A 129,509-nucleotide genomic window follows, 5' to 3' on the forward strand; every position below is an offset into this window, starting at 1 on the left:
GGAACAGAGCTTTTCACCGTAGCTGCCGCGGACTTTACTCTGTTGACGACTACTCTCTGTGTTCTGTTAGTGAGGAAATTATAGATCCATCGACCGACTTTTCCTGTTATTCCTTTAGCACGCATTTTGTGCGCTATTACGCTATGGTCACACTTGTCGAAGGCTTTTGCAAACTCTGTATATATTACATCTGCATTCTTTTTGTCTTCTAGTGCATTTAGGATCTTGTCGTAGTGATCCAATAGTTGAGACAGACAGGAGCGACCTGTTCTAAACCCATGTTGCCCTGGGTTGTGTAACTGATGGGTTTCCAGATGGGTGGTGATCTTGCTTCTTAGGACCCTTTCAAAGATTTTTATGATATGGGATGTTAGTGCTATTGGTCTGTAGCTCTTTGCTGTTTCTTTACTGCCCCCTTTGTGGAGTGGGGCTATGTCTGTTGTTTTTAGTAACTGTGCGACGACCCCCGTGTCCATGCCCCCTCTCCATGAGTTCCATGAGTCTGGCCCTGGGGCGGAGTGCATGGGGATGTCATTTATCGCCTGTTCGAAGTCATTTGGCGTCAGGATAACATCGGATAGGCTTGTGTTAATCAAATTTTGTTGCTCTCTCATAAAAAATTCATTGTGATCTTCGACTCTCAGTCTGGTTAGCGGCTTGCTAAAAACTGAGTCATATTGGGACTTGAGTAGCTCACTCATTTCCTTGCTGTCATCTGTGTAGGACCCATCTTGTTTAAGTAGGGGCCCAATACTGGACGTTGTTCTCGATTTTGATTTGGCATAGGAGAAGAAATACTTTGGGTTTCTTTCGATTTCATTTATGGCTTTTAGTTCTTCCCGCGATTCCTGACTCCTAAAGGATTCTTTTAGCTTAAGTTCGATGCTTGCTATTTCTCTGACCAGTGTCTCCCTACGCATTTCAGATATATTGACCTCTTTTAGCCGCTCTGTTATTCTTTTCCGTCGCCTGTAAAGGGAGCGCCTGTCTCTTTCTATTTTACATCTACTCCTCCTTTTTCTTAGAGGAATAAGCCTTGTGCATACATCGAGTGCCACCGAGTTAATCTGTTCTAGGCATAAGTTGGGGTCTGTGTTGCTTAGTATATCTTCCCAGCTTATATCGGTTAGGACTTGGTTTACTTGGTCCCACTTTATGTTTTTGTTATTGAAGTTGAATTTGGTGAATGCTCCCTCGTGACTAGTCTCATTATGTCGGTCTGGGGCTCCACGCATACATGTCTGAACCTCAATTATGTTGTGATCTGAGTATATTGTTTTTGATATGGTGACATTTCTTATCAGATCATCATTGTTAGTGAAGATGAGGTCTAGTGTATTCTCCAGTCTAAGAGGCTCTATTATTTGCTGGTTTAAATTGAATTTTGTGCAGAGATTTAAAAGCTCGTGTGAGTAAAGTGTTGAACAACTGAGTGTAGCAGTAGTCTGGGTAAAGTGCTGAACCAGTGAGTGCAGCAGTAGTCTGGGTAAACTGCTGAACCACTGAGTGCAGCAGTATTCTGTTTAAAGTGCTGAACCACTGAGTGCAGCAGTAGTCTGGGTAAAGTGTTGAACCACTGAGTGCAGCAGTAGAATGGGTAAAGTGTTGAACCACTGAGTGCAGCAGTAATCTGGGTAAAGTGTTTAACCACTGAGTGCAGCAGTAATCTGGGTAAAGTGTTGAACCACTGAGTGCAGCAGTAATCTGGGTAAAGTGTTGAACCACTGAGCGCAGCAGTAATCTTGGTAAAGTGTTGAACCACTGAGTGCAGCAGTAATCTGGGCAAAGTGTTGAACCACTGAGTGCAGAGGTAATCCGTGTAAAGTGTTGAACCACTGTGTGCAGCAGTAGTCTGGGTAAAGTGCTGAACCACTGAGTGCAGCAGTAATCTGGGTAAAGTGTTGAACCACTGAGTGCAGCAGTAAACTGTGCAAAGTGTTGAACCACTGAGTGCAGAGGTAATCCGTGTAAAGTGTTGAACCACTGAGTGCAGAAGTAATCTGGGAAAAGTGCTGAACCACTGAGTGCAGCAGTAGTCTGGGTAAAGTGTTGAACCACTGAGTGCAGCAGTAGTCTTAATAAAGTGTTGAACCACTTAGTGCATCAATAGTCTGGGTAAAGTGCTGAACCACTGAGTGCAGCAGTAATCTGGGTAAAGTGTTGAACCACTGAGTGCAGCAGTAATCTGGGTAAAGTGTTGAACCACTGAGTGCAGCAGTAATCTTGGTAAAGTGTTGAACCACTGAGTGCAGCAGAAATCTGGGTAAAGTGTTAAACCACTGAGTGCAGCAGTAGTCTGGTTAAAGTGTTGAACCACTGAGTGCAGCAGTTGTCTGGTTAAAGTGTTGAACCACTGAGTGCAGCAGTAGTCTGGTTAAAGTGTTGAACCACTGAGTGCAGCAGTAGTCTGGGTAAAGTGTTGAACCACTGAGTGCAGCAGTAGTCTGGGTAAAGTGTTGAACCACTGAGTGCAGCAGTAGTCTGGGTAAAGTGTTGAACCACTGAGTGCAGCAGTAATCTTGGTAAAGTGCTGAACCACTGAGTGCAGCAGTAGTCTGGGTAAAGTGTTGAACCACTGAGTGCAGCAGTAGTCTGGGTAAAGTGTTGAACCACTGAGTGCAGCAGTAGTCTGGGTAAAGTGTTGAACCACAGAGTGCAGCAGTAGTCTGGGTAAAGTGTTGAACCACTGAGTGCAGCAGTAGTCTGGGTAAAGTGTTGAACCACTGAGTGCAGCAGTAGTCTGGGTAAAGTGTTGAACCACTGAGTGCAGCAGTAGTCTGGGTAAAGTGTTGAACCACTGGAAAAAATCATACAATAATGTATTATAATAAGGTGAAAATGCACAATATGCTTTCTAAACATAATATTTCTATTATATTGGTGAGGAAGCTCACTCGTCGAAGTTAGAACAAACTTGATCTGAAGAAAGCGGAGCTCTAATTCCTTGAATAAAGAGCCCATCAACAGTTGCAAGACATTCTTTTAATTGGCTGCCTTAAGGTCGTCTCCAGAGTCAAAGCTCCCGCGACCCAGGCTTTGACCAGGCTTCCCGGTGGACCAGAGCCTGATTAATCAGGCTGTTGCTGCTAACTGCATGCAGTCCAACGTACAAACCACAGCCCGACAGGTCAGGCACTCACTTTAGGCAGCTATACAGCTTCCTCTTGAAGACAGCAATGGGTCTATTAGTAATTTCGTTTATGCATGGTGGGAGGCTGTCTTGGGCCTCGGACACTTTTTCCATTTTCTCTTATTGTACTCATAGCTCTCTTCAAGGGGGTTCTTTGGCACAGTGAAGAGGCTCTTGGCCTGAGGAATTAGACCTTTTGGTCTTCCTCATACCGAACCTAATTACCCCCAATCCCCGTTCCCTATCCCATCTTCCTTATCCTTCCCTTTTTCTTTTTCCTCCTCCTCCTCCCCATCCCTCCCTTATTCCCTGTACTGGGGTCCATCCCATTTTGTTGAGGTCCTTGGCGGTGGTGTAGCTTGCCGTGGAATCTGGAGGTGTCCCAATCCCTCTCCGGTCTCCCGGGGAGGGTGGCTTTGGGTGTCTTTCGGGTGAGGGGTGTATCTCTGGAGGCTGACTGTCGGGTTCCAGGGGGGTGGTGGCAGAAGGAGGTATACTTTGCGGTGGGTGTCCGGCTGCCCTCTCTTTTGTCCACCAAGGTGGCTTGGTAGATGTGAGGCTGCTATCCTGGATTGCTGGTTTACTGGCATGAAGGGTAGGGTATGGCATGGGTTCCATGCAGCATCTGCACTACTTTTAGTGCTGATTTCCTCTTGGGCGCGGCGGGAGATTTACAACCCTTTTTTTGGTCTCCTAGGAGCTATTCCTTCACGTTTCCCCCTTTTTCTTCTTTTTCTATTTTTTCTTAATTTTTTTTCCTAAAAAACATCAAGAAAGAAGAGACCTAACCATGGAGTCTCGAATAAATGAACCTGCACCCCTTGGGCCCCTTCCTGATATTGCATCCTGTTCTGATCCTGCCTCGTTATTTGACCACCCATTGAACATTTATAATGCCCCTGTACGCCTTGTTGGTGCCTTTTTGTAACCCGTCTCAGGTACCGGGGTTCCAACTATTTTGATACGTTTGACCTCCGCTGTTCTTTGACTATGCTTCCGGCTTCTCCCTCTACGGTGCTGCAATTATCGAATTGCCTGCCCTCCCCACGTCGGACCAATTTTGGTCCCACATCTAAACACCCAAGACCATTACCTGATGATACTTATTAGCTTTCTTCTCATTCTACAGAGAAAAGACCGGCAGATCATACTCTCCCTTTCCAAGCGATGTTTCAAAATACACAATGGACTAAGTTTTTTACTCTACAACCGACTTCCTATGCTGCCTACCTCTCTGACCATAGTATTATCAAGGCGCTCCTATGCCATGTTGGTAGAGATATGTATATCATTTCATGCTCTCAACAGCAGTACACGTATCATCACTGTCCAGAATGCTACCCAAGCTTACGATCTTTCTCTCCTTACAACTATGGATACTATTCCTGTAACTAATAAAAAACATCATTTCCTCAATTCTTGTAGGGGTACTGTCATTCTGCTCCATACCATTGTCCAACAGTGGCAATAACATTCTGGAACAACTAGAATTCCAAGACCTCACAATTCTCAAAGAAGACACTTATGTCCTTCCTGGCCACAGGTGGAAACGATACCCTTGCCATGTAGCTTGCTTACCTTTTGACTGCCGTGAGCTTCTTTACTCTGTATATATTGCTGGAGACTGTTTAAAGGTTTGAAAGGTGATTCCTGCATCGCAACAGTGTAGAAATTGCTGGCATTTTGGTCATCCAGCAATATATTGCAGGTCCATGGCTGAATGCCCAGTCTCTGGTGCCGCAACCTTTCGAATACGTCTTGTATTCTAGCTCCCTCTTGCCTTAATTGCAATGAGGTTCACCCATCTAACTCTTGTCATTACCAAGTTTACTTAAATGAGTGTGAAATCAGTTGCTCAAAGAGGCAGAAGGCCTCCCATATGCTATGGCAGTCTCTCATCTACGCCTCCAAGGAAAACTTCCCCGTATTTCTTATTTTCGAGTTACTATGTGTCCCCCCTCCTCTGGGGTCCCAATTTCTGCAGCCTCCTCTGTGGTCACCCCTTCTTCAGTCACCCATGTCTCTAATTCTTTTGCTGTCCTGGCCTCAGAGGTCCCTACCTCAGCACCTCATTCTGTTCTCACATCTTCCTCCTCTTACTCAAAAGTTTCTATATCTCCAAAACCATGTATAACACCTACTCCCCATGATCCCTCTCCTCCGAAGTCCAAAACTTCTCCATTCTTCAAATCTTCTTTCACCCCTCCTTCCTTTCTTCAACCTGCACATTTTTCCTTCCCTGTCTCTATACCTGGTTCTTCACCTCTAACTGGCTCTGTTATGAGTGTGGAGGTTCATCTTCCTCCTCACACAGTACCTTCTTCCCCTGTCCTCTTTTATGTTTCTTCCTCTTCTGCCCTTTTCCAGGTTGCTTCCTCTCCTGTCTCCTCCCAAGCTTCTCTAGTTCCCTCTAGCCATTCGTCTCCCCCTACTTTCGTACAGTCCATCGCCCCCCAATCTTTACTCACCCTTCTTCCATTTCCAATATTTTACCACATACATCATCTTTGTCCTCTGAAACACTTGAAGCTATCTCAGAATATATTGAGGAGACTAGACCATTGATGGACATCGATCCACCTCCTGTTCCTCCTCTTCACTCTTCTCCATCTGCACAACTCCTTTCTTCACAACGTCCCAATCCTTTGCTGCTTAAAAGTTTTCTACTACCTCCACATGTAGACTTTTCTAACCTTACTATATACCTCTACCTTCAGATTTCTTTTATCTTTCTCCTTACAAATCATGGTTTATTTACAGAGGAATATCCGCAGTCTCAGGGGTAACCGAGGTGAGTTTGAAGTGTTGCTCTTCCAGTTTTCCCATGTATGTGTTTGTTTACAAGAACCCAAATTACGCTCCGCTGTTATCCCTCCCATCTCGGGGTACGATTTATGTTCGTCGGATCCTTTTCCCGATGGAACCTTTAATGAAAGTGCACTTCTTATACGCACCAGTATTCCATACCGTGAGCTCTTTGTTCATACTTTGCTGCATTACACTGCAGCCCGTATCTACTTGAATAAGTGATATACAGTCTGTTCTTTGTATCTTTCTCCTTCTCGGGCCTTATCTTTCATAGATGCTACATTTCTGGTTTCTTCCTTACCACCATCACTTCTGTTTCATGGCAATTTTAATGCCCACAATTTCCTCTGGCGCGGGGTCTCAGTGTGACTCCCGCGCCATTCAGTTGGAGGTTTTTCTGGCTTCTCTCCCCCTCCATGCTTTAAATATGGGTACTCCCACCCATTTTGTTCCTCATACTTATTCTCTCTCTTGCATCGATCTCTCAGTTTGCTCTTCCTCAACTGTACTAAGCTTCACCTGGTCTGTCCTCCCGGACTTGCATGACAGAGACCATTTTCCAATCATCCTAACTTCTCCTTCATATTCACCACCTCGTTGTAGCCCACGCAGGCTTTTTGACAGAGCAAATTGGAACCTTTACTCATATCTAACTGCTTTTAGTAAGGTTCCTTCTTCGTTCTCCAATGATGAGCTTTTACACCTCTTCTCAACCTCAGTCTTAACCCCAGCTTCACATTCTATATACCAAACCTCGAGCATTCTCAGAAGCGCATGCTTGGTGGTCTCCTACTTGTGCTCGGGCAGTATGTTTGAAACGCACTCCATAGGGCAGGTACCGGTACAATAGAACCACAGACTCCTTGATTTTAAGCAGAAGCAAGAGGTCACTCATCGTGTCATCCGTGATGCTGAATGTTCTTGCTTGTGGGATTGTGTTTCTATCATGACCTTTGCTTCCTCTATGAGTGCAGTGTGGAAAAATGTACGGAAACTGAGTGGTAAATACTCTCCCGACCCAGCTTCTATTCTTCGAGTTGCCAGTGTTGATATCGCAAACCCTATTGACGTTGCCACCGAAATTGGGAATTATCTTGTCCGTATCTCTGAAGGGGCTTTATCTATGCCCCTTGTCTCATTCCTCAAAGTCTGCCAGAGAGTTAGAGCCCTTAACCTTTGCTGCTGCTGGAGGCAGCACTCTCAATTTGCCAATCACCAGCAGCTGGGTCTGACAGCATTCATATTTGTATGCTACAGCATTTACATAAATCAGTCCTTGCAGTCCTCTTACGACTCATTAATCTTATTTGGTCACAAGGAGTTCTTCCCAAGCTGTGGAAATCTGCCATTGTTCTCCCTTTTCGCAAACTGGGTACTAAGGGTCATTATGCCTCCCACTATCGTGCCATTGCTCTTATCAGTGCAGTTTGGAAGATGATGGAACGTCTGGTAAATAGACTTTTGATGTGGTATTTAGAGCCGCACAACAGTCTCTCCACTAATCAATATGGCTTTCGTATGGGTCGTTCTACCATCGACCCCTTGCTATGCTTAGATTTGTATGTTTGTCATGCCTTTACTAATGACTACTCAGTTATTGCCATCTTTTTTGATCTTGATAAGGCATATGACACTATTTGGAGGTATAATATCTTGCCCGAGGCCCACTCCTTAGGCCTTCGAGGCAATCTACCATTTTACCTTATGAACTTGTTAACTGAAAGACATTTCCATGTTCAGGTTAATAATATGCTTTCTCCGAACTTTGTCCAAGCTGAAGGTGTCCCTCATGGGTGTACTCTGAGCACAACACTTGTTCTTCTTGCTATAAATGATCTTGCCTCTGTTCTTCCATCCAATAGTTGGTCATCGCTTTATGTTGATGACTTTGCTATCGCTTGTGCAGGCGCTGTCACCTCAATGCAGTTTCTCTCCAGCATGCGGTCGACCGTGTTTCCAATTGGGCCACCACTCATGGGTTTAAATTTTCTAGTACTAAAACTCACCAAATTACTTTCACTAGACGTTCTGTCGTCTTTGATCATCCATTGTACCTATATGATTCGCGTAACCCAGAACGTGATACGGTCTGGTATCTAGGCTTTCTGTTTGACTGTAGGCTATCCTGGAAACCTCACATTACCCTTCTGAAGGCAACTTGTCATAGCCGGCTGAACCTCCTTAAAACTCTCGCTCATCTTTCATTGGGGGCTGATTGTAGAACTCTCCTTCGACTACATTCAGCCCTAATTTTATCGAAACTCAATTATGGCAGCCAGATATATTCAGTGGCCTCTCCTGCAACTCTCTCTATCCTTAATCCCATCCATCACCAGGGTTTACGTTTATGCCTCGGTGCCTATCGTTCTTCCCTAGTTGAAAGCCTCAATGCAGAGGCGAATATTCCATCCTTGTCTGATCGCCATGATGCTCATTGCCTTCGCTATTATGCTCACTCTTATGACTTCTGTAATCCTTCCATATATGGGATAGTCACTGATGTTAGTAGACGTTCTTCATTTGTTCATCGCCCCTGTTTACTCCACTCCTTTTCTCTTCGCCTACATTCGGTCTTGCCTTCTCCTCAGTTACCACCTTTCTATGTTAATGTAGCATCTCACTTTTCCCTACCCTCTTGGGAAGTTTCAATGGTTCGTGTCTGTTTTTTCCCCACTGCCATGAGCGAAAGCCCAACTGCCTATGGTGGCTTCTCAATCACTTTTTCTTAACCACTTCCCATCTCATTTTCATGTCATTGCTGTGTACACCGATGGTTCTAAGTCTTCTGACGCCGTCGGATTCGCAGCAGTGTTTCCAGACAGCGTCTTGCAAGGGCATTTATTATCCTCGGCTGGTATTTTTACTGCTGAATTGTATGCCATTCTCGTAGCACTTATCCGTTTTGCACCTATGCTTGTGTCACCATCTGTGGTAGTTTCAGACTCCCTTAGTGCTTTTCAGGCTATACGAAAATTTGATATACCTCATCCCCTGGTTCTTCATATCTATCTTTGATTATACTGACGTACAAAGCAATGAACAGGAAGACACTGCTGTTCAGTCAGCAGTACATGACCTCCCAGTTTCATGTAGAGGTGTTCCTTTCACAGATTATTTTACTGTAATTGCTACCCACATTCGCACCCGTTGGCAACAACGTAGGTCTGATCTGCTCTATAACAAACTACAGTCTATTAAACCGAATATAGGCTTCTGGCCGTCTTCTTGACATCAGTGTCGAGGTTGGGAGACTACTCTCTCCCATCTTCACATTGGCCACACTCGTCTTATTCATGCGTATCACATGGAGAGGCGCCCTGTTCCACTCTGTGAGAATTGTCAGGTTCCAGTTTCTGTTAGCCACATTCTGTTGGACTGCCTACCCTATCAATGAGCACGCAGAATTTACCTCCATCATCATCACCACTCTACTGCCCTTACTTTACCTTCCCTTCTTGTTGATGGACCCTCCTTTAACCCAGACACTCTCATTGACTTTTTGACAGCAAACTGGTATACTACCTCAATCTCTTGCTACCCTCTACCCCTGCACTATTCACTGCCCCGCTGCACTCCATGCCCTAATGATTATCCCTCTCTCTCTTGCTACCCAATACCCCTGCATCCTTCGCTGCCTTGCTGTGCTGTATGGCCCTTGAATGTTTAGAGCTTCAAATTTTATTATAATAATAATGGATTCATATCACCAAGGTATTTCATTGAAGATATGTTGCACCGTCTGCCAAATATTTTGCTTTCCAAGGTAGTTATGTCTGTGTGCAGGTTTGACACCCGTCATTCTAGGATTTTCCAGGTGAGTTCCAGGAAGCACGGATCAAGAGACTTCAACTTGGTGTCACAAGGAAAATTTTGTACAATATATAAAAATCTTAAATGACACATGACAAGTAAAACAAAAGGACGTACACAGAGACTTTATTAATATTATAAGGATTGTTTTTTACGACGATTCGTTCAGGACGGAGCTTCAATAAACTCGACAAAGTTCAGTTCTGGACGAAACGTATTGTCTTTCACATTACCAGATCCTACATACTAAGTGATACCTTGGGCGATGTAATGACATTAAAAAATTTTTGAATGGGTACTACTGTGATTATAAAAGAATTTATTAATCTTGACACTTGGTCTATACTATCTCTTGAACTGAAAAATAGTATAGTGATACCAACAGGATATGGAAAAAAGACATTTACGTACAGATCAGGAAATTTATTAGAGGAAAAGTTTCGCAACTGGTGGCGAAACAGTGTTCTCTAATAAATATCCTGAACTATGCATGTTTTTTTTTTCCCCTGTCTCTTCAACAATAATATTCGGTGTATATGAGTGTAAGTTGCAGGATCTAAACACTACAATGACATAAAAGTTTAAGTCTCCCACGAGAATGAGAGGAACTGTTGTTCTTCTCTCTTAATGTTCTCATCTTATATAACCATAATTATTTTTATTTCATATTCTTAATTCAAATTAAAAATGACCTCACTGATCCTTAAGATACAAAATTCTTTACTATCTAAGTAGTCTAAAGTACCTTCATGTCACTTCTTTTATGCTCTGGGAGTAAGTTTCAAAGTGTTACCATTTTCTGGCCTGAGAATGAGCTCTCCGAGAATGCGTAAGTCTTCTCGGCGAGTGACGCTTTCTACGCGGAACTTACGCAGGATGTTACTCAGCAGGATCTTCTCCTCCATAAGTGCAAATTTCTGGCCTAGAAAAAATGTAAGATTCATAAATATATGGAAGCTATAAAATCATTATCACACTGTCCCACATGATTCTGGGTCAGTATTCAACACACACACCTCAGACACAACCATCACGTCCCCTCCCCACAGCTTCACCACGCCCACCTCCAGACACAACCATCAGGTCCCTTCCCCACAGCTTCACCACACACACCTCCAGACACAACCATCAGGTCCCCTCCCCACAGCTTCACCACGCCCACCTCCAGACACAACCATCAGGTCCCCTCCCCACAGCTTCACCACGCCCACCTCCAGACACAACCATCAGGTCCCCTCCCCACAGCTTCACCACGCCCACCTCCAGACACAACCATCAGGTCCCCTCCCCACAGCTTCACCACGCCCACCTCCAGACACAAATTTCAGGTCCTCTCCCCACAGCTTCAACATACCCACCTCCAGACACAACCATCAGGTCCCCTCCCCACAGCTTCAACACACACACCTCCAGACACAACCATCAGGTCCCCTCCCCACAGCTTCAACACACACACCTCCAGACACAACCATCAGGTCCTCTCCCCACAGCTTCAACATACCCACCTCCAGACACAACCATCAGGTCCCCTCCCCACAGCTTCAACACACACACCTCCAGACACAACCATCAGGTCCTCTCCCCACAGCTTCAACATACCCACCTCCAGACACAACCATCAGGTCCCCTCCCCACAGCTTCAACACACACACCTCCAGACACAACCATCAGGTCCTCGCCCCACAGCTTCAACATACCCACCTCCAGACACAACCATCAGGTCCCCTCCCCACAGCTTCAACACACACACCTCCAGACACAACCATCAGGTCCCCTCCCCACAGCTTCAACACACACACCTCCAGACACAACCATCAGGTCCTCTCCCCACAGCTTCAACATACCCACCTCCAGACACAACCATCAGGTCCCCTCCCCACAGCTTCAACACACACACCTCCAGACACAACCATCAGGTCCTCTCCCCACAGCTTCAACATACCCACCTCCAGACACAACCATCAGGTCCCCTCCCCACAGCTTCAACACACACACCTCCAGACACAACCATCAGGTCCCCTCCCCACAGCTTCAACACACACACCTCCAGACACAACCATCAGGTCCTCTCCCCACAGCTTCAACATACCCACCTCCAGACACAACCATCAGGTCCCCTCCCCACAGCTTCAACACACACACCTCCAGACACAACCATCAGGTCCTCTCCCCACAGCTTCAACATACCCACCTCCAGACACAACCATCAGGTCCCCTCCCCACAGCTTCAACACACACACCTCCAGACACAACCATCAGGTCCCCTCCCCACAGCTTCAACACACACACCTCCAGACACAACCATCAGGTCCTCTCCCCACAGCTTCAACATACCCACCTCCAGACACAACCATCAGGTCCCCTCCCCACAGCTTCAACACACACACCTCCAGACACAACCATCAGGTCCTCTCCCCACAGCTTCAACATACCCACCTCCAGACACAACCATCAGGTCCTCTCCCCACAGCTTCAACACACACACCTCCAGACACAACCATCAGGTCCTCTCCCCACAGCTTCAACACACACACCTCCAGACACAACCATCAGGTCCTCTCCCCACAGCTTCAACACACACACCTCCAGACACAACCATCAGGTCCTCTCCCCACAGCTTCAACACACACACCTCCAGACACAACCATCAGGTCCCCTCCCCACAGCTTCAACACACACACCTCCAGACACAACCATCAGGTCCTCTCCCCACAGCTTCAACACACACACCTCCAGACACAACCATCAGGTCCCCTCCCCACAGCTTCAACACACACACCTCCAGACACAACCATCAGGTCCTCTCCCCACAGCTTCAACATACCCACCTCCAGACACAACCATCAGGTCCCCTCCCCACAGCTTCAACACACACACCTCCAGACACAACCATCAGGTCCTCTCCCCACAGCTTCAACATACCCACCTCCAGACACAACCATCAGGTCCCCTCCCCACAGCTTCAACACACACACCTCCAGACACAACCATCAGGTCCCCTCCCCACAGCTTCAACACACACACCTCCAGACACAACCATCAGGTCCTCTCCCCACAGCTTCAACATACCCACCTCCAGACACAACCATCAGGTCCCCTCCCCACAGCTTCAACACACACACCTCCAGACACAACCATCAGGTCCTCTCCCCACAGCTTCAACATACCCACCTCCAGACACAACCATCAGGTCCTCTCCCCACAGCTTCAACACACACACCTCCAGACACAACCATCAGGTCCTCTCCCCACAGCTTCAACACACACACCTCCAGACACAACCATCAGGTCCTCTCCCCACAGCTTCAACACACACACCTCCAGACACAACCATCAGGTCCTCTCCCCACAGCTTCAACACACACACCTCCAGACACAACCATCAGGTCCTCTCCCCACAGCTTCAACACACACACCTCCAGACACAACCATCAGGTCCTCTCCCCACAGCTTCAACACACACACCTCCAGACACAACCATCAGGTCCCCTCTCCGCAGCTTCAACATACCCACCTCCAGACACAACCATCAGGTCCCCTCCCCACAGCTTCAACACACACACCTCCAGACACAACCATCAGGTCCCCTCTCCGCAGCTTCAACATACCCACCTCCAGACACAACCATCAGGTCCCCTCTCCACAGCTTCAACATACCCACCTCCAGACACAACCATCAGGTCCCCTCCCCACAGCTTCAACACACACACCTCCAGACACAACCATCAGGTCCCCTCTCCACAGCTTCAACATACCCACCTCCAGACACAACCATCAGGTCCCCTCTCCACAGCTTCAACATACCCACCTCCAGACACAACCATCAGGTCCCCTCTCCACAGCTTCAACATACCCACCTCCAGACACAACCATCAGGTCCCCTCTCCACAGCTTCAACATACCCACCTCCAGACACAACCATCAGGTCCCCTCTCCACAGCTTCAACACACACACCTCCAGACACAACCATCTTCACAGCTTCAACACACACACCTCCAGACACAACCATCAGGTCCCCTCCCCACAGCTTCAACACACACCTCCAGACACAACCATCAGGTCCCCTCCCCACAGCTTCAACACACACACCTCCAGACACAACCATCAGGTCCCCTCCCCACAGCTTCAACACACACACCTCCAGACACAACCATCAGGTCCCCTCCCCACAGCTTCAACGCACACACCTCCAGACACAACCATCAGGTGACCTCTCCACAGCTTCAACACACACACCTCCAGACACAACCATCAGGTGACCTCTCCACAGCTTCAACACACACACCTCCAGACACAACCATCAGGTGACCTCTCCACAGCTTCAACACACACACCTCCAGACACAACCATCAGGTGACCTCTCCACAGCTTCAACACACACACTTCCAGACACAACCATCAGGTCCCCTCTCCACAGCTTCAACACACACACCTCCAGACACAACCATCAGGTGACCTCTCCACAGCTTCAACACACTCACCTCCAGACACAACCATCAGGTCCCCTCCCCACAGCTTCAACACACACACCTCCAGACACAACCATCAGGTCCCCTCCCCAAAGCTTCAACACACACACCTCCAGACACAACCATCAGGTGGCCTCTCCACAGCTTCAACACAGCTCCTCACCTGACCTTACAACTCCTTCAATCAGTTATCTGTCTGCTTTCGTATACCAATGTTTTCTGTTCTATGTGTAATACGAATGTTCAAGGTTCTACGACCGAAACATTTTCAGGTAAAATGCCCTAGGAATTTGCTTGCATGTTTTATCCTCAAGTTCACTGTATGGGCTAAACGTCGTTAATAAAGGTTCGTTTAACTCCTTATGTGTCTCCATATCACAAATGCACATAACGAGGATGCATGGATGATGTTCTAGAAAACGATGTTCATGATTATAATAAGAGGTGGAATTAACAACAGGAAGAACAAAGTTCATGTAGACAGCTGGCTTAATTAAACAATAAGCCAGAAATGGACCTAAACTTTTGCATTCTTCTATTGATTCAGCTACAGTAGGACCACCCTAGGCTGCACTTCATTGTTATATTGTGGGATAAGCTCTATACATATAGGGGTCATACAGTATCTGGTGAAGTGGGAATGGAAGTCAATCAGGCTTGATCAAAGGAAGCAGAGCATGGCTTCAATTCCATGAATCAAAAGCCCTTCACCAGAAGTTAAGAACCCCTCAAAGGGAGGGTTTTAACTGTTGTTGTTAAATCAAGAGACACAACACGAAGTGTTCTTCACAGAAAAATCAAACTATGTAACACAGCTTTTGTTCCTGGCAAGTAAGTGTTATTTTCTAACTCCTTTTATTGCAAATCAATAGAAAATGCCCATTATTCCTTCTAAATTTTGCTTTTGTGGTTTACAGGATGAATTTTTGACAAAAAAAATGGCTAAATTTCAATATTTTTCGTTGGTTTTGGATGTAAAACAAAAACATATAATAAAATAAATAAAATTTACGTAAATAAAATGTAATTTACACAAATTTTATTTTAAACTTTCTGAAACATATTTACAAAGTTAAAAATGAACAGTTTTTCTAGATTTACGAGCATGCAACAAATTACTATCCCGTTTAAGCCCCCAAATATAGTCTCCCATCATGTTTTCAAAGTCCATTATATTTTGGTGGAAGAGCTACTCTTGCTCCCATAATCTCTTTGAAATTGTCAAGATGAGCATCAAGGACATCCTACAGCCCATCTGACCATAGCTTTTTTCCAAGGTCTCAACAAGTTCCACATAGTTTTCAGCCCTGTTGTTGCCCACAAATCCCTGTACTATAGCAACAAAACTCTCCCAGGCGAGTTTCTTTGGAAATTCTGAGCACTCTATGAATTTCCTGACTTGTGGTCCCGAGAAGATGCCAGCCTTCCCTTTGCCTCTGATAGCTTGGGAAAGAAGTCTTGAAGATACTTGAGAGCTGCAGACTCTTTATCAAGAGCTGTAATAAACTGTTTCATTAGCTCTAGTTTGATGTGTAATGGAGGTAACAGAATCTTTTGAGGATCCACCAATGGTTTATGTTTGATATTATGTCTTCCTACTGAGAACTCAATCCTTGGAGGCCAGTGCTTCCTCTGGAAATGTGCTGCTCTGTCACTACTATCCCAATGACAGAGATAACAGGGAAACTTGTTGAAACCTCCTTGGAGTCCCATCAAAAATGCCACCATTTTGAAGTCTCCAATAACCTACCAGCCATACTTTTCATAGTTCAAAGCTACCAGTAGAAGTTTGACACTATTGTAGTCCTCATTAAGATGCCTTGAATAAGACAAGGGAAGAGATGAATACTTGTTTCCATTGTGCAGAAGTACAGCTTTAAGGCTTCTGGAGGAGCTGTCAATGAAAAGTCTCCACTCATCTGGATTGCATGCAATTCCAATTGCATCAAACAGGTCTGATACATCATTACAGTAGCACAACCTGTCTTCATTAGCGAACAAGCTTGAGAAATGTTGGCGACGTTTTCTTTGGCTTGTCACTTATACACTTTCATCCACCAAGTCCCACTCCTTGAGCCTTGAAATCAAAAGCTCAGCATTTGATTTTGTCAAACCCAGATCTCTGATAAAGTCATTGAGGTATGTTTTTGGTAGCAAGGATTCTTACCAACAGCTGCATCTGTGAGATCATAGCCTTGTTCACTGCTCTTTGTTTTCCGATTTGCTGCTTTCTTCTTCTGACGGTTGACTTCTTTCTGAAGGTGTAGGTACAGGAAGATCAGCACTGTGTGGTACTGGTGCAATAGAAGAGGGAAGGTCTGGATAAGAAGTAGCAGGTGCATTTTTCCCAGTTCGGCGTGTGGAAGGGTCCACCAGACAGAAGTAGCAGTTGGTTGAGTGGTCAGTGGGTTCACGCCATATTCTAGGAACACCAAACTTCATGATTCTTTTTCTCCTCTGTACCATTTCATTTAAAAAATGTTCCTATTCAAGATTTTACCCTTCATATAGCTAATGACTTTCTTACCTTCCAGTGGTTTCATTCAATGTTCACAAGCAACGTGAGGTGCCCAGGTCTTGTCTTGGTCCCCTGCTGGCATGCCAAAATATGCATTGTAAGCTTCACACCATTGAATTGACCACATATGTAACAGAATACATCTGGAGAATGACTGCAGCCTCTTCATGCCATTTCACATCTTCTGATGTGTCTTCTCAGGTAGACAGAGCTGAACTGAATGCTGGTTTGTGAGCCCCTGTTTTTATATTTGCCAAGCAAAACCCTATGACATAATAGTTTTACATGAGTCTTTCTTGAAAGTGTTCCAGAAGTTTCTTGACCACAAAAGCAAAGTTTTGGGGTCAAAATTACATTTTTATATTTTGCTTATTTATAATGAATTGGGAAATGATGCTTATTTCCCAGGAACACGACAAAAGTGAATTTTAGTTACATAGTGTAATCAATCATAAAATTGTTACAATCATAAAAGAACGCTAAAGCTGTAAGAGTCATTTAGCTTATATTTGGTAGTATTTTTTTCCAAAATTACATTCAATTCACAATTTATTCTCCAAGATTTGAAATAAATATGAAGAGAAGAATAAAGGCACACTGCTGAATTTACAGGCCAAGGTTGATGTGCAATCACAGCTCCTCTCAAAGTTCCACTTAGGCTGAGAGTCATGTAATAAGTTAACTTCATGTAAATAAGTTACAGTATGAGGTCTATGGCATTTTATTGAATCGTTTCTTTCCAAAGAGTATTTTTCAATTTATAAAGTCCCTGGTGGCCAAAATTTTCTCAATGAAATGTCATAAACTACATATTATGTCTTATCAACATACTTGTAGGTGCATAACACCATTAATGTACAAAGTTAATTTCAGAAAATATGACATCATATTTTTGTACTGTATTTCCATGCTTGATTATATGTCTGAGACAGAACCTGTGATGGACTCACCGATACAGTTCCTGGGTCCAGCGCTGAAAGGAATGTAAGCGTAGGGGTGTCGCTTGCTGACATTCTCCGGTAAAAAGCGATCCGGGTCAAAGACTTCCGGTTTGGGAAACTGTGCTGGGTCACGGTGAAGGCTGTAGGTCACCACCATCACAGTGGTGCCAGCTGGGATGCGATAATTATCTGCATAATATTCAGTAGTTAATATGTGCTAAATTTGTAATGTAAAGGTGTACATATAATTAATATGAATATATTTCAAATAGTACAAAAAATCAAATTACTTTTATTGAAAATCTAAAACAAAAGTTACATAATACCAATGTTATTTTCATATTCGAAAACAAGCGCTAAACCTGTATGGATGACAACGCACTTCACTCGTAACATAGACTCAAAAATTACTAAGCAGCCAAATGAGAAACATTTTGATTATGAAAGAGTTTCTTTCAAAAAAAAAAAAAAAAGTTAATTATGAGATTCATCTGTTAGTTCCAGCCTTCAGTGTTGCAAAACGATTCATTACCGCATCCCAAAGATTTTTTTCAGGCATTAATCGATCCTTATAGGTTTAGCATTTCCCTTTGATAATACAGATAATTTGATTCCTACCTATAACAACCTCCTCTTTGAGCTCTCTGGCCAGGATAGGCACAGAAGGGAAGAGTCTGAGAGCCTCTTTGATGCAGTTTTCTGTGTACTTCATCTCACGCAGGTCAGCCATGGTCACTGGACGGTCTGAGTCACCGAAGATAGACTGCAGCTCCTCATCAACACGGGCCTCCAGAAAGTACATACTTATAAACTCATATTGTCTTTCTTTCAGGTTTCTGTGATGTGGAAAATAATTTTCCCAAAAATTATGCTGTATATTTTAATAATGTAAATATACCTGATTAATACATTACTATTGCTCTAAAGTGTATTTTAAAGAAGAGAATCGACAGGGAAGCTGTGTGCCTGCGCTGACGAGCAGGGGAAGAGATGCCATTGTTTATGAATGTGATACAGGCACGCTAATGAAATGTGCATAATTTTCGTCGCTCTAGGGGTTATATTGGGCTTAAAACGTCTCAAATAGGAGCCGAAATTGTTGGATTTGCAGTCCTGCATAATGTGAGCATTAAGCAGATGGACAGGACAGCTTCAGAACCCCAGCTAAGTCATGTCTATTTATGGTGAGATTCTGGCCAGTATTTTCTTCAAAAATTTAGGCAGGGGTCTGAGTATGACACACCATAATCTCAAGACTAATTTTTAGGTTTAAAAGACCTAAAATTTTATAAGCTATTTGGAGTCAGAAGAAGTTGAGTGGATAAGTAATTATGAATTTCTAAAAATTAAATTTAAGAAGGAATCTACTGAAATTCTTTCGATTAAAATAGGTATAAATTCTCCTTCAATGTATATGTATTCACATTTTAAATTTAATATACAATCCAGAATTCCTGGTGATGTATATTTCATTTGAAATTAATATAGATCCAGAGTGACTTCTGGAGAGATAGATAATAGTAGGTATTGAAGGAGGACATTTTTTGCTAATCAACTAATCAATCTATCCCAACAAATAATATGCCTTTGCCAAAACTCACAGAATTATGTTTACCTGTATTTAATCCTGGAGAAAATTGGGAGGAGTTTTGGTCAATTTTTAAAGCAGCTGTGCATGATAGGAGTGCCCTAGTCTGTGTAACTACATTATTTTACCTAAAAGGACAGATAAGAGGAGATGCTCACATACTCATAAAAGTCTTTCCCAATGTAGATGACTCTTACAAGGAAGCAGTTGACTTGTTGAAGGTCACTTATGGTAATATAGAACAAAGTATGTTGGATCTAATGAGTACCATTGTTAATTTAAAAACTCCAGATCATACTAACAAAGGTTTACAGCAGTTTAGAATTAAACTGGAGAGCACTCTCAAAACTTTAAGTAATAAATATAATCTGAAGGAATCAGACTGGTTATTGAGTACGATTGTACAGAATAAATTAAGCTGTAAAACACTTGGGGAAAAATTATCCCAATGTTAATAATCAAAATTCATTTCCTAAAAAGAGTTGCATAGGTACATATCAAGTAGCCAGAATCTTTTTTTTTTTTTTTTTTTTTTTATTTAAAACATTACAATACAAGGTGGAAAATTATATCAAGGTACACAAAAGAGGTAAATCACAAATTCCCAATTCACCCTTACAAAAATGAATACAACAGACAAAAGTGTTCTGACAACCTAATATCACACACCATATACACCCAGTTATACCAGAGTTATATACCTGTGAAGGCTGAAACTTTTGACACAATTTCACCCCCCCTCTCCCGCCAAATATAACCATTCCCAACCTGATTGCATCTTAACTTAACATTAAAGGATACATAGGAATTACACTATCATGAGTGATGCAGTAACATCTTGGACACAAAAATATTAATAACAATTAAATGGGATACATGTCTTTACTTAACACAATGACACCTCAACCTGGTGAAAGAAAAAATCGCAAAAGTTTAATTTTCTAAGAAGGTTGCAACAATGAATGTCAACTCCCAAAGGCAACTTATGTGCAATTATCTTAGCATGTAAACCCTATTCATTCAACACAGTATATAAATAAAAACTTAATATTATGAAAAACATCAGAGAATACAAAGGTATAAAGTATAAACCCCAGCCATGTAGCGGCTACAAGCAAAAATTCCACATACTTCCCTAACACAGATAAAACAAAACAAAATTTTGTGACAACTGCACCTAAACACAACTCACATCATATGACTTAAGACTGCTATGTACATAGATAACAACATAATAATATGACTTAAGACTGCTATGTACATAGATAACAACATAATAATATGACTTAAGACTGCTATGTACATAGATAACAACATAATAATATGACTTAAGACTGCTATGTACATAGATAACAACATAATAATATGACTTAAGACTGCTATGTACATAGATAACAACATAATAATATGACTTAAGACTGCTATGTACATAGATAACAACATAATAATATGACTTAAGACTGCTATGTACATAGACAACAACATAATAATATGACTTAAGACTGCTATGTACATAGATAACAACATAATAATATGACTTAAGACTGCTATGCAAATAGATAACATAATAATATGACTTAAAACTGCTATGTACATAGGTAACAACATAATAATATGACTTAAGACTGCTATGTACATAGATAACAACATAATAATATGACTTAAGACTGCTATGTACATAGATAACATAATAATATGACTTAAAACTGCTATGTACATAGGTAACAACATAATAATATGACTTAAGACTGCTATGTACATAGATAACAACATAATAATATGACTTAAGACTGCTATGTACATAGATAACAACATAATAATATGACTTAAAACTGCTATGTACATAGGTAACAACATAATAATATGACTTAAGACTGCTATGTACATAGATAACAACATAATAATATGACTTAAGACTGCTATGTACATAGATAACATAATAATATGACTTAAAACTGCTATGTACATAGGTAACAACATAATAATATGACTTAAGACTGCTATGTACATAGATAACAACATAATAATATGACTTAAGACTGCTATGTACATAGATAACAACATAATAATATGACTTAAGACTGCTATGTACATAGATAACAACATAATAATATGACTTAAGACTGCTATGTACATAGATAACAACAACATAATATGACTTAAGACTGCTATGTACATAGACAACAACAACATAATATGACTTAAGACTGCTATGTACATAGATAACAACATAATAATATGACTTAAGACTGCTATGTACATAGATAACATAATAATATGACTTAAAACTGCTATGTACATAGGTAACAACATAATAATATGACTTAAGACTGCTATGTACATAGATAACAACATAATAATATGACTTAAGACTGCTATGTACATAGATAACAACATAATAATATGACTTAAGACTGCTATGTACATAGATAACAACATAATAATATGACTTAAGACTGCTATGTACATAGATAACAACATAATAATATGACTTAAGACTGCTATGTACATAGATAACAACATAATAATATGACTTAAGACTGCTATGTACATAGATAACAACATAATAATATGACTTAAGACTGCTATGTACATAGATAACAACATAATAATATGACTTAAGACTGCTATGTACATAGATAACAACATAATAATATGACTTAAGACTGCTATGTACATAGATAACAACATAATAATATGACTTAAGACTGCTGTGTACATAGATAACAACATAATAATATGACTTAAGACTACTATGTACATAGATAACATAATAATATGACTTAAGACTGCTATGTACATAGATAACATAATAATATGACTTAAGACTACTATGTACATAGGTAACAACATAATAATATGACTTAAGACTACTATGTACATAGATAACAACATAATAATATGACTTAAGACTACTATGTACATAGGTAACAACATAATAATATGACTTAAGACTGCTATGTACATAGATAACAACATAATAATATGACTTAAGACTGTTATGTACATAGATAACAACATAATAATAAATCTAATTTGAATGGATCACAGTTGATCAATCAGCCTTAACATATCAGGCGTTAGAGAGTAATTCTCATAGTACAAGTCCAAGTCCAACATGCGTGTAGTCCCATCTTTCTACATACAATAATATGCGTATTATCTACACATAATACTACAACACACTGGACAAGCAACTGTCCATCACTTCCAATCAATATACTGCCCTACCCTCACTCTGCACAGTGATGTAGGCAAACCCCCCCCCTTGAATACCTTATCCATCATTCACTACTACCTTGAAGGAACATGAGTACTATATGAATAGTGTATAGTCCATGACACACAAAAAAACTGGCCAGCTCCACAGGTGCTAGCACCCGTGGTCCATACATTATTCACTCACGCATCACTCATCCAACACACACGCAAACATTTGTTGTCATCCATTACCAGGGAGGCGACCCTGTTTTCACCCATGACTTCCCTGCCCCAGCAACACTTTCCAATCGTACCCTCCCCTCCATCGTATATTACAAGTCTAATAAAACCTGTAATGTAAATTGCCTAATCCCTCTGAAAAATCCCTCACCCACCTCCTCCCATAAATTTCCTTATTTCTACATACCGTTTTATAGAACGTTACTGCTTTCACCCTCCTCTTCACCTCACTGACCTGTTTCCCCCATAATCTGCACACTATATGTATATAATCTGCCATAATGTACCCCACAGCTCTGATTACACTTTCCTCCCAACCCCTCACGTCGAGACTTAATGCTCTCAATACAGAAATTCCTTGACCTCCTATCCTATATATCACCCTATTTAACCACCCCTTGACACTCCTCAGTCCATCACAAAAATATACTACATGAAAAGCCGACTCCTCCCCACCACATATCCCGCACCCCCCCCCATCAATGACCCGTCTATCCCGTAGAACCACACCCGACGGTAAAATGCCATGCAGAAAACGATACATTACATCCCGAACACGAGGTTGCAACCTCATCCTACTCAACCTATTCCATATACTTCCCCATGCATACATGGGGAAAATTCCCTCTACAGGCGCTACAACCCTCCCGGCTAACAATCTACACAACCTACCTATTTTGACCTTTGCCGGCTCTCGATCCCACGCCATAGCCCTCAAAACAGTTTCACACTCATGCAACTCAACTCCTGTATACATCCGTTGCAATCTGTTATGGATCCTGGCCAAACCCCCCCACCCACACTTTCCCTCATCACCTCCCTTTTAATGAAGACACATTTGACCCTCCGCTTTAAGTCCAGCAATCCCAGCCCCCCCTTACTTACAGGTAACATTACCACGTCCCTTTTAATCCAATCACAGCTCGAACCCCACAAGAATTTAAAAACCTTCCTAAGTATGTTGGTTATTGCTGGCCCAGTTAATGGGAACACGGCTGCCACGTGCCATACTTTGCTATACAGTAAGATATTAATAACAATGGCACGCTGCACAAGGGTCAAATGATAAGGTTGCAATGCACCCAAGCGTCCCTGAATCCTTTCTACCATCCTAATCGAGTTTTCCATGCGTGCCACAGTTAGATCGTCTGCATAAATAAGACCGCAAATTTTTAACGAATTCACCTGCTTCCTCACAACTGCACTACCCCAATCAACCCTTCCTGCCCAAGCTCCTAACCCCATAACCATGGATTTATCTGAATTTACCCTCATACCAGTTGCCCCTGCGAACATTTGTACTACCCCATCTAATGTGTCCATTGTCATCCCCTCCCTAATCAGAACAGTTGTATCATCCACATACCCAATTAAAACTGGCCAAACCCTCGCAACCTCACACCCTGGTCCCTCTACGTGACACATACGCTGCTCCACCAATCTATAAAAGGGGTCCTGTACGCACGCAAACAATAATTGTGACATAAGACACCCTTGCCTAAGTCCTCTACCCATTACAATCTTCCCACCCAATCGACCATTAATCTGTACCCTCGCCATTGCACCTCCATACAATGCCTCAACCCAACCCACTATTTCTTCCCCAAACCCCTGACCCCTGAGGATGGCTTTCAATGCTTTCCGATCCACTCTATCGTATGCCCCTTGTCAATCGAGCACCACCAAACATCCCCCCTTTTCCCCCTTTTGCCTCCACGAAATCCCTAAGTAACCCATGCCCCTCCACCATAGACCTCCCTGGCAAACCAAACTGAGATTTTGATACTACCCGCCCCACCACACACTTGACCCGATTTCCCAAAATCTTCGCAAACAATTTGTAATCTGCGCATAGCAACGAGATCGCCCGGTAATCCCCAAGCGTATGCTGCCCTTTACCCTTCGGTACCAATACAACGACAGCCGTTGCCTGCTTCTCACCCAGCTCACTTCTCTCCTTCATGCAATTAAATAACCTAACCAAAAAATGCCTCATTAATTCCCAATGCTGCTGATAAAACTCTGCCGGGAGTCAATCAATTCCCGGTGCTTTGCCCTTTCGCATTCCACTTAACGCCCTCCATATTTCCCCCTCAGTTATTTCCCCACCCAGTGCTTCCCTATCACTGTTACGCAACTGACATACCACACTCCCACACACCTGTTCTAAAACCCCATCCTCTACCCCTTCTCGTTGCCAGTACTTCTCATACCACTTGTCAGCAAACGCCCCCATTCCTTCCGTAGCTTGTATGACCTGCCCCTCCCTGTACCCTCCTATCGACTCATGAACCTCCAACCATGGAATAGTCATTGCATGCTGTCTTTGTTTCTGCCTACGCAATACGCACGATGAAGGCCAATCTCCCCATAACACCTCTTCCACCCCCGCCTGTGCCCGCACCGCTTGGAACCTCTCATCCTGTACCTCATGCAGCCTCCCTTTAATTGCCATAATATCATCCATTGAATAAGTGACCGCCACCATCCCCCTTGCATAACAACCCGTAACCTATCCTCCAAATAGTTAGCAAGACCATATTTTAAAGAAATGATACGTTTCCCTTCCCTTACATAATATTGCTTAATCCATTCTTTAGCCACACCATCCCACCACATCACCACATCCTCTACCCCATTTACCTCTGCACGTAACCCCTCCCACAGCGTTGCAAATCCCTCTATCCCCTCCTCATCGCCTATCACACTTGTATTTAACTTCCAATATCCCCTAGATATACATCCTAGTGACTCCCACCCCACCTCTGCTACTACCGCCCGATGATCCGAATAAGCTACTTATATTGTACAGAAAATTGTCAACCAAACCCCTTGAGATATATACAGCCTATCCAACCTAGCCGCATAACCCCTTCTTACAAAAGTATGCTCTACCTCCCACGCCCCTCCTCCATCCGCACCCTACAACTGAATATCCCTCAAAAGATCTCGCAAGGCCACCGACACGTGCCCCGCCCCTTTTGGTTCTATGTCAGCCCTCCAAATAACGCAGTTCCAGTCCCCACCAACGATGGCCACTGCAGGTAAACCACGTAAGAAGAAAACTAGTTCTTCACATACAAAATCCCTTTTTACTCTCACATCATTTTCTGCAGGCGCATACACACTTACAAAGGATACCCTCTGCCCCATCCACCACCCATCCACGTGCAATACTCTCCCCCCCTCCCCCCTCACTTCTTAGCAACACAAACGGGCTCGCCTCCCTGATCAATATACCCACACCACCTTTCAGACGTGCAGATGGCAGAGTCATGACCTGAAACCCCTCCACCTCGAGTTCTCTTCCCTCCTTGAAATTGTGTTCTTGCAGGAACACTACAGCCACCCTATATTTACACAGAAACATTCGAAACCATTCCCTCTTCACACTATTACACAGTCCATTTACGTTCACAGTCATACACCTAAGGCCTCTTCATAGTTTCCAACCCTTCCTCCTCTCTTCATTCATCCCAGGGCCTCCTGCCCCAGAGCCAGCACAAGGCTTCACACCATCAACCCCCCCCCTTTTTTTGCGATGCCTCTTATCTTGACTACCTCGACAGTGCTCTTTCTTCCTCCCAAGGCCTCTGTGCCGGCGTCAGGACATCATCTGAGTCTGACGCCGCCGCTCTCTTCCTCGTGATGCCCTCCACATCCATGTTATCTTCAGAGGTTCCCTCAGGATGTACCTCAACCTCCACCACGCCTCGTTCCACAGCACACGGCGACAACTCACGCTTATTAGTTGGCCCTTCAACCCTATGGTTTTTATCATCACATTCTTCTACAGGCAACGCCGTGCCTCTCACCAGCTCAGGAACAACATCCTCTGCAGGCGTCAATGTCCTCAACACTTCCTGAAGCTCTTCCTCGAGAGCCTGCACCTCCTCCTGCACTTGCACTTCTGTACTTTCTCCTTGCCTAGTAACAGATCCTTTTATGTCACAGCTCACCTCACACACGCCAGTCTCTTCTTTGGAATCCTCCACCTCTTCACTCCACAAGCACCCAAGCCCTTGCTTTCGCGTGGGGCTCTCAACAACAGCTACCACGCTGGTAACTGGTGCTTCACCAGTTTGTGCAGGCGCCCTCCTCAGCTTCACACACGCTGCCGCCATATGGTCGTACGACCCGCATATTCTGCATGTACGTCTCTGTCCGGCGTACGATACCATAACTTGCGTCCTGAAGTCCTCCAACACGACGTAAGACGGTATGGGATGTCTCAGAGTCATCTTCAGGGAAAATGTTCCCTCCAGACGGCCCATGTAAGCACCAGCCGTCCACTTGCCCTGTTGTGCCAGACGTATGGTCCCATATGCCTCAAAAACACTCCTGATGTCAGCCTCATCTGCCTCAAATGGGACATTACGAATCTTAACCCACGTAAAGTGGCGAGATACGTCGATCAAACGCACCTTCACAGCTGGAGTAGCGTCAAGACTCACGTCTTGGAATCTCGTTACCAACGACTCGTACACTGGCGTGGAATTCAGTTTGACGAAGATTCTGTACGCCCCATTCAGGGCAACACCATACACCTCATCGCCTGGATACCATAGGTCTCCCTAATGATTGTCGGGAGTAATACCTGTGCTGAAGATGGTGAAATCGCCCCACGAAACAGCTCAATACCGATGGTATTTACGCGCCTCCTCACACTCAGCGTCATGTTGATACAAGGTAGCTCGCCTGAAAACAGCAGAGGGGTGCAGAGCACAACCGCACTCGACCGTGGTCAGGCAGCGAATGCCAGAATCAGAAATAATGATTCTTAACAAGGTAAGAAAAATAACTACCCTCCTAAGAGAAGCCCAGTTAATAACCAGGAGTTTACCTGGAGAGAGTTCCGGGGGTCAATGCCCCGGCGGCCCGGTCTGTGACCAGGCCTCTTGGTGGATCAGAGCCTGATCAACTAGGCTGTTGCTGCTGGCTGCACGCAAACCAACGTACGAGCCACAGCCCGGCTGGTCAGGAACCGACTTTAGGTGCTTGTCCAGTGCCAGCTTGAAGACTGCCAGGGGTCTGTTGGTAATTCCCCTTATGTATGCTGGGAGGCAGTTGAACAGTCTCGGGCCCCTGACACTTATCGTATGGTCTCTTAACGTGCTAGTGACACCCCTGCTTTTCATTGGGGAGATGTTGCATCGTCTGCCAAGTCTTTTGCTTTCGTAGTGAGTGATTTTCGTGTGCAAGTTCGGTACTAGTCCCTCTAGGATTTTCGAGGTGTATATAATCATGTATCTCTCCCGCCTGCATTCCAGGGAATACAGGTTCAGGAACCTCAAGCGCTCCCAGTAATTGAGGTGTTTTATCTCCGTTATGCGCGCCGTGAAGGTTCTCTGTACATTTTCTAGGTCAGCAATTTCACCTGCCTTGAAAGGTGCTGTTAGTGTGCAGCAATATTCCAGCCTAGATAGAACAAGTGACCTGAAGAGTGTCATCATGGGCTTGGCCTCCCTAGTTTTGAAGGTTCTCATTATCCATCCTGTCATTTTTCTAGCAGATGCGATTGATACAGTGTTATGGTCCTTGAAGGTGAGATCCTCCGACATGATCACTCCCAGGTATTTGACGTTGGTGTTTCGCTCTATTTTGTGGCCAGAATTTGTTTTGTACTCTGATGAAGATTTAATTTCCTCGTGTTTACCATATCTGAGTAATTGAAATTTCTCATCGTTGAACTTCATATTGTTTTCTGCAGCCCACTGAAAGATTCGGTTGATGTCTGCCTGGAGCCTTGCAGTGTCTGCAATGGAAGACACTGTCATGCAGATTCGGGTGTCATCTGCAAAGGAAGACACGGTGCTGTGGCTGACATCCTTGTCTATGTCGGATATGAGGATGAGGAACAAGATGGGAGCGAGTACTGTGCCTTGTGGAACAGAGCTTTTCTGTCTCTTCTGCAAGGGTACTCATTTTCCTAAGAATTGCAATGCATACAATTCATGGAATGATGAAGTTGAAAGACTGGAGGAACTTGACAGATGTATCAGATATCTAGGTAATCACAATGTAAAGAATTGTCATGCTAAATTAAACAACTGTTATCAATGTCACAAAGGAAGATACCATACAGTTATGTTAAGGGTCTTTATGATAATGTTGATAATAATGATAATGTTGACAACCCTGACACAACAGTGGCTAATGTAAAAATTACTGATAATGTTAATAATGATGGTTTTGCTGAAGAAGCCTTACCTGTGTTATAGGTAAAAATTGATGATAAAAGGCATAAAACAAATGCACTTTCATTAAATGCAAATGTCTTAATGGGATGAAAGTACAAATGGGCGATCCTACAACTCTAAAATTATCTGGTTTTCTCTCAGATGAAAGGGGTTAACTGTATGACATTGTTTATGTAACTGTCAGGTTGGGCAATGAGAAAAAACGCGTTAATGCCGTACTGTAGATAGACTTCCAGATAAAATATCTACAGTAGGGCTTAGTAAAGCTACAGAAAGACTTTCACATAATGTAAATTTACCACCTTCTGGTGTAAATGATGATTCTGTAGGCCCAATAAATATTTTGATAGGTAGTGACTATTATGCCTCCTTCGTAAAGGGTATGGTAAAGAAATGTGGTGTCACCCTTTTGAAGACTGCAGGAGGCCATGTAATGTATGGTAGGATTCCTCGTAATAATAATGAATGACTAGAGGAAACTATAAATATTATAACTGTGTGTCTTACTCATGAAATCGTACCCCCAATATAATTCTTCCATAGAGGATGGTGTTGAGCCAGTGCATAAATTGTGGGAATTATACAGCATTGGAATAAGTGTAAATGAAGAAAGTCCAAACGATTCTTTTAATCAGGAACAGTACCTGAGAGATGTAAAATTTGAATCTGGACAATACTGGGTATGACTTCCGTGGAGGCTGAACCATCCAGAATTTCCCACTAATTACAGAATGGCATATGGACAATTAAAGGCTCAGCTCCGCGAACTGAGTAAGACACCAGAATTGTTAACTGCCTATTATGATATAATTACTGAACAGTTAATTAATAAATTTATAGAAGAGGTACCTCCCGAGCTAGCCAAAATTTATGGCCACTATTTGCCACATCACGGAGCGAAGAAGAATTCTAAGAGGATTGTGTTTAATTGTAGTGCCAGGAGTAACAAAAATGTACCTAGTTTAAATGATCATTTGATGACAGGTCCGTTGTTGACGGAAAAATTAGGAGATATCTTATTAAATTTCAGGGTGAAGAATTATGCCTTTATGGCTGACAAAAGTAAAGCTTTCCTAAGAGTGGGTTTACAAGAGGCTGACCGGGATTGTACCCGCTTCTTATGGCCTGAGAATCCTAGTGACCCACTTAGGCCTCTGAAAACCTTTCACTTTAGGAGCATATTATCTGGTGCTACATCCAGTCCGTTCCTACTTCAAGCGACGATAAATGCACACCATAAACGTACGGGAAGTCCATTGAGTAAAGTAATGAGCAAACAACTTTATGTGGACAATTTCCTGGGTGTGACGTACGTCAACTGAAGAGGAACTGTTAATGACTTATGGAGAGGCTAATAAAATAATGCAAAGTGCAAATATGCCTCTAATGGAATGGAACAGTAATTCATCCAAATTAAAGGACAAAATAAGTAAAGATTACCCTGGAGATGAAGTGCCAAAATGTAGTAATGTATTGGGATTAACTTGGGATACCGAGAGAGATTTAATGTTAAAACCTAATAATTACAGTATGTCTAATAAATTAACCAAGAGAGTTTTACTTGCTGAAGTTTCCAAGTGTTTTGATCCACTATGCTTAGTGTCACCCCTTATTATAAGAGGGAAATTATTAATACAAGAGGCATGAAAGCTTGGGATGAAACTCTGCCTGAGGAATTCATTAACAGGTGGGATGAATTAATTGGTGATTATGAAAAAAATCCAATGTTGGAGTTCCCACACCAGGTGGCCAATCCAGAAGGGAAAAATATACTCCACATTTTTGTGATGCTTCAAAATTGGCATATGGAGCAGTTGCTTACCTTCAATGTAATAGTGTTATTTCTCTTGTTATGTCTAAGGCTAAAGTGTCTCCAATTAAATTACATACCTTACCTCAGTTGGAATTAACAGCCATTTATGTAGGTGTCAAATTAGCTAATTATATAAGAAATAAGTTGCAGGAGATAAATATTAGCAACACTGTAATTTGGTCTGATAATGAGGTATCCTTACAATGGATTCGTAATGGAAACAGTAAAATTGTGTACGTACAAAACAGAGTCGCTGAAATTAATCAGATGCAAGAGAAGCATAATAGTTTGGGTTAGCATATGTTAACATTTAATCATATACCTGGTGAGGAGAATCCAGCTGATTTCTTGTCTCGAGGTTTACCTTATGCTAAATTTGTAAATGCTGTATCATGGTTTAAAGAACCAAGCTGGTTGGTAAATAAAGCTAATTGGCCTGTAAAAGGCGTATATTGCTCCTGTTGAAATTACTGTGACCACTGCTCCAATAGTTTGCCCTTCCTTAGCCATTGATATAAATAGGTATTCTTCTTTATCCAAACTAATCAATGTAACTAACATGGTGTTTAAATTTCTAATCAAGAGGAATATCTCATATAAGTTTTCACATCCTCTTGAATATTGAATTCAGTGGGTACAAGAAGAAATCTGTGGATATGAGATTAAACTAATGATGGAAAGAAAAATTGTGAAAGGTTCTACAATAGAGAAATTGGGGCTGTATTTAGAGAACAATATAATTAGGTGCAGAGGTAGGTTATAAAATGCTGAATTGGGTAATTATGCTAAACACCCTATCTTACTGCCCAAAAATCATCATCTAACAAATTTAATTGTTTTAAATGCCCTAAAAATGTAATGCATGGTGGGGTACAAGATACCTTAAATTGTATTAGGAAACTTTCGGGATTCCACAAGGACGGCAAAGTGTAAAAAGGGTGATTAAATCTTGTGTAATATGTCGCCGTGTGGATGCCAGATCCTATATGTACCCAGGTCCTCCACCATTGCCAAAGGAGTGTGTACAATTAGTGAAACCATTTGATGTAAGAGGTGTAGACTATAGTGGTCCAATCATTTTAACAGGTACTTCAGATGGCATTCCACTGAAAGTGTATGTATGCTTGTTCACTTGTACTGCTACTAGGGCAGTTCACTTAGAAGTGGTTCAGGACTTGTCTGCAGAACAGTTTATACAGCTGTTTCGAAAACTTGCAGCTAGGAGATACTGTCCGAGATTGATGATTTTGGATATTGCCACAATTTTTGTAGCTGGTGCTCAACACTTGATAGAATTAAATAAGAGTAACGATATTCAATCTCTGTTAACCCAACGAGGGTGTACCTGGAAATTTATTGCTCCTAGAAGTCCTTGGCAGGGGGGGCTGTACGAAAGACTGATAGGCACAGTGAAGAGGTGTCTCCGTAAAGTACTACACGGGAAGAAAATTAATTTGGAGGAATTCCATGCAGTGTTAGTGGAGGTGGAGAATCGTATAAATAATAGGCCTCTCTCATACATGAGTGATACACCTGATGCAGATGTATTAACACCTTCTCACCTAATATGTGGAAGGAAAATGGAAGCTGCCCCTCTCTATAGAGATAATCTGGAAGAAAGTGATGAAGATTACAATGGTACGGCAGTGTTGTGTGATAAATTTAAAATGTTAAATAAGGTAATTGATCATTGGTCTAATGTGTGTGGCATAAGGAATATCATCTTACACTACGTGAACACTTTTATGGTGCGACAGAGGCAGTAAATCGACAGAACATACAACCAAGTGACATTGTGTTAATTGATACTGAACAACATTGAACATTGTGGCCTCTGAGCAAAGTATGGACATTGTACCCAGATGAACAAGGTGTTGTCCGGAATGTCAAATTGTTGTGTCATGGCCAGGAAAGTTTACACACAATTAATGAATTGATTTCCTTAAAATTAAATGGTATTCAATCAATCGTAAGTGAAAATCTAAGGGAAAGTGACACGAGTGATATTGAAGGTAATGCTGACCAAGTGATGCAGGAAGATGAAATTGTAGTAAGACCTACTAGGAGAACAGCCACTCAAGCCAGAACCAGTTGGAATCATCTCCTACAGGAAGGAGTAATTTGAGTCGTTTAGCAACGACCTCTGCCCTGCTGCAGTGTGGAAAATAATTTTCCCAAAAATTATGCTGTATATTTTAATAATGTAAATATACCTGATTAATACATTACTATTGCTTTAAAGAGTATTTTAAAGAAGAGAATCGACAGGGAATCTCTGCGCCTGCGCTGACGAGCAGGGGAAGAGACGCCATTGTTTTTTAATGTAAAAGGCACGCTAATGAAATGTGCATAATTTTCGTCGCTCTAGGGGTTATATTGGGCATAAAACCTCTCAAATACGAGCTGAAATTGTTGGATTTGCAGTCCTGCATAATGTGAGCATTAAGCAGATAAACAGGACAGCTGTAACCTTGATAAAGAATAATTATCTTTGTTACCATTTACTGGTATGTATCTTATGAGTTACATCCAGGTAAATTTAATTTTCCACATGTGACATATTTTACTGAAATTTAGCTAAATTAAAATAAATAAAAAATCAACAGTAAGTTTTCTTGATGTGCTAAGAAATTTACACTTGGCAAATCGTGAGGAAACTGACTTTGTATGAGAACACATTGATGTGTGTTGTTTACGCTTTCTCCACTCACACTTCATCTTCACACACACACACACACACACACACACACACTGGCACTTAAGTCAGAAATGATTCAAAACAAAATCCTGCAGTCAAAGTAACTGTTAAAGGATTCCAACGAATATCAACGAATGTACCTCGACCTTGACAGAACACAAAAATAAAGCAAACAACTAAGAGAAAGAGTAAGAATGCCCCAGAGGCAGGAAAAGAGTACATTACAGCAGACATGGTTTACCAGAAGGTGTGGAGGACCAGAGTATGAAAAAAGTATAGAAGGAAAAAAAAACAGGAATACAGGGAGTTGAGCTGAAAAGCCAGAAATGAATATGCATGGATAAGGAGAGAAGCCCATCAGATGAAAACAAAAAAGGAAGGATCAGGTAATCAGGCTGAGGAAGGAGGGGAGCTCACAGAGAAAAACCAGGAAGTATGTGAAGAGGTCAGCCCATGATTCAGGGAGGTATTCACAGTGAAGAAAGAGAGGCTTCCAGCAAACCGAGGTGGAAGGGTGCACCAGCAAGTCTTGGACACACACTGCATACAACCGAGGAGGAGATGTAGAAACTGCAATGTGAACTATAGATACTTCGAAGGTGGTGGGCCCAGATAATCTCTCTCCTTCGGTCCTGAGGGAGGGAGCAGATGCATTGTGTGTGCCTCTAACAACATTCCTCAATAAATCTATCGAAACAAGGTACCTGATTTCTAAGAAAGGAGACGGACAAGTTGCACTAAATTACCTACCAGTGCCGTTGACATGTAAAGTTATGAAGATTTTTTATTAAGAGAGTGGTGGAGCATCTAGAAAGGAATAAACTAATACATGACAACCAATGCAGCTTCAGGGAAGAGAAATCCTACATCCTATTAGAGTTCTAAGACAAAGTATCTTTTAACAAGGCTTTCGACACAGAACCACACAAGAGACTGGTTGAAAAACTAGAGGAGAAGGAAGGAATAGGAGGGAAAGTTCAGCAATGGATCAAGAAATACCTGATTGGAAGAAAAGGACTTATATCGGTACGAAACGAGGTACCAGAGTGGGTGCATATATCGAGTGGGGTTCCACAAGGGTCAGTTCTAGGTCCAGTGCTGCTTCTTGTATATGTGACTCACATAACAGAAGGGATAGTATCAAAAGAGTCCCTGTTTGCAGACGATGTGAAGCTAATGAGGAGAATGTAAAAAGGACGAGGACCACATAAGCCTACAAGGGGATCCAGACAAGCAGCAAGCATGGTCAGACAAATGGCTCCTGGAGTTTAACCCAAGAAACTACAAAGCTACGAAGCTTCGGGAAGGACAAAAGAGGTGGCAGAAGGGGTACAGCCTAAGAGGTCAGAGGCCTTAGGATCTTGGGTTGAGCATCATACCAAGCATATCTCCTGAGGTGCACATCAACCAAATAACTGCTGCAGCATACTGACACCTGGCAAACCTGAGAATAGCGGTTCGACATCTAAGTAAGGAGTCATTCACAACACCGTGTACCTCAGGCCCATATTGGAGCATGTAGCACCAGTATGGAACCTGGTCAAACAATTTAAGAAATTAAAGAAAGTTGAAACCTTTGCAACAAGACTAGTCATGGAGCTGAGGGATTTGTCCTACGAGGAGAGGTTAAGGCAACTCATCCTGATAATACTGGAGGACAGGAGGAATAGGGATGACATGATAACATATAAAATACTAAGAGGAATCGAAGAGGTGGGCAGGGACAGAATGTTTCAGAGGTGTGACACAGCAGTAATGGGTACTTCCTAATATCCTTGTGCCTCATATGAGTCACAGGGATGTTAGGAAATACTTCTTCAGTCATCGAGTTGTCAGGAAATAGAACAATCTGCAGAGTGATGTAGTGGAGGCAGGATCCATACATACATAACTTTTAGAAGAGGTATGATAAAGCTCATGGAGAAGAGATAGAGTTCATCTATAAGTGAACAGTGAAGGATCCAGGAGCTATGAATCGACTCCTGCAGCCACAATTAGGTGAGCACACACACAGACACATTCGTCACTTGCATAACACTAACAAATAAAGTAGGCAGAATTAATTAGGTCGTTGAAGTTCAATATTAATAAAACACAGATACTGTAGACAGTGAGAAGTCATTACCTGGATCTCTGGGTAACAACCAATCAAATAGAGTGACCAGTTGATAGCAGCAGCTGTAGTGTCGTGACCTTCAAACATAAATGTATCAACCTCCTCACGAAGGTCATTATCAGAGAGCGCAGTTTGTTGCTCTGAGTACTCCAACAACAGGTCCAAGAATGCCAAGCGCTTCTTCTTTCCTGAATTTGAGAGAACAAATAACGCTTATCAGAAGCTAAAGTATATGTAACTTTAACATCATTCTTCCCATCTTATTTATAAAGACATTCTTTTAAATTAAATGTTTTTGCCGTAATTCACAAATGTTTTCCTACAAGAAAGAGCTACAAGTCAAGAGATTTATACATTATTACATCATATCATTATTCAAGTTTTCCAATACTATATAAATATAATAAAGAGATTATTATGTTGCTATATAAATAAAATTATACTGTATTATCATCACACACTCTTGTCCAGTCTTTCCATTAATTCTGACGAGACAACTGTCCCAACACTGAACAGTCTTGCTCAACGACGAACACCTGCCAACTTTACTTTACGTTGCCCTTGTAATCTATCAAATATCTAAATACAGAATTTTTCATGTTCTCTAGATTCTTCGATTACTTGATCCACTATAACCCTATTATAATATTTTACTGTAAAATGAATTTATATATTTTAAATTTCTTCTTTCGTAATGTCAACACTACATCTGCAAATCAAGATTATATATACATAGAAGTGCGGAACTGAATGTTGTACTCGCTACCCAAGGACACCCAAGGACACACCATGAGGCAGGACACAGCAGCATGTGTTCGAGTCCTTGGCTAGTGCAGTGTTGTTATTGATCAATACCACTCGTTTGTGATCACAATAATATACCTAGAAGTGTATAACTCTCGGTGTATATATGCTTAGAGATTACTGAAATTCCTGTTTTATGCCTCTCAAGAAAGGGGCCTTGATGCTGGTGAAAGGCACTTGCTGGAAATGACCCTCTTTTCCTTGGCTCGAAGGCGCTGTACGCCCAATAAAGATTGAGCAGTTATCCCAGGAATGCAGTAATAATAATAATAATAATAATAATTATTATTATTATTATTATTATTATTATTATTATTATTAGTAGTAGTAGTAGTAGTAGTAGTAGTAGTAGTAGTAGTAGTAGTAGTATTAGTAGTAGTAGTAATATCCATATTTTTAAGGGTTAACCCTGTACTAATGGAGTAGAGGTAATATGCAGCGTCAATGACCTCTTACAGTCGATATGTTTATAATCCAATAAAACAACCAACGTACCAATTACATCCTCTTCACTGGATGCTGCATCCTTCTTCTGTTTCATCTCCAAGTACTCTCTACGCCTGCTTCTGATAGTATCATAAGAGAACTTATGGAGAATTTTAAGACAGGCATCCTGCTCCTTGGCGTACCCAGAGAGCCTAAAGAAAATGTTAGGCTGCAGCCAAGGTCGTGCCTGACGCAGCTGAACTAGTGCACCAATCCTAGGTGAAAGTATGAATATTAAATTAGAATATCACCATATCGTGAAAATAACAATTTGTGAAAGAAATACTTTGACCAAATTCTCGTATTTCAGACTGTAAGGACACCAGTTCGAACCCCAGTACCTTACACGATGTATGTTTATTTACATTAATTAATTCCAATAATTTCAAATTTATCACTATATACTTCAGAAAAAAAAAAGAAACATACTCATCATTATTAAATAAGGAATTAGCACAAATATTTTACGTACTTAATAAATTATTCAAATATCTAAACAAACCCACTTCATATAAATGTTTTTTTCATCAAATTATTAAAGTATCAATAAATTATCGCAAATCATCACAAAACTTAAATTTTGTTACTGCATAACAAAGGTAACGATAACTTATACCTAGATTTTTATGAATGCTTTTCATTGAACAAACAATTTAATAAAATTAGAACGAGTTGATATTATTTTGTCCAAAATGGAATTCTATACAACATTCACTATCAAAATAAACAATTAGATAAATATTTTATATTTGCTGTGACGGTAATAATTATGAAATAAAACAAGCCATTCAATGAGATTCATTATATTAATAATTGTTAAGAAGATAAACTACCAATGGTTGACTTAATGTGATGTTTGTACTAAAATGTTACTTACCTGTACACTGTCAGCGTTACTTACCTGTACACTGCCAGTGTTACTTACCTGTACACTGTCAGTGTTACATGCACACTGCCAGTGTTACTTACCTGCACACTGCCAGTGTTACTTACCTGTACACTGCCAGTGTTACTTACCTGTACACTGCCAGTGTTACTTACCTGTACACTGCCAGTGTTACTTACCTGTACACTGCCAGTGTTACTTACCTGACACTGCCAGTGTTACTTACATGCACACTGCCAGTGTTACTTACCTGTACACTGCCAGTGTTACTTACCTGTACACTGCCAGTGTTACTTACCTGTACACTGCCAGTGTTACTTACATGCACACTGCCAGTGTTACTTACCTGTACACTGCCAGTGTTACTTACCTGTACACTGCCAGTGTTACTTATCTGTACTTACATGTACACTGCCAGTGTTACTTACCTGTACACTGTCAGCGTTACTTACCTGTACACTGCCAGTGTTACTTACATGCACACTGCCAGTGTTACTTACCTGTACACTGCCAGCGTTACTTACCTGTACACTGCCAGTGTTACTTACCTGCATATTGCCAGTGTTACTTACCTGTACACTGCCAGTGTTACATGCACACTGCCAGTGTTACTTACCTGTACACTGCCAGCGTTACTTACCTGTACACTGCCAGTGTTACTTACCTGTACTTACATGTACACTGCCAGTGTTACTTACCTGTACACTGCCAGCGTTACTTACCTGTACTTACATGTACACTGCCAGTGTTACTTACCTGTACACTGCCAGTGTTACTTACCTGTACTTACATGTACACTGCCAGTGTTACTTACCTGTACACTGCCAGCGTTACTTACCTGTACTTACATGTACACTGCCAGTGTTACTTACCTGTACACTGCCAGCGTTACTTACCTGTACACTGCCAGTGTTACTTACCTGCACACTGCCAGTGTTACTTACCTGTACACTGCCAGTGTTACATGCACACTGCCAGTGTTACTTACCTGTACACTGCCAGCGTTACTTACCTGTACACTGCCAGTGTTACTTACCTGTACTTACATGTACACTGCCAGTGTTACTTACCTGTACACTGCCAGCGTTACTTACCTGTACTTACATGTACACTGCCAGTGTTACTTACCTGTACACTGCCAGCGTTACTTACCTGTACTTACATGTACACTGCCAGTGTTACTTACCTGTACACTGCCAGTGTTACTTACCTGTACACTGCCAGCGTTACTTACCTGTACTTACATGTACACTGCCAGTGTTACTTACCTGTACACTGCCAGCGTTACTTACCTGTACACTGCCAGTGTTACTTACCTGTACTTACATGTACACTGCCAGTGTTACTTACCTGTACACTGTCAGTGTTACTTATCTGTACTTACATGCACACTGCCAGTGTTACTTACCTGTACACTAGCAGTGTTACTTATCTGTGCTTACATGCACACTGCCAGTGTTACTTACCTGTACACTGCCAGTGTTACTTACCTGTACTTACATGTACACTGCCAGTGTTACTTATCTGTACTTACATGTACACTGCCAGTGTTACTTACCTGTACTTACATGTACACTGCCAGTGTTACTTATCTGTACTTACATGTACACTGCCAGTGTTACTTACCTGTACTTACATGTACACTGCCAGTGTTACTTACCTGTACACTGCCAATGTTACTTACCTGTACTTACATGTACACTGCCAGTGTTACTTACCTGTACACTGCCAGTGTTACTTACCTGTACTTACATGTACACTGCCAGTGTTACTTACCTGTACTAACATGTACACTGCCAGTGTTACTTACCTGTACTTACATGTACACTGCCAGTGTTACTTACCTGTACTTACATGTACACTGCCAGTGTTACTTACCTGTACTTACATGCACACTGCCAGTGTTACTTACCTGCACACTAGCAGTGTTACTTACCTGTACTTACCTGTACACTGTCAGTATTACTTACCTGTACACTGCCAGTGTTACTTACCTGTACACTGCCAGCGTTACTTACCTGTACACTGCCAGTGTTACTTACCTGTACTTACATGTACACTGCCAGTGTTACTTACCTGTACACTGCCAGTGTTACTTATCTGTACTTACATGTACACTGCCTGTGTTACTTACCTGTACACTGTCAGTGTTACTTACCTGTATACTGCCAGTGTTACTTACCTGTACACTGCCAGTATTACTTACCTGTACACTGCCAGTATTACTTACCTGCACACTGCCAGTGTTACTTACCTGTACACTGCCAGTTTTACCTGTACACTGCCAGTGTTACTTACCTGTACACTGCTAGTGTTACTTACCTGTACACTGCCAGTGTTACTTACATGTACACTGCCAGTGTTACCTGCACACTGCCAGTGTTACTTACCTGTACACTGCCAGTATTACTTACCTGTACACTGCCAGTGTTACTTACCTGTACACTGCCAGTGTTACCTGTACACTGCCAGTGTTACTTACCTGTACACTGCCAGTGTTACTTACCTGTACACTGCTAGTGTTACTTACCTGTACACTGCCAGTGTTACTTACCTGTACACTGCTAGTGTTACTTACCTGTACACTGCCAGTGTTACTTACCTGTACACTGCCAGTGTTGCCTGTACACTACCAGTGTTACTTACCTGTACACTGCCTTGACATAGTGTGAGTCGCTATTATCCTGAGCATTTATGTTACACCCCATAGCAGTCTCTGTAAGACAAAAAACAACAGTCTAAGACAGTAAACGTAAGTTACATGTGAACACTGTTTAACAAGTCCCAGATGAACCTTAAGTGGCTTTGTGTCGTCGATCTATTTACCACCGGGGTACCACCTGTGGTGGCCAGAGCAGACACTGTTACCACCTGTGGTGGCCAGAGCAGGTACTGTTACCACCTGTGGTGGCCAGAGCAGACACTGTTACCAGCTGTGGTGACCAGAGCAGACACTCTTACCACCTGTGGTGACCAGAGCAGACACTGTTACCACCTGTGGTGACCAGAGCAGACACTGTTACCACCTGTGGTGGCCAGAGCAGACACTGTTACCACCTGTGGCGGCCAGAGCAGACACTGTTACCACCTGTGGTAGCCAGAGCAGACACTGTTACCACCAGTGGTGACCAGAGCAGACACTGTTACCGCCTGTGGTAGCCAGAGCAGACACTGTTACCACCTGTGGTGACCTGAGCAGACACTGTTGCCACCTGTGGTGACCAGAGCAGACACTGTTACAACCTGTGGTGGCCAGAGCAGACACTGTTACCACCTGTGGTGCAGAGCAGACACTGTTACAACCTGTGGTGGCCAGAGCAGACACTGTTACCACCTGTGGTGCAGAGCAGACACTGTTACCACCTGTGGTGGCCAGAGCAGACACTGTTACCACCTGTGGTGCAGAGCAGACACTGTTACCACCTGTGATGGCCAGAGCAGACACCGTTACCACCTGTGGTGACCAGAGCAGACACTGTTACCACCTGTGGTGCAGAGCAGACACTGTTACCACCTGTGGTGACCAGAGCAGACACTGTTACCACCTGTGGTGCAGAGCAGACACTGTTACCACCTGTGGTGGCCAGAGCAGACACTGTTATCACCTATGGTGCAGAGCAGACACTGTTACCACCTGTGGTGGCCAGAGCTGACACTGTTACCCCCTGTGGTGACCAGAGCAGACACTGATACCACCTGTAGTGGCCAGAGCAGACACTGTTACCACCTGTGGTGACCAGAGCAGACACTGATACCACCTGTAGTGGCCAGAGTAGACACTGATACCACCTCCGGTGGCCAGAGCAGACACTGTTACCACCTGCGGTGGCCAGAGCAGACGCTGGTACCACCTGTGGTGGCCAGAGCAGACACTGTTACCACCTGTGATGGCCAGAGCAGACACTGTTACCACCTGTGGTGACCAGACCAGACGCTGGTACCACCTGTGGTGGCCAGAGCAGACACTGTTACCACCTGCGATAGCCAAAGCAGACACTATTACCACCTGCGGTGACCAGAGCAGACACTGTTACCACATGTGGTGGCCAGAGTAGACACTGTTACCACCTGTGGTGGCCAGTGCAGACGCTGGTACCACCTGTAGTGGCCAGAGCAGACGCTGGACCACCTGCGGTGACCAGAGCAGACACTGTTACCACCTGTTGTGGCCAGAGCAGACGCTGGTACCACCTGTAGTGGCCAGAGCAGACACTGTTACCACCTGTGGTGCAGAGCAGACACTGTTACCACCTGTGGTGACCAGAGCAGACACTGTTACCACCTGTGGTGCAGAGCAGACACTGTTACCACCTGTGGTGGCCAGAGCAGACACTGTTACCACCTGTGGTGACCAGAGCACTGTTACCACCTGTGGTGCAGAGCAGTCACTGTTACCACCTGTGGTGACCAGAGCAGACACTGTTACCACCTGTGGTGCAGAGCAGACGCTGTTACCACCTGTGGTGGCCAGAGCAGACACTGTTATCACCTATGGTGCAGAGCAGACACTGTTACCACCTGTGGTGGCCAGAGCTGACACTGTTACCACCTGTCGTGACCAGAGCAGACACTGATACCACCTGTAGTGGCCAGAGCAGACACTGTTACCACCTATGGTGACCAGAGCAGACACTGATACCACCTGTAGTGGCCGGAGCAGACACTGATGCCACCTCCGGTTGCCAGAGCAGACACTGTTACCACCTACGGTGGCCAGAGCAGACGCTGGTACAACCTGTGGTGGCCAGAGCAGACACTGTTACCACCTGTGATGGCCAGAGCAGACACTGTTACCACCTGTGGTGACCAGAGCAGACACTGTTACCACATGTGGTGGCCAGAGTAGACACTGTTACCACCTGTGGTGGCCAGAGCAGACGCTGGTACCACCTGTAGTGGCCAGAGCAGACGCTGGACCACCTGCGGTGACCAGAGCAGACACTGTTACCACCTGTTGTGGCCAGGGCAGACGCTGGTACCACCTGTAGTGGCCAGAGCAGACACTGTTACCACCTGTGGTGCAGAGCAGACACTGTTACCACCTGTGGTGACCAGAGCAGACACTGATACCACCTGTGGTGCAGAGCAGACACTGTTACCACCTGTGGTGACCAGAGCAGACACTGTTACCACCTGTGGTGCAGAACAGACACTGTTACCACCTGTGGTGGCCAGAGCAGACACTGTTACCACCTGTGGTGACCAGAGCAGACACTGTTACCACCTGTGGTGCAGAGCAGACGCAGTTACCACCTGTGGTGGCCAGAGCAGACACTGTTATCACCTATGGTGCAGAGCAGACACTGTTACCACCTGTGGTGGCCAGAGCTGACACTGTTACCACCTGTCGTGACCAGAGCAGACACTGATACCACCTGTAGTGGCCAGAGCAGACACTGTTACCACCTATGGTGACCAGAGCAGACACTGATACCACCTGTAGTGGCCGGAGCAGACACTGATGCCACCTCCGGTTGCCAGAGCAGACACTGTTACCACCTACGGTGGCCAGAGCAGACGCTGGTACAACCTGTGGTGGCCAGAGCAGACACTGTTACCACCTGTGATGGCCAGAGCAGACACTGTTACCACCTGTGGTGACCAGAGCAGACACTGTTACCACATGTGGTGGCCAGAGTAGACACTGTTACCACCTGTGGTGGCCAGAGCAGACGCTGGTACCACCTGTAGTGGCCAGAGCAGACGCTGGACCACCTGCGGTGACCAGAGCAGACACTGTTACCACCTGTTGTGGCCAGGGCAGACGCTGGTACCACCTGTAGTGGCCAGAGCAGACACTGTTACCACCTGTGGTGCAGAGCAGACACTGTTACCACCTGTGGTGACCAGAGCAGACACTGATACCACCTGTGGTGCAGAGCAGACACTGTTACCACCTGTGGTGACCAGAGCAGACACTGTTACCACCTGTGGTGCAGAACAGACACTGTTACCACCTGTGGTGGCCAGAGCAGACACTGTTACCACCTGTGGTGACCAGAGCAGACACTGTTACCACCTGTGGTGACCAGAGCAGACACTGTTACCACCTGTGGTGCAGAGCAGTCACTGTTACCACCTGTGGTGACCAGAGCAGACACTGACTCCACCTGTGGTGCAGAGCAGACACTGTTACCACCTGTGGTGACCAGAGCAGACACTGTTACCACCTGTGGTGCAGAGAAGACACTGTTACCACCTGTGGTGGCCAGAGCAGACACTGTTATCACCTATGGTGCAGAGCAGACACTGTTACCACCTGTGGTGGCCAGAGCTGACACTGTTACCACCTGTGGTGACCAGAGCAGACCCTGATACCACCTGTAGTGGCCAGAGCAGACACTGTTACCACCTGCGATTGCCAAAGCAGACACTATTACCACCTGCGGTGACCAGAGCAGACACTGTTACCACTTGTGGTGGCCAGAGTAGACACTGTTACCACCTGTGGTGGCCAGAGCAGACGCTGGTACCACCTGTAGTGGCCAGAGCAGACGCTGGTACCACCAGTAGTTGCCAGAGCAGACGCTGGTACCACCTGTAGTGGCCAGAGCAGACGCTGGTACCACCTGTAGTGGCCAGAGCAGACGCTGGTACCATCCGTAGTGGCCAGAGCATACGCTGGACCACCTGCGGTGGCCAGAGCAGACACTGTTACCACCTGTTGTGGCCAGAGCAGACGCTGGTACCACCTGTTGTGGCCAGAGCATACGCTGGACCACCTGCGGTGGCCAGAGCAGACACTGGTACCATCTGTGGTGGCCAGAGCAGACGTCGGTACCACCTGTGGTGGCCAGAGCAGACACTGGTACCACCTGTAGTGGCCAGATCAGACGCTGGACCACCTTCGGTGACCAGAGCAGACACTGTTACCACCTGTTGTGGCCAGAGCAGACGCTGGTACCACCTGTAGTGGCCAGAGCAGACACTGTTACCGCCTGTTGTGGCCAGAGCAGACGCTGGTACCACCTGTAGTGGCCAGAGCAGACACTGATACCTACTGAGATGGCAAAATTCCGTTCAAGTAGAAGTTAGTTCGTATAACTATTTAAATATATTAAAAATTATTACTTTTCAAAAGAAGGTTAACTTCATAACTTGATACTGTATATTCACTAAACTTGTTTGTTATATCGTTAACTGGATCCGGTGGTAGAAAATATAGGTTCTCTTATGCAGGATACTGCATTGTTGTAATATATAAAACGTGTAGAAATGTTTAATATATAGTGTCAGTGGACGAGGATTGAATGGCCAGTTAGAGTGTACAGGCGACTGAGAGAGAGAAGTGTGTGAGGCAGTGATGAGGGAGCACTTGCTGGAAGACTGAGAGAGAGAAGTGTGTGAGGCAGTGATGAGGGAGCACTTGCTGGAAGACTGAGAGAGAGAAGTGTGTGAGGCAGTGATGAGGGAGCACTTGCTGGAAGACTGAGAGAGAGAAGTGTGTGAGGCAGTGATGAGGGAGCACTTGCTGGAAGACTGAGAGAGAGAAGTGTGTGAGGCAGTGATGAGGGAGCACTTGCTGGAAGACTGAGAGAGAGAAGTGTGTGAGGCAGTGATGAGGGAGCACTTGCTGGAAGACTGAGAGAGAGAAGTGTGTGAGGCAGTGATGAGGGAGCACTTGCTGGAAGACTGAGAGAGAGAAGTGTGTGAGGCAGTGATGATGGAGCACTTGCTGGAAGACTGAGAGAGAGAAGTGTGTGAGGCAGTGATGAGGGAGCACTTGCTGGAAGACTGAGAGAGAGAAGTGTGTGAGGCAGTGATGAGGTAGCACTTGCTGGAAGACTGAGAGAGAGAAGTGTGTGAGGCAGTGATGAGGGAGCACTTGCTGGAAGACTGAGAGAGAGAAGTGTGTGCGGCAGTGATGAGGGAGCACTTGCTGGAAGACTGAGAGAGAGAAGTGTGTGAGGCAGTGATGAGGGAGCACTTGCTGGAAGACTGAGAGAGAGAAGTGTGTGAGGCAGTGATGAGGGAGCACTTGCTGGAAGACTGAGAGAGAGAGAAGTGTGTGAGGCAGTGATGAGGGAGCACTTGCTGGAAGACTGAGAGAGAGAAGTGTGTGAGGCAGTGATGAGGGAGCACTTGCTGGAAGACTGAGAGAGAGAAGTGTGTGAGGCAGTGATGAGGGAGCACTTGCTGGAAGACTGAGAGAGAGAAGTGTGTGAGGCAGTGATGAGGGAGCACTTGCTGGAAGACTGAGAGAGAGAAGTGTGTGAGGCAGTGATGAGGGAGCACTTGCTGGAAGACTGAGAGAGAGAAGTGTGTGAGGCAGTGATGAGTTAGCACTTGCTGGAAGACTGAGAGAGAGAAGTGTGTGAGGCAGTGATGAGGGAGCACTTGCTGGAAGACTTAGAGAGAGAAGTGTGTGAGGCAGTGATGAGGGAGCACTTGCTGGAAGACTGAGAGAGAGAAGTGTGTGAGGCAGTGATGAGGGAGCACTTGCTGGAAGACTGAGAGAGAGAAGTGTGTGAGGCAGTGATGAGGGAGCACTTGCTGGAAGACTGAGAGAGAGAAGTGTGTGAGGCAGTGATGATGGAGCACTTGCTGGAAGACTGAGAGAGAGAAGTGTGTGAGGCAGTGATGAGGGAGCACTTGCTGGAAGACTGAGAGAGAGAAGTGTGTGAGGCAGTGATGAGGTAGCACTTGCTGGAAGACTGAGAGAGAGAAGTGTGTGAGGCAGTGATGAGGGAGCACTTGCTTTAAGACTGAGAGAGAGAAGTGTGTGCGGCAGTGATGAGGGAGCACTTGTTGGAAGACTGAGAGAGAGAAGTGTGTGAGGCAGTGATGAGGGAGCACTTGCTGGAAGACTGAGAGAGAGAAGTGTGTGAGGCAGTGATGAGGGAGCACTTGCTGGAAGACTGAGAGAGAGAGAAGTGTGTGAGGCAGTGATGAGGGAGCACTTGCTGGAAGACTGAGAGAGAGAAGTGTGTGAGGAAGTGATGAGGGAGCACTTGCTGGAAGACTGAGAGAGAGAAGTGTGTGAGGCAGTGATGAGGGAGCACTTGCTGGAAGACTGAGAGAGAGAAGTGTGTGAGGCAGTGATGAGGGAGCACTTGCTGGAAGACTGAGAGAGAGAAGTGTGTGAGGCAGTGATGAGGGAGCACTTGCTGGAAGACTGAGAGAGAGAAGTGTGTGAGGCAGTGATGAGGGAGCACTTGCTGGAAGACTGAGAGAGAGAAGTGTGTGAGGAAGTGATGAGGGAGCACTTGCTGGAAGACTGAGAGAGAGAAGTGTGTGAGAAAGTGATGAGGGAGCACTTGCTGGAAGACTGAGAGAGAGAAGTGTGTGAGGCAGTGATGAGGGAGCACTTGCTGGAAGACTGAGAGAGAGAAGTGTGTGAGACAGTGATGAGGGAGCACTTGCTGGAAGACTGAGAGAGAGAAGTGTGTGAGGCAGTGATGAGGGAGCACTTGCTGGAAGACTGAGAGAGAGAAGTGTGTGAGGCAGTGATGAGGTAGCACTTGCTGGAAGACTGAGAGAGAGAAGTGTGTGAGGCAGTGATGAGGGAGCACTTGCTGGAAGACTGAGAGAGAGAAGTGTGTGCGGCAGTGATGAGGGAGCACTTGCTGGAAGACTGAGAGAGAGAAGTGTGTGAGGCAGTGATGAGGGAGCACTTGCTGGAAGACTGAGAGAGAGAAGTGTGTGAGGCAGTGATGAGGGAGCACTTGCTGGAAGACTGAGAGAGAGAGAAGTGTGTGAGACAGTGATGAGGGAGCACTTGCTGGAAGACTGAGAGAGAGAAGTGTGTGAGGCAGTGATGAGGGAGCACTTGCTGGAAGACTGAGAGAGAGAAGTGTGTGAGGCAGTGATGAGGGAGCACTTGCTGGAAGACTGAGAGAGAGAAGTGTGTGAGGCAGTGATGAGGGAGCACTTGCTGGAAGATAGTGTCAATCTGTTTGGTTAAATAGTGAATGATGTTTTGTGTAATGTTTAGGCCATATTTTTTCGGTGATTTTGTTTGTACTCTTACGGTACTGGAATTACCTGTTTAAGAAATAGCAGTGTCATTCTGCCTGCAGACTAAAGGCCGGCAGAACGGTCGGGTCATGGAGACTCAATGTTTTAATACTGCCTAACATTTAAAAACTAGTACATTGTACTAGTGTATGATTCGTGAAATGTGGACAAGGCAGACTTTGTTTTATATATACGTATGTTGTTACTGTCCTCCCTGGTAATCAACCCTAAAATATTGTGAATTTTTTTAATATCTTAATGCCCCTAGGCGAAGTTTTAACCCCTAGGGCCAGTAAAATTACGTAATATCAGGTCCAAGTCTGGGAAATTTTTCAAATTTAATATAATTCAATTGTGAAATCTGGAAAATCAAAGATTATTTTTTAACTTATAACACAAGGTTAATTCAAAGAAGGATTTAATATAAAATAGTGATTGCAAATAATAATTTATATTTTTTCAGGGGTAATTAATAAAGAATTATATTTCTATCTAATTTTCGTGTGTGCAAATCTGATTAATTTTTAGTTATTCTCTATCTATTTTAATAATTTTGTCTAACAAATTTTTTTTTTCCCATTGCTTTAATGTGATTTATTTTACATAATTAATTTCTGCTGTACTAATAAGCATGTGTTTGTTTCTACTAATTTCCATAATGTCTGGAAGCAGTAGAGATTCTAGTACTAACAAGAGTATTGGAGAAGACCCTGGATCAGTTCCCACTGCTAATAACGAAAGTAATGAAGCAGAGATTTTTTTGGTTAAAATTAGCTCTAATTAAGGAAGAACAAGATCTGAGAACGATTGAACATACAGAGATCCGGGAGGAAAAAGAGTTGGAAATGATTAAGGCTGAAGAAAAAGACAGAGACAATTTGTTTATCAGTAGGAAACAGATAGAGGTGCAAAAGTGTTTAATTTGGTTGAAGTTGTAAAGTTTGTTTAGAATCTTTATATAAAGACCCAGACAATTTTGTCTCGTTATTTGAGAAAACTGTTACGTCACAGTAAATGGGTGATATTAGCTAGAACCCAGTTAACTGGTAAATGGTTACAAGCAGTTACTTCCCCAAATGAGCATGAATTTTCACATTATGAATGATGTAGTTTTGTTAGCTTATCAGATATTGCCAGAAGTTTAGAATATGGAAAAGAGACGATGTCGCTGCTGACGAAATACTGCCGCTCCAAATGTGTGGCTGGTGGTTATATTGCTAGATGATCATTTGAACAGTGAATATCTTGAGGAGAAAGATTTTATTAATTTTATCATTGCTTTAGAACTGGATTATAGGTTTTTAGCCAACCAAAAATTTGGAAGCAGTTGTCACCAAGAACATCTTAATAATAATTTTCCTCCACCAACCAGAGTACGAAATTTCACAGATTTAAGCCATTTATTTTCCAGCATCATAATCACAAGAGTTTTCAGCTTACTTACCACCATAATTCTGGTTCCCAGAGTTTTAATATAAGATAATGTGCTCTTGATATAATATTAAAGGTTCTGAGACAAGGAAAAGTCCACAGCATCGCTGAAATAAATCTAATTGTTTTTCCAGCGCTGTCTAGCACCTCCTCTCTGCGTGCTTCCCATAATAATAATAATAATAATAATAATAATAATAATAATAATAATAATCCTATATAGAGCTGTATCTGCAGAATGCATTCATAAATACTAAGTTTGGTTTGAAATTCCTTTTCACAATAGACCCCAATTGATTTCGATGCTAATTACAATTACTACCAGTAATTTCATATAGGATTAAATATACTTTAAGAGCTTACCACAGATAATATCAAGGGTACAGAGCGTAACAAATGGGAAGATATCAAAAGGCCTGCCATCTGCCTTCTGCTGCAACTTCTGCACCATCTTGTTGCTCTGGTTGTTGAAAACCTCCACAAAATCCTCCAGAATCTTGAAGTGGAAGGCCGGGGTCAACAGCTTCCGGCGAGAGTGCCACTTGCTTCCTAAGGTAAACATCACCAGGAATATTAACAAAATGTTCCTAGAAATATACCTAATTTATTGAGTATTATGACACTATTTTTTTTTTTTTTAGATTTTGGTGCCGAATCGGCTAATTTATTGTGCTCCTTCACAGCCATCCTGTGGATGGTAGTGTGAGAGAAAATGCAGAGACACAAAAGGCCAAGAACCCAGAACCTAAAAGGTTTAAAAGGAGCACATCTCTCGATTTATATTCACTATTTCACTTGCGCACCGGCTTGCTAATTTTAGAACTGGTTCGCCATAGGTTTGAATCCCATCCTTTCTGTGAGATAAATTATCAAAATACTTAAATCAGATGGTTTCTATAGGTGACTGGCAGACTACTGCTTACATTCAGAATACATTTATATTTTCTTCGCCAGTGCATATTAAACGTTGTTATTTCTATAATATGTCTTTTTTTAAATGCTGGAGACCTGCTCTATCCAGATGTAAATGGACATTAGAACTCATATTAAATTTAATATACACTTAAAGATGCGGCTTTTACAAAGGACACACGAGTAAATACGAAGGGCAATACATAAGTCTATAACCAAGTTCAGGAGTAAATACGTGAGCTAGTACATGTGTAAATACGTAGGTAAGTACATGTGTAAATTTAGGATAACTATATGAGTAATTGCAAGAGTAAATGCATGGTTAAATATACGAGTTAAAGACTGAGTACATACTGGGCAAGAATATTAGCAAATACTTGGTGAGGACAACAACTGACCTGTGGAGGTGAGGAGACCAGTGCCGAGCCAGGGGTGCAGAAAGTTGTATTCACGACTTTTGTCCAGGTGTTTTTGACTGCTCAGGATCACCTGTGTACACAATCTAGTTAAACATTATATTAGTGACTTGTGCTATTTTTATTTTGCCAGTACTGTGCTTTATCTCTTTCGTGCCGAATTAGTAAAACTGGTCAATCAGCAAGAACTCTTAAAATTAAGTCCTTTCTAAAATTTTCTCTTATACGCTTAAAGATAGAGTTTTTTTTTCATTTATGTTAATGTAAAAATTAATAATTATTTTATCAAAAGAACCTTAGGAAACTTACCTAACCTTATTTTAACAAACGCAATTTAATATTGTCTAATACAGCTAAATATATTTTATATAAGTTTACAATAATTTAATAATGAACAAACACAATGAAATATATTTTTTCTCGTTAAATTCAAAATGATTTTTGCGAAAATCACATGTGATTTTTGCTCACATGTGATTTTCGCCCACCATTGAGGCGGGCCAAAACAACATGGGTTCGAATCCTTGGCTAGTCGCAGTGTTGTTATTGATAAAATACCACTCATTCGTGGTTACAATAATATATATAGACAGCAACCACCCAGGGAGGTACTACCGTCCTGCCAAGTGAGTGTAAAACGGAAGCCTGTAATTGTTTTGCATGATGGTAGGATTGCTGGTGTCTCTTTTTTCTGTCTCATATACATGCAAGATTTCAGGTACGTCTTGCTACTTCTACTTACACTTAGGTCACACACATGTGCAAGCATATATATACACACCCCTCTGGGTTTTCTTTTATTTTCTTTCTAGTTCTTGTTCTTGTTTATTTCCTCTTACCTCCATGGGGAAGTGGAACAGAATTCTTCCTCCGTAAGCCATGCGTGTTGTAAGAGGCGACTAAAATGCTGGGAGCAAGGGGCTAGTAACCCCTTCTCCTGTATATATTACTAAATATAAAAGGAGAAACTTTCGTTTTTCTTTTTGGGCCACCCCGCCTTGGTCTGAGTTATATATATATATATATATATATATATATATATATATATATATATATATATATATATATATATATATATATATCTGTGTGTGTGTGTGAGTGTATCCACGAGCGACTGCTTTTAAGCAATTGCAATACTGCGACTGGCCGAGAATCGAACCCATGATCCTTTAGCACGCCTTGCCAAAATTGATGGCCTCGGCCATCAATGCTTCACACATCAGGTGCCCAGTACTACTGGACATGTCACCTCTGATGCCAGCACAAACGTAGCCGTGAAAGCTGCAGGGCTATTAATATATCCACATATTAATTCATCCCATTCTCTAAATTTAGAATTATAATGAACTCTCAGTGTGTGTACGGTGCAGGGTACTGATGCTAATTCATTTCTCAAGACTAAGGTTGATCCCACAGTCACTAAGAACAACTGATATAGCTCCGTTCTACAAAGGTTAAAATAAAGCAATAACAAAGAGTTATATATTGAAAGCACTAAAGTCCCACATAATTATAAGGAGAAAGATTGCAAACCACTTTGATCCCCAATAATTACACAGTCGAAGGCATCGTGGGTTTATAGCAGGTCGCTTCTACCTCTCTCAACTACTAGACTACTATTATATGGTCATGAATGTACTGAGGGACAAACAGAAAGCATGTAGAGTACACAGACCGAGAAAGCTTGCAGTAAGTACGATCATTGGTAATACCACACAAAATGCTTGAGAAAGGAATAATGGTAAATGTTAGTATATCGATCTTTAAATTTTTACCCAAAAGAATATAAAGAGTAATAGTAAAGAGAGTTAAAACACAGGCGGCTACAGCGAAAAGTTCTGTTCCACAAGGCACAGTACTCACTCCCATCCCTATATCTGTCGTAGACAGAGATGTAAACCATAGAACTGTATCTTCCTATGCGGACGATACTAGAATTTTCATGAAATACTAGATACTAGAATTTGCAAGTCTTCAAGCGGATATAAACAAAGTTTTCAAATGGGGCACAGAAAATAATGAGTTCAATGAGGAAAATTTTCAGTTACATTGCTTTGGAAAACTTGAAGAAATAAAAGCTAGATCGAAGATTAAAACAATAATTCTAACCACACAACAGAACGGAAAATTAATGGCAACGACTTGGGAGTGATAATGTCAGAGGATCTAGATTTTAAAGATCACAACAATGGCATTATCACATCAACTAAGAAAATAATTGGATGGATAATGAGAACCTTTAAAACAAGGGATGCCAAGCCAATAATGAATTTATTTAAATCTTTTGTTATCTCTAAACTGGAATATTGCTGCACACTGACGACCCCTTTCAAGGCAGGCGAAACTGCAGATCTTGAGATTACACAGAAAACTTTCACTGCACGTATAAGTATAATCAAACACCTCAGTTACTGAGACAGTTTGGAAATCTCTTGACCTGTACTACTTGGAATGCAGGCGAGAAAGATGCTTCATAATTTACACCTGGAAAATCCTAAAGGGACTAGTCCCAAATCTGAGTATGGAAATCATTTCTCTTGGAAGCAAAAGACTCGGCAGGCTGTGTAACATTTCCCCACTGAAAAGCAGAGGTGCCGTGAGTACGCTAAGAGATAACGCAATAAGTGACACTGAAATGTGCCTAGCTCCCGGCCTGCAAACACAGCCTGGTTGATCAGGCCCTGATACACAGTGAGGCCTTTTTATGGACCGGCCGCTGGGGGTATTGACCCACGGAACACCCTCCATCCCACACTGGGACACCCTTCAGTGGGGCTCCCTATTGCAAGTTTTATCGTTACTCAGACTTACTATAACAATAAGAATACTTGCAAATGTAGAAACAGTAATATATGCAAAGAAATCCAAAGCTAACGTGAAATTCCACTATACGTTTAGCTGTGAACATGGTTTAGAAAGACACGTAAGCAAACACTATGACATATTTATTAGAAAACGTTTCGGTCCTGGGACCTTGATCACTTCTAATATACAGAGGTAGAAAGGCATTATATATATAGGCGGAGAGTGAGCGTCACACCTCACTCTCCGCCTATATATATAATGCCTTTCTACCTCTGTATGTTAGAAGTGATCAAGGTCCCAGGACCGAAACGTTTTCTAATAAATATGCCGGTCCATAAAAAGGCCTCACTGTGTATCAGGGCCTGATCAACCAGGCTGTGTTTGCTTACGTGTCTTTCTAAACCAACTAGTCGGTATTTATTACCAAGGTTTATACCAGCTGTGAACATATAGCTACCCAAGGTTTTAGCTTCTATTACCCAACTCGGAAGATTGTTCCACGCATCGAGAACTCTGTTTGAAAACCAGTAAGTGCATAAATCTTTTCTAAATTTAAATTTACAAGAACATAAGTAAGGAGGAACACTGCAGCAGGCCTACCCGTCAATACTTGGCACTAAAAATTATTTGCCCAAACTGTTACCCAAGGAATAAGCTTTAGTAGCCCTAGTACCTCTGTGCAAGTCCCAATCAAATCTATCCCCTCACACTCGCACTTGTCTAACTTATATTTGATGCTATCCAAGCTTTCGGCTTCAATGACCTTACTGTTCCACTCATCGACTACTCCATTTCCAAACGAGTACTTCCCTAAATGCTTTCTAAATCAAAATTTATCCAATTTGAATTCATTATTTCGAGTTCCTTCCTGAACCTTATTTATATCTCCTTTATTTATACCCAATACACTGTATACACTTCATTCATGATTGAAGAAGCTACTCGTAGAGAACGTTTCCTTTAATATATGTCCTGAACTGCACATTCTACGTCTTAGAAGAGAATGTAGGTTAATGAATTGCAATCTCTCTTTGTATGGAAGACTCCTTTTGCAATGGATTAATTTTTCATGGCTCTTTGAAAGCTCTCGAGCGAGTTTTTATTATCCATTCTGAAGTATAGAGCTACATATTCTAAGTGAGGCCTTACTAATGATGTGTCGAGCTGTAGTATAACCTCTAAACGCCTGTTGCTTATACTTAGGAACATAAGAACATAAGAATGTAGGAACACTGCAGAAGGCCTACTGGCCCATACGAGGCAGGTCCTTATCAAAACGACATCTACCTAAAGCTACTCAAGAAATGACTCCCGTACCCCTTAACACCAATCAAACCCAGCCCCTCCCACTCATATATTTGTCCAGTCTCTTCTTAAAGCTACCCAAGGTCCTAGCCTCTATCACCCCACTGGGAAGACTGTTCCACGCATCTACAACTCTGTTAGAAAACCAGTACTTACCTATGTCCTTTCTAAATCTAAATTTATCCAACTTAAATCCATTATTCCTGGTTCTTACTTGGTTCGACACCCTCAGTACTTTATTAATGTCTCCCTTGTTTATGCCCGTCATCCACTTATACACTTCAATGATATCTCCCCTCATTCTACGCCTCTCCAGAGAGTGGAGATTTAAGGCTTTAAGTCTATCTTCATACGGGAGGTTCCTTACACAGTAAATCATTTTAGTCATTCTTCTCTGTATGTTCTCTAATGAGTCTATGTCCATCCTGTAGTAAGGGGACCAAAACTGAGCAGCATAATCTAAATGAGGCCTCACTAGTGATGTATAGAGCTGTAAAATAACTTTTGGACTTCTGTTACTTATACTTCTTGAGATAAATCCAAGTAATCTGTTGGCCTTGTTGCGCACACTAAGGCACTGCTGTCTTGGCTTTAGATTTCTGCTTACCATGACTCCCAAGTCTTTTTCACATTCTGTATGACCAAGCTCTACTTCACCTAGATTATAGCTTCGAGGGTTATTTTCATTACCAAGGGCAAGTACCTTACACTTATCCACATTAAACTTCATCTGCCATTTTTCAGACCAAGACATTAATTTGTTCAAATCGTCCTGGAGTTCATTGATATCCTCCTCAGAGTGAATAATACGGCTTATCTTTGTATCATCAGCAAACTTACTCATGTCACTAGTAATCCCTTCATCAAGGTCATTAATGTAAATTATGAACAAGAGAGGGCCTAAAACTGATCCTTGTGGAACGCCACTAGTGACTAATCCCCATTCAGATTTCACTCCATTAATGGTAACTCTCTGCTTTCTATTGGTAAGCCATGCCTCAATCCATGCTAGAACTTTACCTCCTATACCATGAGCTGCCACTTTTCTTAAGAGTCTCTTGTGAGGTACTCTGTCGAAGGCTTTACTAAAATCCAAATAAACAATATCATATTCCTTATCACTGTCAACTGCCTCAAATGTTCTATTGAAGAACGTCAGTAAGTTTGTCAGGCAGGAACGACCTCTCGTGAATCCATGCTGAGATTCATTTATCAAGTTATGCTCTTCAAGGTGACTTCTGATAATGTCAGCTATAATTGATTCTAATAACTTGCCCACTATAGATGTCAGGCTTATTGGACGGTAATTTGAAGGAGTGGACTTATCCCCTGATTTGAATATAGGAACCACATTAGCGATCTTCCACAACTCTGGCACAACACTGGTAAGGATGGACGCATTGAATACACTCGATAATGGCTGACTAAGCTCCATCTTGCATTCCTTAAGTACCCTTGAAAACAACTCATCGGGTCCCGGGGACTTATTTTGTTTCAGTTTGTCTATCTGTTTAATAACCATGTCCCTCGTGACAGTAACATTAGTTAACTTAAATTCATCAGGAACTAAATAATTGTTAATTACCGGAATCTCATTTACATCTTCCTGTGTAAAAACTGACAAAAAATAGTCATTAAATAAGGAACACATTTCCAGTTCATTATCCGTCAGCTGTCCATTCCCAGATTTCAGAGGTCCTACTTTTTCCTTCACCTTCGTCCTATACACTTGAAAGAACCCCTTTGGATTAGTCTTTGATTCATTAGCAACTCTAATTTCATAGTCACATTTAGCCTTTCTAATCGCCTTTTTTACTTCTCTTTTAAGCTGAACATATTGGTCAGTAAGGTTAACCTCTCCTCTTCTGATGCGCCTATAAATTCCCCTTTTCTCCCCTAATAGATGCTTTAGCCTCCTGTTAACCCATTTGGGATCGTTATTATTAGACCTAATTTCTCTCTGGGGAATGTATATACTCTGGGCACTGTGTACATTATTAAGAAAACAATCATAAAAGCAGATCCTTTCATATTCATAAGTATGGTTATCGTCAATAAAATCATTAGCTAGATAACCCCAATCAAGATTAGACAGATGTTCCCTAAGTCCATTATAATCGGCAGAACGAAAATCAGGGATTTTTACTGTATTATCATTATTCTTGCATTCCCAATTAATGCTAAAAGTGATGGATTTGTGATCACTTGCGCCAAGCTCTTCAGTGATCTCCAGATTATTCACGAGTGTTTCCTTATTTGACAAGACTAGGTCTAGCAAATTATTACCCCTGGTAGGCTCAGTTACACTCTGTTTCAGAAAACAGTCCTGAACTGTTTCCATGAAGTCACTGGACTCTAGATTACCTGTCAAAGAATTCCAGTCAATTTGGCTAAAGTTAAAATCCCCTACTATGACTATGTTACTGTGTCCAGAAGCCCTAACAATTTCGTCCCAAAGAAGTCTCCCTCTATCGTGATCCAAGCCTGGAGGTCGGTATATTACACCTAGAATTAGTTTTTCTTGACCCTCCACGAACTCTACCCAAACAGACTCTGTTACTGCTCCATCTATTTTTATACCTGTTTTTATGCAACAATTAATATTTTCTCGAACATACAATGCAACTCCTCCCCCCTTCCCATTACATCTATCCACATTGAACAACTTAAATCCCTGAATATTACACTCAGCAGTCATATCCCGACTCTTTAAATCATACCACGTTTCAGTTAATGCAGTGATATCAAAGTTCCCAGCACATGCTACCAAACGTAGTTCATTAATTTTATTTCTTGCACTTCGACTGTTAGCATAAAATACCATCATATGTTTTTTCTTCTGCACATTTTTCCTATTCATCTTTGTTTTCACACAATTTCTGAAATTATCATTACCCAGAGTTACTCCAAGACAGTTACTATTAAGATTCTTAATATCAGAGCATAAGTCAATATATCCATACTCATTATTAATCATGACATGTATGCCAGGGATGGGGTTCACTTATCCAGGGCAGGTGTGAGTTTTCTTGCTAACTCAGTTGAGGGGGTTGTTAGGACTTTAAACTAGGATTAGTTAGAGGTATGGGTTTAGAAATAAGAACATAAGAACGATGGAACACTGCAGAAGGCCTACTGGCCCATGCGAATGTGATACCTATTTTCAAAACAGGTGACAGGTCCTTAGCTTCGAACTATAGACCAATAAGCCTTACCTCCATAGTGGGAAAATTTATGGAATCAATAATTGCCGAGACAGTTCGTAGCCACCTTGAAAAGCATAAATTAATCAACGAATCTCAGCATGGTTTTACAAAGGGGCGTTCCTGCCTTACGAATTTATTAACTTTTTTCACTAAGGTATTTGAGGAGGTAGATCATGGTAATGAATATGATATTGTGTATATGGACTTCAGTAAGGCTTTTGACAGGGTCCCACATCAGAGACTATTGAGGAAAATTAAAGCACATGGAATAGGAGGAGAGATTTTTTCCTGGATAGAGGCATGGTTGACAAATAGGCAGCAGAGAGTTTGCATAAATGGGGAGAAATCAGAGTGGGGAAGCGTCACGAGCGGCTTAAGCCAATGCACCCAACCTAGTCAGGTCAGGTCACATTGACTTAAGGGAGGAACACGGCAACCGACCTGGTAGCACAAGCTATCAGGTCCAACTCACACCCACCCACATCTACTCATGTATTTATCCAACCTATTTTTAAAGCTACACAACGTTCTGGCCTCTATAACTGTACTTGGGAGTTTGTTCCACTCATCCACAACTCTATTACCAAACCAGTACTTTCCTATATCCTTCCTGAATCTGAATTTTTCCAACTTAAAACCATTGCTGCGAGTCCTGTCTAGGCTAGATATTTTCAGCACACTATTTACATCCCCTTTATTTATTTCTGTCTTCCATTTATACACCTCAATCATATCCCCCCTAATTCTACGTCTTTCTAGAGAGTGCAGTTTCAGGGCCCTTAGTCTATCCTCATAGGGAAGGTTTCTGATACATGGGATCAACTTTGTCATCCTCCTTTGTACATTTTCCAGAGAATTTATATCCATTCTGTAATACGGTGACCAAAACTGTGAAGCATAATCTAAATGAGGCCTAACCAAGGATGTATAGAGTTGAAGAACAACCTGAGGACTCCTATTATTTATGCTTCTTGATATGAAGCCAAGGATTCTATTAGCTTTATTGCGAACACTTATGCACTGTTGTCTTGGTTTCAGATTACTGCTAACCAGAACTCCTAAATCTTTTTCGCAATCCGTAATATTAAGATCTACATTATTTAGTTTATATGTGGCATGGTTATTGTCCTGTCCAACATTTAGAACTTTGCATTTGTCTATATTAAACTGCATCTGCCACTTCTCCGACCACTGCATCAGCCTATTCAAATCTTCCTGGAGTGCTCGAATGTCCTCGTCAGAATGAATTCGACGGCCTATTTTGGTGTCATCGGCAAACTTGCCGATGTCGCTCTTTATGCCCTCATCTATGTCGTTTATGTAGATTGTGAATAGCAGGGGGCCCAACACTGACCCCTGTGGAACACCGCTCGTGACGCTTCCCCACTCTGATTTCTCCCCATTTATGCAAACTCTCTGCTGCCTATTTGTCAACCATGCCTCTATCCAGGAAAAAATCTCTCCTCCTATTCCATGTGCTTTAATTTTCCTCAATAGTCTCTGATGTGGGACCCTGTCAAAAGCCTTACTGAAGTCCATATACACAATATCATATTCATTACCATGATCTACCTCCTCAAATACCTTAGTGAAAAAAGTTAATAAATTCGTAAGGCAGGAACGCCCCTTTGTAAAACCATGCTGAGATTCGTTGATTAATTTATGCTTTTCAAGGTGGCTACGAACTGCCTCGGCAATTATTGATTCCATAAATTTTCCCACTATGGAGGTAAGGCTTATTGGTCTATAGTTCGAAGCTAAGGACCTGTCACCTGTTTTGAAAATAGGTATCACATTTGCATGGGCCAGTAGGCCTTCTGCAGTGTTCCATCGTTCTTATGTTCTTATGTTCTTATTTCTAAACCCATACCTCTAACTAATCCTAGTTTAAAGTCCTAACAACCCCCTCAACTGAGTTAGCAAGAAAACCCACACCTGCCCTGGATAAGTGAACCCCATCCCTGGCATACATGTCATTTCGGCCATAGAAGTTGTCCCAGTTGTCAATGAATGATACTGCATTATCCTTACAGTGTTTATCCAGCCAACAATTAATACCAATTGCTCTGGACAACCATTCATTACCAACACCTCTTCTTGGCAAAATGCCACATATAACAGGGCGCCCCCCCTTCTTCCTAATCATGTCTATAGCTGTCCTGAACTTTCTAACTAAATCCTCACTTCTACGCTTGCCTACATCATTGCCTCCAGCACTGAGGCAAATAATAGGATTGATCCCATTACCGTTCATGATGTCAAGCCGGCTAACAATGTCCTCCATCCCAGCCCCAGGAAAGCATACCCTTTGTCTCCTACTCCTCTCCTTCAAGCAGAATGCCCTATCCATGTATCTAACCTGGCTATCCCCAACAACAACAATATTCTTACCTTCCTTGTTGTCTTTCGTCGTGACGATCCCAGTAGTAGACTCACATTCGTCGGGTAGCACCGAGAATGCGTTGGAGGTTTCCACGGGAGTTTCCACAGCAGTCTCTTTCTTCATCGTTTCTGGCTTTCCATTCGTCTTCTTGATCGTCAACTTCGTCGTCCCCTGCTGTCCAGCCACTGACCACGATCCCTTCTTGACCTGAGGACTCGAAACAGGAGGACTACTACGAATCCTCTTGTTTTCCTCGGTCAATCGCCGTATCTCCATCTTTGCTGCCCTCAATTCTTCCTTAAGTTGCTGGTAAAGTTGCTCGATGGAGGGCATCTTGGTTCAGTCCACGGGAGCAAACAAGACACTTCTTCACAGAGTTAAGTACAGGTCACCACTGAGTTTAGTACAGGTCATCACTAAGTACAGGTCTCGCAACGAGTGGCTTCTTCAGTCTTAATATAAATCCCAGTAATCTGTTTGCCTTATTTCGTACGTTTAGGTTCTGCTGTCTTGGCTTCAGGTTCCTGCTTATCACAACTCATAAGTCCTTATCGCACTGTATATGACCGAATTCCATGTTATTTAGTTCATAAGCTCTAGGGTTCAGATACATGGTATGAAATATCGACACGATGGAAAAATAAAAACAAATGCTCTATAATGCGATTCTTTATTGATTACGTTTCGACAACACAGTGGGCGGCTTTCCCAGTCACTAACAGATCTTCCTCAAGGTAGAACCTTCAAGGCATTTTACACTAGAAGAAAAAGTCGACAACACTTTTCCTTTCTTTGATGTTCTTCTCTGCAAAGTTGATCACAAACTTTGTTTTAAAGTCTATCGGAAACCTATCAACCAATACGTTCTTCTCCACTTCTACTCTCACCACGACACCAAAGCTGAACGTGGTATAATCAAAGACTTTTTCCTTCCTATCCTCCGAATTTTTAGCAATGAATTCCTCGAGGAAGAATGCTCTCTCGTCTAACAAGTCTTTTCTAAACTTCACTCCTGGTCATTCATTATAGACTGCACACATTATGTACATAACACAGCACTTAGCTTTGTCAAGACGTGACTAGTGCGCTCTCCGTTCTTAGCTACCTGAGACTGTGATAATGCCTTCCTTTGACTATAAGCAGCTATATCTCCAGCTTAAGGCAGAATTAACGGAATCAAGAAGAGAAATTCAACGACTGAAGGGCATGTGTAAAGATTATCCCCGGAACAATGTCGCCGATAATCGGACAAACGAATGGATTCCAGTCGGAACTGAAGGGACGATGCTGAAGATGAAGAAGGTCCAGGATGGGTTTTAAATTGCTCCAAGTAGACAGAAGTATCGGGAAAGAAGGTGGGGAGGCACTTTATGTCTGATATTTCTTGAACTGTTGCCAAAAAACGGGTATAAAGTCTGATATAACACATACAGAGTCTGTCTGAAGAGAATTCTCAGAGGGGCATGAAATGTTGATTTTTGGCGTGATATACTGTCCCTCAAACTTAGATAGGGACCAACGGAGACAACTTTGAGAGGAAATTGTCACAAGGCATGATAACGTAGTAATTCTAAGGGGCTTTAACTTTAGTCATTTTATTGTAATTCCTTGACTGGGAATTTAGAATCTAACGACTTCTTAGAGATAAATCAGGATTGTATTTTGAAGCAGTTTCTGGCAGAACCTACAAGGGGAAATAACCTGCTTGACTTGGTTCTGGCAAACAAAGAAACCCTTGTTAATAATTAAGAAATTACAGAGGAACTTGGCGCCAGTGACCACAATTCAATTACCTTTAATATTAAATGGAAGTATGACAGTAGGGATAACTCAGTAGTGGTCCCAGATTTTCGCTTAGCAAATTGCAATGGGTTCAGAGAACACTTATTATCTGTGGACTGGGGTAACGAAGAGATCTATCAGTATGACAGCTTTTTAAACACTATACATACTCCCCAAAGAATGTTTATTCCATATGAAGAAATAAAATCAAATAGAAATGAACCAAAATGAATGAATAATGGGCTCAAACATCTTTTAGGGCAGAAGAAAGGAATTTGTAGGCACATCAAAAAAGGTGAGGATTATCTTATAAATCAATATATTCACTTTAAGAGGGACGATAAAACAGGGATAAGAAAAGCAAAATGGGACTATGACATTAAAGTTGATAGGAATTCAAAAACTAGCCCATAAGGTTTTTTTTTAAGGTTTAAAGAATAAAAGTTAGAGAAAAGCTAGGTTCCCTTAACAATAACTTTGGGCATCTTACTGACAAGGAGATTGAAATATGCTTGGTTTTTAATAATTACTTTTTCTCAGTTTTCACATAAGAGGACACTAACAATACCCCAATAGTTAATTTTTATAGTGGGCCTGAAGAAGATAAATTATGTAATATCATAGTCACTAGCAATATGGTTATCAAACAAGTAAACCGATTGAAGCAAAATAAATCCCTGGGCACTGATGAGCTTTTCTCAAGGGTTCTTAAGGAGTGTGAAATGGAACTTCGTTAACCAATGACTAATATTTTTAATATATCTCTTCAAAGATGGGAGATGGCCAGAGGACAAGTCGTTACCGTCAAATTACCGGCCAATAAGTCTAACCTCGATTATAGGCAAATTACTAGAGTGTTATAGCTGATATTATAAGAAACCATCCTGATAAGCATAATTTGATTGATGATACTCAGTGTGGATCCACGAAGGCCCGTTCCTGCCTAACTAATTGACTAGCTTTCTTTAGTAAAGCTTTCGAGGCTCGATATTGGTTATTTGGATTTTAGTAAGGCTTTTGATAGAGTTCCTTACCAGACACTGTTAAAGAAAGTGGCAGCTAATGGCATTGTGGGGAAAAGTGCTGTCATGGATCGAGTCATGGCTCACGAACAGAAAGCAGTGTGCATATACGGGGTTAAATCTGAATGGGGATCTGTAACAAGTGGCGTTCCACAGGGATCAGTTTTAGGCACATTGTTGTTTATAATATATACATGTTGATAAATTAAACACATGTGCAACTCTTGGGTATCTTTATTGAGGAAACGTTTCCTCAATAAAGATACCCAAGAGTTGCACATGTGTCTAATTTATCAACATGTCGGTTCTCTGAACCATTCATCTTCAAATAATATATACATAAATGACCTTGACCAGGGAATTACTAGTGATATGCGCAAATTCGCTGATGACACGATGAAAGGTAGGATATTTGATTCATTTGTAGATGTCACGGAACTGCAGGAGAATTTAGACAAACTCAATTCCTGGTCAGCAAAGTGGCAGATGCAATTCACTGTAGAGAAATGCAGAGTTCTGAAGCTCGGGAATGTTCATAACTTATCAGCTAAATAATGTTGAACTTAGCCATACAGAATGCGAGAATGACTTAAGGGTTATGGTAAGCAGCAACCTTAAACCAAGACGGAAGTGTCTAAGCATACATAATAAGGAAAATTGATTACTGGGATTTATACCAAGAAGTGTAAGCAGCAGAAGTCCAGCGGTTATACTTCAGGTTTATACATCATTTGTAAGGCCTCACCTAGATTACACAGCTCAATTCCGGTCTCCATATTACAGAGTGGATGTATATTCGTTAGATAACATTCAGCGAAGAATGACAAAATCAATATATAGCATTAGAAACCTTCCTTACGAAGAAAGATTGAAGACCCCTTAATTACAATAACTTGTAAGACGAAGAATGAGGGGAGACATGATCGAGGTATATAAGTGGAAGATGGGTATTAATAAACGAGATATAAATAAGGTCTTGGGGATATCTCTTCAAGAGAGAGCCCTCAATAATGGATTCAAATTAGACAAGTTTTGATTTAGAAAGGTTTGGAAATAGGGTGGTTGATGAGTGGATCATTGTGCCCAGTAGGGTTATTGAAGCTAAAATCTTGGGTAGTTTCAAATTTAAATTGGATGAATACATGACTGAGAGGGGTTGGATCTAAGTGGGACTTACATATGAGTAAATAGAATTATCGAAGCTTATGGGGAGGGGGGGTCGGGGCAATTTTTTTCTTCCAATTTCTTTCATTTTTGGTGCATGTTAAAATGTGTAAGTTTCAATATAACAGCCCAAAAATCAACTGAAAAGAGAAAATGACTGAAAATGACATTTAGCAACAAGCTGTGACTAAATGGCTCTATGAAAGGTAACGTTTGATGACTTGTAGCTGATGAAACAATGCTAGTCTTATCTTTATTCCACAAAAAAAAAAAATGTAAGTTTTTGACATTTTGCAAAATATCTGCCCTTTTTACACTCACACAAATAACCCCAAAAAACTGTAGTAATTCCAATATTACTTCACCAGGTTGTAGAACAATCATTGTTTTATGAAAATCGTTTAATTTAATTCAATATTAAATGGGGAAATTAAACATAATAGGTCAATAACTTCCGGGATATTCATTCGAAAAAAATCGAGAAAAATCGCTTTATTTTCAGTTTTTCCGTATAAAACTAGTGATGTAATGCAGCTGTATCGCTAGTTTTATACGGCCATGAGAGAACGATATATTCAGAGCAGTAATTCTTCTCCGGTACGAATGGAAAACATTAGGGACGTGTTTCCATAAGACACCTGCTGTCTCTGCCCCTGTTCACCCATCAGTTTAAAATGGGTACCTGGGTGTTAGTGGACTGGTGTGGGTCGCATCCTGGGACAAAACTGACCTTATTTGCCGAAATGCTCAACATAACAAGGGGTTTTCTATATAGTAGCATGTCACTGATGACAGCTAGGCCTGTACACCATGTAGTATAATAAAGATATTATTATTATTATTATTATTATTATTATTATTATTATACCTTAGGTCTGACCGCAACCACTCGGTTTTTAACCATTTTCGTCTTATGACCTCCCGAGGCTCTTATTACCATGACCCCTATAATAAATTTTGAAATGGTGAACCTTGTGATAAGGTAAGATAAAACAAAATGATAAGAAGATCATGGTTTATTGAAAATGCCACAGAACAAAAACCTTGAAAAATTCCACATAGCCTCTACGAATGCTAAAACATTGCTAAGTCCAGAGAACTATTGAAAATCATACAAAATCTACTTCTCATTAACTCAGTGGGAGGGTTGAAATTGTTTTGTAGCCATAAGTCTATCAAAGCGAGGAGTAGTGTTCGACAGGCAACACCTCATGTCAGTATCGATCATAAGCATATTGCGTACCTTCATTTTCAGTGTTACCATTACTGAGAGTAAAACTTTGCAGCGATAGGTGGACAGGGACTGGATCAGCATGGTCAGTGCACACATCGAAAGAATGGGACAGTCTTTCCGCACTTTTGCCCAAAATGTCGGGAGCTCTTGTTCAGTAAAGTTGACTTTCAGCTGAGAATCCTCACGAATTTGAAGAAATTCTACCTTAGCAGCAACATCAGTATCACTGATGGCACTGTCCTTGACTGAAAAGGGTCTGTAGATCCACGCATCAGTACAGCGGTCGTCCAGTCCTGGAAAGTAACTTTCGATGGCGTCATTCACTACCTAAAGATGAGCTGAGATCTCAAGGAAACTGCATTCAGCATTCAGAATCCAGGAGAGTCGTCATCTGACTGAAGAAAGTTGTGTCAAAGTCCTCAACTCTTTTCTGGTAAAGTTGAATCTTATGCTTGAGCCCTGCCACTTTGCCACGAGCTGTGTGCAGCATTGTAAGGTTTCCTTGGAATGAAATATTCGGGAAACTCACTTCAGAGAAGAAATCTGCCAAGTTGGCAACCTTTATTACAAAACAGTCATCCTGCATCTTTTCATGAAGAAGATTCTCATTCGCCGTAAGACCTCATTTCAACAGCATTATTTCCTCTCGAAGTTGTAGCAGGTGATTTAGAATCTTGTCATGTGAGAGCCAACGTACGTACCTCTGTGTGAAATAGGAGAACAGAGAAGTCGACACCAATTTCTTCATAAAGCACTTTAAAAATCCTTGTAGTCGTTGCGCTCCCTCGGATATGGTCACAATATTTACAATGCCTGTGAGCACTTCTTGAAGTCCAGATGGGAGAGTCTTCATCGCCAAAGCATGAGTGAAGGAGACATGCGGAGACACGTTCTTCACGAAGGCTTTGAAGCCAGATTTGCAACTGGTCACAGAAGGAGCCCCATCTGTACACACTTCGACAAGTGCTTCCCGGTTTAGCTCGTGTTTGAGGTTGTGGGCAATGGTTCAGAGAACTAGTACTTCTCCTTCATAACTTCCCTGTCAAGGTAACGAACATAAACAAGCAGTTGGGAACATAAAGCAACATCAGTTGACTCGTCCATTTGCAATGAATACACTACCTGCAGCAGAATATCCTCACTCATGTCCGAGATCTGACGTCTGACTATATCATTCGCAAGAGAAATTGCCCACAACTTGTTTGCCTGCTGTTTTCCATGAAACACCATCGTCAACCATCGTTGCTTCCAGAATGCAAGGTATAATCAGGTCTTCGCCAATGGTACGAGGCTTCTTGGTCAGCACGATCTTTAGAGCAATTCTGTATGAAGCCTCCAAGCTGCTTCATTCTGATGAGCCAAGTGGCCTGTGGAATCGATACGACTGGCCTTCAGAGAAGCTTCTATTCGCTTGAAAAAGTCCAAGCTTATGTCCTCCAGATGGCTGGAGTTTACCTGGAGAGAGTTCCGGGGGCCAACGCCCCCGCGGCCCGGTCTGTGACCAGGCTGTGGCAAGATTCAAAATAGATCTTCAGTTTGCCTGGTTTTCTATTCTAGGGACTCATGACACATTGCGGCTTGACCACAGAGTTCTGAATGATGCTTGTGAAACTCATCTTGAGAAGGACTTCATTGTACGTTCGCTTCTTGGCAGACATAGTGCAAACAGGAAACTGCTTTGGGAGTCACGGAACAAGAGCGACATACGGACATCCCCCTCTATAGCTATGAAGTGACTGAGTGGTTGTGGTTGATGTGTTTACTGTAGCATGTGATGTAGTTCAACTGGGCTGGTGAGGTCTCTGGGGAGACCTAATATAACCAATTATATGGTCACACCGTGCCTTAGCAAATACCTGTCAGAGACACGCCTTTCGGCCACTGCACATGTGATAAATGTTGCCACTCATCAAGCTAGTAAAAGCCCAACTGCCTAATTCAAATATATGAAAATAAATTATATTCTCCTGAACCCTTTGTGACCCCCAAGAAACCCCAAATGATCCCTTAGGGGGTCACGACCCCAGGTTAAGAACCGCTGTTCTAGAGCACCTATCATATTTCTATGTTATTTACATATTGCCTTATGTCATATTAGATCAGTTTTGATAGATAAATAAACCATAGTGTTGATATCAGCGTAATGATGAGACATATTCCCCCACATCACAAGACTCAGGAATTCCTGCTGATCTAAGTAAATGTTCCCAGACGGTTCCTGATTGGCTCTCAGAATGTGTATTAGCTCCACCCACTCTGTTATGATGTTAAATCGTTAATTATTATATTAGAAAGAATAATACAATAGCAAAAAAAAAAACGGAAAAAAATATAAAAATTTACTGAACGTGAGCAGGCATGCCACAGGCGGCGGTGTCACCATACGTTATAAATGACTATGGTATAAACTTGGTAATAAATACTGACAAGTTGGTATAGAAAGACACTTAAGCAAACACTAGGAGATCCTTGCCTATCTCTTCATGGTAAACCTAGAGACAGAGAAATTCAGCACCCTCATTTCCAACACGATTTAAGGTATGGGTTTTGGCAGGAAAACAGTGAAGTCCCAGTGTAGTAATATTATGAGTTCTAGGGGAACTAGTATTAAGCAGAACGAGGTAGATATTGAAAAGCCAGTGACACTAGGTGATAAGGAAAGTAATAGATTTAGTAGAAAAACAGAAATGAGCAGGAAGGGTAAAGAGAAAGGAGAGTCTTTCAATGTTTATTATGCTAATAACCGTAGTGCTAGGAATAAAATGGACGAGTTGAGATTAGTTGCTAGTGCAGGTAACATTGATGTATTTGCCATAACTGAGACGTGGTTTAATTAAAAAAGTCGGGACATGCCTGGGAATATCACATTCAGGGTTTTAAATTGTTCCAAGTAGATAGAAGTATTGGGAAGGGGGGTGGGGTGGCATTGTATGTCCGAGATCGCTTGAACTGTTACATAAAAACGGGTATTAAGTCTGAAGTAACAAATACAGAGTCTGTTTGGATAGAATCTGGCCACTACAACATCAGTCAGTGTTCACATTGCAAGTTGCTCCATAAACATACTTATCTATGTTCATGTTATCATTGTGGGTTATAGATCTACTCAGGCTTCTAACTGCATTCCTATAACAATCATTTTCATTATTTACTTCTCTCCTACTATTATTTCTAGTGGTAGACACAGATATACCAAAGTTATATTCTACATTCTCCTTCTGGGTACTCTCCTTGGCTAACATATCAACTTTATCATGAAGGAGTAATCCAATATGTGATGGGATTCACAGCAATTGTACATTAATTCCTTTGTCCCTGATTTTTGAGTGTCTATACCTGGCTTCTCCAATGAGCATGTTGTTGGAGTCATTATATGAGTTAAGAGCATTCAGTGATGACATAGAATCAGTAATGATGATAGAGTCAAGCTCAGTGTCATAAGTTGCTTTAGCACCATTAGGATTGCAAACAATTCAGTTTGCAATGTAGACGCCCAGTTGTTCATTCTTATGCCGAGTTCAACAAGTTTATTATCGTTCTTAACTAGGGAGGTGGCAACAAGAGCAGATGCAGCCCTGCCAGAAGACTCCTGTTTAGATCCATCAGTGTATATAACTTGTGATAACTTATTACTACCAGTTAGGCGAGAAATTTCTTCTTGAGCAGTTGTTTTAACAAGTGATTTAAGGAAGGGATTACTAACAATGAGCTTCTTGGGAGGGACTTGCAAGTATGTGATATTAAATGAACACATCTTCCATGGAGGGGTGAAATGCTCTTGTTGTCTACAGTGATACAGTTCTTACAGATTATAAAACTTATGCAATTGCACGTTTTTCACAATCCATTTAGATCTGTGGGTATTAACTTCGAGACACTTAGTAAGATTCATTGTGACAGTGTCTGGTTCATTTCTTAACATTCTAATACAGAGTGCAGTGTTAATCTCAACAATCCTATCACTGATACTAGAAATACCAAACTCCTTCCTCATATTAAGAACCTTTGTAGATTTGGGATAGCCAAGAATAATTCTGAAAGCTTCATTTTGCATTAACTCCAAGGGTCAGAGAGAACTTTCTCTAGCTAATATCAACATGGGAGCAGCATAATCAATTAAGGGCCTAACATGGGCTATGTACATCATTCTCACGATTCTCACATTAGCAGCATAGTTGGGGTTGTAGCCAGCAACAGCTTTGAGAGCATTTAGCCTATCTTTGCATTTCTGATTTAGTTGTGGTATAGTGGATTTGTTAAAGGGTACATCTACACCAAGATATCTGTAAGTTTTAACGTAGCTATTGTTTTCACCCTGCAAATAGATGGGTGAGGGATGTCGTTTGCTTGTTAATATCTTTGTTTTAGAGGAAGATATTATGAGGCCTAGTCGATTACAAATTGCTTGAACTTCATTAAGAATGGTACTCATCTTCTTATGCCCTGTTGTGTGGATCATGATATCATCAGCATAGATTATAGCTATATGTTTAGGTGAGGCAGGAAGAGTATTTAGGAGAGTATTAATCAGAATATTAAATAGCATGGGACTGAGAACTCCTCCCTGCGGTGTACCTAGGGACATTTCTTTAGACTCACTTCTAAAGCCTTGGTAGAGGACAGAGGATACTCTATTTGACAGGTATCCTATTATCCAGCAGAGTAAGCTACCACCAATATTCATATTGGCTAATTTATGTAGTATAACGGTTCTGTTCGCAATATCAAATACAGATTTTAGATCAAGAAAAGTGGTAAAACTAGTAGAGTTGTGTGCAGTGAGAAAGGTGAAAATACAGTTCTGCATACTTTTACCTTTCATGAACCCATAGAGGTAGGGGTAAAGTTGGTGTCTGATTCTGTAGTACAATCTGTTAAGTATCATTCTTTCAAAAGTTTTACAAAGACAACTAGTTAAGGAGATCGGTCTAAATGTATCAGGCTGTTGGGGCTTTGGGATAGGCACTATGAGACTATTGGTCCAGGAAGTAGGACGAACGCCCTCAATGTAACTGGTATTATACAGTGCCAACGAAGGATTATCACTTCCCAAAGAAAGTGTATTTCTGAAAGAGCTGATATGTGGAAGATGGGTAATGAAATTCCTATTTTTAAAGCAACTTAACGTCCAAAACCTGACCTCAACTGCAGGCAAATTACTAGAGCCCATTATATCTGATAATTAGAAGCCATCTTGAGAAGCACAATTTGATTTAAGATACTCAGCATTGATTCACGAGGGGTCATTCATGCATGAATAATTTACTGATTTCAGTACAGATTTTGAGGCAGTTGATCATGATAAATTGGATGTTATATATCTAGACTCTAGTAAAGCTCCTGATAGAGTACCACACAAAAGACTTTTAAAGAAAGTGGCAGCTAGTGGTATTGAGGGAAATGTCTTGTCATGGATCGAGGCATGGGTAACCAACAGGTAGCAGAGAGTCTGTATAAATGAGGTGAAATCTGAGTGGAGATCAGTCACAAACTGTATTCCACAAGGATCAGTTTTAGATCCATTGTTGTTCATAATGTACATTAATGACCCTGACGAGGGAATTACAACTGAAATGAGCAAATTCGCTGACGCTACATAAATCAGCAAGATTATTGATTTAGATCAAGATGCCACCGTACTTCAAGCTAAGTTCATGATCTAAAAAATAGCAGATGTAGCTCAGTGTAGACAAATGCAAAGTCCTGATGCTTTGTAATGTTAGTATGACTAGCACTAAAATAATATACAGCTTGGCCATACAGAATGCAAAAAGAACATAGAAGTTATGGTAAACAAGAACCTGAAGGGAAGTCAGCAATGCCTATCCATACGTAATGAGGCTAACAGATTACTGGGATTTATATCAAGAAGTATAAGAAACGGGAGTCCATTAGTAATTACTCACTTAAATTATGCAGCTCAGTTCTGGTCTTCATATTATAGAATGGATATAAATTAGAAAACGTTGAGAGAAAAATGACAAAATTTATCTATTGCACAGGAAATCTTCCATATGAGGAAAGACTGAAATCCTTTAAACTACATTCTACTGTAAGATGAAGACTGAGGGAAAACATGACTGAAGTGTATAAATGGTTGATGGGCATAAACACAGGAGATACAAATGAAGTCCTGAGAATTTCATTCCAAGAAAGAAGACAATATAATGGATTCAAATTGGATAAGTTTAGAATTAGAAAAGATGTAAGATAATATTAATTTTTAATCCTTGGGTACCTTCAAATTTTGATTAGATAAATACATGATTAGAGTGCAGTTGGCCAGAAAATAATTATTATCTATGGTTTGATTAACTTATAATTACCATCAAGTGGATAGAATTGTAATCGGGGATTATTTCAGTCGTGTTCTATACTTTATTAGTAAAGACAGGTTAGTTTTTCTCTTTTTGCTTAATCACATCTCCTTACTGGTCAATATAAGTAAGATGTTAAGTTTTTACCGTAAAATGGTATGCCTATAAACTCAGTTTAGGAAGCAGAGACACACTGTGTCAGTGTGTTAGTTACCTCTGCAGTTCTGCAGTTGGTCATTTGCACTAGGGGAAAGGGTCCTGCCCAGGCACGGACGAGGGAAGTATGATGTTTCCATACACGAGCTGAACAAATTATTGCTTGGAAGACTTCTGAAACAACCAGACATTGTAAACTTACTTATGAGCTAATCAAGGATTACAAGTCTACCATCCACAACACACACACAACTAAAATTATGAAATATTTACTAACACAGTCACGTTCTTATAGTCACAACTTTAAAAGAAACCTTAACATATAAAAACTTTTTTTAATATAATTGATATATCTTCATGTTCTAAGCATTATATTATTGAAGCTCTTATCTATAGCTCCTTCAGAATCTGTATTGATGTTGTTGAAAAGGTATTAATACAAAGAATTGGAATTGCCCTTCTTTTGCTTGAATAAAATCGGATTGTCCCTCATTGTTAGGTACTCTACAAATCCAGATGGTTTAGCGCTTCTCCTTCACAACACAAATTATTATGACAATAATAATAGGGGAGCTCTGTGGTAAACCTACTGGCCCATGCTAGCCAAGATATAAAGCATGCAATAATAATAATAATAATAATAATAATAATAATAATAATAATAATAATAATAATAATAATAATAAATAACATATAATAAAAATAAATTAGATAGTACGGCCGCTGCGCTATCCTAGAAAATATATCTTTGAATATCACAAGGCTACTCACCACTTCCTCAGTGAACGCAAAAGGAATAAATAGTGCAGGAAGATTTTACGTTTCTAATGCACCAAATATAAAATATATGTAGGTGTGCCAAAATGTATACAGGTGTATATGTACAATAACTATTGTATGAGTATGTGTATGTATATGTATCGACAAGTACAAGTACCAAGGTTTATACCATGTATATGTATGCATATGTATTCTTATCTGTATGCATGCACGAATATACACTTTTGTGTATATTCTACCAGCCTACTACTCAGGTAGAAGGTTAGTAGACAGCAAGCACCGAGGGAGGTACTACCGTCCTGTGGTAGGTTCGTAGACAGCAGACACCCAGGGAGGTACTACCGTCCTGTGGTAGGTTGGTAGACAGCAACCACTCAGGGAGGTACTACCGTCCTGTGGTAGGTTGGTAGACAGCAACCACTCAGGGAGGTACTACCGTCCTGTGGTAGGTTGGTAGACAACAACCACAGAGGGAGGTACTACCGTCCTGTGATAGGTTGGTAGACAGCAACCACCCAGGGAGGTACTACCGTCCTGTGGTAGGTTGGTAAACAGCAACCACTCAGGGAGGTACTACCGTCCTGTGGTAGGTTGGTAGACATCAGACACCGAGGAAGGTACTACCGTCTTGTGGTAGGTTAGTAGACAGCAACCACCCAGGGAGGTACTACCGTCCTGTGGTAGGTTGGTAGACAACAACCACCCAGGGAGGTACTACCGTCCTGTGGTAGATTGGTAGACAGCAACCACCCAGGGAGGTACTACCGTCCTGTGGTAGGTTGGTAGACAACAACCACCCAGGGAGGTACAACCGTCCTGTGGTAGGTTGGTAGACAACAACCACCCAGGGAGGTACTACCGTCCTGTGGTAGGTTGGTAGACAACAACCACCCAGGGAGGTACTACCGTCCTGTGGTAGATTGGTAGACAGCAACCACCCAGGGAGGTACTACCGTCCTGTGGTAGGTTGGTAGACAACAACCACCCAGGGAGGTACAACCGTCCTGTGGTAGGTTGGTAGACAACAACCACCCAGGGAGGTACTACCGTCCTGTGGTAGGTTGGTAGACAGCAACCACCCAGGGAGGTACTACCGTCCTGTGGTAGGTTGGTAGACAGCAACCACCCAGGTAGGTACTACCGTCCTGCAAAATACGGGTGATATGGAAACCTGCAGTTGTTTGACTGACACAATGGCAGGAATGCCGGTGTCTTTTGTCTTTATGTCTCATAAACAAGCAGGAAAACAGGTGCGTCTCTGTACTCCTACTTACACTTTGACTCACTACATCTACATGAACACGCATATATATATACAGACCGACCTGATTTTTTTTTTATTTTTTCTTAATAGTTTTTGTTCTTTTTATTTCCTTTTATCTCCATTGGAAAGAGGAAAGGAATCTTTACTCCATAAGCCATGCGTGTCGTAGGAGGCGACTAAAATGTCGGGAACAATGGGCTAGTAAACCCTTCTGCATAAATTGCTAAAAAGAGAAGAAAAACTTTATACAAATGGATTGTCTGAATGTGCTTGGATGTAGTGCAGATGATAAGAAAGAAATGACTGTCAGAGTTATAAATGAAGAGAAACTGGATGTCCTAGCTCTAAGCTAGGACATCCAGTTTCTCTTCAGTGAAGTTTCAGTGGGGAAAAATAAATGGGATTAAGTCAAGAATATCTGAGAGAGTTAGACCTAAGGAAGAGGTGGCAATAATGTTGGATGGAGAAAGGAGTGGTATGACCATCTCCACACACGAGCCAAAAAAAAAATATATAGAAAAAATAGCTTAACTCACTGGTAACACATTAGTACAAGAATCAATGTTATAGGACATTCATACAAGGAATTATAGTAATTTATATCACGTATGATGACGGTGACGTGCGTAGCACACCTACTCTCAGCCCGTGTATTTTTAGGATTTTTTTTTTTTTTTTTTTGCTATTACGTTTCTTTATTGACCTAAGGAAAGCTTTTGACACAGTAGACCACGGCATCCTACTCCACAAACTTGACCATTATGGTATAAGAGGCCATGCACTTATATATTTCAAATCCTACCTTACTAACCGGTATCAATACGTCTCCATTAAGGACACAACCTCATCAACACGACCCCTTGATACAGGAGTGCCACAGGGAAGTGTCCTTGGTCCCCTGCTCTTCCTCTTATACATCAATGATCTTCCCAACGTATCACAACACTTGAATCCAATTCTCTTTGCTGACGATACAACTTACGTCATTTCCCACCCTAATCTTGCCTCACTTAACACTATTGTTAACAAAGAACTAGTAAAAATATCAACCTCAATGACTGCCAATAAACTTACATTTAACACTGACAAAACCTATATTATGTTTGGTAACAGAGCAGGTGTTGCACAACTGAACATTAAGATTGACAACACTCTTATTTCTTAACATAATGAGGGCAAATTCCTGGGTCCAAACCTTGACAGCGACCTGAAATTCAGCACCCATATCCAACACATAACAAAAAAAGTATCCAAAATGGGTGGGATCCTCTCTAAGATATGTTACTACGTATGACAGTCAGCCCTACTCACATTATACTATTCACTCATCTATCCCTACTTTACATATGTCATTTGTGCTTGGGGATCAACAGCAGCAACCTACCTAAAGCCAATAATAACCTAACAAAAAAGTCGCAGGAAGAATTATCACACAATCCAATACTAGGCAAACCATCCCCTAACTCTTCAAAGACCTAAACTTACTCACTGTACAGAACATTCACACTTACGTTTGTGCAACCTACATTTACAGAACCATAAATTCCAATATTAACCCTGAACTAAAACGCTTTCTTGATAGTTGTGACAGGTCCCATAGGCACATTACCAGACACAAAAATCTCTATGACATTCCCGTGTCCAGCTAAATCTATACAAAAGTTGAATGTACATAAAAGGGCCTAAAATCTGGAACTCCCTGCCTGAAAACTCCACCATTTTCAAAACTACCTTCAAAAAACATCTTATCTCTTTAACACACCCCATCATCAGCTAACTACATGAAAACCACCTATACTGTTACTCATATCCTGCACACATCCAAAACAAAATAGACTTGCTCTCGATATCTGCGATTCCCTCTGATTTAGATTTACACTCACCCAAATGACTGTAAACATAAAATTCCGAATAAAGTTATTGCCTAATAAATCTTAAGCTAATCATAAGTTTACTTGAGATACTCCAGTATAGGAGCTGTAATAGAAACTGTGTATCATGCCAAGACAAACCCATTCTCATTGCTAAATTTACAAATTGTAATATAGTGGTATCCTGAGTTTCAGCCATAATTTGTTCCAGAAGGCTGTTCAAGTGCCGTTACCGAACGAATTTGTTCCCATAAGGAATAATGTAAATTAGATTAGTCCGTTTCAGACCCCAAAAATACATTTACAAAACCATGTACAATTACATGTGGAAAATATTGTGTAATTTTCCCAAAGTTATACTGTATAATTTTTATAATGTAAATGTATATGATTAATGCATTACTGATGGTCTAAAATATATTTGAAAGTGAAAGAGAACTAACAGAGAAGTTCTGCACATGTGCTGGGGAGGCCTGGGCATGAGGCAGTCGCAGGGGTATAGGCCTAATGTGGGTGTCCGAGTAAACTATGGAACCAGGAAATTGGCGTTTTGAGAAATGGGATTACCAGTTAAGCTTAATTTTAAATTTAAATATAGGGAACACTTAGCTGATAAAAGACAGCAAATCGTCTACACAGCCGCCCCTGCAGACGAGGTCTTGAATTGTTGTCATGATCATCTCTCAACGGGCTGTAATGAGTTTTAATTTGTAAGATTATAAATTACCCCTAGGGGGTGTTATGTCAGCATATTTCATTCAATGATGGCTGACAAACTTACTTGTGTGGACTCAAAAGTCCGCACCTAACTGCCGACTATAGGTTGATTACAAACTCCTTGCGACTCAAGAACTGTGTAGTCCCCTGTACTACAAGAAATTCGTAACCTCTTGTAGCGTGAGCTATGGTGTTCTTCACACCTTCGACAGGTATTGGTGACTTGATAGAAGCTGAAGTGTCCTTGGATGTCCACGTCTTCCATAGTCTAGGAATACGCTCACTGGTACACTATGTTCCACAAGATTTGTCTTTATTGTTCACAATCTTATCACTAAAGAAGCTGATCACACTTCTCCTAAGTGTTTATTGTGTTTTATGAGACACTTTGTTCACACTAATGCACAGATCATTCTTTGTTGGTTATCCTGGCATCAGTGTCACTCTCAGTAGAGTCAAAAGTAATCTGAAGACGCCACAATGCCCCACGCCATCACTGCCCTAGCACAAAGGAAAAGCTGAACTAGTACTTTTGCTTCCTTGCCACTTCCTCGATGAAGCAAAGCAGAATGTTTGATTCTTGCTGTCTTAAGCATAGACAACAATGTCCACTATCTTTACTATGGTATTAAAGTGGGAGCAGGATTTTCCTTAATTGTCCTGCTAAAGTAAGAGATGTACTGTCTCTTATTAAAATACATTCTGCAACACTGGACTGCAAGGAGTGGCGGTCGCTTGACCACATCGCATACTCGTACTGCAATCAATTACTCGCTGTAGCAGTAAACAATATATTTGCTCCTTCTGAGAGGGCTGGGCCCCTCAGGGCTGAAAGGGGCTGAAAGGGGCTGAAGGGGGCTGATACCCCCCTCCTGGAGAAAATTTTTCCACACTTGGGGGCGGCGGAGGTTCGCTGCAGGTGAACTATTCATCACTTAACATTAATTTGATTTTCTCACTCGCCACCACTGCTGCTTGTCTTTTCTGAAAAGCTTTAGTCCCTGCGGTTTCTGGAGAATCACTTATTTTATTTTCAACACTGTGTAATTCTAATGGCACTAGCTTATTTATTGTCCGCTTATTCACTACACCTTTGCTCAAAACATCAACTGTCCTGATGATTCCATATGCATCAGGATAGATGGTCACAATTTTTCCAAGTGGCCATAGGGACCTCGGACCATCATTGTTAATAATCACTATGTCACCAGGTCTTAAGGACTTATGATTTTCAGGAACACCAGCTCCATAGAAGTGTTCTCTCAATGAGGTGAGATAGTCTTCTCGCCAAATTTTCTCCCAACGTTCAATCACTTTATTAAGGTGTTTGAATTTACGTCTGAGTTGCTCAGGTTCGAAATAATTAGGATCCTCTATGATTTCTTTATCATTCATGGGAGGAACAGGTTCGAGCCTTCTGCCATGGAGTAAATGAGATGGACTTAACACTTCTAAATTGTCCAGATCATCGGTAACATAAGTTAGAGGTCTGTTGTTGACTCTATTTTCTATTTCAGTCACAACTGTACGGAATTCTTCTAAGTCGATTCTTTGACGATGAAGAGTCTTCCTTAAACAACGTTTTACAATGCCGATCATTCTTTCATAAAATCCGCCGTGCCATGGAGATTTAGGAGGAATGTATCTCCAACGACAACTGCGTTGATTCAGCATCTGTTGTACTTCTGGTTGATCATAGATCTTGCTTATATAAGCAGCACCAGCAACAAAGTTCGTTGCATTGTCTGAAATCATCAGTCTAGGACATGCCCTTCTGGCTGCAAACCGTCTGAATAATTTGATAAAGGTTTCAGCAGACATGTCAGTGGCTACTTCTAGATGTATTGCTCTAGTTGTAGCACAAGTGAACAAACAGATGTACACCTTGATGGGAACTTTGTCAACTGTTTTGGTGAAAATTATTGGTCCAGTGTAATCTACACCTGTCACCTCAAATGGAGTGATATGACAAACTCTTTCAGAGGGATATGGAGGTGGACCTAGATACTGACATACTCGCATATCGTAGTGACGACAAGTAATACAGTCCCTTATTTGTTTTTTCACACTTTGTCGACCTTGAGGTATCCAGTAAGATTGTCGTATTTGACAATGTGTGTCAGCTACCCCAACATGTAACACGTTATTGTGGGCGTTTTGCACAATCAGTTTTGTTAGCCAATGATTCTTGGGGATCAATATTGGATGTATGGCTTCTTTAGGTAGTGAAGAATTATGAATTCTTCCTCGACATCTTATAATCCTTTCTGAGTCGAGATAAAGTCCTAAAGAATTAATCATGACAGGTTTCTTTGGGGATTTATCTTGTGTTTCCAGAAATTTATATTCTGTAGAGAAAACAACTTTCTGTATTAGTTTCACCCAGTATTTAATGGGTTCAAGATATTCATAATCAGGTTTTACTCCTTTAATGTATTTAAAGACAAGAGCTGTAACTCTTAAGAGTTTACCCAAAGATGAGTATTTAGATCCATCAATGACTATTTCTATTGTGTGTGCAGTATTTACACAACTTATTTCTACTGTGTTCAAGCAGACTGTTTCTTCTGGCATAATGTGAGCTTTTTGCTGAGGCCAGCTATTTTCATTAGAGAGCCAGTTCGGTCCGTGGAGCCATAATTTATTATCCACAAATTTCTTGAGTGGGACACCACGTGACAACATGTCAGCTGGATTCTCTTGGGTAGAGACGTGGAGAAAGAGATAATCTCTCTGCATCTCTTTTATTTCTGCTACTCTGTTCTGTCCATACACCAACTTACTCTCATTATTTCTTAACCACTGGAGAACTGCTTCATTATCACTCCAGATCACGGTTTTCTCAATAGTGAGATGATCAAGTACTTTGTTGAGATAGACAGCTAATTTTGTACCTATATAGAGTGCTGTCAGTTCCAATTGTGGTACTGTTCTGACCTTCAAGGGTGCTACCCTGGCCTTTGAAGTAATTAATGTACTTCCTTCAGCATTACTCATGTAAGCTACAGCGCCATAACCTCTGGTTGACGCATCACAGAACACATGTAATGTGTAATTGTTTCCCTCTTGACCTATTTGTCTGGGAAATTTAATTTGAAGAAGTTGTTTAAACTCCTTGGATATTTCATCCCATGCTTGACTCATTTCTAGAGGCAAGTTCTCATCCCATCCAATTTTGAGTTTCCATGCATCTTGCATAAGTATTTTACCCTTTATGGTAATTGGTGAGACGAGTACTAGAGGATCAAAACATTGTGATACCTCTGACAGTAAACTACGTTTAGTGAGTGTACTGCATGATTTATTGTTTATCTTTTTGAGACTCAAAGTATCTTCCTGTGTGTTCCAATTAAGTCCCAGCATATTGTTGCAATCAGGAATTTCAGCTTCAGGGAAATCTTCCTTGATAAGTTCCCTTAATTGCTTTGAATTTGTATTCCACATCCTTAGAGGCATATTTGCTTCTTTCATCTCCTTGTTAGCTTCTCTGTATAAGGATTTCAAATCCTCCTCTTTATTCACACTACCTTGAAGATTGTCCACATAGAAACTTTTCTTTAAGATTTCTTTGAGGGGACTTTCAGATTTCTTCAAATGTGTATTTAGAGTAGCTTCTAGTAAGAATGGAGAGGATGTTTCACCAAATAATACTGATTTAAAACGATAAGTTTTCACAGGACTTTGAGGATCATGTGGATTTTCAGGCCACAAGAATCGAGTATAATCTCTATTTCTTGTAGTCCTACTCTTAAGAAAGCTTTGGAAATATCAGCCATGTAGGCATATGGGTTTGTGCGAAATTTCATAAGCACGTCTCCAAGCTTCTCAGTTAGTGAGGGTCCGGTCATCAGACAGTCATTAAGGCTTGCTACATCTTTATTTGCACGTGCGCTGCAATTGTATGCAACACGTAGTGGAGTGGTTTCAGAATCTTTTCTGACTCCAAGGTGCGGGAGATAATGAGCTTCTGTCTTCAACTTATCTTCGACTACTTCCTCAACGAATTTATTGTCCAACTGTTCTTGTATGATATTATCATAAACAGTCAGTAGCTCTGGATTCTTCCTGAGCTCATGTATTTGTGCTTTCATTTGTCCGAAAGCCATGCGATAATTGATAGGCAGATGTGGTGGATTTAATTTCCATTGTAACCTAACCCAATACTCTCCATCATCATATTTGACAGTGTCCAAATATTGGTTATAAGTCTGAGACTCTTGTGGGCTTGGTTTATTTACATCATTACCTATCGCGTCTAAATCCCACAACTTATCAACTGGTTCATTCATTTCTTCCAGTAATGATACTTTTTGCTGTGGTACATGATCAGCGGTTATTCTCGTAACTAGTACATTTTCCACTGAATCATTATCAGCGTCTTTCCCACTTTGAGAGGGAATGGGACCACATATCATGTGGCCTCCTGCTGTTTTCAGCAAGTGAACATCATGTTTACTTACTATATTTTGCACAAAACAGTGATAATAATCACTTCCAATGATTAAATCAATTGGACTAATAGTGTCCGTCTGTATGTCAGGACAGGCTAACTTGACCTTAGCTGCTTTCAGTGCTGCAACTGTTTCTTTTAATCCCTGGATCTGCACAGACTTAGGCAAATCATCTACTACCACAGTTTCTACTGTCTTTTTCCTGTTTCCTAGACCAACAGTGATTTTGGCTAGGTCATATGTCTGTTTACCAGTATTGTGGAAAAAACCAGCTATATCTAACTGTATTTTGGCATAGGGTTGTTTATTCAGTTTCTGCAACACTGTTCTTCTTATGAAGGACCTTTGCGAGCCTTGATCAAATAGTGTTAGCACATTGGTTTTGTGTAATTTATTAGATAACTCAACTCGAGCTATCGGGAGAGCAGTTGCTTTAAACTTATCTCTCACATTTAATGCTGTTGCTTGTTGACTTCCTGATTCTGTGGAAGTCTGCTGCTGTTCGGCAAAAGTATTTGGGCATAATGCTGCATTTAAAACACTTCTTCAGTGAGCATTTACCTCCCTTCTGTTCACCTAAACACTTGATGCACCTTTTCAGCTGATGAACACGTTGTTTACTTGCCTCCATTGATGTGTATTGACTACAATACTGTGCCCAGTGTGTTCCATCACAAAGCACACATTTTGGAGTACGTTTATGTGCGACAGTTTGTTTACTGTCTGACGTATTCACAGCTTGATAAATGCCTATATGGGATTTCCCATTCTGTGTTTTAGTGGGAGTAGGTATACTCTTTTTATACTGAGTTGAAGGTTTGTTATCCACGGGATTTGTGGATTTTTCATCTTGTCTCCTTGCTTGCATGCATTTATTTATTTATTTATTTATTTATTTATTTATAATTTGAGCACACTTACAGAGGTACAAAAAAAAAAAAAATACAGATAAGAGCAGCATGCCAAAGCCACTTATACTATGCATAGCATTACGGGCTGGCTTAAAATTAACTTAAGATTAACTAAGCAATGATGAAATCAGTGAAAAACATTAATGTAAACTGATTACTATAAAGCACAAGTGAGTATTACAAAGACAGGTCATATGGTTGCATGCATTGTTGTAAATTCAGTAGAATGGAGTATTCTGTTAGGTAGTGAATTTAAAAAATAATAAAGTTAGATTGGGTTTTAGGTTTAACATTTATGTGATATAATTGTGAGAAACATTTAAGATATACAATTTATAAGGTTCAGTTATTCAGTATTTATTTGGTTTTGGGTGAGTAAGTGATCTTTGAGAAGAGACTTGAATTTATAAACAGGTAGTGTTTCTTTTATATTTACAGGTAATGAATTCCAGATTTTAGGGCCTTTTATGTGCATTGAGTTTTTGCATAGCGTGAGATGGACACGAGGAATATCAAAGAGTGATCTGTGCCTTGTGTTATGGTCATGTGTTCTGTTGAGGTTGGCAAGGAGATGTTTGAGGGGAGGGTTAATATCAGAGTTGAGTGTTCTATGTATGTAATAGGTGCAGTAATAAGTATGGATGTTTTGTATGGTGAGTAGGTTGAGTGTATTGAATATTGGTGGAGTGTGCTGCCCGTAGTGAGAATTTGTTATCATTCTAACTGCAGCCTTTTGTTGGGTAATTAGTGGTCTGAGATGGTTACTTGTTGTTGAGCCCCATGCACAAATTCCATAGGTGAGATAGGGGTAAATAAGAGAGTGATATAGGGCCAGGAGGGCTGACTGTGGAGCATAGTACCGTATCTTCGATAGTATGCCTACAGTCTTGGAAATTTTCTTAGAAATTTGTTGTATATGTGTATGAAATTTGAGTCTATTATCAAGGTGGATTCCTAAGAATTTTCCCTCTGTTAGCTTTGTGATAGGTGATCCGTTTATCATTATGTTAAGAGGGACATCTGTAGCTCTGTTACCAAACTGAATGAAGTAGGTTTTGTCAATGTTTAGTGTAAGTTTGTTAGTACTCATCCAGGTAGATATTTTCTGTAATTCGGTATTTACAGTATTGGCTAGCGTGACTGGGCTCGGGTGGGAGAAGACGTATGTTGTGTCATCAGCAAATAGTGTGGGTTTGAGTAATTGAGAAGCATTTGGTAGGTCATTTATGTATAGGAGAAAGAGAAGAGGGCCAAGGACACTTCCCTGTGGGACACCAACTGTAATTGGTTGTGCAGAAGAGTTTGCCCCATTTGCGTACACATATTGGCTTCTGTTGCTGAGGTATGACTTGAGGTAGTTGAGGGAGTGCCCTCTTATACCATAGTGTGATAATTTTACGTGGAGCAAGTCATGGTCAACTGTATCAAAAGCTTTACGTAAGTCAATGAAGATCCCCAGTGGGACTTCTTTTTTCTCTATTGCAGTGTATATATGTTCTAGCATGTGTATAATAGCATCATTAGTATTTTTATTAGGCCTGAATCCAAATTGGCAGGGGTTGAGTATGTTTTGGGAGATAAGGTAGGAGTAGATTCGTTTATGAATTAATTTTTCGAAGATTTTTGAGAGAGGGTGTAAGTTGGATATTGGCCTATAGTTATTCAACTCTGTTTGGTCTCCTCCTTTGTGGATCGGGGTGACCCTTGCTATTTTGAGTACTGTAGGGAAGGTGGAGGATTCAATGGATTTGTTAAAGAGTGTTGCAATGATTGGTGATAGCACTTGTGACACTTTTTTGTATATAAAGGGTGGTAAGGTATTTAAATCTCCTGCCTTGTTTTTTAGTGCGTTGATAATAAGGGAGACTTCGTATGGGTTAGTCGGAGCTAGGAACAGTGTGTTCGGGTAGTTGCCGGTGAGGTAGTCATTTGGTGGGGTATCTGAGCTTGGGATTTTATTGGCAAGGTTTTGTCCTATAGTGGAGAAGAAATCATTGAGTCTGTTTGCTGTTTCTGTTGGTGGGAGTTGGGGTTCATCTGATTTTGCTAATTTTATTTCGCTATTTCGTGATATCTTTTTTGTTCCCAGAATTTCTGATAGGGTTTTCCAGGTCTTTTTTATATCACCTCGTAAGTTGGATAATCTGTTCTCATAATACAATTTTTTTGCCCTTCTTATCAGGCTGGTTAGGATTGACGAGTAACGTTTTGTTTGGTCTCTGGTTATGTGACCCATTCTGTACTGTTTTTCATATTGGTGTTTTGTATTTATGGATTTGAGAATGCTGGGTGTTAGCCAGGGACTGTTCAGTCTCTTAGCTGTCATCTGCTTAGTTTTTTTAGGGCAGTGCTTGTTATAGAGGTATTGAGTCTTTTTTAGAAAATTATTAATACATTCGTCAATATCTGTATTGATTTCTAGCTCAGTGTGCCAATCAATGTTTGCTAATGCTGTTGTGAAGTTATTAATGGCTGCCTCATTGTGAAGTCTGAAGGTGACTTTAGTAGTGTCTTGGGGTAATTTACCAAGAGTTGTTATGAGGAAAGTAGGGTAGTGGTCTGTGGTATTATCTGTAATTATGCCTGATTTTAAAGGGGATATGGTGTTGGTCCAGATGTGGTCAAGTAGGGAAACACTAGTCTCTGTAACTCTTGTAGGTTTTGTTACTGTTGGTAGCAACATACAGTTACTCATTGTGTTTGTGAATTCAGTAACGTGTGGGTCCTGGTCTTGCAGGAGATTTATATTGAAGTCACCTGAGAGTAGTAAGTGATCTTTGTTCATGCGTGCATCAGTTATCATACTTCCTAGGTTTTGACTAAATTGGCTAATGTTTGACTGTGGAACTCTGTAGATGTTTATCAATGTGAGAGGTTTTCGTAGGTATTTGGATTTGAATTTGGCTATTATATATTCCCCATGTTCATCTCTTGTGCAAGTATTAGTGATACATTCTAGTTGGTCTGAGTAGTATATGGCTGTGCCACCCCCTTGTTGGTCTGGCCTACAGTTGTGTATGGCTGTGTAACCAGGAATGGTATAGACATCTGTAGTATCAGGCTTTAGCCAGGTTTCAGTTAGTGTAATGATGGACATATTGGCATGTAAGGAATTTAGTAATGCTATGAGGTCATCGTAATGCTTGCTTAAAGATCTGATATTGTAGTTAAAGATAGTTATGTTGTTGTTGGCACTGAGAAGTGCCTTTGATTGTTCTGCAGTGTAGTAATTACAGTAACTGTTTGATTCATTTAAGTCATTAAATAAGAGGTTGGTATCTGGATCAATGCTTGTAATCATAAGATTTGTAGTGAATCTATAGTTAGAATTAAGTATAAAACAAAGTAAATAGTCTTAAGCTAAAAAATAGCACCTGAATTATTTAACAAATGTAAAATAATGAGCTAAGGTAGTTTTTTTTTTTTTTTTTTTTTTTTTTTTTAAGCTAAAATAAAGGAGACAATATAAAAGGGACTAGTACAAATAAAGTGATGATCAAATAATGGAGCTTGGGAATATGATAGTAGGTAGTACTATAAAATAAATGAGCTTTGGAATATAATGCAAAATTGTGAACTTGTTCTACTTTAGCACCTGAGAATAGCACCTTGATTATTTTAACAATTGTGAATGTATAAGCTAGGGTAGTTATATAAAGCTAAAATAAAGGAGAAAATATATAAGGGACTAAAATTAAGTAATGGTAAACAAAGTTAAATGGACAGATGGTCACTATGAAATAATATTGGTTTAGACAATGTTTGTAAACCATTGCTAATTTCTTCACAAGTGAAATAGCGTTTATTGAACATAATATTTAATCGTTCAATAGTTTGTGGTGACAACTTATCTTGTACAATACCACTGATAAACCAATCACATTGTCTTAGAGATCTGAGACTATTGTCTAATGTGATTCTAAATGCCTGTAAGTCTGAAAAACAATGTTTGGGTGGCTTCAAGCTTGATATTAAGACTGCATGTCTAACTCTAGTCTTGTCAGCATCAAAGTAATTGTCTGCTAAGACACGTAAGGCTATTTGATAATTACCTTTAACCACCGGAAATGACTTAATCAGTTCATAGGGTTCTCCCTTCACAAGACATTTAAGGTAATTGAACTTAGCAATCTCATCTATGTCAGTTCGTGAATTTACTATGGATTGAAAACCACAAATGAATTCTTCATAATTATGACCTTGGAAAATAGGTAATGACAAGGTAGGTAAGCTTGGTAATGGTACACTTGTTGTTGTTACAGGTGTAACAGGTGTTTGACCACTAGTTACAGTAGGTCTCTGTGACAGAGTTTTGTGGCAGATAGCCTGTACTCCTGTCCACCTTAATTGTTGATTACTAAATGTATCCAAAACATTTTTAATTTCATCCTCAGATGGGTCTGGTTCAAGAAATTTATTTTCATAATGTGTATAGTCTGAATTAATTATTTCCAGACGTTGTGTAAGTAATTCAAATTTGACCTCAAGATCATCAAAATCTATGTTTGTATCTTGAGTTAATCCTATACAGACTGAAATCAGATTTTCTAATTGAGTAATCTTAGTCTGTAAAGACTGAAACTGAGTTTTCAAACAAGCCATTTTAATGGTATACTGAAAATTCTAGCACCACACTCAGAGTGTTTAAAAACACTGTACTGCTATGAACAGCTGAGATTTTGTTATGCTTAAGTCAGCAATAATCAGTCAGACACTACTGACCTACTAAGCTTAACCTCAGGGTCAATGACCATAAAGGGTACAGAGTACATATGGCTGGTGTTTATGGCTTGAGTTTGCTGTGTCAGCCTGACAACGATGATTAATCGTAAATAACGATGTTATACACTTCATTCACTATACACTATAAATGTCACTGTATAACTGTAAATCACATGTGAATATTACTTACACATATATAAATGTCACTGTTAATATGAATTTATGAAAGCTTAAATTTATATATAAGTTCCTTTAATATAACAGGTATATCTATAAGAAACAAACTTTAACACAATCTCGTCTCTTAATTTCTGTTTATAAACATTATAAACACTATGTGTATATACACTCAGACAAACTGAACATCAGTTGGGTTGTTGCTGTCGTAGTCAGCGATTTTCGAGATTGGAGCAGTGGATGCAGGGTGCCATCCACCGTTTTCTTGTTGGGTGACTCACCCAGCTCCCGTTTTCTTTGGGTGAATGCTGGGTGAGCGCCCGTTTTCTTTTGGCTGCCCATTCTCTGTGATTGAGTCTGGAGGGACTCATATATACTGATTTACATTGTAAAACACTAGTTTTACAGCTTTTTTCGAAGGACCTTGGCTCGTAGCTTATTTGTACACTGTAGTACAACGTATTTGGACCACAGTGTGGCCTTTATCCGGTTCGAGCACGACCAAAATGTTGAGAAATGGGATTACCAGTTAAGCTTAATTTTAAATTGAAATGTAGGGAACACTTAGCTGATAAAAGACAGCAAATCGTCTACACAGCCGCCCCTGCAGACGAGGTCTTGAATTGTTGTCATGATCATCTCTCAACGGGCTGTAATGAGTTATAATTTGTAAGATTATAAATTACCCCTAGGGGGTGTTATGTCAGCATATTTCATTCAATGATGGCTGACAAACTTACTTGTGTGGACTCAAAAGTCCGCACCTAACTGCCGACTATAGGTTGATTACAAACTCCTTGCGACTCAAGAACTGCGCAGTCCCCCATACTACAAGAAATTCGTATCCTACCTTGCTCTTGTAGCTTGAGTTATGGTGTTCTTCACACCTTCGACAGGTATCGGTGACTTGATAGAAGCTGAAATGTCCTTGGATGTCCACGTCTTCCATAGTCTAGGAATACGCACACTGGTACACTATGTTCCACAAGATTTGTCTTTATTGTTCCCATTCTTATCACTAAAGAAGCTGATCACACTTCTCTTAAGTGTTTATTGTGTTTTATGAGACACTTTGTTCACATTAACGCACAGATCATTCTTTGTTGGTTATCCTGGCATCAGTGTCACTCTCAGTAGAGTCAAAAGTAATCTGAAGACGCCACAATGCCCCACACCGTCACTTCCCTAGCACAAAGGAAAAGCTGACCTAGTACTTTTGCTTCTTTGCCACTTCCTCGATGAAGCAAAGCAGAATGTTTGATTCTTGCTGTCTTAAGCATAGACAACAATGTCCACTATCTTTACTATGGTAATAAAGTGGGAGCAGGATTTTCCTTAATTGTCCTGCTAAGGTAAGAGATGTACTGTCTCTTATTAAAATACATTCTGCAACACTGGACTGCAAGGAACGGCGGTCGCTTGACCACGTCGCATACTCGTACTGCAATCAATTACTCGCTGTAGCAGTAAGCAAGATATTTGCTCCTTCTAAGAGGGCTTGGCCCCTCAGGGCTGAAAGGGGCTGAAGGGGGCTGATACCCCCCTCCTGGAGAAAATTTCTCCACATGGCGGTTCCATCAGCTGAAATGTGTTTAGTGGTCTCACTTCATAACAGGAAGTGTTGTAACTGCTCTCAGTGTGAAATACGGGACATTACATTGTTGAAACCACCATAATAAGGTGATAATGGAAAATAGTGAACGACGCAACGATGCCATGACGGGCGAGTTCATTGGGGAAAATACCCGTCAGTTAATCATCGCTCATCGGGCTCAGATCTTAATGGATCAACCCCTAAATGTGTGTAAATTAATGGGACATTAAGTAGTCTTGTGAATTGTGGAGCAATTGGTGATAATAACACTAAGTTAAGGGAATGTGTGAAGTGAAATGAGTCGCCATTCCCCAAGTGAGCATATGTTGAACTCACGGCCCTGTTCCGAGGACCTCGGAGTTTTTACGGAGTCTTGTCTCCCAAATCAGGACAACCCAAATGATATCACAGTCCTGCTGGAAGAAGAACCGCATCGATTTGGCACGATATCTAAATCAGAGGAGGAAATAAAGACAAGGAATGTTGCCTCCTCACCCTCAGTTAAGTAAAGGTTCTTATTATATCAGACTCATAACTAGCCAGTTAGGTGTTATAATAGGACAGGTACTGTGGGCACTACAAAGATCTCCAGTGACCACCAATAAAACTGAGTAAGTGGTGGTCTCATCGGTCCAGTTTATGCATGCAGTCCACAACTAATTTGTATTGCCGTACGTATGTGTGGCATCGGAGACAGTAACTCAAAGCAGCCAGGAGTAACTCAAGTTTCCCACACACCTCCATGGAGTAACTACTGTAAACAACAAATGGTTGTCACCTCCTAATGACAAAGTTCATATAGGTAACCTTAAAAATTCCAACAATACACTTATGTAATTGTTCGAGTTGGGAGCTGTACAAAACTCGGGGAACCACTGTATTCCTAAATGTTTTGAACTACCTCACTATTGTAAATCTATTTAATCACTACAATTACCTAATTTCAATATCAGTATGCTCCATAACCTGTTTCAATGTAGAGTAAGAATTAGTACTAGTTTGCCCAAAATGCCTAGGCATGCTAGTGGCCTTCTTTGTAATTCATATTTCATAATGTGCAAACCACAAATTACAATTAATATTCTATAATATGTAAATCCCACATTGTAATCTTTACAGAGAAACCAACATTTCACTTTCATTTTCAGTATAATAATTGACGATTTGGCATCATATGAGAGTGGGCGATGCTAATACGTAGACTTACAGCCAATCAAGAACGGTCTGGGAACATTAGATTACGTCAGCAGAATTCTCGCTCTGGAGAGACAGAAGAAAATACTTTCAATATAACGCTAATATCAACTCTATGGCTTATTTATCTATCACAATTGATCTAAAATGACATAATAAACAATATACATAATGTAGAAACATGTTACATACTCTAGAATGACTAAAATAGGCCATAATATAGCAAGTGTCAGTGGCCTGGTGGCTAAAGGTGCCGCTTCACACATGGAGGGCCCGGGTTCGATTCCCGACAGGTGGAAACATTTCGACACGTTTCCTTACACCTGTTGTCCTGTTCGCCTAGAAGAAAATAGGTACCTGGGTGTTAGTCGACTGGTGTGGGTCGCATGCTGGGGGACAAGATTGAGGACACCAATAATAATATCTTTATTAAGTACATGTACATGGTATACAGTCCTAGCTGACAACAATGACATACTACTACATAGAAAGCCCCTTGTTATGCTCTGCATGTCTGGCAAATTAGGTTAATGTTCCAGGATGCGACCCACACCAGTCGACTGACACCCAGGTACCCATTTTAGTGATGGGGAACATAGACAACAGGTGGAAAGAAACACGCCCAATGTTTCTACTCTGGCTGGGAATCTAACCCAGGCCCTCGCCGTGTGAAGCGACAGCGTTAGCCACCAGGCCACCAGAAATAAGTTAGACAGTCCTCGATGACGCACTAACTTTCTTGGGTTATTCTGGGTGGCTAACCCTCCGGGGTTAAAAATCCGAACGAAATCTTATCTTAGCTTCACCAGCCCTATCGCATATAAAATAATTTCCCCTCCTTCCTATAACGTGTTCTTAGGCCTTGAGTAAGAAAAAACGGAGGTTTGGAGAGGCTAACTGCACTAGTTCACTAGTTTCTTAAGGAAAACAGAAACAAACGCGATTTTCATGGAAAAAAAAATTATTCCGAGGTGGGAGGCCGGTCCGCTTTCCAGGCGAATATCACAGAAGTTATTGACGTATTTCACTATACACTATGCTATTGATTTACTTTTGGAAATATTCCAAATTGTTTGGTATTTGGGTGGAAGTAAAGGACAGATATCTGGCAACAGTCAAAAAACTTACCGACTTTATTTTATTGTGAAATAAAGATAAGATATTTACAGGTAAGTAAACCATGTAAATTACTTATTAACATTGTTCTCTCGGTCCCCAAACAACCTTACGTAAAAATATAAGAACATAAGAAAGAAGGAACACTGCAGCAGGCCTGTTGGCCCATGCGTGGCAGGTCCATGTCAACTCCCGGCTTAGACCAACTGCCCACCCAGTCAAGTCATATCAGCTTAAGGAAGGAGCACGGCATCTGACCCAGTGGCACTAGCTAGTCAGGTCTAACTCACAACCACCCACACCCACTCATGTATTTATCTAACCCATTTTTAAAACTACACGTCTTGGCTTCTATAAGGGTACTCGGGAGATTGTTCCAATCATCTGCGTAGTGACATATAGGCCTAACTTGCTGCCAAATATCATTTTCAGTAAATCTTTTTTTTTTTTTTTTGAAGTTGTTGTTTGGGCGATCTTATTGACATTTTTTTACAAAAAAAAATAGAGTGAACACTTCTTTGTGGACACCAAAAATGAAGGAAATCGGACAAGAGAAAAATGAAAAAAAAAAAAGTGTTTTAAAATTGGAAAGCTTTGGGTCAAGGTTGGACAAGTGGGTGGTTGGAAATAGGTGGTTCTGGCAAGGACTTGTCTTGTATGGACCAGTAGACCTTCCGAAGTGTTCCTCCATTCTTATGTTTTTAGATTCAGTTCACTGAGGACAAGTATAAAGTCCTAATCCTTTGGAATTAAAATAACCCTCGTAGATATAAACTAGGTGATTTAGAGCTTGATCACTCAGATTGTGAAGGAGACAAAGTGTGCACAATAAGGCTAACAGATTACTTGGAGCAGTTTTGCACCAAGCCTTTGTTGAAGGACTCCTCCATTCAGTCACTTCCCAACCAGGCTAAAGACATACCGCAGGCTTACTTCACGATACAGGAGAAGACCGAACCTGTTATACCAAAACTCACATAAGCTATTTTTGTTTTAATTATGACATAAAACTATCATAACAACATAACACAATTTTTCTAGAACGTAAATAATGTAAAATATTTTCATTTGCCTTATCTATCTAGGATTTTTGCATTATTAAATTTTGTTATTTAAACTGGAGGAGAGAGACGTGAGTACAGTCTGATTTATTTTGACTTGGTAAACACAACAATTTATCCATTTATGTGATGGTTGGAAAATTTAACACTTTTTTCAATATATTTAACAGTTTTCTTTTCTATATTGATGAAAATGCTTTTTCTCCTCTGAAGCCTCAGTGTTAAAATAGATGAATAAGTAACTGAAACAAAGTATATACCATACAAAAATTATATGAAGTATATATGAAGGAGGGGTGTTAATGTTGCAGTTTAAAAACTGTAGTGTAAAGCACCCTTCTGGCAAGACAGTGATGGAGTGAATGATGGTGAAAGTTTTTCTTTTTCGGGCCACCCTGCCTTGGTGGGAATCGGCCAGTGTGATAATAAAAAAATAAAAATATGTATTTGCACGTTTGATGAAGAATTAGACACATATACAACATCTGGGTATCTTGTAGACTTTTCGCCATCCAGTGGCTTTATCAGTACAAATTCAAGGACAAAATTGGAAGATACATAAAAGATGAGGCAATTAGTCCCTCAGTCTTGGTGTTGGTGAAGAGCACCGTAGCCGTGAGACTCTTCACGAAGAGCACCGTAGTCATGAGACTCTTCACGAAGAGCACCGTGGTCGTGAGACTCTTCACGAAGAGCACCGTGGTCGTGAGACTCTTCAGGAAGAACACCGTGGTCGTGGGACTCTTCACGAAGAGCACCGTAGTCGTGAGACTCTTCAGAAGGAACACCGTGGTCGTGAGACTCTTCAGGAAGAACACCGTGGTCGTGGGACTCTTCACAAAAAGCACCGTGGTCGTGAGACTCTTCAGGAAGAACACCGTGGTCGTGGGACTCTTCAGGAAGAACACCGTGGTCGTGGGACTCTTCACGAAGACCACCGTGCTTGTGAAACTTCACGAAGAGCACCGTAGTCCTGAGACTCTTCACGAAGAGCAACGTGGTCGTGAGACTCTTCCCGAAGAGCACCGTTGTAATGAGACTCTTCACGAAGAGCACCGTGGTCGTGAGACTCTTCACGAAGAGCACCGTGGTCGTGAGACTCTTCACGAAGAGCACCGTGGTCGTGACACTCTTCACGAAGAGCACCGTGGTCGTGAGACTCTTCACGAAGAGCACCGTAGTCGTGAGACGACCAACTCCAAGACTGAGGGACTATATATAGTTATACTATCTTCCAATTTTGTCCTTGAATTTATATTGATAAAGCCACTGGATGGCGAAACATCTGCAGTAAAGATACCCCAGATGTTGGACATGTGTTTAACTCATCATTGCAGTATTGTATACGTATATGTCCAACTACATCTGTATGTTTATATCAAGATATACGAATTTCATCAGATGCTAATGTAAATAAAGTGCAAATACTGTATAGATGCATTCTTACAATTTGCCTGATAATTGACACAACACTGTACTGACACAAATGAAGCACGGACTACGACAGCAAGCAAGAGAGCACAAACAGCCATGCCAGTTAGGAACATTTGAGCAGAGTATTAGCAATACCTCAGCATGCTGACACTGGCTGGCTAGTATCATGGGGCGGGTACCTAGCCACACTCTCCACACGCCACGTAAGACGGAAGTTGCTCCAGTTATAATCTGAAAAACCTCTGAAACAACTGTTACCAAGACTGATCTAGTCTTGTCACGCCTAAACATTAATAACTGAATCCAGTTAATATCGTTATAATTTTTACATTCATGGGGAAAGGGGCTAAAACTTAGTGGGTCATATAGCTTTTGGGAAATAAGAAGCAGATTAGATTTAACGAAAAGAGGCCCAAAATGTGCAGGTTGTTCAACTGTTTTGTTTTTTCTATTTTTCTGACACTGAACACTTTGCAAATTTTATGACGGTTCCTTATGTATGGTTATCTTGTCTTTCTCCTAATAGTCAACAAGGGCAGTTTAAGTCCTTTCAGAAATCACTACAAAATTTAATCAACTCCTAAGAAAAATAATTACTTATAGTTACGTAAACTCTTTGGCAGATAAGGTAAATTTTGCAACATTATTTAAAAGGAGTTTTAGAAAGATTAAGTAAAGCTTCTGAATTATAACTAAAATTTTGCAAATCTAGTTTTGTTTTACCTGGAGCAAGGCGAGTCTAGCTGACCTCTCCGGTGCCACTCGATAACCTCCCCAGTTCTACCCGACAACCTCCCAGTTCTACCCGACAACCTCCCCAGTGCTTCCTGAGGGTCGTCCTCAGTTTACTTAAGGTGTTTCGGTTAAATGGCAACTAAGTAAGGGCAGTAAATGCTCTATAATAAACCAGAGTTTCCACTTATCAATCCATACAAAACAGTTACTGTAAGGATAAATAAGGGCTTATTGTATTATAGAGCTGATCAATTGTCATTGATTCATATAATCACACGCATGTTTTGAAAATTATAGAACTGTGAGTCAAAAAAAACTACAGATGAAGTTGGACAATGTAAACAGTAGAAGTTTCTTCAAGAAGTCCATTAGGTCACATAAAAATTGAAGGAATCACAAATCCGTCAAACTACAACACAGGAGAGTCAACAAGAAATTATTTATCAAAATTCCAGTAAACCTGAGGCACAATCTTCCTGCTTAACCTCTCGGTACCAAGTGTGTCTTCCTGCTGAAGCCTCGGTACCAAGTGTGTCTTCCTGCTGAAGCCTCGGTACCAAGTGTGTCTTCCTGCTGAAGCCTCGGTACCAAGTGTGTCTTCCTGCTGAAGCCCTCGGTACCAAGTGTGTTTTCCTGCTGAAGCTCTCGGTACCAAGTGTGTCTTTTTGCTGAAGTTCTCGGTACCAAGTGTGTCTTCCTGCTGAAGCCCTCGGTACCAAGTGTGTTTTACTCCTGAAGCCCTCGGTACAAAGTGTGTCTTTCTGCTGAAGCCCTCGGTACCAAGTGTGTCTTCCTGCTGAAGCTCTTGGTACCAAGTGTGTCTTCCTGCTGAAGCTCTCGGTATCAGATGTGTCTTCCTGCTGAAGGCCTCGGTACCAAGTGTGTCTTCCTGCTGAAGCTCTTGGTACCAAGTGTGTCTTCCTGCTGAAGCTCTCGGTATCAGATGTGTCTTCCTGCTGAAGGCCTCGGTACCAAGTGTGTCTTCCTGCAGAAGCCTCGGTACCAAGTGTGTCTTCATACTGAAGCCTCGGTACAAAGTGTGTCTTCCTGCTGAAGCCCTCGGTACCAAGTGTGTCTTCCAGCTGAAGCTCTTGGTACCAAGTGTGTCTTCCTGCTGAAGCCCTCGGTACCAAGTGTGTCTTCCTGCTGAAGCTCTTGGTACCAAGTGTGTCTTCCTGCTGAAGCTCTTGGTACCAAGTGTGTCTTCCTGCTGAAGCCCTCGGTACCAAGTGTGTCTTCCTGCTGAAGCTCTTGGTACCAAGTGTGTCTTCCTGCTGAAGCTCTTGGTACCAAGTGTGTCTTCCTGATGAAGCCCTCGGTACAAAGTGTGTCTTCCTGCTGAAGCCCTCGGTACCAAGTGTGTCTTCCTGCTGAAGCTCTTGGTACCAAGTGTGTCTTCCTGCTGAAGCTTTCGGTACCAACCGTGTTTTCCTGCTGAAGCCATCGGTACCAAGTGTCTTCCTGCTGAAGCCCTCGGTACCAAGTGTGTCTTCCTGCTGAAGCTCTCGGTACCAAGTGTGTCTTCCTGCTGAAGCTCTCGGTACCAAGTGTGTCTTCCTGCTGAAGCCCTCGGTACCAAGTGTGTCTTCCTGCTGAAGCTCTCGGCACCAAGTGTGTCTTCCTGCTGAAGCTCTCGGTACCAAGTGTGTCTTCCTGCTAAAGCTCTCGGTTCCAAGTGTGCCTTCCTGCTGAAGCTTTCGGTACCAAGCGTGTCTTCCTGCTGAAGCCCTCAGTACCAAGTGTATCTTTCTGCTGAAGCTCTCGGTACCAAGTGTGTATTCCTGCTGAAGCCTCGGCATCAAGTGTGTCTTCCTGCTGAAGCCCTCGGTACCAAGTGTGTCTTTTTGCTGAAGTTATCGGTACCAAGTGTGTCTTCCTGCTGAAGCTCTTGGTACCAAGTGTGTCTTCCTGCTGAAGCTCTTGGTACCAAGTGTGTCTTCCTGCTGAAGCCCTCGGTACCAAGTGTGTCTTCCTGCTGAAGCTCTTGGTACCAAGTGTGTCTTCCTGCTGAAGCTCTTGGTACCAAGTGTGTCTTCCTGATGAAGCTCTCGGTATCAATTGTGTCTTCCTGCTGAAGCCCTCGGTACCAAGTGTGTCTTCCTGCTGAAGCCCTCGGTACCGAGTGTGTCTTCCTGCTGAAGCTCTTGGTACCAAGTGTGTCTTCCTGCTGAAGCTCTCGGCACCAAGTGTGTCTTCCTGCTGAAGCTTTCGGTACCAAGTGTGTCTTCCTGCTGAAGCTCTCGGTACCAAGTGTGTCTTCCTGCTAAAGCTCTCGGTACCAAGTGTGTCTTCCTGCTGAAGCTTTCAGTACCAAGTGTCGTCCTGCTGAAGCCCTCAGTACCAAGTGTATCATTCTGCTGAAGCTCTCGGTACCAAGTGTGTCTTCCTGCTGAAGCTCTCGGTACCAAGTGTGTCTTCCTGCTGAAGCCCTCGGTACCAAGTGTGTCTTTTTGCTGAAGTTATCGGTACCAAGTGTGTCTTCCTGCTGAAGCCCTCGGTACCAAGTGTGTCTTCCTGCTAAAGCTCTCGGTACCAAGTGTATCTTTCTGCTGAAGCTCTAGGTACCAAGTGTGTCTTCCTGCTGAAGCCTCGATACAAGTGTGTCTTCCTGCTGAAGCTTTCGGTACCAAGTGTGTCTTCCTGCTGAAGCTTTCAGTACCAAGCGTGTTTTCCTGCTGAAGCCATCGGTACCCTTTTCACACCTAGGTGTTACTTCCGGTTTGACCTTGACCTCGCCCTCGAGACTACCTCACCCTTGACCCCCCCAACCAATACCCCCGCCCACGACCCCCCTTCGCGACCCCCCCTTCGCGACCCCCCCGTCGCGCCGCGCGCCCACCCGCGCGCCCGCGACCCCCGCGCGCCCGCCCGCGCGTCCGACCGTGCCCTTCGCGACCCCAGCCCGCGCCTTCTGCTGCGCCTTCTGCAGCGTCGTCCGGATCGCCCCCGCGCCTCGAATTTTTTTCCGATTTTTTTCGAATTTTTTTTGAATTTCATTTTCTTGTGCTCTCCATCTCCTCGGATCAAGTTTTTAAGGTCCCCCCTCCGACTTTCACCCCAATCCCAAAATTTCTCGAAATCAAAGTCTCCATCTCCTCGGATCAAGTTTTTGGATTCCCCCCTATGGGGGTTTCGAAATTCTTATGATCTCCTTGGATTGCCCCCTCCCACTTTCACCCCCATCCCCAAAAATTTCTCGAAATCAAATTCTCCAATTCCTCGGATCAAATTTTTCTCGAAATCAAAGTCTCCATCTCCTTGGATCAAGGGTTTTGAATTTCTCCAATTCCTTGGATCAAATTTTTGGGTACCCCTCCTTTCACCCCAAATTTTCTCGATAATACCATGACTCCATCTCCTCGGATCAAGTTTTTTGGATTCCCCCCTATGGGTTTTCGAAATTCTCCATTTCGAAAGTTTTTTTCCCCCCACCGACTTTCTCCCCAACCCCCAAAATTTCTCAATATTACCAAGTTTTTGGATTCCCCCCTCTGGGGGTAAGCATGCTTACTACAGGTCTAAACAAGTCAAATGAACTAAGAAGGGTGTTTACTCGGCGGTCAGTGACGTCACACATACAAGCTGAATCTTGTCGACCCTTTTAGTTCATTAAAGTTAATAAGGGGACATAGTAGTGACGTCACGTGATGACCGCGCACACAGGCTGAATCTTGTCGATCCTTTTAGTTCATTAAAGTTAATAAGGGGACACAGTACATCAGAAAGTCACATTTTTTCTACATCAATATTTCTTTACAACACAATTTTTTAACTATTTCATCTCAGGTCACTCCCCACGAAGTAACCTTCCCCACCCTCCCAAACCCTCACACTCCAACCAACACCTCACAATTTTCACTCATTTTTCTCGTTTTAACCCTTTTAGTTCATTAAAGTTAATAAGGGGACACAGTACATCAGAAAGTCACCACATCGCTTACATCCACTTTCGTTAAATTCACTACTCACAATTTTACATATTACGAAGTTAAATACGCACTTTTACTTTGAACATCTTCAAAACACTCTCATAAATCATTTGAATACTCACAAAAATACCTTTATACATTTCCAAACAACACTGAAATACTCCAAAAACATCATTCGAACACCCCCAAAATCACCTCTGAATACTCTCAGAACACCTTCAAAACACTCTCATAAATCATTTGAATACTCACATAAACACCTTTGAACATTTCCAAACAACACTGAAACACTTCCAAAACACTATTTGAGTACTCCCAAATAAGATTTGACATCTCTAATTTATCTGCACTTACACATTTCATTAAATTACAACTCATCCCTCAGTCTCCAGACTAGGCATTTTCTCGTTTTTACCCTTTTAGTTCATTAAAGTTATTAAGGGGACACAATACATCAGAAAAAAAGTCACAAAAACTAACTCAAACACTTTACTTTGAACATCCCCAAAACACTCTCATAATCATTTGAATACTCACATAAACACCCTTGAACACCTTCAAAACACCTTTGAATATCGTTTTTAAACTAATTTCATCACAACCCACTTATATCATCTTTTTTTCGGTAACTCTAATTCGACTACACTACCCTCATCAATTACCAACAAATTTTACTCGTTTTAACTAATGTCATCACTGTAACCAAGATTTTCACAAAAAAACTCTATGACACCTAACACACACGCACACACACACCCCACAACACCCACAATTTTTTCTCGTTTTATCTAATTTCATCAGAAAGTCACAACAACAACAACCCACAAACCCACAACACCCACAACCCACAATTTTTCTCGTTTTAGCTAATTTCATCAGAAAGTCACAACAACAACAACCCACAACACCCACAACACCCACAACCCACAACACCCCACAACCCACAATTTTTTCTCGTTTTAACTAATTTCATCAGAAAAAGGCCCAACACCCACAACCCACTTCACCCACAATTTTTTTCTCGTTTCAACTAATTTCATCAGAAAAGTCACAACACCCCACATCACCCACATCCCACAATTTTTTTTCTCGTTTTAACCCTTTTAGTTCATTAAAGTTAATAAGGGGACACAGTACATCAGAAAAAGTCACAAAAACAACCCACTTATATCATCTTTTTCGGTATCTCTAATTCGACTACATTACCCACAACCCTCATCAATTACCAATTTATTCACATTTCCCCCCCCCCTTCTTTTTACTGAATCTTAAAAGTAATACACATTCCTCCCTACAGTACTAAAATTCTAATAAAATCCTCTCCATACCCATCTCCTTGTATCCACATAAATTAATATTATACTCGCATCAACTACCCAACTATTGCGACATGTTTCAACACCCTCCATTCTTTTCCAATATATCATAACTTTTCATTTCTATAATTTCTTTTTAAAATATTCACACATTACCTTTTATTTTCAGTAAAATCTCCCCATATTTCTAATTACAACCCTCCCCATATCCCTCGCCATCACACCCATCTCCCAACACACCTCTTCAGAACACACACAAAAATCACATTTCACATCCACAAATGCATCTCAAATCCACTAAAATCACTATAATCAAGATATTCACAAAACTCTATGACCACCTAACACACACACACACACACACACACACACACACACACACACACACACTACACCACACTACCCTAACCTTACCTAACCTAACCTAACCTACCCTAACATACCTTAACCTAACCTAACCTACCCTAAGCTACCCTAACCTAACCTTCCCTAACCTTACCTAACCTAATATGCCCTAACCTAACCTAACCTAACCTAACCTAACCTAATCTACCATAACCTAACCTAACCTAACCTACCCCAACCTAACCTAACCTAACCTAACCTAACCTAACCTAACCTAACCTAACCTAACCTTACCTTTAATTACCTTACCTTACCTACCCTAACCTAACCTAACCTAACCTAACCTAACCTAACCTAACCTAACCTAACCTAACTTATCCTAACCTAACCTAACCTAACCTAACCTAACCTAACCTAACCTAACCTAACCTAACCTAACCTTACCTAACCTAACCTATCCTAACCTAACCTAACCTAACCTAACCTAACCTTACCTAACCTATCCTAACCTAACCTAACCTAACCTAACCTAACCTAACCTAAAATATATTGGAACACTTCCAAAATACATTAGAGTACTCCAGAATTACTTTGAACGACTCCATTTTTGGATATTTCCAAATTAGTTTTGAAAACTTTATCGTAAAATCGAACATTATTTTCTTGTTGGTAAACACACCCATGGTAGAAATATTTACTCGATTTCCGAATAGAAACACTTTCCTCGCTCTGAGAGACTCATTAAGCTTATATGGGCCGCCCCTTCCCCCGACGCCACTGTGTAATGCGATTCACACCCAAGGTAGAAAATCACACCTGCGTCAACACAGGTCAGACAGATGGCATGTAATGCGTTTCACACCCAAGGTAGAAAAATCACACCTGAATCAACTCACCTAACCGAACCTAACCTAACCTATCCTAGCCTAACCTAACCTAACATACCCTAACCTAACCTAACCTCACCTAACCTAGCCTAACCTAACCTAACCTAACCACCTAACCTACTAACCTATCCTAACCTAACCTAACCTAACATACCCTAACCTAACTTATCCTTACATAACCTAACTGAACCTAACCTAACCTAACCTAACTTAACCTAACCTAACCTAACCTCACCTAACCTAGCCTAACCTAACCTATCCTAACCTAACCTAACCTAACCTAACCAAACACCATCAAACACCTCCGAATACTCCCCAAAACACTACTGATTACTACCAAATCACCACTGAATACTACCAAATCACCGTCAAAATCACCAGAAACTAAGTTTAACATCACCATCCAACTTCCTTTTTATAGAAATCCCCTCAAATCACTATATCCAAGAACCCAACCTAACCTAACCTTTCCTAACCTAACCCAACCTAACCTAACCTAACCTAACCGAACCTAACCTAACCTTACCTAACCTAACCTAACCGAACCTAACCTAACCTAGCCTAACCTAACCTAACCTAACCGAACCTATCCTAACCTAACCTAACCTAACCTAACACCATCAAACACCTCCGAATACTCCCCAAAACACTACTGATTACTACCAAATCACCACTGAATACTACCAAATCACCGTCAAAATCACCAGAAACTAAGTTTAACATCACCATCCAACTTCCTTTTTATAGAAATCCCCTCAAATCACTATAACCAAGAACCCAACCTAACCTAACCTTTCCTAGCCTAACCGAACCTAACCTAACATTACCCAACCTAACCTAGCCCAACCTAACCTATCCTAACCTAACCCAACCTAACCTAACACCATCAAACACCTCCGAATACTCCCCAAAACACTACTGATTACTACCAAATCACCTAACCTAACCTAACCGAACCGAACCTAACATTACCCAACCTAACCTAACTTATCCTAACCTAACCTAACTTATCCTAACCTAACCTAACCTAACACCATCAAACACCTCCGAATACTCCCCAAAACACTACTGATTACTACCAAATCACCTAACCTAACCTATCCTAACCTAACCTAACCTAACCTAACCTAACTTATCCTAACCTAACCTAACCTAACCTGACCTAACTTATCCTAACCTAACCTAACCTAACCTAGCCTAACCTAACCTAACCTAACCTGACCTAACTTATCCTAACCTAACCTAACCTAACCTAACTTATCCTAACCTAACCTAACCTAACCTAACACCTTCAAACACCTCCGAATACTCCCAAAACACTACTGATTACTACCAAAATCACCACTGAATACTACCAAATCACCGTCAAAATCACCAGAAACTAAGTTTATCATCACCATCCAACATCCTTTTTATAGAATGAATATTCTTACCGCATTTTATGTCACCTTCAAACACCTCCGAATACTCCCAAAACACTACTGATTACTACCAAATCACCGTCAAAATCACCAGAAACTAAGTTTAACATCACCATCCAACATCCTTTTTATAGAATGAATATTCTTACCGCATTTTATGTTGCACATCGCATTTCCTCTTCCACATCATCCCTAAACATCCTTCCTTATTCATTCCGTATATCTCCTAGAGTTGTTTTAACCCCCGACGGGACCATCATGACATTAGGAGCCAGAGCAACCATCACCACTCCAACACCACCTACTACACTCTGGCTCCTGCGTCGTGATGGGCCCCCGTCGGGGGTTAAAACAACTCTAGGAGATATACGGAATGAATAAGGAAGGATGTTTAGGGATGATGTGGAAGAGGAAATGCGATATGCAGCATAAAATGCGGTAAGTATATTCATTCTATAAAAAGGATGTTGGATGGTGATGTTAAACTTAGTTTCTGGTGATTTTGACGGTGATTTGGTAGTAATCAGTAGTGTTTTGGGAGTATTCGGAGGTGTTTGAAGGTGACATAAAATGCGGTAAGAATATTCATTCTATAAAAAGGATGTTGGATGGTGATGATAAACTTAGTTTCTGGTGATTTTGACGGTGATTTGGTAGTATTCAGTGGTGATTTTGGTAGTAATCAGTAGTGTTTTGGGAGTATTCGGAGGTGTTTGAAGGTGTTAGGTTAGGTTAGGTTAGGTTAGGATAAGTTAGGTTAGGTTAGGTTAGGTTAGGATAAGTTAGGTCAGGTTAGGTTAGGTTAGGTTAGGCTAGGTTAGGTTAGGTTAGGTTAGGATAAGTTAGGTCAGGTTAGGTTAGGTTAGGTTAGGATAAGTTAGGTTAGGTTAGGTTAGGTTAGGATAGGTTAGGTTAGGTTAGGTGATTTGGTAGTAATCAGTAGTGTTTTGGGGAGTATTCGGAGGTGTTTGATGGTGTTAGGTTAGGTTAGGTTAGGATAAGTTAGGTTAGGTTAGGATAAGTTAGGTTAGGTTGGGTAATGTTAGGTTCGGTTCGGTTAGGTTAGGTTAGGTGATTTGGTAGTAATCAGTAGTGTTTTGGGGAGTATTCGGAGGTGTTTGATGGTGTTAGGTTAGGTTGGGTTAGGTTAGGATAGGTTAGGTTGGGCTAGGTTAGGTTGGGTAATGTTAGGTTAGGTTCGGTTAGGCTAGGAAAGGTTAGGTTAGGTTGGGTTCTTGGTTATAGTGATTTGAGGGGATTTCTATAAAAAGGAAGTTGGATGGTGATGTTAAACTTAGTTTCTGGTGATTTTGACGGTGATTTGGTAGTATTCAGTGGTGATTTGGTAGTAATCAGTAGTGTTTTGGGGAGTATTCGGAGGTGTTTGATGGTGTTAGGTTAGGTTAGGTTAGGTTAGGATAGGTTCGGTTAGGTTAGGTTAGGCTAGGTTAGGTTAGGTTAGGTTAGGTTCGGTTAGGTTAGGTTAGGTAAGGTTAGGTTAGGTTCGGTTAGGTTAGGTTAGGTTAGGTTGGGTTAGGTTAGGAAAGGTTAGGTTAGGTTGGGTTCTTGGATATAGTGATTTGAGGGGATTTCTATAAAAAGGAAGTTGGATGGTGATGTTAAACTTAGTTTCTGGTGATTTTGACGGTGATTTGGTAGTATTCAGTGGTGATTTGGTAGTAATCAGTAGTGTTTTGGGGAGTATTCGGAGGTGTTTGATGGTGTTTGGTTAGGTTAGGTTAGGTTAGGTTAGGATAGGTTAGGTTAGGCTAGGTTAGGTGAGGTTAGGTTAGGTTAGGTTAAGTTAGGTTAGGTTAGGTTCGGTTAGGTTATGTTAGGATAAGTTAGGTTAGGGTATGTTAGGTTAGGTTAGGTTAGGATAGGTTAGGTTCGGTTAGGTTAGGTTAGGTTAGGTTAAGATAGGTTAGGTTAGGTTAGGTTAAGTTAGGTTAGGTTAGGTTAGGTTAGGTTAGGTTAGGTTAGGTTAGGTTAGGTTAGGTTAGGTTAGGTTAGGCTAGGTTAGGTTAGGCTAGGATAGGTTAGGTTAGGTTCGGTTAGGTGAGTTGATTCAGGTGTGATTTTTCTACCTTGGGTGTGAAACGCATTACATGCCATCTGTCTGACCTGTGTTGACGCAGGTGTGATTTTCTACCTTGGGTGTGAATCGCATTACACAGTGGCGTCGGGGGAAGGGGCGGCCCATATAAGCTTAATGAGTCTCTCAGAGCGAGGAAAGTGTTTCTATTCGGAAATCGAGTAAATATTTCTACCATGGGTGTGTTTACCAACAAGAAAATAATGTTCGATTTTACGATAAAGTTTTCAAAACTAATTTGGAAATATCCAAAAATGGAGTCGTTCAAAGTAATTCTGGAGTACTCTAATGTATTTTGGAAGTGTTCCAATATATTTTAGGTTAGGTTAGGTTAGGTTAGGTTAGGTTAGGTTAGGATAGGTTAGGTAAGGTTAGGTTAGGTTAGGTTAGGTTAGGATAGGTTAGGTTAGGTTAGGTTAGGTTAGGTAATGTTAGGTTAGGTTAGGTTAGGTTAGGTTAGGTTAGGTTAGGTTAGGTTAGGTTAGGTTAGGTTAGGTTAGGTTAGGTTAGGTTAGGTTAGGTTAGGTAAGGTTAGGTTAGGGTAGGTTAGGATAGGTTAGGTAAGGTTAGGTAAGGTTAGGTTAGGTTAGGTTAGGATAGGTTAGGTTAGGTAAGGTTGGGTTAGGTTAGGTTAGGTTAGGTTAGGTTAGGTTAGGTTAGGTTAGGTTAGGTTAGGTTAGGTTAGGTTAGGTTAGGTTAGGTTAGGTTAGGTAAGGTTAGGTAAGGTTAGGTTAGGTTAGGTTAAGTTAGGTTGGGTTAAGGTTAGGGTAGGTTAGGTAGGTTAGGTTAGGATAGGTTAGGTGTGTGTGTGTGTGTGTGTGTGTGTGTGTGTGTGTGTGTGTGTGTGTGTGTGTGTGTGTGTGTGTGTGTGTGTTAGGTGGTCATAGAGTTTTGTGAATATCTTGATTATAGTGATTTTAGTGGATTTGAGATGCATTTGTGGATGTGAAATGTGATTTTTGTGTGTGTTCTGAAGAGGTGTGTTGGGAGATGGGTGTGATGGCGAGGGATATGGGGAGGGTTGTAATTAGAAATATGGGGAGATTTTACTGAAAATAAAAGGTAATGTGTGAATATTTTAAAAAGAAATTATAGAAATGAAAAGTTATGATATATTGGAAAAGAATGGAGGGTGTTGAAACATGTCGCAATAGTTGGGTAGTTGATGCGAGTATAATATTAATTTATGTGGATACAAGGAGATGGGTATGGAGAGGATTTTATTAGAATTTTAGTACTGTAGGGAGGAATGTGTATTACTTTTAAGATTCAGTAAAAAGAAGGGGGGGGGGAAAAATGTGAATAAATTGGTAATTGATGAGGGTTGTGGGTAATGTAGTCGAATTAGAGATACCGAAAAAGATGATATAAGTGGGTTGTTTTTGTGACTTTTTCTGATGTACTGTGTCCCCTTATTAACTTTAATGAACTAAAAGGGTTAAAACGAGAAAAAAAATTGTGGGATGTGGGTGATGTGGGGTGTTGTGACTTTTCTGATGAAATTAGTTGAAACGAGAAAAAATTGTGGGTGAAGTGGGTTGTGGGTGTTGTGCCTTTTTCTGATGAAATTAGTTAAAACGAGAAAAAATTGTGGGTTGTGGGGTGTTGTGGGTTGTGGGTGTTGTGGGTGTTGTGGGTTGTTGTTGTTGTGACTTTCTGATGAAATTAGCTAAAACGAGAAAAAATTGTGGGTTGTGGGTGTTGTGGGTTTGTGGGTTGTTGTTGTTGTGACTTTCTGATGAAATTAGATAAAACGAGAAAAAATTGTGGGTGTTGAGGGGTGTGTGTGTGCTTGTGTGTTAGGTGTCATAGAGTTTTTTTGTGAAAATCTTGGTTACAGTGATGACATTAGTTAAAACGAGTAAAATTTGTTGGTAATTGATGAGGGTAGTGTAGTCGAATTAGAGTTACCGAAAAAAAGATGATATAAGTGGGTTGTGATGAAATTAGTTTAAAAACGATATTCAAAGGTGTTTTGAAGGTGTTCAAGGGTGTTTATGTGAGTATTCAAATGATTTATGAGAGTGTTTTGGGGATGTTCAAAGTAAAGTGTTTGAGTTAGTTTTTGTGACTTTTTTTCTGATGTATTGTGTCCCCTTAATAACTTTAATGAACTAAAAGGGTAAAAACGAGAAAATGCCTAGTCTGGAGACTGAGGGATGAGTTGTAATTTAATGAAATGTGTAAGTGCAGATAAATTAGAGATGTCAAATCTTATTTGGGAGTACTCAAATAGTGTTTTGGAAATGTTCAAAGGTGTTCAAAGGTGTTTTGAGTGTGTTCAAATGTTGTTTTTTGAAGGTGATCAAGGGTGTTTTGAAGGTGTTCAAGGGTGTTTTGAAGGTGTTCAAAGGTGTTTTGAGGTTATTCAAAGGTGTTTTGAGTGTGTTCAAATGTTGTTTTTTGAAGGTGATCAAGGGTGTTTTGATTGAATTCAGCGTGTTTTAGTAGTATTCAGTGGTGTAATTGGGAGTACTCAAATAGTGTTTTGGAAATGTTCAAAGGTGTTCAAAGGTGTTTTGAGTGTGTTCAAATGTTGTTTTTTGAAGGTGTTCAAAGGTGTTTTGAAGGTGTTGAAGGGTGTTTTGATTGAATTCAGCGGTGTTTTAGTAGTATTCAGTGGTGTAATTGGGAGTACTCAAATTGTGTTTTTTGGAAGTGTTTCAGTGTTGATTGAAAATGATCAAAGGTGTTTTTGAAGGTGTTTAAGAGTGTTTTGAAGGTGTTCAAGGGTGTTTGAAGGTGTTGAAGGGTGTTTTGATTGAATTCAGCGGTGTTTTAGTAGTATTCAGTGGTGTAATTGGGAGTACTCAAATTGTGTTTTTGGAAGTGTTTCAGTGTTGATTGAAAATGTTCAAAGGTGTTTTTGAAGGTGTTCAAGAGTGTTTTGAAGGTGTTCAAAGGTGTTTATGTGAGTATTCAAATGATTTATGATAGTGTTTTGGTGATGTTCAAAGTAAAAGTGTTTGAGTTAGTTTTTGTGACTTTTTTTCTGATGTATTGTGTCCCCTTAATAACTTTAATGAACTAAAAGGGTAAAAACGAGAAAATGCCTAGTCTGGAGACTGAGGGATGAGTTGTAATTTAATGAAATGTGTAAGTGCAGATAAATTAGAGATGTCAAATCTTATTTGGGAGTACTCAAATAGTGTTTTGGAAGTGTTTCAGTGTTGTTTGGAAATGTTCAAAGGTGTTTATGTGAGTATTCAAATGATTTATGAGAGTGTTTTGAAGGTGTTCTGAGAGTATTCAGAGGTGATTTTGGGGGTGTTCGAATGATGTTTTTGGAGTATTTCAGTGTTGTTTGGAAATGTATAAAGGTATTTTTGTGAGTATTCAAATGATTTATGAGAGTGTTTTGAAGATGTTCAAAGTAAAAGTGCGTATTTAACTTCGTAATATGTAAAATTGTGAGTAGTGAATTTAACGAAAGTGGATGTAAGCGATGTGGTGACTTTCTGATGTACTGTGTCCCCTTATTAACTTTAATGAACTAAAAGGGTTAAAACGAGAAAAAATTGGGGTTAAGAGTGAAAATGTTTTCCCTATGATGTAGGTACTATATCCCCTTATTAACTTTAATGAACTAAAAGGATCGACAAGATTCAGCCTGTGTGCGCGGTCATCACGTGACGTCACTACTATGTCCCCTTATTAACTTTAATGAACTAAAAGGGTCGACAAGATTCAGCTTGTATGTGTGACGTCACTGACCGCCGAGTAAACACCCTTCTTAGTTCATTTGACTTGTTTAGACCTGTAGTAAGCATGCTTACCCCCAGAGGGGGGAATCCAAAAACTTGGTAATATTGAGAAATTTTGGGGGTTGGGGGGTGAAAGTCGGAGGGGGAATTTCGAAAACCCCATAGGGGGGAATCCAAAAAACTTGATCCGAGGAGATGGAGTCATGGTATTATCGAGAAAATTTGGGGTGAAAGGAGGGGTACCCAAAAATTTGATCCAAGGAATTGGAGAAATTCAAAACCCTTGATCCAAGGAGATGGAGACTTTGATTTCGAGAAAAATTTGATCCGAGGAATTGGAGACTTTGATTTCGAGAAATTTTTGGGGTTGGGGGTGAAAGTGGGAGGGGGTAATCCAAGGAGATCATAAGAATTTCGAAAACCCCATAGGGGGGATCCAAAAAAAACTTGATCCGAGGAGATGGAGACTTTGATTTCGAGAAATTTTGGGATGGAGGTGAAAGTGAGAGGGGGAACCTCAAAAATTTGATCCGAGGAGATGGAGAGCACAAGAAAATGAAATTCAAAAAAAATTCGAAAAAAATCGGAAAAAAATTCGAGGCGCGGGGGCGATCCGGACGACGCTGCAGAAGGCGCAGCAGAAGGCGCGGGCGGGGGTCGCGAAGGGCGCGGGCGGGCGCGCGGGCGGGCGCGCGGGCGAGCGCGCGGCTCGACGGGGGGTCGCGAAGCGGGGTCGCGAAGGGGGGTCGTGGGCGGGGGTAATGGTTGGGGGGGTCAAGGGTGAGGTAGTCTCGAGGGCGAGGTCAAGGTCAAACCGGAAGTAACACCTAGGTGTGAAAAGGGGATGCCTCAGAAGAAGGTCCTAGACCGGAAGGGTGCGCTCAGTGGAAGGCCTAAACCGGAAGGGTGCGCTCAGTGGAAGAGAGAGAGAGAGAGAGAGAGAGAGAGAGAATGTTGTACATAGAAAAGAATAATAAAATTAGCACCCACCAACACCATCATCGTATTGCATTTAAATACAAATGTTTATAAGTATTTATATATTAACTAACAATGGCTATATTATGCGAGTAAACTTTCTGTGAAACGTAATACATGTTCACTTTTTTTATAATTTTTTAATAGTATAAGGATGAACCTGTAAAGTTATTAACTTCCTTAACTTGGCGCTGTTATATTTCTCAAATTTAAAAGCTGCAGTTTCATTTTTGAATCACTAAGCTTGTTTTTTCTGTGTAAAGTGTGTGTTAAGTACTATGTATCTGTGTATATATTGTATTATACCATTAATTAGTATTATTTTGATTATTAGTAGTAATAGTAGTAGTAGTAGCAGCAGTAGTAGTAGTAATAGCTGTAGCAGTATTATTATTAGTAGTAGTAGTAGTAGTAGTAGCAGTAGTATTAAAAGTACTAGCAGTATCAGTAGTAGTAATAGTAGTAGCAGTAGTAGCAGTAGTATTGCCATAATTATTGTCATAATTATTATTAACATTTCCACAAAATAAAGCCTCGGGATTTATTTTTAATTTACTTAAGTACTACTTTATTTCAACTCTTAAACCAAAGATTTGAGCATTAATTTCTTACCTAACTCAATGAAGACGATTAATCTCTCATAAGTGTAAAATAATTTTGCCCTTTGTACACTGTTAGTACTGTACTTTGTGACACTGGTGAAATACACTACAATTCTTCCATTATTATTATTATTCCTTTCCCTACTTCTACAGGGTTGGGAAGGGGGGAGGATGTAAATGTTAAGAAATGTTAGGAGAGTAAAGTAGGATGTAGACAGAACCACAATACAACACATTTCAGTGTCACATAAGTAAAATGTTATGTGAGGAATACAAGTTACAGTATCGTGGCTGCAACACTACATAGTCAACCTCTAACTGGAGATGAAACTTGACGTTTTGGTCATTCCTAAAGCATTATTATACCAAGAAACACTACAGTGGTCCTCAGTGGACTGAAACATCATTTCTAAACGTTACACGAAATTTAAGGGCCGTTTTTCTTCACATCTTTCCCAGAAGTTCTTGCTTCTTTTACAGGAATATGTTGTCCAAGATTTAACGCTTAACAGTACAAAAAAAATATTATAGGATAAGATCTAATGAACTTTATAAATCTATACATCGTAGATTATATTTATATGATGTTTATTTTAACCATTATATGAAACCATTTGCAATAATATTTAGTATATACAGCTAGAACTGTATTTTGCTCATTTTTTACTAATAAAAAGTGCGATTATTTAATATAAAACAAAAGTACCCAAACAATAAATGACAGAATTACGCACTATAATTAAGAAACAGCAATGTGCAACTACTAAAATATCTAGAGCAAACTTAGCCCCCAGAGCGTCAACTTACCTCGAGGCTCAACAGTGACTTCAAGTGCATTGCCGAGTATAGGAAGTGCCTTCGGTCCTGGGATCTGCTCTATCAGCCAAATCTGTTTAAATAAAATAATAAGAGAACAGAAACATAAAATTTATAATACAGGTACGTTAATTCAACGCTTGAAGAATTTTTGTGTAAAAATGATGAGAGAAGACCACAGATAGACATTTCGTGTTGAGGTTTTGTGCCGCATTAACTGTGATAAGTTACACAAGATGCCAAGACACGCATTAAATCGTCAATAAATAACAAATATAGGCACAATACCGTGGCTGGATCAATACATAAATAATCTGCACATAGAAGAGAGGAGCTTATGATGACGTTTCGGTCCGACTTGGACCATTTACAAAGTCACACTAACAAAAAGGAGAAGAGGGAGTATATATAGGCCAGCAGACAGGGACGGGACAAGAGAGGTAGTGGTGGAGGTAGTAGTAGTAGTAGTAGTAGTAGTAGTAGTAGTAGTAGTAGTAGTAGTAGTAGTAGTAGTAGTAGTAGCAGTAGTAGTAGTAGTAGTAGTAGTAGTGGTGGTGGTGGTGGTGTCAGTCAAATGCTACGAAAGAGGAGCACTGCAAGGGAGCTAGGGCCCACAGAGGGTAAAAACAAGCTAGGGGCCCACAGAGGGTAAATAAAAAACACAAAGGGAAAAATAATAAAGAACAAATGCCCAAGGCAGCAGGAAGAAAATCCAAAGGAGACAGAGGAAAAGAGAAGAGGGAGAAAGGGAGAAAAGAATCAGGTTATGTCAGTGGTGTTCTGAAGTTTGGAGCATTTTACAATGTAATGGGAAAGAAAGGCATCAACAGAGACAAAGCCAGGACTAAGATTCATACAAGGAAAGTTGTGCATAAGGGAGGATTCAACCAGACGGCGACTCTGAAAGTTAGAAGTAGGGTAGACAGTTTTAGTAGAAGACCAGTCAATAGGATGACTGTGATCTCTGACATGACAAAAAAGAGCATTGTTGGTGTCGGCAAGCCTAACACTATTTTTCTGCTCCCTGAGTCTGTCAGAAAGAGATCGGCCAGTTTCTCCAAAGTTCTGAAGAGGACAAGAGGAACAAGAAATAGAGTAGACACTATGAGAATCTATAGTGGGAGGAGAGGTATGAACTAGATTAGTACAAAGAGTGTTAGTCTATGGGCTCTCCTCTATCTCCTCTTCTTGCTAATCTTTACATGAAATACTTCGAGACTGTTCTTCTTCCTTCTATTCTTGTGCGCCCTTCACTCAGGCTCTGCTTTGTAGATGACATCTTTGCTCTTTGGCCTCATGACTCTCGTCTCTTCCAACCATTTTTTGATGCCCTTAATAATCTTGCCCCTTCCATTAAGCATAAAGGTGAATGGGAATCTAATTCCCTGCTTCCTTTCCTTGATGTTCATGTCCACCACTCAGATACAGGTTTTGCCTTGTCCGTGTACCGCAGGCCTATGCACAGTGGCATGTACATTCACTACTTTTCTTATCATGTTCCTTCTGTCAAAAAAAAGCGTTCTTATCTCTCTCTTTCTCCGTGCTCTTGACATTTGTGATCCTCAGTTCCTTCAATCAGAAATTTCCTCTTTTCATAATTCATTTTCCCGTCTTAGCTACCCTTCCCATTTCATAGACTCTGCCCTCTCACATGCTAAATGGAGTTTCTTCTCTCCTAAACCTTTAACTCATGGGAACTGAGAACTTGCACTAGAATAGTGCGAAGAGTGTTAGTCTGGCGAAAAGTCAGTTTGATGTCTAAGGAACGGAGAGAGTTGTTGAGATTAGAAAGACCGGAAATGTAGGGACATTTCCGGTCTTTCTAATCTCAACAACTCTCTCCGTTCCTTAGTTAACAAACTAACTTTTCGCCAGTCTAACACTTTTCGCACTAATCTAGTTCTTACCGCTCCTCCCTCTATAGATTCTCCTGGTGTCTGCTCTATTTCTTGTTCCTCATGTCCTCTCCAGTACTTTGGAGAAACCGGCCGATCTCTTTCTGACAGATTTAGGGAGCACAAAAGTAGTGTTAGGCTTGCCGACACCAGCAATGCTCTTTTATGTCATGTCAGAGATCACAGTCATCCTATTGGCTGGTCTTCTACTAGTAATGTCTACCCTAATTCTAACATTCAGAGTCGCCGTCTGGTTGAATCTTCCCTTATACGCAACTTTCCTTGTATGAATCTTAGTCCTGACTTTGTCTCTGTTGATGACTTTCATTCCCATTACATTGTAAAATGCTCCGTGGCTTAACCTGATTCTTTTTTTCCACTTATCCCTCTTCCCCTTTCCTCTTTCCTCTTTCTCCTTTGGGTTTTCTTTCTGCTGCCTTGGGTATTTGTCCTTTATTATAGGTAGTAGGTTGGTAGACAGCAACCACCCAGGGAAGTACTACCCTCCTGCCAGATGACTGTGAAACAAAAACCTGTAACTGTTTTGCATGATGGTAGGATTGCTGGTTTCTTTTTCTGTCTCATAAACACGCTAGATAACAGGGATATCTTGCTACTCCTACTTACACTTTGGTCACACTTCACAGACACGCACATGCATATATATATATACATACATCTAGGTTTTTCTCCTTTTTCTAAATAGCTCTTGTTCTTTTTTATTTCTTCTATTGTCCATGGGGAAGTGGAAAAGAATCTTTCCTCCGTAAGCCATGCGTGTCGTATGAGGCGACTAAAATGCCGGGAGCAATGGGCTAGTAACCCCTTCTCCTGTATACATTTACTAAAAAAGAGAAGAAGAAAAACTTTATAAAACTGGGATGCTTAAATGTGCGTGGATGTAGTGCGGATGACAAGAAACAGATGATTGCTGATGTTATGAATGAAAAGAAGTTGGATGTCCTGGCTCTAAGCGAAACAAAGCTGAAGGGGGTAGGAGAGTTTCAGTGGGGGGAAATAAATGGGATTAAATCTGGAGTATCTGAGAGAGTTAGAGCAAAGGAAGGGGTAGCAGTAATGTTAAATGATCAGTTATGGAACGAGAAAAGAGAATATGAATGTGTAAATTCAAGAATTATGTGGATTAAAGTAAAGGTTGGATGCGAGAAGTGGGTCATAATAAGCGTGTATGCACCTGGAGAAGAGAGGAATGCAGAGGAGAGAGAGAGATTTTGGGAGATGTTTAGTGAATGTATAGGAGCCTTTGAACCAAGTGAGAGAGTAATTGTGGTAGGGGACCTGAATGCTAAAGTAGGAGAAACTTTTAGAGAGGGTGTGGTAGGTAAGTTTGGGGTGCCAGGTGTAAATGATAATGGGAGCCCTTTGATTGAACTTTGTATAGAAAGGGGTTTAGTTATAGGTAATACATATTTTAAGAAAAAGAGGATAAATAAGTATACACGATATGATGTAGGGCGAAATGACAGTAGTTTGTTGGATTATGTATTGGTAGATAAAAGACTGTTGAGTAGACTTCAGGATGTACATGTTTATAGAGGGGCCACAGATATATCAGATCACTTTCTAGTTGTAGCTACACTGAGAGTAAAAGGTAGATGGGATACAAGGAGAATAGAAGCATCAGGGAAGAGAGAGGTGAAGGTTTATAAACTAAAAGAGGAGGCAGTTAGGGTAAGATATAAGCAGCTATTGGAGGATAGATGGGCTAATGAGAGCATAGGCAATGGGGTCGAAGAGGTATGGGGTAGGTTTAAAAATGTAGTGTTAGAGTGTTCAGCAGAAGTTTGTGGTTACAGGAAAGTGGGTGCAGGAGGGAAGAGGAGCGATTGGTGGAATGATGATGTAAAGAGAGTAGTAAGGGAGAAAAAGTTAGCATATGAGAAGTTTTTACAAAGTAGAAGTGATGCAAGGAGGGAAGAGTATATGGAGAAAAAGAGAGAGGTTAAGAGAGTGGTGAAGCAATGTAAAAAGAGAGCAAATGAGAGAGTGGGTGAGATGTTATCAACAAATTTTGTTGAAAATAAGAAAAAGTTTTGGAGTGAGATTAACAAGTTAAGAAAGCCTAGAGAACAAATGGATTTGTCAGTTAAAAATAGGAGAGGAGAGTTATTAAATGGAGAGTTAGAGGTATTGGGAAGATGGAGGGAATATTTTGAGGAATTGTTAAATGTTGATGAAGATAGGGAAGCTGTGATTTCGTGTATAGGGCAAGGAGGAATAACATCTTGTAGGAGTGAGGAAGAGCCAGTTGTGAGTGTGGGGGAAGTTCGTGAGGCAGTAGGTAAAATGAAAGGGGGTAAGGCAGCCGGGATTGATGGGATAAAGATAGAAATGTTAAAAGCAGGTGGGGATATAGTTTTGGAGTGGTTGGTGCAATTATTTAATAAATGTATGGAAGAGGGTAAGGTACCTAGTGATTGGCAGAGAGCATGCATAGTTCCTTTGTATAAAGGCAAAGGGGATAAAAGAGAGTGCAAAAATTATAGGGGGATAAGTCTGTTGAGTGTACCTGGTAAAGTGTATGGTAGAGTTATAATTGAAAGAATTAAGAGTAAGACGGAGAATAGGATAGCAGATGAACAAGGAGGCTTTAGGAAAGGTAGGGGGTGTGTGGACCAGGTGTTTACAGTGAAACATATAAGTGAACAGTATTTAGATAAGGCTAAAGAGGTCTTTGTGGCATTTATGGATTTGGAAAAGGCGTATGACAGGGTGGATAGGGGGGCAATGTGGCAGATGTTGCAAGTGTATGGTGTAGGAGGTAGGTTACTGAAAGCAGTGAAGAGTTTTTACGAGGATAGTGAGGCTCAAGTTAGAGTATGTAGGAAAGAGGGAAATTTTTTCCCAGTAAAAGTAGGCCTTAGACAAGGATGTGTGATGTCACCGTGGTTGTTTAATATATTTATAGATGGGGTTGTAAGAGAAGTAAATGCGAGGGTCTTGGCAAGAGGCGTGGAGTTAAAAGATAAAGAATCACACACAAAGTGGGAGTTGTCACAACTGCTCTTTGCTGATGACACTGTGCTTTTGGGAGATTCTGAAGAGAAGCTGCAGAGATTGGTGGATGAATTTGGTAGGGTGTGCAAAAGAAGAAAATTAAAGGTGAATACCGGAAAGAGTAAGGTTATGAGGATAACAAAAAGATTAGGTGATGAAAGATTGAATATCAGATTGGAGGGAGAGAGTATGGAGGAGGTGAACGTATTCAGATATTTGGGAGTGGACGTGTCAGCGGATGGGTCTATGAAAGATGAGGTGAATCATAGAATTGATGAGGGAAAAAGAGTGAGTGGTGCACTTAGGAGTCTGTGGAGACAAGGACAAAGTCCTTGGAGGCAAAGAGGGGAATGTATGAGAGTATAGTTTTACCAACGCTCTTATATGGGTGTGAAGCGTGGGTGATGAATGTTGCAGCGAGGAGAAGGCTGGAGGCAGTGGAGATGTCATGTCTGAGGGCAATGTGTGGTGTGAATATAATGCAGAGAATTCGTAGTTTGGAAGTTAGGAGGAGGTGCGGGATTACCAAAACTGTTATCCAGAGGGCTGAGGAAGGGTTGTTGAGGTGGTTCGGACATGTAGAGAGAATGGAGCGAAACAAAATGACTTCAAGAGTGTATCAGTCTGTAGTGGAAGGAAGGCGGGGTAGGGGTCGGCCTAGGAAAGGTTGGAGAGAGGGGGTAAAGGAGGTTTTGTGTGCGAGGGGCTTGGACTTCCAGCAGGCATGCGTGAGCGTGTTTGATAGGAGTGAATGGAGACAAATGGTTTTTAATACTTGACGTGCTGTTGGAGTGTGAGCAAAGTAACATTTATGAAGGGATTCAGGGAAACCGGCAGGCCGGACTTGAGTCCTGGAGATGGGAAGTACAGTGCCTGCACTCTGAAGGAGGGGTGTTAATGTTGCAGTTTGGAAACTGTAGTGTAAAGCACCCTTCTGGCAAGACAGTGATGGAGTGAATGATGGTGAAAGTTTTTCTTTTTCGGGCCACCCTGCTTTGGTGGGAATCGGCCAGTGTGATAATAAAAAAAAATATTATTTTCCCCCCTCTGTGTTCTTTTTTCTTACCCTCTGTGGGCCCCTACATTGTTTTTACCCCCTGTGGGCCCCTAGCTCCCTTGCAGTGTTCCTCTTCCTTAGTATTTGACTGACTCCACTACTATTACTACTACTACCTCCACCACTACCCCTCTTGCCCCATCCCTGTCTGCTGACCTATACATAATCCCTTCTTCTCTCCTTTCTGTTAGTGTGACTTTGTAAATGGTTCAAGTCGGACCGAAACGTCATCGTAAGCTCCTCTCTTCTATGTGCGGGTTATCTGTGTAACAAATCGTCACTGTGAAATGACTGAATCTCACAATTTAGTACTGAGAAACTGTTTACCTATATAACACTGAGATGTCCCCAGTCCACATAATTACTGCGTTTTATTTATTATCAGAATTAATATAACAGCATTTTGCGGCTAATCCTCCTTTATACAACGTTTGTTCTTATCAAACTTTGAAATATCACATTGTGTTGCTATCCTGATCTATGTGACATTTTCCAAAATTAAAACAATGACTGTTTTTGTTACAGTAAATGCGCTGTATTTAAAAATCTGCAGATACCTTCCGCTGCCTCCTGATGAGCCATGGCAGTACGATGGCGACGACTAATGTGAGTGTCGTGTAGGTGATGAGGTCTGGCAGGAACGACAACACATCATTCCTGAGCCAAGCCATGCTCCCTGGGGGACACAAAATACAGTAATACTTACAACACATGTCTCATATAATATGTAAGTCATGCTGTTATGTACAATTCCTCAATACTCTTCTTACAAAAAATGACAATATAGCTCAACCTCATTCATGATGAGAGAAAAATATGTCAGTGCCAGTTAAGAAATACAAATATACAAAGCTTGGTATGGAGGTTCAGATGTACAAGTCCAAGAAAAAAATTCCTCTGCTTTCTCTACTGGGCAGAAGTGACTTCTGGCAACCCAGACATATTAAACAGAGGAGCATAGACTATTTTCATGAATGAATTAACGAAGTTTGTAACGATGATGGTGATTGGTTGACAAAATTAATTGGCGGTACTTTCTATGTATCTACTTGTAGCATTTATCAATTATTTTACTATATAGATGTCGTGCCGAATAGGTAAAAGTTGCGATTTTGGATTAAATAGCAACGCTCTTCTTGTCGAATAAGGCAAGCGAAAATTTGTGTATGCAATAATTTCGCAAAAGTCATTCTGAATCTAACGAAAAAATATACTTCATGGTGTTTGTTAATTATTAAATTATTGTAAACTTACCTAAAATATATTTAGCTGCAAAAAGCTTAATTAAATTGCACTTCTTATAATAAGGTTAGGTAAGTTTTCTTTTGGTTCTTTTGATACAAAATTATTAATTTTTACATTAACATAAATGAAAAAAAAAATTAAACCTATATGAGAAATTTTTTGAAGGAAATTAATTTTAAATGAGTTCTTGCTAATTGACCAGTTAATTAACAAGAAATAAGATGGCAAGTTTCTTGTACTGGATTCCACTAACGACTTGATTGGATAATAAAATTATAAATCATTCACCCTCTATCCTGTACTCATCCTAATAACAATTTTGTAATTAACTTGTCAGATGAAACATTAGCTAAAACTTCAACCGCTGCTCTTAGTTTCGGTTTAAGTTTTGCAACTTGTTAAAATCTACTGATTTAGCCAGTGATGAAATTAATATACGTAAGAGGATGGGTTGTGGTTCCATGATGATACAAAATATTCCCAGTTGTCCTCTGATTTTTTTTAAATCTTATAAAAATCTTATTAATAATAACAATTTGCATATTACTCAAGCAGACAAAATAAATTCAGCTGTAATTTCAAAAGAAACTAAATGCCAAGGTAAAATAAATAATAATTATATAATTTCCTAGATGATACAGATATTTATGCCAAACTTAAAAACAATCCCTTTGACTCACTTAACAATAAATTTAACAAACAATAAAACGACTACTAAAAGGCAAAGATGAGGTAATTAAAAAATTCATAACCATCATTCTATCTTTACCATATATGGATGGATTAGTAAAAACACATAAACCAGGTAATCCAGCCAGACACATAATTAGCGCCATAGGTTCAGTTTCCTATAAATTATATAAATGGCTAGAAGATATGTTGAGCCCAATTGTTGGCAAAAATTTATAATTTTAATAGTTAAGTATAATATTGATTTAGCTGATAAATTAAGTACTATGACTGAATTAAATAATTACAGTATGGTTAAGTATGATGTCTCTTCTTTGTTTACAAAAGTCCCAGTGGATGATTTATTAAGTTTTTTTATCCGAAGAACTCGACAGTTACGATTTACCATTGCCAGTCGCTACAACCATCGAGCTAATTAAGCTTTGTATTGTTGATGCGAAGTTTCTGTTTAATGACGAGTTATACACTCCGAAGTTTGGTATGACAATGGGAAATCCTCTCTCACCTGTCCTTAACAATTTGTACATGGAATATTTTGAAATAGGACTGCTTAAGAATATCCTTCCCAGCTGAGATAAGTGATCCAGATATAAGAATATAGATATAAACCATTTCCTTGTTTTGAGTTTGAACAAAATAATTCATAGCCTATTTTAGATATTTTCATTATTATGGCAAACCATGATATTAAATTGAAACTATACATAAAACCAACAAATAACTGTTCTTATATGCACTGTTATTCTTCGCATATTCGTATTTTCATCCACGTTTTGAGAGCTTTGTACATTTTGCATCTCAGACTTCATAGATGAAGAAATATTGAAGATTTATGAAATATCCAGTGATCTAAAATAACCAAAATACTTTAATCGTAAGTCATTTAAAATATTAGAAATGCATTTTATGATTCAAAACTTGGTGAACCTCCATATTCATCCAAATATATGTTGGTTCTCCCTTACCATGAAATCCTTCTTGATATACCTTCTGTAATTAAGAATTTGAAAATCAGAAAATCATAAAGTTTATTATCAACAAAGTGGAAAAAGCCTTCAACTACGATTGCAATAAGATACGTATAACGTTAGAACTGGACAAGAGTTTAATGCTCTGGTTATTCATGTGAGAGATTTTAGTCAACCAATTGATTTTCAAAAGGCCGAGAAAGTTGCATCAAGTAAGAATATGGTTGAGAGAAATGTAAATGAATTAAGCTTCATAAAAATACAGCGTTGATTTTAATATGAATAATAATTTAGGATTATACAAACTAGATTCACTTGTAAGAAAATTTGGGAAGAATTTAAGTCATGCATAACAGGTCATTGAGACTTCCCATCTGCATCATATTAGGACGGATGTAATAACGTAGGTGGAGTAACATCTCAGCCTTATAAACCTTCCACTGTTTAATTATACGTACATCACCTTGCTAATGTGAGAAATTATGAAAGCACTTGGCTGTTTTCCATATATATGTCTGGAAAATCTCTCAACTACTGCCTCAGACAACTTGCTACTGGGGGATTTCAACTTGAGACACCTAAATGGAGGAGTGTAACAAATAATGTTTTAACAGAGATCACTCCAGGAGGCAGCTCAGATAAAAATTCACACGCACGTGAGCTATTAAATTTCTGAAACAAAATCACATTAAAAAAGCGAATAATAGAGCCTAAAAGACTAGAAAATACACTAGACCTCACCTTCACTAACAATGATCTGATACGTAATATAACCGTATCAAAGACCATACACTCAGATCACAATATAATATAGATACAGACAGTATGTACAGGGCTCCTGACCAGCAAAATGTGATCAGTTATGAGGGTGCCTTCACAAAATTCAACTTCAATAACAAAAATATACAATGGGAACAAGTCAATCATGTCCTAAATGAAACAAGCAGGGAAGATATCGTAAACAACACGGATTCGAACCTTTGCCTAAAAAAAAAAACTGCACTTTAGGTCTGCTCAAGACACTGTCAATTAAGAAAAGAAGAGAGAGATGCTCCCTATACAGGCAAAGGCGAGAACTTGCAGAGCTGCTGAGTGGCGCTATGATATTTGAAATACAAAGGGAGGCACTGATCAGAGAAATAACAAATATCGAACTTATGCTGAAGGAATTTTACAGGAGACATGAATCTCAGGAAGAACTTAAAGTCATCACTGAAATTGAAAGAAACCCAAAATACTTCTTCTCTTATGCCAAATCTAAGGCGAAAACAACATCTAGTACTGGACCCCTGCTTAGACGAAATGGGACCTACACAGATGACAGTAAAGAAATGAGTGAGATACTAAAGATCCAATATGATTCAATGTTCAGTGAGCCGTTAACCAGACTCAGGGTCGACAATCTAAATGATTTTCTGTGACCGAGACACAAAATTTCGTCATTTCATTAATCTCTGATATTATCCTTAAATCACAAGACTTCGAAAAGGCAATTAATGACATACTCATGCACTCTGCCCCAGGCCCGGACTCGTTGAACTCCTTGTTCGTCAAGAACTGCAAGAAGCACCTGTCATGTGCCTTCAGCATTCAACGGAGAGGAAGCATTTAACAGTCACTAAAAACAACTTATATAGCCCCACTGCAGTAAAGCAATTGCAAAGAACTTCAGACAGATAGCACTAACATCCCATATCATAAAAATCTTTGAAAGAGTTCTAAGAAGCAAGATCGCCAACCCCTCAGATACCTATCAGTTACAAAATCCAGGGCAACAAGGGATTAGTGAAGGTCACTCCTACCTGTCCCAGGTACTGGACCACTATGACAACGTCCTGGATGCTTTAGACGATAAATAATATGCAGCAGTAGTATACACAGGCTTTGCGAAAGCCTTTGTCAAGTGTGACCATGGTATAATACCACACAAAATACGTGACAAAGGAATAACAGCAAAAGTTCGAAGATGGATCTATAACTTATTAGCAAACAGAACACAAGAAACAATAGTAAATAGATTATAGTCAGGGGTGGCTACAGTGAAAAGGTCTGTTCCACAAAACAGTACTCACTCCCATCCTGTTCCTCATCCTCATGTCTGACATAAACATAAATGTAAGGCATAGCTCCGTGTCTTCTTTTGCGGATGCCACCCGAATTGCCATGACAGTGTCCTTCATCAATGACTGCAAGACCCCAAGCGGACATCAACCAAATCTTTAAATGGGCTACAGAAAACATTATGAAGTTCAATAAAGAGAAATTTCAAATACTCGGATAGGAAAAATGAACTAGTTTTACCATACACTGAGAATCTGGCTCGCCTGCGTGAGACATTTAAAAACACGGGGACAGTGAAACAAAGGCTGATTAAAAACACACTCTCCAACAAAGTTGGTGGGGTTTACTGGGTCCCATGTACTCAGTGTTCTCTCTCATATATCGATCAAACAGGTAAATTTCTGGAAACCAGAATTGCCCAGTCAGGACAGGGTAGGAGTCGAATGCTATCTTTAACCACGTTAGTGCATGTAATCACCCACTGGGTGGGATGCTGCCCAGATTATAGTACCAAACAGTTCTGTCATGGAAAGAAACATAATTGAATTTTCCCTCTTGACAGAGATCAGTGTTTGTGTATATTTCCCCTGCTCTTGCGAATTCCTTCCATATATAGGCTGATATATGAGATATATATATATAGCGCAAGCTACTCCAAGGTATTGGTCCAGTGTGGATAGATTGGTATGCGCACCTTGTTCCAAGGTTCGTATATATATATATATATATATATCTTGCGAATATATATATATATATATATAAGTCGGCTGTCTCCCACCGAGGCAGGGTGACTCAAAGAGAAAGAAAATACTTTCATCATTCAACACTTTCGCCTCACTCACACATAATCACTGTTTTTGCAGAGGTACCCAGAATACAACAGCTTAGAAGTATATACGTGTAAAAATACACAATATATCTCTCCAAACTGCCAATATATATATATATATCTTATATGTCTGGAGGAAATTTATAATTTTTAATACATTGTACCATTGTATTCATGTTTGTGTTTTCTGTAAATGTATTCTGTCTCTTAATAAATGTTCACATAGAATATCAAATATAGGGGATGGTAGGAGAAGAAAATATTCAAACAGCTCCGGGGAGAACCTTGAGTTTTCCCTGAGGTACGTTTATTGTCTTCTCTGAGGATGAGGGTCCCCAGTCCAGCTATAGAGGTGGTACTTCCCTATAATTGTAAATATATACATATATATAAATAAATATATATATATATATATATATATATATATATATATATATATATATATATATATATAAATAAACACTGATCTCTGGCTGAAGGAGACTCGAACCTACGAACCTTAGGACAAGGTATATATATATATATATATATATATATATATATATATATATATATATATATATATATATATATATATATATATATATATATATATATATACGTACTGGCTGATACCTATCTCCAATACACCAGGGAGGAAGGAGGGGCAGCCGCCAACTTCAGGGAGTCCCAAAAGTCTAGAAAATATGGAGAACTTGCCCAACATTATATGTTTATTCCCATAGGCTCAGAGACCCTTGGCTCATGGGGAAAGAATGCATTTAAATTCCTTAAGGAGCTGGGAAAAAGACTCATTAGGGTAACTAGGGATCCCAGGGCAGTTAGTTTTCTGTACCAGCGGCTGTGTGGCTGTTCAAAGGGGTAATGCCTGCTGTATTATGGGCACTCGCCCCAGCTCTGAAGGGTTGGATGAGATTTTCACCTTATAATCGGTGACACACACGTAACAACATGTCCTGTATATGCCACCTTCATATCAACAATGTATCTCTTAAATCTTCTGTACCATATTATGTAATAAAATATTCCTATTAGTAAAAAATAAATGAAAAGATGGGGTGTTAGGGGAAGTAGAATATTCAAACGGCTTCAGGAAGAAATCCAAATATTCTTCCTTGAAGCCTTTTTATCCACTTCTCCGAGGCTTTGGGTCCCACAATTTACACCAGAGGTGGACCCCATTTATATATATATATATATATATATATATATATATATATATATATATATATATATATATATATATATATATATATATATTATATATATATATTATATATATATATATATATATATATATATATATATATATATATATATATATATATATATATATATATATATATATATATATTATATATATATATATATATATATATATATATATATATATATATATATATATATATATATATATATATATATATATATATATATATATATATATATGTATATATATATACGAAATAAGATCACAGTAAAAGGGTGATTTCAGAATATGCAAAACAACCACTGTGAAAGAATAATGAAATTCCAAGCGCATTCGTGTCTACTCACATTATCAAGGAACATTATGTGAGTAGTCACAAAAACGCTTGGAATTTCATTATTCTTTCACAGTGGTTGAACACAGAAAAGTGTAAGGTGATGAGGGTATCAAATGATTTAAAGAAAAATTGGATATTAAATTGGGGAGGAGGAGTATTGAAGAAGTGAATGTTTTCAGATACTTGGGAGTTGATGTGTCAGCAGATGGATTTATGAAGGATGAGGTTAATCATAGAAATGATGAAGGAAAAAAAGCGAGTGGTGCGTAGAGGTATATGTGGAGACAAAAAACGTTATATATGGAGGCAAAGAAGGGAATGGATGAAAGTATAGTGGTACCAACACTCTTATATGGGTGTGAAGCTTGGGTTATAAATACTGCAGCTAGGAGGCGGTTGGAGGCAGTGGAGATGTCCAGTCTAAGGGCAATGTTTGGTGTAAATATTATGTAGAAAATTCGAAGTGTGGAAATTAGGAGAAGGTGTGGAGTTAATAAAAGTATTAGTCAGAGGGCTGAAGAGGGGTTGTTGAGGTGGTTTGGTCATTTAGAGAGAATGGATCAAAGAATACTGACATGAAGAGCATATAAATTTGTAAGGGAAGGAAGGCGGGGTAGGAGTCGTCCTCGAAAAGGTTGGAGGGAAGGGGTAAAGGAGGTTTTGTGGGCGAGGGGCTTGGACTTCCAGCAAGCGTGCGTGACCGTGTTCGATAGGAGTGAATGGAGACGAATGGTATTTCGGACCTGACGAGCTGTTGGAGTGTGAGCAGAGTAATATTTAGTGAATGGATTCAGGGAAACCGGTTATTTTTATATAGCCGGACTTGAGTCCTGGAAACGGGATGTACAATGCCTGCACTTTAAAGAAGGAGTTTGGGATATTGGAAGTTTGGAGGTATGTTGTTGTGTGTCTTTATAGAATATCCTTCTACACTGTTGTATCCTGAGCACCTCTGCAAAAACAGTGATCATGTGTGAGTGAGGCAAAAGTGTTGAATGATGATGAAAGTATTTTCTTTTTGGAGATTTCCTTTCTTTTTGGGCCACCCTGCCTATATGGGAGACGGCCGACTTCTTAAAAATACACACACACACACACATTATATATATATATATATATATATATATATATATATATATATATATATATATATATATATATATATATATAAACACTGATCTCTGGCTGAAGGAGACTCGAACCTACGAACCTTAGGACAAGCTACGCAGTGCTTTACCAATCTACCCACACTGGACCAATACCTTGGCGTGTAGCATGCGCTACACGTTTGATCCAAGGCAGCCAGCTTTCAGGGAGAAGGCTTACAGCTTTTCATCTCATCCCCTGCATGCATCAGCCTTACTAGAGATTTGAACAATGCAAGGAATTCGCGAGAGCATGCGAAATATACACAAACACTGATCTCTGGCTGAAGGAGACTCGAACCTACGAACCTTAGGACAAGTTTGTGTATATTTCGCATGCTCTCGCGAATTCCTTGCATTGTTCAAATCTCTAGTAAGGCTGATGCTTGCAGGGGATGAGATGAAAAGCTGTAAGCCTTCTCCCTGAAAGCTGGCAGCCTTGGATCAAACGTGTAGCGCATGCTACACGCCAAGGTATTGGTCCAGTGTGGGTAGATTGGTAAAGCACTGCGTACCTTGTCCTAATGTTAGTAGGTTCGAGTCTCCTTCAGCCAGAAATCAGTGTTTGTGTATATTTCGCATGCTCTCGCGAATTCCTTGCATTGTTCAAATCTCTAGTAAGGCTGATGCTTGCAGGGGATGAGATGAAAAGCTGTAAGCCTTCTCCCTGAAAGCTGGCTGCCTTGGATCAAACGTGTAGCGCATGCTACACGCCAAGGTATTGGCCCAGTGTGGGTAGATTGGTAAAGCACTGCGTACCTTGTCCTAAGGTTCGTAGGTTCGAGTCTCCTTCAGCCAGAGATCAGTGTTTGTGTATATTTCGCATGCTCTCGCGAATTACTTGCAATGTTCAAATCTCTAGTAAGGCTGATGCTTGCAGGGGATGAGATGAAAAGCTGTAAGCCTTCTCCCTGAAAGCTGGCAGCCTTGGATCAAACGTGTAGCGCATGCTACACGCCAAGGTATTGGTCCAGTGTGGGTAGATTGGTAAAGCACTGCGTACCTTGTCCTAAGGTTCGTAGATTCGAGTCTCCTTCAGCCAGAGTTCAGTGTTTGTGTATATTTCGCATGCTCTCGCGAATTCCTTGCATATATATATATATATATATATATATATATATATATATATATATATATGTTGGTAGACAGCAACCACCCAGGGAAGTACTACCGTCCTGCCAGATGACTGTGAAACAGAAACCTGTAACTGTTTTGCATGATGGTAGGATTGCTGTTTTCTTTTCCTGTCTCATAAACACGCTAGATAACAGGGATATCTTGCTACTCCTACTTACACTTTAGTCACACTTCACAGATACGCACATGCATATATATATACGTACATCTAGGTTTTTCTCCTTTTTCTAAATAGCTCTTGTTCTTCTTTATTTCTTCTATTGTCCATGGGGAAGTGGAAAAGAATCTTTCCTCCGTAAGCCATGCGTGTCGTATGAGGCGACTAAAATGCCGGGAGCAATGGGCTAGTAACCCCTTCTCCTGTAGACATTTACTAAAAAAGAGAAGAAGAAAAACTTTATAAAACTGGGATGCTTAAATGTGCGTGGATGTAGTGCGGATGACAAGAAACAGATGATTGCTGATGTTATGAATGAAAAGAAGTTGGATGTCCTGGCCCTAAGCGAAACAAAGCTGAAGGGGGTAGGGGAGTTTCAGTGGGGGGAAATAAGTGGGATTAAATCTGGAGTATCTGAGAGAGTTAGAGCAAAGGAAGGGGTAGCAGTAATGTTGAATGATCAGTTATGGAAGGACAAAAGAGAATATGAATGTGTAAATTCAAGAATTATGTGGATTAAAGTAAAGGTTGGATGCGAGAAGTGGGTCATAATAAGCGTGTATGCACCTGGAGAAGAGAGGAATGCAGAGGAGAGAGAGAGATTTTGGGAGATGTTAAGTGAATGTATAGGAGCCTTTGAACCAAGTGAGAGAGTAATTGTAGTAGGGGACCTGAATGCTAAAGTAGGAGAAACTTTTAGAGAGGGTGTGGTAGGTAAGTTTGGGGTGCCAGGTGTAAATGATAATGGGAGCCCTTTGATTGAACTTTGTATAGAAAGGGGTTTAGTTATAGGTAATACATATTTTAAGAAAAAGAGGATAAATAAGTATACAAGATATGATGTAGGACGAAATGACAGTAGTTTGTTGGATTATGTATTGGTAGATAAAAGACTGTTGAGTAGACTTCAGGATGTACATATTTATAGAGGGGCCACAGATATATCAGATCACTTTCTAGTTGTAGCTACACTGAGAGTAAAAGGTAGATGGGATACAAGGAGAATAGAAGTATCAGGGAAGAGAGAGGTGAAGGTTTATAAACTAAAAGAGGAGGCAGTTAGGGTAAGATATAAACAGCTATTGGAGGATAGATGGGCTAATGAGAGCATAGGCAATGGGGTCGAAGAGGTATGGGGTAGGTTTAAAAATGTAGTGTTAGAGTGTTCAGCAGAAGTTTGTGGTTACAGGAAAGTGGGTGCAGGAGGGAAGAGGAGCGATTGGTGGAATGATGATGTAAAGAGAGTGGTAAGGGAGAAAAAGTTAGCATATGAGAAGTTTTTAGAAAGTAGAAGTGATGCAAGGAGGGAAGAGTATATGGAGAAAAAGAGAGAGGTTAAGAGAGTGGTGAAGCAATGTAAAAAGAGAGCAAATGAGAGAGTGGGTGAGATGTTATCAACAAATTTTGTTGAAAATAAGAAAAAGTTTTGGAGTGAGATTAACAAGTTAAGAAAGCCTAGAGAACAAATGGATTTGTCAGTTAAAAATAGGAGAGGAGAGTTATTAAATGGAGAGTTAGAGGTATTGGGAAGATGGAGGGAATATTTTGAGGAATTGTTAAATGTTGATGAAGATAGGGAAGCTGTGATTTCGTGTATAGGATAAGGAGGAATAACATCTTGTAGGAGTGAGGAAGAGCCAGTTGTGAGTGTGGGAGAAGTTCGTGAGGCAGTAGGTAAAATGAAAGGGGGTAAGGCAGCTGGGATTGATGGGATAAAGATAGAAATGTTAAAAGCAGGTGGGGATATAGTTTTCGAGTGGTTGGTGCAATTATTTAATAAATGTATGGAAGATGGTAAGGTACCTAGGGATTGGCAGAGAGCATGCATAGTTCCTTTGTATAAAGGCAAAGGAGATAAAAGAGAGTGCAAAAATTATAGGGGGATAAGTCTGCTGAGTATACCTGGTAAAGTGTATGGTAGAGTTATTATTGAAAGAATTAAGAGTAAGACGGAGAATAGGATAGCAGATGAACAAGAAGGCTTTAGGAAAGGTAGGGGGTGTGTGGACCAGGTGTTTACAGTGAAACATATAAGTGAACAGTATTTAGATAAGGCTAAAGAGGTCATTGTGGCATTTATGGATTTGGAAAAGGCGTATGACAAGGTTAATAGGGGGGCAATGTGGCAGATGTTGCAAGTGTATGGTGTAGGAGGTAGGTTACTGAAAGCAGTGAAGAGTTTTTACGAGGATAGTGAGGCTCAAGTTAGAGTATGTAGGAAAGAGGGAAATTTTTTCCCAGTAAAAGTAGGCCTTAGACAAGGATGTGTGATGTCACCGTGGTTGTTTAATATATTTATAGATGGGGTTGTAAGAGAAGTAAATGCGAGGGTCTTGGCAAGAGGCGTGGAGTTAAAAGATAAAGAATCACACACAAAGTGGGAGTTGTCACAACTGCTCTTTGCTGATGACACTGTGCTCTTGGGAGATTCTGAAGAGAAGTTGCAGAGATTGGTGGATGAATTTGGTAGGGTGTGCAAAAGAAGAAAATTAAAGGTGAATACAGGAAAGAGTAAGGTTATGAGGATAACAAAAAGATTAGGTGATGAAAGATTGAATATCAGATTGGAGGGAGAGAGTATGGAGGAGGTGAATGTATTCAGATATTTGGGAGTGGACGTGTCAGCGGATGGGTCTATGAAAGATGAGGTGAATCATAGAATTGATGAGGGGAAAAGAGTGAGTGGTGCACTTAGGAGTCTCTGGAGACAAAGAACTTTGTCCTTGGAGGCAAAGAGGGGAATGTAAGAGAGTATAGTTTTACCAACGCTCTTATATGGGTGTGAGGCATGGGTGATGAATGTTGCAGCGAGGAGAAGGCTGGAGGCAGTGGAGATGTCATGTCTGAGGGCAATGTGTGGTGTGAATATAATGCAGAGAATTCGTAGTTTGGAAGTTAGGAGGAGGTGCGGGATTACCAAAACTGTTGTCCAGAGGGCTGAGGAAGTGTTGTTGAGGTGGTTCGGACATGTAGAGATAATGGAGCGAAACAGAATGACTTCAAGAGTGTATCAGTCTGTAGTGGAAGGAAGGCGGGGTAGGGGTCGGCCTAGGAAAGGTTGGAGAGAGGGGGTAAAGGAGGTTTTGTGTGCGAGGGGCTTGGACTTCCAGCAGGCATGCGTGAGCGTGTTTGATAGGAGTGAATGGAGACAAATGGTTTTTAATACTTGACGTGCTGTTGGAGTGTGAGCAAAGTAACATTTATGAAGGGGTTCAGGGAAACCGGCAGGCCGGACTTGAGTCCTGGAGATGGGAAGTACAGTGTCTGCACTCTGAAGGAGGGGTGTTAATGTTGCAGTTTAAAAACTGTAGTGTAAAGCACCCTTCTGGCAAGACAGTGATCGAGTGAATGATGGTGAAAGTTTTTCTTTTTCGGGCCACCCTGCCTTGGTGGGAATCGGCCAGTGTGATATCAATAATAATAATAATAATAATAATAATAATAATAATATATATATATATATATATATATATATATATATATATATATATATATATATATATATATTATATATATATATATATATATATATATATATATATATATATATATATATATATATATATATATATATATATATATATATATATAGTAAATCTTTAAGAGACTTTTCTAGAACCGATAACCTCATTTGCCTTCTCCGTCAATACAAAAACAGGAGAGGCAGAACCCCCACTCACTCCACTGACAGTGAAAAAGTCAGAGTCCAGGAGAGCAAGAAAATTGAAGAGGGCAACACAGTGGGGGCAATCAGAATTATTACCAGGGCAGCTAGTTTTCTGTTCCAGCGACTCAGTGCTGCTGTTCAGAGGGGTAATGCCTGCGGTATTTTGGGCAGGCG

At 40.9% G+C, this 129,509-nt stretch overlaps 1 protein-coding gene across 2 annotated transcripts; it reads right to left on the bottom strand.

The window, feature by feature from the left end:
- Positions 1-9,860: 9,860 nt before the first annotated feature.
- LOC128695982 (cytochrome P450 4c3-like) lies at positions 9,861-116,591 on the bottom strand. Of its 2 annotated transcripts, none has more exons than XM_070093054.1 (11): positions 116,447-116,591; positions 109,911-109,992; positions 71,858-71,973; positions 50,408-50,498; positions 49,461-49,646; positions 40,356-40,425; positions 36,833-37,038; positions 35,543-35,721; positions 18,296-18,464; positions 17,687-17,866; positions 9,861-10,670 (listed from the first exon to the last, which is right to left on the bottom strand). In XM_070093054.1, the coding sequence occupies exons 1-11, from the start codon at positions 116,558-116,560 to the stop codon at positions 10,510-10,512; spliced, it is 1,554 nt and encodes a 517-aa protein (XP_069949155.1). In that variant the 5' UTR covers positions 116,561-116,591; the 3' UTR covers positions 9,861-10,509. The 2 variants fall into 2 exon arrangements, with proteins under 2 accessions (XP_069949155.1, XP_069949156.1); XM_070093055.1 differs by lacking the exon at positions 71,858-71,973 and adding an exon at positions 93,227-93,333.
- Positions 116,592-129,509: the final 12,918 nt, after the last annotated feature.

The sequence above is a fragment of the Cherax quadricarinatus genome, chromosome 41 (assembly GCF_038502225.1).
Source record: "Cherax quadricarinatus isolate ZL_2023a chromosome 41, ASM3850222v1, whole genome shotgun sequence".
Lineage (NCBI taxonomy): Eukaryota > Metazoa > Arthropoda > Malacostraca > Decapoda > Parastacidae > Cherax > Cherax quadricarinatus.

Excerpts from the sequence above, each read along its gene's own strand:
- LOC128695982 (XM_070093054.1), bottom strand. The coding sequence starts at position 116,560 with ATGGCTTGGCTCAGGAATGATGTGTTGTCGTTCCTGCCAGACCTCATC. Across the intron at positions 17,867-18,295 it reads CAAAGAGGAGGTTGTTATAG|ATAATTATCGCATCCCAGCT; the intron begins GTAGGAATCAAA and ends AATATTATGCAG. Across the intron at positions 10,671-17,686 it reads TGGACCCAGGAACTGTATCG|GCCAGAAATTTGCACTTATG; the intron begins GTGAGTCCATCA and ends CATTTTTTCTAG.